The sequence below is a fragment of the Trachypithecus francoisi genome, unplaced genomic scaffold, assembly GCF_009764315.1.
Source record: "Trachypithecus francoisi isolate TF-2019V2 unplaced genomic scaffold, Tfra_2.0 Lachesis_group17, whole genome shotgun sequence".
Taxonomy (NCBI): domain Eukaryota; kingdom Metazoa; phylum Chordata; class Mammalia; order Primates; family Cercopithecidae; genus Trachypithecus; species Trachypithecus francoisi.
The window spans coordinates 46,905,501-47,049,679 of record NW_022681462.1 but is presented as its reverse complement, the minus strand read 5'-3'; the positions used below and the strand labels follow the sequence as shown (position 1 = coordinate 47,049,679).

At 41.7% G+C, this 144,179-nt stretch overlaps 1 long non-coding RNA gene across 1 annotated transcript; it reads left to right on the top strand.

Annotated features, from left to right (window-relative positions):
- The first annotated feature begins 25,609 nt into the window (after positions 1 to 25,609).
- On the top strand, positions 25,610 to 123,905 carry LOC117062255. Its single transcript, XR_004428277.1, has 3 exons — positions 25,610 to 25,702; positions 122,831 to 122,941; positions 123,779 to 123,905. It is a non-coding gene; the product is annotated as an uncharacterized LOC117062255 (long non-coding RNA).
- Positions 123,906 to 144,179: the final 20,274 nt, after the last annotated feature.

Here is a 144,179-nt window from a genome sequence, read left to right as displayed (position 1 = left end):
CAGGGAAGCGTCGTCTCGGCTCTACTTAGCCTCCCAGGCAGTCTGATGGCTCAAGCTGGAGACACGGAAAGCTCACTCACTTACATCATGGATGCGGGCTGTCCGCTGGGACCTTTGCTGGGGCTGCTTGCTCTGACCTGTGGCCTCTTCATGTGGCCTGAGGTTCTCATGATATGGGGGATCGTCCCAGGACAATTGATCGTCCAGAGACAGAGAGAGAGAGGGAGGGAGACAGAGCACGCACCAGGTTGAAACCCTACCACTTTCTGTGACCCAATCTCTAAACTTCTGTGGTGTCACTTCTGCACCTCTTCGTTCAGGCAGCCAAAGACGGCCACCCAGGACACGGGAATGGAAATTGACTCCATCTTGTGATAATGAGTGGCAATCCTCTGGGACATCATTGAGATCAGAAATAATACTGGGACCACTTTTGAAAAATGCGATTTGTTACAGCATGACTCACGTCTTCCAGCACCATGGTCGACTAGATCCCTGGAATGTCATTCCTTTGAGGAAAAAGATCTTGTCTGCCTTTTCTTTGATGCGCACAGTGCCTGGTGTGTAGTAGGTTCTACTATCTGTATTTGCGGAATGAATGAAGATAAGAAAACAACAAGCCAACAAAAAATAGGGAGATTTCAGCAGGCACTTAACCAAAGAAGAAAAAGAGATGAGAGACAAGCACATGAAAAGATTCGAAACATCATTAGTCATTGGGAAAACGCAATTTTATTTTAGCTTTTATTTTAGGTTTGGGGGTACATGTGAAGGTTTGCTACGTAGTTAAACATGTGCCATGGGGTTTTGTTGTACATACTATTTCATCACCCAGGTATTAAGCCCAGCACCCAGTAGTTATCTTTTGTGCTCCTCTCCCTTGTCCCACCCTCCCCCTCAAGTAGACCCTAGTATCTGTTGTTTCCTTACTTGTGCTCTTAAGTTCTTATAACTTAGCTCCCACTTATAAGTGAGAGCATGTGGTATTTGGTTTTCTGTTCCTGCATTAGTTTGCTAAGGATAATGACCTTCAGCTCCATCCATGTTCCTGCAAAAGACATGATCTCATTCTTTTTCAATGACTGGGTAGTATTCAACGGGGTATATGCACCACATTTTCTTTAATCTGTTATTGATGGGCATTTAGGTTGACTCCACGTTTTTGCTATTGTGAATAGTGCTGCAGTGAACATTTGCGTGCATATGTCTTTGTGGTGGAATGATTTATATTCCTCTGGGTGTGTCCTCAGTAATGGAACTGCTGGGTTTAATGGCAGTTCTGCTTTCAGCTCTTTGAGAAGTTAATGCCACCCCGTACCTATTAGAATGACTAAAGTTCAACAATGGTCACACCAAATGTTGCAAGGTTGGGGAGCAACTGGCATTCCCTCATTTGCTGGTGGGAATGTAGATAAATTAATTAAATACAGTAAAATGATAAAATAAAATGTATCCCTATTGCTATGTGAACCCTTTTTTTTTTTTTTGAGATGGAATCTCGCTCTGTCCCCCAGGCTGGAGTGCAGTGGCGCGATCTCGGCTCACTGCAGTCTCCACCTCCCGACTGGTAAAGCCACTTTGGAAAAGTTTGGTTGTTTCTTAAAATTTTAAACATACACTTGCATGATTCCACCTGAGGAATTTAACCAGAGACGAAAACATATCTCCATGACAAAACTTGTACATGAATGTTCATAGAAACGCTCCTCGTAATAGTCAGAATCAGGTAGCACCCCAGATGTCCATCAGCAGGTTCATGGCTAAATATTATGGTATATTCACACCATGGAATATTACCGAGCAATAAAAGAAATGGGCTCGGCTGGGCATGGTGGCTCACGCCTGTAATCCCAGCACTTTGGGAGGCCAAGGCAGGCGGATCACAAAGTCAGGAGATTGAGACCACCCTGGCTAACATGGTGAAACTCTGTCTCTACTAAAAATACAAAATATTAGCCAGGCATGGTGGCAGGTGCCTGTAGCTCCAGCTACTCGGGAGGCTGAGGCAGGAGAATGGTGTGAAGCCAGGAGGTGGAGACTGCAGTGAGCCGAGATCGCGCCACTGCACTCCAGTCTGGGGGACAGAGCGAGATTCCATCTCAAAAAAAAAAAAAAAGGGTTCACATAGCAATAGAGATACATTTTATTTTATTATTTTACTGTATTTAATTAATTTATCTATTTATTTATTTATTTTGAGATGGAGTCTTGCTCTGTTGCCCAGGCTGGAGTGTGCAATGGTGCCATCTCGGCTCACTGCAAGCTCCACCTCCTGGATTCACGCCATTCTCCTGCCTCAGCCTCCCGAGTACCTGGGGCTACAGGGACGCACCACCATGCCAGGCTAATTTTTGTATTTTTAGTAGAGACAGGGTTTCACCATGTTGGCCAGTCTGGCTTTGAACTCCTAACCTCAAGTGATCCGCCCACCTAGGGCTCCCAAAGTGCTGGGATTATAGGCATGAGCCACTGTGCCTGGCCAAGATACATTTTAAAATAATGATACCTAATGAAAGAAGCAAAGCAAAAAAGAGTACATACTATAGAATTCTAGTTATATAAAATTCAAGGAAATGCAAACAAATCTTCAGTGACAGAAAACAGGACAAGGAGAGGTGGGAGGGAGTGGGTAGGAAGGACCAGGAAAGTTTTTTGATTGTAGTTTTAGTTTCCTATTACTACAGTAACCCATCATTGCAAACTTAGTAGCTTAAAACAGCACACATTTACTCCCTACCATTCTGGAGTTCCAAAGTGAGTCTTAGGGAGCTAAACTCAAGGTGCCGGCAGAGTTGGTTCCTTTGGAGGATCCAGGGAGATCCTGTTCCTGCCTCTTTCAGCTTCTAGAGGCTCCTGTTGTCACATCGCCTTCTCCCTCGTCTGAGAACCCTGTAAGACCCCGATAATCCAGGATAACCTCCCCATCCCAAGGCCCTTAACTTCCTTGCATCTGCAAGTCCCTTCTACCGTCTAAGGGAACACATTCGGAGGTTCTGGGGATTAGGATGTGAACATCTTTGGGGACTGTTGTGTTAGCTTACCACGGGGGCAGTCTTTCCACAGGAGTATACATGTGACAAAACTTACACTCTTTATGTGCAGGGCGATTTATTTTCTACCAAATATAAATCATATATAAATATAATTACAAAAAAGAATTATATAATTAAATTATATAATACAAATATAATTACATCAAAATGAGGGAGAGAAAATAGATTTCCTTTTGTTCTTTTTTTTTTTTTTTTTTTTTTGAGGCAGAGTCTCCCGCTGTCGCCCGGGCTGGAGTGCAGTGGCCAGATCTCAGCTCACTGCAAGCTCCGCCTCCCGGGTTTACGCCATTCTCCTGCCTCAGCCTCCCGAGTAGCTGGGACTACAGGCGCCCGCCACCTCGCCCGGCTAGTTTTTGTATTTTTTAGTAGAGACGGGGTTTCACCATGTTAGCCAGGATGGTCTTGATCTCCTGACTTCGTGATCCGCCCGTCTCGGCCTCCCAAAGTGCTGGGATTATAGGCTTGAGCCACCGCGCCCGGCCCCTTTTGTTCTTTTTTGAGACGGAGTCTGGCTCTGTCACCCAGGCTGGAGTGCAGTGGTGCGATCTCAGCTCACTGCAACTTCTGCCTCCCAGATTCAAGTGATTCTCCTGTCTCAGCCTCCCGAGTAGCTGGGATTGCAGGCGCCTACCACCACACCCAGCTAATTTTTATATTTTCAGTAGAGTTGAGGTTTTACCATATTGATCAGGCTGGTCTCAAACTCCTGACCTCAGGTGATCCACCAGCCTCAGCATCCCAAAGTGCTGGGATTACAGGCGTAAGCCACTGTGCCCAGCCTGAGAAAAATGTATTTTCTAACTGCCTGTCTCTGAGCTCTGAAAAAATGCACTAAATATGATATCTGAATTACCTCTCTGAGTAATTACATGAATTTGGATTTAAATCATGTTGATTTAGTTGAATGTGTCCCTGTCATCAGTAACCCAGAGAAAGTCTTCATCCACCAGTCTGGTGGCTGGCCTCACTTTTGTTCCTGGAGTACACCATGAGATTTATGTGTGTGTATATATATACAATATATATATAAAATCACAGCTGGGTGTGGTGGCTCACACCTGTAATTACAGCACTTTGGGAGGCCGAGACGAGTGGATCACAAGGTCAGGAGATAGAAACCATCCTGGCTAACACAGTGAAACCCCATCTCTACTAAAAATACAAAAAATTAGCGGGGCATGGTGGCGAGTGCCTGCAGTCCCAGCTACTCCAGAGGCTGAGGCCGGAGAATGAGTGAACCCAGGAGGCGGAGCTTGCAGTGAGCCGAGATCACGCCACTGCACTCCAGCCTGGGCAACAGAGCAAGACTCTGTCTCACACACACACACACACAAAATCACAGCTGCTGGCTGCTGGATCTTCTGGCAGCTTTCATCATTCACTCATATCTACGTGTACTCTGTACATCAGAGATGAAAATAAAGTTTTTAGTTTTGTAGCTGCATTACTGCTTCTGCAATTTTTTATTTTATGGTGCTTTCACTTCACTCAGTTTCTAAGAGGAATGTAGCTTTTGCTCTTACAAAATTTAACTTTACAAACCCATTTGCTGAGTGGGATTTAAGGCATTTGTCCAGTGGTCTTGATGGATTTTCTGTGATACATGGTCCAACGCTTATTCAAAAAAATCTGATGTAAATGCATGCGTAAAACTCCACTTGGGGTTATGAAGGCAATTCAAATGTTTTGACAAAGTTTTCTTAGTCCTTGGGGTGATTTTAAAGTGGACTATTCATTCTGGCTGGTAGCTGCTCTCAGAGGCAGCTGGTTAGATGCAGTTGATGATGACCTTCTAACTCCCAGACCCACAGTACTACCGGGAGGGGGCGCCCTCATTGGGTTTCCGGGTCAGGCTAGAGGCATATGCTGAGCATGAGTGATGAAAGCGTGCAGCACCCATGCGCCTCCCTTCTCCTATGTGTGGGGCCTGTGTGAGCAGGAAGGGGCTGCTGGCCCTCAAGGAGGCGTCTTTTTGAAATACTCAGCATTCCTGTAGGACCATGCCCTGAAGCCTAGTCCTTAAGAGTTGGGGGGGGGGCGGGGAAGCCGGGTGCAGTGGCTCAAGCCTGTAATCCCAGCACTTTGGGAGGCCGAGACGGGCGGATCACGAAGTCAGGAAATCGAGACCATCCTGGCGAACACGGTGAAACCCCGTCTCTACTAAAAAAATACAAAAAAACAGCCGGGTGAGATGGCGGGCGCCTGTAGTCCCAGTTACTCGGGAGGCTGAGACAGGAGAATGGCGTAAACCCGGGAGGCGGAGCTTGTAGTGAGCTGAGATCCGGTCCCTGCACTCCAGCCTGGGCGACAAAGTGAGACTCCGTCTCAAGAAAAAAAAAAAAGAGTCGGGGGGAAAGGAGACTTGGAAAGCCAGCCCTCAGGACACCCATAGGTACACAGGCTCAAGCAGCCACAGGTAAAGAAAAACATCTCTAACCCTTTGTTTCTTTGCTCAGGTTAAACTTTGACCTAGACCCCCCATAATGGAGGCTTCTCACATCCTCCCTGGTTTCACATTTCGCACTGCTCCTGTGACATCCAGTGCTCACTATGTCCCTTCCCACCCCCACCAGCTCCTGTATGCTGCCCAGTGTCCTCAGAACTCGTCAACTTTCTGACCTGTTAGATTATACAAATTTACATTAATCCTAGGCCAAGAGAGGCTAGGACTGCTTGAGAAGTGATAGCCTTGGTGTCTGCGGGTAACTCCATCACCAAGAGGCCCTCGGGAAATGCCTCCATGTAAAGGAATGAAATTCCTTGCATGGTAGGAGAGATTGTCCATTGGGTTCGTCATGTCCTGGGTCTGTAGTTAAACGTCACTGGGGTGCCAAATGGGAGATCAGCCCCAAGGCAGCTTTGGCTGTTGTCTCCTGGGACATCAGTACAGGGCTCTGAGGGCTCTGAATTTTTTTTTTTTTTTTTTTTTTTTTACAGAGTCTTGCTCTGTCACTCAGGCTGGAGTGCACTGGCGAGATTTCAGCTCACTGCAACCTCCACTTCCCAGATTCAAGTGATTCTCCTGCCTCAGCCTCCCAAGAAGTTGGGATTACGGGTGCCTGCCATCACACCCGGCTAATTTTTTTTTTGTATTTTTAGTAGAGACAGGTTTTCATCATGTTGATCAGGCTGGTCTGGAACTCCTGACCTCAGGTGATCTATGCACTTCAGCCTTCCAAAGTGCTGGGATTACAGGCATGAGCCATCGTGCCTAGCCAGTTATTCTGAGTCTGCACTTTTTCACATACCCCACAAATGGGGTGCAGTGAACTCTGAACTGAGCTGTGTTACTTTCTCCAGCTCCAGCTCTATGCCCTTCAAATCCGATGGTGCACACATCTGAATGTTTTTACCTGGAGTTGCTTGTGATGATTATTTCTATCATTAATGATAACTACCCTCAAACATTTATAAATTAAGCTCATTAAGATATCGAATGGCCTTGCCCAAAGCTTCCTGGTAGCTTATGTTTTATGTAGAATTCAGCTTGTTGATGTAGGTATATGTTACAAACGCATACTCACCCTCTTCCCTTATCTGCATGTCTGTGACTGGCACTGTAATATTTTGTGAATCTTGCTTTTCTTCACGTTTCCCTCTCTCCTCCAGAAACTTCTCCTGGAAAGACCCTTTCTGAGCCCTCATCTCGTCTTTCTTGATGGGCCTGTTTCACATCCTCTTCCCAGCTGTTGTCATTTATTTTCCTCCTAGCATTTCATGCTCACGTTGCTCCTGTGACCTGGTGACTCCCTTTAACCCCAGGGTTAACAAAGAGCATCCTAAATTCATGGAATGTCTTTTATCTACAACTTGGGAAGCTGAACTGTCTTGAAGCATAACATCCTAACAGAATCTCAGGGTAGCATGAATGGCTGTGCTTCTTTATTTTTTCTTCTAAGGGGTTAAACATTTTCTAAGTCGGCTGTCATCAGCATGGGTGGATTTATGCTGTGACTATTTTCTAGGAAGATTAATGCCAGAGCCATTTATCTGTGACGATACCTCTGAAGAGAAACAAATGAAAAAGTGGAATTTCAGTCCAATCTAGTCTAATGAATTCAATCTGATGCAGAAATAACATGGGGAAGTGAGGAAATGAACACGCGCTGGGCAGACGCATCAATCATCTGAAATCGTGCCACTGAGCCAGACTATAACCATAGCAAGAACGAATCTAACTATAGTCTTATTAGGTAGAAGACTGGATTCTATTTATCTTTTTATGTACAGCCAACTCAAAAGCTTGCAAGACTCAGCGCCTTTTCTGTTCTCACTTGGGCTTTGGAAAACTGTTGCCATTATCAATTCAGTATACCCTTAAGGCAAATTTGTCCAACTCATGGCCCTGTGGCCCAGGATGGCTTTGAATGTGGCCCAACACAAATTCATAATTTTTCTGAAAGCATTACGAGAGTTTTTTGTGATGTTTTTTAGCTCATCAGCTATCATTAGTGTTAGTGTATTTTATGTGTGGCCCAAGTCAACTCTTCTTCCAATGTGGCCAAGGGAAGTCAAAAGATTGGATACCCCTGCTTTAAGGTAAGAATTTGGGTTTCCAATTGGTTCCATAATGGTTTCTGGAACATAGAAGATGCACAATGTATTAGCTCCATTCTTCCTTCCCCTGCTTTCTTGCCCTCTGGGACCAGGAATCCCAAGAGGTAGTGGCAGTCACACCTGGACCACAGCTCTGAAGAGATGGGTTCTCACCCCGGCTCTGGCTCTCACTGGAGGCATGATCTTATGCAAGGCTTCTTTCCCCCATTCTTTTGTGCATTTGGGATCTGCATAAGTCAGTGGTTCTCAAAGGGGGCAATTTTGTCCTTCTAGGGAAAATACCTGGAGACATTTTCAGTGTTCACAACTGTGCGCAGGGAGGGTGTCCTACTGACATTTAGTGGGTAGAGACCAGGGAAGTTGCCGAACAGCCTACAGGGCACAGGACAGCCCTACAACAGAGGGCTCTCCAGCCCCCAGTGTCAATAGTGCTGAGGAACCCTGGTGTAACAGTAAACGATCACCCCTGGAATCATTTACAGTCATGCACTGACTAATGACGTGGATACGTTCTCAGAAATGTGATTTCATCATTCTGTGGATGTCACAGAGTGAACTTACACAGTTCTAGATGGTACAGTCTACTATACACCTCGGCTGTACAGGCTGTACTCTGTCCTAGTGCTCCCAGGCTACGAATCTGTCCGGCATGTGACTGTACTGAGTACTACAGGCGATTATAATACAATGGTAAGAATTTGTGTATTTAAACCTATCTAAACCTAGAGAAGGTACAGTAAAAATATGGCATTATAATCTTATGTGACCATGGTCCTCTATGCAGCTCAGTTATGTGGCACATTACTGTAGTACAAAGGGAAGGTGTGGACTCCTATTATGTAGCAGGTGCTGTGCTAGATATTTAAATCCTACTTGATTTGATTTTCACAAAACTCTGCAAGTGTGGATATTAGTGTTCCCATTTTACAGATGAGGCACCCGAAGCTCAGAGAGACTAAGCAGTTGTCATAGCACTAGCACGAGTTGCCGTCGAACTTGGAGCTGTTTTCATTAATTTGATGATAAAGACTTTGAAGCACACATGTGTTTGGTGATGCTATAGAATCGTAGACCTCCAGAACTAGAAGGTATCTTGAAAGTAGTTGGTTAGTCAGATGTCCTTGTTTTACAGATGGAGAAACTGAGGCAAAGAGGTTTACTCCATCACAGAGCAAGAGCCAGAGTCTGGCCTGGAGCCCATGGCTGAGCTAGGAGAGGGCCCAGGCCTTCTGACCAGTGCTTTCTAGGGTGTGTCTGGCCTGCAAGAAGACATGGAGTGGGAACACTTGGTTCTCCTAGCAGGCCTGAATTGCCTCTTTATTGCCAGCCAGGCAAATTCCCACCGTAACAGGCCATGGCTGGGTTTCTGGAGGTGGTGGACAGGTTTTCCCTTCGGAGTCCTCTGAACAGGTAGTCTTAGCTTTGCAGGTGTTCTTGGACAAGGCTCACACATGCTACAGGAGAGTGCCTCTGCTGCTTCAGATGCTGTCTCTTAGGACACATCCTTGGTTCTTCCCTACCTCTATCCTTTCGCCTGCTTTCTCACTCCCCACCTTGCATCCCTCTCTATGCCTTCCAACTCCGACTTGCAAAATAGACCGAGGAGACAGGTTAGGAAGAACTTCTGGGAGCAACATAGAAAAAAGTACGTTTCTAGAATCTGGGTCACTATCGTAATCTGCTGCAGATAAAGAATAGTGAATGTGTGCTTGAAGAGATGGCACTTCTTCCCCTTAGGTCTGAAGGAACTCATTTGGAGGACAGGCATGCAGATGCCCTGAGATCTGGGTGCCACACGATGGACACACAGATGGAGATGTGGCTTCCTCACCCTGTGTTCCCACACCTCTCATATTTCAGACTCAGTGCTTTGCCCTTCATTCATTAACTTGCTTTTTTTTTTCTCTTCTATCTCCTTCCATTTGGGACGATCAAAATTTTATTTCTGGATGAGTTCCTTTTTGCCCTCTCTGAGAGTTAAATACCTTTTCTGACACTGAATTTGGAAACACAGACTTAGGGAAATTTTTCAGAAAGATTGCTTTAAGAGTAATTTATTTTTCCAATGGGCAATGCAGAAGTAGAATTTTATTTACTTGCCTTTGCTATTATTAGCCATTTATATCATATCATAATTTACGAATAAGCCATTAAGATGAGCATTGTAAATGAATGCTACCAATTGCATAAGAGAGAGAATTTATTCATTTTTGCTAGCTCGTATTGTTTTCTGTGTTTCTACCCTACAATTAGATGTACAATTGAAATACAATTCTGTTACATTAAAAAGAGTAATACTTGTTTATATGTTACTATGTGATAGGCATATAATTGAAGCTCAAAAATATTTGTTGAATTAAATTGAATGTAATAAGGAATATTTGAAAAATACAGAAAAATAAAATTATTAAAAATATGAAGTTTTCCATCCCTATTAAATAACCAATATAAACGTTTTGGTTATATCCTTTAACTCTTGTGCCTGTGTGTGTATCTCTATCCATATCTCTAACTCTGTAGCTCTATCTTCTCTACACACACACACACACACACACACACACACACTTACAAGATTAACAAATGTGGGATCATAGTTTATAAAATGTGTAGTTTTATAACATTTATAAATGTTGTAATATAATTTAGGAGTCCTACATGAGATAATGCATGGTTTATTTTGTATGATTCATGTTGCAACCTGAGAATCTCATCCTTAGCTCAAATGATGGGATTAGAAGTTAGACAAATCTGGATATAATATTGAATATGTTTTTGACTTCTTTGTATCTGTTTCTTTATTCCTATAAAAATGGGAATAATGATATTCACCACAGTGAAGATTAAATGAGATAATGCATGAAAAGCCTTTACCACAGTGTGTGGAACTTAGAAGTTTTTCCATATTATTAAAAGCTCACTGTTGCACTTCCACATATATATATCTTCATCCTCATCTATTTATGTTTTATAAGCATTGATTCCTGGAAGTAGAATTATTGAATCAAAGGAGATAATATTTTCCCCAGAGAACTCATTCCCAATGTTGTAAAAGTAACATTTATTGAATTCTGTCTATGGGACAGACACTGTTCTAAGTATTTTACGTGTTTTAACTCATTAAACCCAACGGTAACTCCGTGAAGTTAGCGATACCATTTTCCACATTTTGCTGATGAGGGAATTGATGTCCCTGGAGCCTGAGGATTTCCCCGAGGTCCCACCATTAGGAAGTGTGGAGTCCAGATCTAGGTCCAGCAGACTGACTCCAAGCCCCATGCTCTTACCCAGGGTACACCTCTAACTGAATTTCTGGTTGTTAAATCAATAGGAAGAGGGAGAAGAGGGAGCGTACTGGAAAAGTCCTAAATGCCAGGGAGGAGGGGGTGAGGTTGGCAGGATAGATGAGAAGCTGAGTTAAGTCCGAGGCCTTTAAAAAGATATTCAAAGAGATGGATTTTGGAATGGGGTGGGGTGAAGGTGAAATCTATGATTTTTGATAAGATCTCTTAATTTCCTCTTGCTCTTTTTTTTTTTTTTTGTGACGGAGTCTCGCTCTGTGGCCTGGGCTGGAGTGCAGTGGCACAATCTCGGCTCACTGCAAGCTCTGCCTCCCAGGTTCACACCATTCTCCTGCCTCAGCCTCCCGAATACCTGGGACTACAGGCGCCTGCCACCATGCCCAGCTAATGTTTTTGTATTTTTAGTAGAGACGGGGTTTCACCATGTTAGCCAGGATGGTCTCGATCTCCTGACCTTGTGATCCGCCCCCCTTGGTTTCCTAGAGTACTGGGATTACAGGCGTGAGCCACTGCATCCGGCCAATTTTCTTTTTTCTAAAGTTAAATAAAGAAGTTGGTTTATTTTATGAGTCATGTTGCATCCTGAGAGTCCCATCCTTAGCTCAAACCATGTGCTTTTCACTTCCCAATGATGAAGGCAATGAGAGAGCATTGAGTATTCTCCCCTTTTCCAGGACCTTGTATGTAAAAACTTGGTGTTCTGAAAAGGGTAATTTGCCATTGAGAAGGGGTCCACCGACTATTCTTTAATTCAGCTTTTAAGAAGAGAGTGTCATTTACATGAAAACGAAAGCATCCCTGCTGCAGATGGAAGCCTTCCATCTTACGTTTATGCTGATGGCTGTCCCCACCCTCCTCACCTAGTTATTTCACCCTCCGATAAACTATGCAGGCCTTTGGGATGGGCTGCAAGGCAGGGCCCGCACCTTTTTATTTATTGCCATGGCTGGTCGGTTGGGAGCAGAGTGGATGCTTCACATTAAGAGCACTTGGTTCTACAGCAGGGGTTCCCAGCCCCTGGGCCACAGACTGGTGGTCTGTGCCCTGTTAGGAACCAGGCCACACAGCAGTAGTTGAATGTCAGGTGAGCAAGGAAAGCTTCATCTGTATTTACAGTTGCTCCCATGGCTCCCATGAGTACCTGTGCTCTGCCTCCTGTCAGATCAGCGGTGGCATCAGATTCTCATAGGGGTGCGAACCCTATTGTGAACTGCACACAGGAGGGATCTAGGTTGCATGCTCCTTATGAGAATCTAATGCGTGCTGATCTGTCAGCGTCTCCCATCACCCCCACATAATATCATCAGTTGCAGGAAAACAAGCTCAGGGCTCCCACTGATTCTACATTATGGGGACTTGTATAATTATTTCGTTATATATCACAATGGAATAATAATAGACATGAAGTACACAATAAAAGTAATGCACTTGAATCATCCTGAAACCATTTCCCAGCCCTGGTCCATGGAAAAATTGTCTTCCACAGAGAACTCCTTCCACCTCCATGCCCCCATTTGACAGGTGAGAAAGCAACGTGCAGTGTGATTTCCTGAAGGTGAGTCTATTCCTGGCAGAGTTGGAATGGTGACTCAGGTGACCTTCACAAAAACCCCCTGGGTTTATCCCAGCTCCACACTTTTTTCCCTAAGTCCTTTGGGAAAAGGTACTTGGTCACCCTGTGCTTACATTTTCTTTCTGTAACAACTTGCATAACTGTGGTATTATGGGATTTTGTGGGAAGTTCTAGATTAGTGCCTGACACCTAGGGTGCACTCAGTGTTAATTAGGTTTATTATTACACCAGTGGTTTTCCGTTTTTTGATTTATTGATTTAATTATTTATTTTTCATTTTTTATTTATTTCCATTGTTGCCCCAACTGTGGAACCAACCTACTTATCAACATTATTTTTGGAACAAAGGCCCAATGGGTTACACAGAGTAAAGCTGGATGTGACCGAAATCTCTGTTGCCAGAGCCTCTTCCTCCTCCTCCTCCTCCTTCTCCTTTTCTTGCAGCTCTGATGAGGCCTGGCCATGTTGGAGACTGTGACTTGGGCCTGCTGGTTTGATTTTAAACTGCCGTTTGTGTGTAATGCTTACCTCTGGGACTTCATCTCTATTTAAGTCATCCCGTTTGTTAAAGATAGCATGGGGTGGAAAGGAACTGGCCCAAAGTTGTGTTTTGCAAATGTGGCTGCCCATTGGGATCTCCTGGGTGGTGTAGAATATGTCCAGGTCCCACCTCTGGAGGTTCTGATGTGACTGGTCTTAGGTGCACCCCGGGCACTTGGATTTTTGAAAGCTCCCAGGTGTTTGTAAAGCACAGCCAGTGTTCAGAGTTACTGGCTTTAATCAATAATTTTCTGCCTCAACTGTACATTGAGATTACTTGGGATCTTAAAAAATAAGTGCATAACTACCTGAATCCTGCCTTGGGAGATTCAGATTCAAAAGGCATAGAGTTGTTCAGGGGACCCAGGGCCTCCGTCCTCCCTTCCTCCCTTTGTTCATCTGTTCCTTCCTTCCTTTTGTTTTTTTCTTCCTTCCCTCCTTCCTTCCTTCCTTCCTTCCTTCCTTCCTTCCTTCCTCCCTCCCTTCCCTCCCTCCTTTCTTCCCTCCCGCCCTCCCTCCCTTCCTTCCCTCCCTCCCTCCTTTCTTCCCTCCCTCCTTTCTTCCTTCCTTTCTTCCTTCCTTCCTTCCTTCTTTCCTTCCTTCCTTCCTTCTGAAGTAAAGTAGAGGTTCCTCTTCAAAGACTTTCCTCCCCATCTAATTAGGAATAAATAGTAACTTCTCTTAGAAGCAAAATTTATTCAAAGACCTGTGCTAATATTATTAAATATCCACTAACCATAATAAATAAATCAATGTACTTTATGTCCTCGGCTCCCACAATTTAGGCTAAATATTTACCCTGACATGCTTCCACTAGTCCAAGCAAACATGAGGTCATAGCCTGTTCCTCTTCCTTATTTGAAGGTGTTTTTACCTTTCTCAGCATTCCACAAGTTACTTTCTCCTTCCTTTGTTTTCCTCTGCCTTTGCCTCTTTTAAAAAATTCTAAGTTGCTAGCCAATCGGGACAAATACAGAATGTGAGGTCCCGTTCCAGCCAGTGGAAACTGGATACAGCAGTAGGGCGGACGCATCAGGTTATAAATGACCCTGTCTCCTTTGTTCAGTGTACTCTCATGGCCAAACTGCTGACGCGTGTACCCTTTCTGCAGGAAGTAAAAATGGTCTTGCTGAGGAAATTAAACTTACGTTCAAGGGCTACTTCTTTATGGCACCAGGGAACAAGCATTTCTAACACTTCCCTCCCTCCCTCCCTCTCTCACTTCCTCCTTTTTTTCCCAGTTGATTATACTCTGGGGCATGCATTGGTGGGCTCATCAAAACACAGATGCTGGGACCCCCTGTCAAGAGTCCTTGATTCAGTGCTGAACCCAGGAGGTGGAGGTTGCAGTGAGTTGAGATCACACCACTGCACTCCAGCCTGGGGACAGAATGAGACTCCATCTCAAAAAAAAAAAAAAAAAAAATTAAAATTAAAAAAAGTCCTTGATCCAGGACTAGGCTTAAGAATTTTAATCTCTGCCAAGTTCCAGGTGAGGCTGCAGGTGCTGACTGGGGCCCCCACTTTGAGAACCCTGGGATGGAAGATAAATGTGATTTGTGAGGGAGTGAGGGGGTGCAGCATAACCTTCCTTAGGACTTGCTCCAGGTTTCAAGGGTGCCAAGGAGGGATGCCACCCTCCTGTCCTCCACCACATGCCTCCTTGGGTCACAGCACTCTTTAACCTGTGTGGCTTGGGACCAGGTGTCATTTCCAGTGATCTCACAAACTCTGATGGAAAACCTAGTACAGATCCCTCAGCCTGATTCTCCTCCAGGAAAATGTATTCTAGAGATCAATTTGAGTTTATCCTTGCCATAGAACTAGCTCCAGCCAAAAATGCTTTCCCAACAATGGCAGCGTTTCCAGGTGTCAGCAGGGATATGTTTGCCTAGGGAAGTTTAGAGAAAGGTCGGAGTGGTCAGTGGTCAGAAAAGTAAGCCCAGATACTACAGGCTCACATGGGCAGGCAGGCTACCCGAGCAGGACCCAGCAGCAGACGGAAAGGAGGAACCACAGGTGGACAGTGCGAGAGGTCTAGATGTTCAGAGCAGACACCCAACCCGCGCCAGGGAGGACTTGGGTTACTTCGGGATCCAGTCACACAGGAACGTGAGCAGCTTAGCTTGGGGATAAGACAGGGACAAAGGAGCAAGGACACGAGGCAGGGGCTCTGTTATTGAAAATCTGGCCCACAGAGGGTGGGAGCAGGATCAGCATCCACATCTCAGAGCCTGGGACGGGGTGGAGGGCACAGAGAAGTTCAGGGTTTGGCCGGGCATCCTCTAAGCACCTGCCAGTTATCGTGCACATTCATGAGTACCTTGCGTGCACTACGTGAGCACATGTGGTGTGTGCGTTCTGACAGCCTGCTGGCTGTGGTTCTGTGGAAACAGTCTGCCCTGCACTTCTGCAGTGAGCAGCTGTTGGCACACTCTGGCAGTCCGTCAATCCAGGCAGCCTGAGCAATGACACTGGTCCCTCCCATTCTTACCACCCCAGCTGCCAGCGCTGGCGAGATTTACGAGTGTCCAATGTTGGTACCATTTGCAGGTCCCACTGGCTTTTAAGAGGCCTTGTTAGTAACCGCCCCTCCCAAAGTGCCATTACAGATGGGCCCACTGGGCTAAGGTTGTCTTCAGAAGGGTCTTGTTATGATACCAGTTTCCCATGGTGTTTGCTCTGTGGCCGTGGGGAAGTCGGCACACATAGAAATTTCGCATCATGGAAAAGGAAATCGTTGAAATGGTTCTTGCAGGATGAGAGGATTTCTGCTGACAATGAACATGCGCTATATTAGCGCTGTTTGGTTCGTCAGTGTTTTGGCACCTTGAGCTTGCCATTTGGACCAGATTGCATTTGTCTGTGTTTCTAAATCAGTGGATCGCAGCAGGGGACAATTTTCTCTCAGGGCTATTTGGCAATGTCTGGAGACACTTTATTATTGTCATAACTTGGCAGCGGAAGGATACTACTGGCATCCAGTGGGTAGAGGCAAGGGATGCAGCTAAACATCTTGCCAGTGCTCAGGACAGCTCTTGTAGAGAAGAATTATCCAACCCAAATGTTAATAGAGGCTGAGAAACTCTGCTATAAACAGAGAGAATCTTACATATGTGAGGTTAGTAACAGAGAATCTGACATTTGATTTCTGATGGGTTCTCAGTGCAGAGTTGTGTTGTGTTTTTAAACTGTTATCTGGTTTGAGTCTATAATGCGGCTTACCAAGTACAACTGTGTCCTACTCAGTAAGCTGAAGGAGTTGGCAAACTATGGCTGGTGGGCCAAATCTGGCCTGCCACCTGCTTTTGTAAACAAAGTTTTCTTGGAACAGAAGCATACACGTTGTTCTATGTCTTACTGATGGCTGTTTTTATGCTGCAATCCCAGAGTTAAATAGTTGCAACAGAAACCATATGGCTAGCAAAGTCCAAAGTATTTACTATCTAAACCTTTTTAGAAAAAATGTGCCGACGACCCCTGGGTAAAGGGATACGTTAAATCGCTTTGTTTTGGTCAAAATACAGCCATGAAGGAATAATCTTTGATTATAGCTCTAAGCACAAGTCTGCAATCTTTTGTAAGATTATTTTTTATGTTCTTCAAAATCACTTTCTAGTCTCTCTGACCTTCTTTTGACTTATTTGGAAAAGAAGGCTTGGATGTTCTTTCTTCCTTAGGTTGGGGGATTAATGTAACCCAAGACATCTCTCTTACCAGCTTTCCCCAGCTCAGCACTGCACCCAGCCGAATGGGAAGGAACAGGCACAGGAGAGCATTAATCACTGGGATGAACTGGGGAACTGGCTTCTCGGAACTTGTTAGCTGAAAATTGCTGTATTCGTCAGTCCCAAAAGGTGGCTGTGCACATTAGAGTATGAGTTTCAGCCACACAGACCTCAGCTATGCCCGCTGGGCTTCCAGGCATCCTAGGGCCTGTAATTAATTGGGTGCTATGTAGGATGTGGATCTGTTTTGGGGTAAGCATCAATTTGGGAAACAGATGGGTCTATCTTTGTAGGGACAGCTGCAATTATACAATTTCATTGGGAGCAACATCTGGACCCAATTTTTAAAGGTCTTTTCAAGTTGACCCAATCTAAGGAGCTCATTCATTCACTCATGAATTAATTTTAAAAGTACTTAGTGCGGAGACAAAGTAAAAAGGAGCTCACAGGCCAGTGTGGGAGGAGACAGGTAATATTCGCAGAGTGGTCATTCAGTTGGTGACCACAGCGGGGCATGGTGGGCAAAGGAAAGAGGTGTTGAGGCACTGAAGGGGTCTGGGAGGATGGGGAAGGCTGTGCCAGATGCCAGGAAGGGCTGTAGAAGTCTGAAAGGAGACTTTAATGAGAAGGAGAGGAGTGCCCAGAAGCCTGTCTTCTTCTGCAGTCACCTACCCTATTGGATTTACACTGGTCCTTGGTCCAGCAGCCTCAGAAACTTGATCCCTTGACTCCCGGAGTTGACCAGTCCTAGGTGTGGCCTGAGCTCACGCTGACGAAGCTCACAGGAAACAGTTCTCCGAGGGCGCCATTCCTGCCCCTTCCACCACCTACCGCACCTACTGCCAATGAATTGCCTTCAATTAGATGCAACAGATAGTGGAGGGATTAACCCTTGAAGCTGTTATAATTTCTGTTGTACAATTTAGTTTACTCAAATGATGTCCAAAAAGGCAGCATACTGACAACAGGAGGGCAAGGGCAGGAAGAGGGCACAGACAGCCCCAGAGAAGAGGAAGGAGAGGAAAGGTGGCACTGCAGGGGAGATGGATCCAAAAGTGAAGTCCCAGAAGGAGGCTTTGTCTGCTCATGTGTTCGTTTTATGCTGGGTTCAAGAATGTGGAACAGCACCGTGGCCTTGCCACTGAACAAACAGTCCTCTCTCTGTGTAAATTTCAGAGGATTTTTCTTTATGAGGTTGAATAAATCAAAGGGAAAGAAAATAAAATCATGTTTGGAAATTGTAATAATAAAAAATTCAAGCCAAGTTAAAGGCCTGGAATATTGGACATGGATATTCAGCTGGGAACATCCCACATTTTCCCTTTCTTAAGAATAACAAATGAAAAATCTAAAAAGACAAGTAACAGCATATAAATAGAGTTTACTTTGATTCTTCCATCTACTGAACTTTTCTCTGAAGTTCACAGAGGACTGTAATTAACACAGAAGAAGGAAGTACCTTTAAGGAGCTTTTAAGAGATAAATCTTTGAAATTCTTAATGAAGAAAATCTAGAGTTCTGCTATTTCCAGTTAGCCTTGAAAAAAAAAAAAAAAGCCCACTTATTAGTGTAATAAATAGTTTGTAAAAGGCCAACCATTCCCAGGGCAAAAGCATTCAATCAAAGCAACAGTATTCAACCAGCAGCAAGCGGGAAATTCTATAGAAAAGGGGAAAAGTCAGATAACAATTCAGACACAGGAGTGCAGGAAAATTCCAAAGTGGGGATAAGCTTAGTGCCAACTCGTTCACTGCAAGTATAGAGAAAGTAACTCAGAGAGATGTCTGATAATTATGTTGAACAAAATTGTTGTTCATGGACAACTGGCCCAAAATTTTTGTTTATTTACTTTAATCATGAAATATTACATAATGAAATAAATGTAAAGTTCTACAATGTTCCATCAACTGCATTCAGATATTTACCAATGAGCTACTCACATTGTTTAAGACTGGACTATTTGTGAAATGAGTTAATGCATGATATAATTCATTTTAATTTTGTGTTTTTTTTTTTTTGTTTGTTTGTTTTGAGACACAGTCTCCTTCTGTGGCCCAGGCTGGAGTGCAGTGGCACCATCTCAGGTCACTGCAACCTCCGCCTCCTGGGTTCAAGCGATTCTCTTGCCTCAACCTCCCAAGTAGCTGGGATTACAGGCACCTACCACCATGCCCTGCTAATTTTTCTATTTTTTGTAGAGATAGGGTTTCACTATGTTGGCCAGGCTGGTCTGTAACTCCTGACCTCAGGTGATCCACCCGTCTCAGTCTCCCAAAGTGCTGAGATTACAGGTGTGAGCCACTGTGCCTGGCCTCATTTTGAATTAAAATGCTCTAAGATATCTCTTATCCATTAACATTAGAACAAAAGGCTTATAATTACCTCATTTCCAGAAACACTTAGATTATCTCATGAGCTCATTCCATCTTAATGTTAAGTAAGACTTTTCATTAATTAGTCAAACAACCGATTTATTCATGCATTAATCCAACCAGTATTTATTAAATGCCTCTGAGAGGCGCAACTCCCTGTCAGGCGCCTGGGTGCTGCAGGGCACAGGATGCGTGGGAGTGAGCCTGTGGTCAGGAACATCACTTTGAAATGTGGGGAGCATCTTACACTTTCAGGATCAACAAAGCTAAAATCATATGTCGAAAGGTTCCATTTTTAAGTCAGAGTGTTGTGTCCACAAGGAAGCTATGTCAGAGCTGCCTGGCACTCAAGCCAGTAAGCTGCGCTGGTACCTAGAGAATGGCAGACCCGCAGTGGGTTTATATTTATCCAGGGGGGAGAAAAAGAAAAGAACATTTGTTTAACAGTCAAATCTTGCTGAAGTTTGCCTTCCTGGTGATACTTCTGGTTATGTGCTTTCTTTTTTCTTTGAACAATGCAATGGAATCCGAGGGTTTTGATGTCCCTGTGGAAACTGACTTTGAAAGCCAGCCGACTCAGCCTCTTTCAAAGCAAGCATTCCACCTCCGTATCTCAGGTGAACAACCATACTCTTTACCTTATGAAACAGAATGTTTCTTCTCTTTTTCTGTTTATGTTTTAAAAAACAGTTCTAGGCCGGGCGCGGTGGCTCAAGCCTGTTATCCCAGCACTTTGGGAGGCCGAGGCAGGTGGATCACGAGGTCAGGAGATCGAGACCATCCTGGCTAACACGGTGAAACCCCGTCTCTACTAAAAATATAAAAAATTAGCTGGGCGTGGTGACAGGTGCCTGTAGTCCCAGCTACTCGGGAGGCTGAGGCAGGAGAATGGTGTGAACCTGGGAGGCAGAGCTTGCAGTGAGCCGAGATCACGCCACTGCACTCCAGCCTGGGAGACAGAGCCAGACTCCCTCTCAAAAAAAAAAAATAAAAGGACTTCCCTAGATTAAATACAAATGTCTGCAACTTGGACTGAGTAATACTGCCTAGGAATGAATATCTCAAATCAAATAACCCTGCCATGTGAAAACCTTTCAGATGTATTGTATGGGACATGTTTTATTCATTTTTTTTCCAGGCCAGCATCTTATACTTTGGAGACTCTTGCCCTCTCCTTGGTAACACCACTGTGTTTATGCTTTGGGGGCTCTCCCTCTCCCAGCCTCTGTAGGCACAGGGATGAGGCAGCAAATGAGACAATGTCGTCACCCTGGCCACATGACTGGTCTAATAAAGAGAACATAACTCATGGGAGCCTCTCAGTGTTACCATAAGTAGCTTTGCTGGAGCTATCTGGAAACATGTGTCCCATAGTGAGGGGGAGGGCTGTGAGCTTGGAGCTGTGGTGGTCTTGTTTTCTGCCACACAGAACATGTCTGCCTGAAATGGAAGCAGAGTGAAAGCAGAGTGGAAGGTGAAGAGGGAAGAAGAGAAAGGGAAGGAAGTAGAGAGGGAGGAAAGGTGAATTTGAGAGAGCACTTAAGGGCTTGGATCTTTCTATTTCATGTTAATCCAGAGTTTGTGGGTCCTTGAGCTGGTAGATTTTTCCTTCTCTCATGTTAGATTCAGGACACTTGAATCTAAGAGTTATGCCTAACACTCAACGACTGCATCTCCTATGCTCTGCTACACCTTCTCTTTCCTTCTTTCCTTCCTTCCTTCCTTGCTTCCTTCCTTCCCTCTTTCCTTCCTCCCTCCTTTCCTTCCCTCCCTTCTCTTCCTTCCTCCCTCCCTCCCTCCTTCCCTCCCTCCCTTCCTTCCTTCTTCCCTCCCTCCCTCCCTTCTCCTTCCTTCCCTCCCTCCTCCCTCCCTTCCTCCCTCCTTCCTTCCTTCCTTCCTTCCTTCCTCCCTTCCCTCCCTTCTCTCTCTCTCTTTGTCTTTCTCTCTTTCCCATCTCTCTCTCTTTCTTTTTCCCTCCCTCCGTCCCTCCTTCTTCCCTTCCCTTCCCTTCCCTTCCCTTCCCTTCTCTTCTCTTCTCTTCTCTTCTCTTCTCTTCTCTTCTCTTCTCTTCTCCTTTTCTTTTCTTTTCTTTTCTTTTCTTTTCTTTTCTTTTCTTTTCTTTCTTTTGAGGCAGGGTCTGGTTCTGTTGTCCAGACTGGAGTGCAATGGCACGATCTTGGCTCATTGCAACCTCTGCCTCCTGGGGTCAAGCCATCCTCCCACCTCAGCCTCCCAAGTAGCTGGGACCACAGGCACACACTACCACACCTGGCTAATTTTTGTATTTTTGTAGAGATGGGGTTTCACCATGTTGGCCAGGCTGCTGTCAAACTCATGAGCTCAAGTAATCCACCCACTTTAGTCTCCCAAAGTGCTAGGACTACAGGCTTGAGCTGCTGCACCCGACCTTCAACCTGTGCTCATAGAAGAGGATTCTGACCTTTTACTTTTCTGATAGTTTCCCCTTGGATAGAGCTAACTTGTTAAATTTCTTCTAAAAATGTGCCCAGCGGCCGGGCGCGGTGGCTCAAGCCTGTAATCCCAGCACTTTGGGAGGCCGAGAGGGGTGGATCGCGAGGTCAGGAGATCGAGACCAACCTAGCTAACACGGCGAAACCCCGTCTCTACTAAAAAATACAAAAAAAAAAAAAAAAAAACTAGCCGGGCGAGTTGGCGGGAGCCTGTAGTCTGAGGCAGGAGAATGGCGTAAACCCGGGAGGCGGAGCTTGCAGTGAGCTGAGATCCGGCCACTGCACTCCAGCCTGGGCGACAGAGCGAGACTCCGTCTCAAAAAAAAAATAAATAAATAAAAATAAAAATGTGCCCAGCATCAAGCATAGTAATCCAATCATGTTTCACCTCCTTTCTTGTTTCATGATTTTCCCACTTAGAGAGAAGTTGGAAGCAAAATAGCAGCTAAGCAGTTGTGCCTTCTTTTTTTTCTTAGCCCCCTTTGGTGGTCCTTTCTCCCATTGGTTTTCTTTGATCATATTTGATTGAGGGCTTTTGAAGGCCCATTGCCTTTTCAACAAGTTTCCATTATTTTGAGGTCCCAGTTTTCTTGAAACAATTCATTTCAGTGCTCTTCATTTGCATTTGTGGTTGGTCAAATATTCTATGTTCATTTTTTTAATACACGTCTCTTTTATTCCTAAGTGTTTCAGAGGTCTTCTTGATTCAATGACATTTTCTGCTTTGGGTATCTTCACTCCTAATTTCCTCATTGGGACAATATTTATTTGTAGAATCAGAGTTTTTGGGGTTTTCTTTAAGACCCCTTAATGACTCGAGATGTTTTCTCTCTTGGACTTTCTAGGCATGGGCTTGTACTTTAATGTGTTTCAGAGCGTCTTGAAACCTGCTATAGTAGTTAGGTTAGCTTGGGCCGTGCCCCAACCTAACATACAAGCCCCAGGTCATACAACGGTACACAGAAGAGTATGTTCTCCCTTCACTGTGGGTTTGGTCTGCTCCTCAAGGTCACGTCCGCCATACAGAGACTCAGGGACCCAGCTCCTTCCGTCTTTTTTGCTCTGGCCAGAGACACCACAGAGTAAGGCATGGCTTCTTCACCGCCTCCACCTGAAAATGACCCATGTCATTTCTGCCCACCCTTCCTTGGGCAGACCTAGTCACATGGCCTCCCAAGGGGGCTGCCAGTACTGTCTTCTGAGTCCCAGAATAATGGGAGAGCTGGTGGTGATGAGTACTCATCATGCCTACTCCGGCTCCTGTTTGACTACACCCAGAGTTCCCTCCTTTTACTATTATCCAACCTAAGATGACAGGCCCCTTTCTCTCTAAATGTTCATGTTGGCGCATTTGCTTAAACCTGGGTTCTCAGTAGCAAGACTTTTTGTTGCTTCCCAAACACTCCTGAGAGTAGACTCCTGGCATACCTTTCTGTTTAGTAAATTAGGGCCTCCAGAGATACGTGGTTTGTTGCACTGCTCCAGTACTGCCTCCCTTGTCCCTTTGCAGGATGTGTTATTTTTAGGGGACTCTGAGGCAGACTGCTCAACTCCTTCCAAAGGACTGTGGCCCTTACCTATCCCCAACCAGTAGCAGCGGCCCTGCCACCCAGGCAGACTGCCCAATGCTGCAGCTCACCTGCCTTACCTGTCGAGCTCCAACAGCCCAGGATTCCTGTCAATGTGCCCCAAATTCTTCTCTCGCCTTCACTGTGTACCATTTTCCTGGCCCATGAACAGACCTCACTGAACTGATCTGACTGTGAGTTTTACCTGCTTGCCTGTACCACTTCTGTCAATACTGGCTTTTGCATCGTTTTTCCTAGATGCCGACCCTTCTTGGGGCGCTGGCTGTGTTCTCAGTTCTCCTGCATCATGCAAGTCCCGAGTGTTCCTGAAGCAGGACTCTCAGAAGCATTATCCCTTGAGAAAAAGATAGCATCTCCTTGGGATAGACTGAACGCTGCCTTCTCTATACCTGATGTGTATAATGTCACCTGGAAGAACAAAGCCATCAGCCTGCATTTCAACTAGATACCGGGGATAGGATCGGGGGCACCTTGTCAAATAATTTAATTGGATTCTTACAAAAAAGAAATCAGAATTTCCCACGGAGTCTTTCTGTGGTTATGGACTGGCCGTTTAGAAGTTTCTGCTTGGCTACTCAAGTTCTTTTCTTATTTCTAGTACCCAGTGAGCAAATTTGAAAATATACCAAACACAAAAGAAAAGGAACCACTCCTGCTCTGCAAAATCCTGTGAAGTCTTGTGAAGTACTAACTGCACTGTGGGCAAGGTGGCCTCAAAGAGACAGGAGTGGTTAGGAAACTGTTCTCTCCTTAAGGGAACGAGAGAAATGGCTACTTGCCATTGGAAAGAGGGTGTGTGTGTGTGTGTGTGAGAGAGAGTACCTGTCTGTGTGTGTGCCTATGTGCTTGTATGTGTGCATGAGTGTGCGTGTGTGCATGTGTGTGCACATACGTGTGATGACATCAGTTACCCTCTGGACAGCTGGAAGAAAAAGGTAGCAAAGTCATGAGCTATAACTCATGTGCAGTTGGGGCCTCAGAGGGGACTGACTTGGCATGCCTGTGCCCACCCTGAAGGACTCCAGCTGTCAAGAGCCATCTTGCTCTATTTGCAGTTCAAGTGTACTGTGCCTGACAGAATAAATCAAACTTGGGGACACATACGCTGGATTTGAGAGTGCAGGGTTAAAGAAAGGAGGCCCTCTTGGAGAGCAATCAAGGCCCGAGAACAGGGTGAGAGCTGAGCGCATGCACCACATTCCCAATACCAGCTGTTGGAAGCCATGAGTCGCCAGGAGCCTTAGAACCATCTGACCTTCAGGATTGATCACTAACCTGCAGAAGGGAGGGTGATGTTGAATGTTTGAATTTTCCACCTTATTGAAATTAGACTTCTCTGCAACATTGCTGAACTAAGAATTTATTAATTCACATGAAACACCTCTCATGATGATGAACATAGGTGGTAGCCACTGCAGTTGAAGATTATCTGGGAGTTTACATATAAGAAGGATCCAAGCAAAAATTGTTCTAAAATATTTTTCAATGTGGTCATCCTTTTCCATAGCTCCTGCTTGTTGACTGTGTGGCCTACAGGCTGCCCGTGACCATCTGGGGGTCAGGGGGACCCCAGTCTAATCAACCCGGACAGGATGGCCTGGGTCAAACTGGCTCTGTCTGAGGCAACTGAAGACTGCTGGACTCGCACGTTACATGGAGCGAAGTCCAAGTGCACACGAGGGCATACAGGGTGCTATGGACTGAATGTTTGGGTCCCCCCAAAATTCATATGCTGAAACACTGCCCGCCAATGGGATGGTATTGGGAGGCGGGCCTTTAGAGCTGATTGGGGTGAGATGAGGTCATGAAGAAGACACCCCATGGTGGGATGAGTGTCCTTATAAAAAGAGAAGGGACCTGGAGCTCTGTCTCAGCCCTGTGAGGGCGCAGCTAGAAAGCGGCCACCCACAGCCCAGGAAATGAGCTCTCCCCAGGCGCAGAATCTGCTGGCACCTTAATTCTGGAAATTCACCTCTGGAACCGAAGAATACAGGTCTGTTGTTTACGCCTCTAGTCTGTGGTAATTTGTTATAGAGGCTGGAGCCTATTAAGACGTGGGAGGAGAGCCCTGAAGGAGTAGGACCTTAGGAAAGGGACGCGGTCAGCGTGGCTAGAGAGAGAGAGGCAGGAAGCAGGTGAGAGAGGCCAGGGAGGCTGGGGAAGGCTATGTGATTCTGCAAGACTGGCTCACCGGAAGAACTTCCACTTTAGCCCTAGAGAGAGATGAGCTCTGGGTGGTTTGAGCAGGGGAACATGAGTGACTGCATTTTTAGGAACTCATGGTTATTGCTTTCTTGAGGACAGCCTCCGGGGGAAGGTTGGGACAGGAAGAAGCAGGCGCAAGGCAGTTATGATAAACCAGGGCAAGGCCCTGAGGGAAAAGGCGGGGCTGGGGAGGTGGGGGGAAGGTGCTCCTTTGAGACAGAGCTGGGAGAATTTGCTGAGGATTGATGTGGAGAGGACCCCAGGCCCAAGGGTATTGCTGTCATCCACCAGGATGGAGAAGACGACAAGACACAGGTTTAAGTCCACATAGAACTGGAAGGAACGTTCCTTCCTTTTTTCCTTCTTCGTTTCCTCTCTCCTTCTCTCCTTCCCTCCCTCTTTCCTTTCCTTCTCTATTTCCTTCCCTCCCTTCCTTCCTATCTTTCTTTTTTCCAGGATGAGAAAAGTGCGTGCTTGTTTGTGTCCTGATGGGGTGATCCAGGAGAGGGGAAATCCCATGATGCCCGAGAGGAAGAGGAGAGAATTGCTGGAGGCCTGTCTTCGAGATGGCAGGAAGGGATGGGTTTAGTGCCCCTGAGGATTTGGCCTTGGTTGGTTCATGAACAGTTGGCACAAACAATTCCTCTGCAGTAACAGGAGGGATGGCCAGGTGTGGGTCTAGACATGGGGAGGCGGGTAGATGCAGTAACAGGAGGGAAGGCCAGGTGTGGGTCTAGACACGGGGAGGTGGGTAGATGCAGTAACAGGAGGGAAGGCCAGGTGTGGGTCTAGACACGGGGAGGTGCGTAGATGCAGTAACAGGAGGGAAGGCCAGGTGTGGGACTAGACACGGGGAGGTGCGTAGATGCAGTAACAGGAGGGAAGGCCAGGTGTGGGTCTAGACACGGGGAGGTGGGTAGATGTAGTAACAGGAGGGAAGGCCAGGTGTGGGACTAGACACAGGGAGGTGAGTAGATGCAGTAACAGGAGGGAAGGCCAGGTGTGGGTCTAGACATGGGGAGGTGGGTAGATACAGACATCCTTTGTTGATTGGTTTTCTCAGTGAGAAAGAAAGTTAGGTCATCAGATAAGAGTGAGGCTGGGAGAAGGGTTGACAGTTTGGGGAGAGGGGAGTAAGAGTGACGTAGTCCCCTATGACAGGGGGATACTAAAGTGACCAGGTGAACATAAGATTTCCAGGCAGCTCAGAGGGTCCTCCTGAGGTCAGTGGTCCTAAATCCAAGTGCGGCCAGTAGACCAGGTGGGAGTTTTTCTCCTGTATAATCAGGTGCAAGGGTGCAGTGAGGGGCTGGCAGAGTTGGGTTTAATTGGGTTTGGGGGGTTTTCCAGGCTAACATGACTGTGGGAGAATGGGCAAAAGTGCTGAATGCATATGGAGGGGAAGGATGAAAATGGTGGGCTCTGGAATCCAAGCTGATGTGGAGGGAATCGAGGATGAAGAGGAAGGGAGGGACCACTGCAAATCTACCATCAGGGAGGTATAAGTCCCAAGGGGATCAAATTATTGCTGGGGTGGAGGTGCATGGCCAGAAAATAAGAGGTGGGGTCAGGGAGTGGGATGCTTGACAGAGATTACAAAGGGTCACAGTTATGATCATGACACTGTTTACGATGTGATGAAAAGTGGCTCCTGGTATCCTGTGGGCAGCAGGAGCCTGGAGGAGACAAGGAAGCCACTGAAGGGCCAGATATTGGAGGTACCATCCATATGGATATGCACACCTATCAATTATAGCAGAAGCAACGCTGGGAGACAGACAGGGGCCAGGTGCTAAGATCTTCAGGGAATCAGGCTGGTGGCCTCAGAGGAGACCTCTAAGGGTTGGGGTTGGTGCCATAGCCTACAGCATGGGCCACACAGCTTTTTCTTTAGGAAGGGATTATGGGGGACATGAGGAGGGCAGGAGAAAAAGTATAAAGATTTTAAAATGATGGCAAGGAACAAACAGGGCTATCTCCTACTTCTAAGCCCAGGGATAGGAAGGGTGTGAGCAAAAGACACTGACCCCTCAGCAGGCAGAAGCGCAAGTGGCCTCTCAGGGCAGCACCAGATCCGTTCAGGCAAGGGACTGAAGGCATTGCTCACAGCACGTATTTGTGAGCTGCACAAAATGACAAATACATAGTTTATTAATATTTTCAACTGGATTTCTATGACATTGATTTTAAATAACATGTTTCCTAAGACATATGAACTTTTAAGACTCATTTATTTCTTACCTGCCCATCATTGTTCTTTCAGAATTCAGGCATTTCAACTCTGGAACTGTTATTATCTGGCAAACTGCAATGCATTATAATTGTTATGCTCTTATGCAGACCAGGCAGCTTTGCTCAAACAATAGCTGGATACTGACATTCCATGTTTCTATTTAGTTTCTGTTTCAGCAGTTGTAAAACACAGGCAGCACTGCTGCCCCCAGGTGGTGCGCAGGAAAACTGCATCTTCATCTTCTAAGAAATACCTACCTGAGCACCTTGTCCGTATAGGCTGTCTGGCCTCATCTTTTGAACTTGGTACAACTCAGTGGAATGACTGTAAAGGCTACTAAATGTAGTGTTTTACTGTAGCTGATACAAACAGGTAATTATTTATTAATTGACAACTCTAAGAAAATGAATACTCCTCTTCATACCCAGTGCTCCAATACGCAACCATTGATGTGGGTATGAAGATAAACATGCATACATTTCCAGTTCCTGTGGTGCTTGAAGTAGAGGTTGATTAATGTGAATATTTAAGAATTTTCCATCTTCAAAACTTAAAATGAGCATGCAAATAACCATTAAGCATGTGAAATTAAATAAAAACTGAAAAAAATTCAAACTTAAAGCTGTTGGAACTTTAAATTATCCTGAGTCTCGAGAGGAATGTGACTATGCAGCCTGCGTCAAACGTCCTGCAGCTGCAACTTCTGCCTTTCATTTCACCATACATAATTAAGACCAAATAGTGCCAGAGATAAGCCCCCCTCAGATCACTACCACTTCTCATAGAGTAATAATTTTTTTTGAGACAGAGTCTCGCTCTGTCACCAGGCTGGAGTGCAGTGGTGTGATCTCAGCTCACTGCAAGCTCTGCCTCCTGGGTTCAAGTGATTCTCCTTCCTCAGCCTCCTGAGTAGCTGGGACTATAGGTGCGTGCCATCATGCCCAGCTAATTTTTGTATTTTTAGTAGAGACGGGGTTTCACCATTTTGGCCAGGATGGTCTATTATACTCTTACTTTCCCTTCAGATCACTTCGTGATCTGCCTGTCTCGACCTCTCAAAGTGCTGGAATTACAGGCGTGAGTCACCATGCCTGGCCGAGTAATATATTTTTTTAAGAATGTAACAATCTGTAATCAATCAAATCGCTGCAGTGTATGGAAAAGGTTGCAATCCTGCTAAAATTTCCATATAAGTGAACCCTTAACCTCTCCACTTTGGAACGTTGACTCCATTGGTTCAGTTTTTCGGTGTGGCCATCCTTGAGCTTTGTACTCGAATAAAGTCTATACTTAATCATATTTTCCGAATCTCATTACTTAAGGTTGACAAGCATTATTAACCAATACAGCAGACCTGTGGTTTTCAAAGTGTGTCCCTTGACTGACAGCATCAGCATCACCTAGGAGCTTGTCATAAATGCAAATTTCCAAGCCCCATCCTGATCTATTGGATCAGCTACTCTAGGGAGGGGCCAGAAATCTAAGCATTAAGAGAGACAGTCTGCTGTTCCTGGAAGACTGAATCTGAATCCATATGTGGTCTCTCAAGAGCTATTTAACTCTTGGCATTATTGTAGCTCATCTCACTTGCCACCAACTTCACGCAAATGCTGTGAGCCTCACATAAGGTGATCTTTGTGAAGCCAGTTTGGAGACTGCACAGTAGCAATGAAACAAAAGGAATTATAATAACTGCTATCATTTTTGCACTGATTTTTTTTTTTTTTTTTTTTTTTTTTGAGAGGGAGTCTTGTTCTGTCACCCAGGCTGAAGTGCAGTAGTGCGATCTTGGCTCTCTGCAACCTCTGCCTCCTGGGTTCAAGTGATTCTCCTATCTCAGCCTCCTGAGTAGCTGGGATTACAGGCGTGCACCACCACTCCTGGCTAATTTTTGTATTTTTAGTAGAGATGAGGTTTTGCCATGTTAGCCAGGCTGGTCTCGAATTCCTGACCTCAGGTGATCCACCCACCTCGGCCTCCCAAAGTGCTGAGATTACAGGTGTGAGCCACCATGCTCGGTGGCACTGACTTTTTAATGGGTAATTTTGAAAACGTTTGCACCAATTCATTTGCTAAAACAGGGAGCCACCATCAGTAAAGGTTATCAGTTAGGGTCTCTTAAATTTTAATTCCTTGATTACTTGACCTCAGGTCTCTTTGGTCTATTATACTCTTACTTTCCCTTCAGGAAAAGAAAATCTGTTTGGAACTACAAATACACATGAACTTTTATTTCCTAGCAGTTGTTTAGCCCCAGCAGAAAAAAAAAAATTGGTACATACACAGTTTCCAGCAAGAAGTATTACTTTAATTCAATGCACCCGATTTGATCGTGTCTTTCCTACATGATGGGTGCCACAATAGGGTCTGGAGATAGAAAGCTGAATAAAATATGATAGCTTCCCTCAAAAAGTTTAACAACTGTTGGTGGTGGGGGGGCATAGGTATTTAAGTACAATGGTATCTTAGGTGGAAAGAAAGTTAGAAGAAAAACTTTAGACACATTAAATGTGAAAGAGTTTAGTTGAGTAAAGAATGATTTTCCAGTGGGACAGGCCCCTGAACCAGAATAGGTTCAGAGCGCCTCCAGGGCTGCCACATGGTGAGATAACAGTCATGCTTAGAAAAGAGAAGGTGAGGCACAGAAACAGCTGGATTGGTTACAGCTGGTGCTTGCATTATTTGAATATGGTTTGAACAGTTGGACATCTGTGCATGGCTGAGCCTCATCTGCTGAGAAGAGTCAGTGACAGTCTGTTTACAGATCCAGTTAGGGTACGGTTCACTGTGTATGGAGAACCTTTAGGCCAAGCTTAAAATATGTAAAGAGGCAGCTTTAGGCTGCGCTTAATTGGAAAAATGTTACCCTTTTATGGCACTTGTCTTTTTTGGTTTTGTTTTGTTTTGTTTTGTTTTTGAGATGGAGTCTGGCTCTGATACCCAGGCACCTGCTACCACGCCCGGCTAATTTTTGTATTTTTAGTAGAGTTGTGGTTTCACCATGTTGACCAGGCAGGTCTCGAACTCCTGACCTCAGTGATCTGCCCATCTTGGCCTCCCAAAATGCTGGGATAACAGGTGTGAGCCACCGCGTCCGGCCAGCACTTAATTAATTCTCTTAGTGTCTCACACTGCTCTTTCCTCTCTCCTGTGCTCTCAACTAGAGAGGATTCTGGAAGGATGGCAGGGGCAGCCTGGTAGGGTTTGAATTTCCAGGATCTGCCCATAAAAACAAACAAGGCACTTAGGATAGCAGAACCAAAGACACTCAGACAACATCTCTCAGAGAGCCAAGTGGGCAGTAAGGAACCCCACACGCCCCAAATACAAGCACGCAGGATGGGACCACCTGCAGCCCCAGGACCAATGTGGCATGAGCGCTTGTGTGGAGGAAGCAGAGGGGAAGGGAAGGGAAGGGAAGGAGGAGGTGGGGAAGGGAAGGGAGGGAAGCCAACTGCCCTGGGACATGGCTCCCCATCCTCCAGCTGCCACTGTCGGAAGTGGGTCGGGCCAAGCAGGCACTGTGGAGGCATCTGCAACATACCTGTTCGAGAGGCCCTGATGTAATCAGCCTGAAGGTGTGGGAGAAACCTGGCCTATACACTCTCCTGACCAAGGAATCCAACTCCCTTCTAAAACAGATCCACAGGGAGGCAAACGCTGGAAGGAGAATCCAATTACAGCCAGACAGGAACGATAAGAACAGAGAGGAGAAGGTCCAGATAAAAGCAGAAGATCACAGCTGATAATAATGTGTTGTGTATTTCAAAATTCTTAAAAGAATAGATTTTTAACGTCCTCATCACAACAAAATATGTTGATGAGGTGATAGGTATATTAATTGGCTTGATTGAATCTTTCTACAATGTAGACATTGTACCCCATCGCATGTGCAAAACATCGCATTGTACGCCATCAATACACACAATTATTGTCAATTTAAGACGAAAGGAGAGGAGGCAGATTGGAGAGAGAACAGGCCATTTTTAACCACTTTGCAAAAACAACAGACGATAGATAAGCTATGCTGACTCCCAGCTCCTGCCAACATGTTCAGGGAAACTCTTGTTACTAAAATACTTACAATCATAAAAATAAACAGAAAAGAGTCATGGAAAGTTATCATAAGAAAACAGACCATAGGCGTGAAAGAAGTCCCTTGAGATGATGAAAATGTAACAGAGGCCCACAAAACGGAGGGAAGCTAAGGTTGTGTGTTTTTTGTTTTTTCACCCAGGCTGGAGTGCAGTGGCGCTATCTCGGCTCACTGCAACCTCTGCCTCCTGGGTTCAAATGATACTCCTGCCTCCACTTCCTGAATAGCTGGGATTACAGGTGCCCGCCACCATGCCCAGATAATTTTTTGTATTTTTAGTAGAGATAGGGTTTCACCATGTTGACCAAGCTGGTCTGAAACTCCTGACCTTGTGATTCACCTGCCTCAGCCTCCCAAAGTGCTGGGATTACAGGCGTTAGCCACCGCGCCCAGCCTAAGGTTGTGGTTTGTTTTTGTTTTCGTTTTTTTTTTTTTTTGAGACGGAGTCTTGCTCTGTCGCCCCACAGTGACGCAATCTCGGCTCACTGCAAGCTCCGCCTCCCGGGTTTACGCCATTCTCCTGCCTCAGCCTCCCCAGTAGCTGGGACTACAGGCGCCCGCCACTACGCCCTGCTAGTTTTTTGTATTTTTAGTAGAGAGGGGGATTCACCGTGTTAGCCAGGATGGTCTCCGTCTCCTGACCTCGTGATCCGCCCGCCTCGGTCTCCCAAAGTGCTGGGATTACAGGTCTGAGCCACCGCACCCGGCCTAAGGTTGTGTTTTTTAAAAGAGAGTCCTGTCTTCTGGAGCTGCACACACCCGTGTTTAGAGATGAAAGTGTGTCCGGAGTTGGTTCCTGCCGGTGGGTTTGCGGTCTCGCTGACTTCAAGAATGAAGCTGCGGACCTTCGCGGTGAGTGTTATAGCTCTTAAAGATGGCACAGACCCAAAGAGTGAGTGGCAGTAAGGTTTATTGTGAAGAGCGAAAAGACAGCTTCCACAGCACGGAAGGGGACCCTAGCAGGTTGCGACTGCTAGCTGGGGTGGCCAGCTTTTTTTCCCCTATTGTCCCCTCCCATGTTCCATTTCTGTTCTATCAGAGTGCCCTTTTTCCAATCCTCCCCACGATTGGCTGCTTTTAGAATCCTGCTGATTGGTGCATTTTACAGAGCACTGATTGGTGTGTTTTACAGAGTGTTGATTGGTGCATTTTACAGAGTACTGATTGGTGTGTTTTACAGTGTTGATTGGTGCATTTTACAGAGCACTGATTGGTGCGTTTTAGAATACTCTTCAGTAAAGTTTCCAAAGCCCCCACTCGACCCAGGAAGTCCAGCTGGCCTCACCTCTCAAAAGCACTCATGTCTGGGAATTATTTCCAATCTGGGGAAGAAAACGTGGGTTGAGGTGTAAGAGAAAAAGATTGGTTCATTCACGGATGATGGGTGAAACCTGATGACGGGCGTGTAGTGTTTGCAGCATGATTGGCAAGGTTTTAGTCCATGACCTCCTCCTCTTCCTAGGGAGGCCCTCACTCAGTTTCCTTTGTGGGCACCTGTGAATGATGGGCTCTGTCTTCAGCCCTCTCTCCTCTCCTCTTTCTACAGAGGGAGGTTCTACATTTTCCACGTAGACATTTCTCCTGAGCCTCAGCGTGTCATGGACTCGAAAGGCCACAGGGGGCGTGTGTAGCTCAAGGTGGCAAGGGCTGAGCACACTGACTTCTCCTTAACCGGCTCCTTCTCCTCTCTCCATTTCCATGAAGCACCTCACCACGCACCTCTTACCCAAGCCAGAAACTTGAGCCTTATCCTGGATTTGGCCCTTTCTGAATCTACAAATCCGATTGTCCCTCCAGCCTGCCTGATGTGCCTCGTAGGTCCCATGTCTCTCTCTCACCTCCTTGCTACTTATCCTCTGGACATACAATGGGCATACACCAAGCATCTTACTTCACTCCACACCGTAGTTACAGTGACTTTCTCAGGTCAAAAGCTGGCCACTCTCGCACATATTCTGTGGTCGCTCAGCACCAGGAGCATATCAACCAGGCTCATCCCAGGACACACGGAATTGACTTTCCCAATCTCCTGCTCACCTGCTTGGCCTCATCTTTACTACTCCTGCCCTCCTCTTTACGCCTCAGCAGAATGGAAATCTGATTTGAAGATCGCGATTTCATTCCTGTGTTACTTTGTACATGCATTCCCCTTTCTGAAACAACTTCCCTGTTTGACAGCAAAAGCCAAGACTTTTTCTCTTTGTTTTCTCAGCATCGAGCAAAGTGTTTAATGCATATATGATACTTTGCTAACTATTTTGAAAAGATAAATAGGAACGCTTCAGAAAACATCATGTTTATTTAGACATATGTCTTTTGTTGCCTTGCCTCGCCAATCAGTTAGCAACTACAGATGGTTACAGTGGTTCAATGTAGGATTTTTTGACTTATGATGGTGCAAAAGCAATATGCATTTAGTAAAACAGTACTTCAAATTTTTAATTTCCATCTTTTCTGGGGCTAGTGACATGTAGAACAATACTCAGAATGCTGGGCAGGGCAGTGAGCCGGAGCTCCCAGTCAGCCATCTGATCATGAGGGCAAACGACTGATAATGTACAGGGTGCTATGATTCTAGATGATGTTACCCCACTGTAGGCTACTGTACTTGTTCTGAGCATGTTTAAGGTGGGCTAGGCTAAGCTGTGATGTTCTGTAGGTTAGGTGTGTTAAATGCATTTTTGACCTGGACAGTTTCAACTTAACCATGGGTTTATTGGGACGTAACCCCATTGTGTAAGGCGGGGTGCATCTGTAGTTTGAAAGTAACATTCTTCATCATGCACATAAAAACTCACTCCATTTCCAGTCCCTTTACTTCCTTAGATGACTGTGTCATTTGGAAATGAGGACAAAGTAGTAGTCACCTATGAGACACACTGTTGGAAGCTTTCTAATTTTCTTACTAGAGTATCTATCAGTTGAAAAACTGAAATAGTATAGGATTTTTTATGGGCAATGTGTGAGAAACTGCTATAATTGGCTCTAGATTTATATATAGCAAGTAAGACAATAAATATAGCAAACTGGATTGGTTTTTAAGGCAGCAACCATTGTGAAACAAAAAAATAAGATTGATATTTTTAATCTCAAAATGACTATGTTGTAAACTCTGTTTAGAGATTATCTATTATCAGACTGTAAAAACTCAATCAGAGGAATTTCTCTTAGATTTTCAAAGGTGATTGGGAGATGGACTCAGACGGCACCATGTGGCAAGAATTCATAAGATTACACACGCTTTTTGTAAATTGACCTTTAAATATTAGGTTTGACAGAGAGACAAGTGTATGGGCAGACTTGAATTCAGATAAAGAAAGAATGTGAAAGTATCAGTGTAAACTGTAAACTAAGTAATCAATACAGCGTAGGTTTTTTATTCTGCACATAAACATGGTGTACACGATTTCAAGCTAGGTTGAATTTATGAAAACTCCCAGACAGCATGAGAAGTAAGAAGGAAGCAAGACAGCAACACTGCCCCTTGCTGGCTGCCCTGTGGGTCATCTCTCGCTGACATCCAAGGTCAAAGCCCTCGGCCGAGGGGCACTGCTGGCAGCCTCTGGGCTGGCTGACAGAAAAATACACTACCACTTTTCATCTTGGTGAGTGGTAAACTGGCGACCTAGGGTCAGAACTGCAGCTAAAGAGATCTGCTGACAAAAAGGCAGAGTGGAAATTATCTAGATGAATCCAACCAGCTGTTAGAAAAACAGAGCAACCCTGCTCTGAAGGTGACAGCAGAGGCCAGGCAGGCGTCTGTCTTTTTCCTGGGACTGGGGCCAGCTTTAAATGCAGCCAAACCAATCCATTGTACCACGGTGAACCAGCCAGTCTATGGTGTCTCTGGTTATCTCTAGGATCATCTGGTACGTTGGGGAGATTGTGGCACCCCATAAAACCCAGGCAGCCTGCTCTCTTACACGGGTGCATAGAGGATGCTGCTGCTCAGAGGCTTTCGGGAGTGACCCTTCCAGAACCCTCTGAAGGTCTATACTCCAGGCACCCGAGATTCCCCACGAAGGGCTTTGTTTGCTCTGTTTCATGCTTGTAACATGCCAGAAGTGCAGGGCAGTTGACACCACCAGGAGCAGCCACTAAAGCAGCTACCAAGAGCCAGCATGCCCAGCATCCTTGCCTTCAGGAGAGGCAGCCCTGGGGCATATCCACACTGTCCAGGAGGCCCAGCGGGTTGGGGACCCAGCTGCCTACAGAGGAAACCACTCATTAGCATGCCTTATATCCTCTCCTCCCCTCCCCTCCCTTCTCCTCCCCTCCCCCTCCCCTCCTTCTCCTCTCCTCCCCTCCTCCCTTCTCCTCCCCTCCCCTCCCTTCTCCTCCCCTCCCCTCCCTTGTCCTCCCCTCCCCCCCCTCCCCTCCCTTCTCCTCCCCTCCCCTCCCTTCTCCTCCCCTCCCCTCCCTTCTCCTCCCCTCCCCTCCTCCCCTCCCCTCCCCTCCCCTCCCTTGTCCTCCCCTCCCCCCTCCCCTCCCTTCTCCTCTCCTTCCCTCCCCTCCCTCTCCTCCCCTCCCCCCTTCCCTCCCCTCTCCTCTCCTCCCCCCTTCCCTCCCCTCTCCTCCTCTTCTCTTCTCCTTGTTTAAAGACTTTCACTCATAAATCCACAAATCAGAAAAAATTCTTCGTTGGGCCATATGTCCATCTTTTTTCTTTAAAATACTGTATCTGCAATATTAAGCTTAATTACTCCTATCCGGGTTATACTTAAAGCTAAATTCTGGTAATCTTAGTGCCCAACGCCCCCCCCCCCCCACCCCAGGCAACTGCAGTTTTGCTAGAAGGTCTTTCGCTCAGCTCCTCTGAGGGCTCTGCCATCTGTCCTGCAGCTCCCACGTCCTGTGGTTCCCTGGATGGCACTGGCTTCCTCAGCCCCTGCGACGTTACCTTTTATGCTTGTGGATTCTAATGTCTACGGAGCAATCCTCACTTAGACTCAAGGAAGAAAACGGGGTGAAAACCCCAATCTCGCTGCAAGGCCCACAGCTCACAGGTGATGGCGGGGGCCGGAAGGAAGCCACCCTGAGTGGAGGATGCTGCCGTGAGCCTGCCCACCGCGTCCTGGTTTGCTCGCTAGACTTACATTTCCCTAATCCTGCCAGAAGTTCTCTCCAGGGAGGAGATGTTTTGGATATTCACCTCATTTTGACGGTGAGCGGCTTGAAGCAGTTTGGAAGTTGCTGTCAGTACCGAAGCTCTTCAGATCTTCACACTGATTTATGTAGAAAGAACTGCTAGGGAAATTCCTAATCTGTTTCTCATCTTTTTTTTTTTTTTTTTTTTTTTTTTTTTTTTTTTTTGAGACGGAGTCTCGCGCTGTCACCCAGGCTGGAGTGCTGTGGCCGGATCTCAGCTCACTGCAAGCTCCGCCTCCCGGGTTCACGCCATTCTCCTGCCTCAGCCTCCCGAGTAGCTGGGACTACAGGCGCCGCCACCTCGCCCGGCTAGTTTTTTGTATTTTTTAGTAGAGACGGGGTTTCACCGTGTTAGTCAGGATGGTCTCGATCTCCTGACCTCGTGATCCGCCCGTCTCGGCCTCCCAAAGTGCTAGGATTACAGGCTTGAGCCACCGCGCCCGGCCTGTTTCTCATCTTTATTGCAGCTTAAACTCAAATCCTTGAGCCTGTGAAACGTGTCCTTTTCCTCTGTAGACGCTTCATTTTCACAAGCCTGCATAAAAACTGCTCAGAAGCATTCCTTTCCGCCTGTCACCCTCCTTCACTTGTGGAGTTGCTTCATTCCTAGTAGGGTTTCTTCAGTTACCTTCTGCAGAACAGCACCGGGTCCAGTCCCTGGGGATCGGCAACATCTAAACCCACAGCCAGCACTGCAGTGGAGCCTTCTGTTCCTTCCCATCCCTGATGAGATGAGAAACTGGAGTAGCAGATTTGCTGGCAATCAATCGCAGGGTTGCTTTTTAGCCACCCCATCTATCAATCTGCCTTTTCCCTCAGCATGTGTGCAGTAATTTATCCAGCTCTCCTTCACTACAGTTTGGAGTGTGTGCGTGTGTGGGAGAGAGACAGAGAGGCAGAAAGATAGAGACAGAGAGAGCTACGAGAGACACTGAGATACAGAGACAGGTCAGAGACAGAGAGATAGAGAGACAGGGAGATACAGAGACATAGAGAGATACAGAGACAGAGATCAGAGAGACAGAGACAGAGATACAGAGACAGAAATCAGAGACAGAGACTGAGAGACAGAGAGATACACACCTCCCCACCTCCCCACACATACTTCTTTAGTTTCATTTGCATGCCATAAGTTTTATGCTTAGGGGAAATCTCATTTCTTCTGGATAACCCTGGGCTTTTCAAGTCTCTAGTCTAAATTGTGAGGATTCATTTATCTCTTTTTCCGTAACCTGAATTTTGACCTTCTTGTCCGTTTTCTCCTCCCAGTGCTTTCTTTTCCTCCTAACCTGGGAATGAAGTTTTAAAGCTGAGGGTCTAGGTGGACCTTAGGGAAGTTGGGCACGGCACCGCCTCCACCCCACGCGTGGCAGGGAGACCCCGCTCTCTCCGCGGGCCCTAGAGGTGCTGTGCTGCTCGTGGCGGGCAGGAGGAAGTGGGCTTCCCTGCTGTTGCCTGGGATGTGTCCCGAGGTGCCTCCCTTTGGACATCTGTGGGTGTTTTTGCTGATGCGTGTTTCTGAAGCTCAGGTCAAGGCAGTGCCTATCCGTGATTGAGCTTGGGAAGCACTCAGGGCATATCTGGCATTTTTCTGGCTCATAACCTCATAACCAAACAAATCACAGCTCCCCTCCACCAAAAAAAAAAGAAAAAAAGAAAAAAATGCTGTTACCTCGACTTATAAGTATGTAGTAAATGGACCAAAGTGGGGTCCGATATCTGCCTCTGTGAGTTCATTCAAGTGGGGAGAACCCTCCTAACCGCTCGTGGGGTTTGAACAGATGCCTGCGCCCAGCAGATTCTCCTACATGGAAAACGTTCAATTTCACTGGGATTCAGGCTGCTTCCGGCGCTAGTTTCCCAGCTGGGGGAAGTGAGCGGATGCTGCCATCTAGAGTCAGGATGAGGTAAAGCCACCAAACCCCTTGGGTTAGCGTTGAGTTTTCTGTTTCCTCTCGCTTTAGAATTCTCTTTCATTATTTGTTTTATACTCCTACATCGCATTGACAATACCTGGAGGAAAGAATTCCAGGGAATGATTCTGTCCTTAGCTGTCTGATGGGATGCTACTTATTCACATATCTGTAGACGCCCCGGGCATGTGTGCCTTGCACAGTGCCAAAAACCTCTGAATTCACGTAGACAATACATATTCTTGTCAAATAATCTGTGCCCTAAGGTCACTTATTAAATCAGTTATTTAAAGGAACGAGTTTATCCGTGAAACAAATTTTAAAAAGATAATAGCTGGATCATTGGTTGCTTGCATTTAAAATGCTTACGTATTTGACAAATTCCAAATTCCAAAGAGGTGGCGCCTGTTTACCTCTAGCAGTGTATAAGGGCACCTTTCCGTCCAGCACTGCAAACATTGTGTATGATCAAGCTGGTAAAACAATTTGTACTTGGATAGGAGAAAAGGATCTCTTCTAATAAATAGTTGGTGAATTTTAAAATGTGAGGTTGAAATTGGTAAGAACTTATTTAAAGTCACTTATTTATGTATTTATCTATTTGGGATTGTGTCCTATCATGTCATTTGCTTATTTTATTTCTATTAGGTTTTTGTTTTACTTTTTGCTATGGATCTTATAATTTTTTAATGTCATAAGGAAATCGGGTTTTCATTAGATTCCTTGTAAATACAGTTTCTCCAGTTTTCACTTGACTTTTACATTTGTTTATTTTTAGAAAATAATTTTGTCTTGAAGATATTTTGAAATTCTTTGGTTATGTCCACACATCTTCTCCCTTATGGCTTTTGGCCTTAGGAGTACTGTTGATCTAGATAAAGAGGTAAACAGAGTCCTGGCGCCTAGCTAGTGATAAATAATTTGCTGAATGATGAGTCCTTGCATGAAGCCTTTTTGTGATAGTGCTGATTTTGCATCCTTCACATGATCAGTGTGGATGCTTTCCCTGCCTGCATTGGAAGACCATTGGCCATGCCCATGGCAAGGAGTGGAGTGGAGGGAAGCCCTGGGAGCATCAGGCTCCGGCTCCATCTCTCTGCAATGCTCCTGGCAGGTCCTGCATGCCTCCTGTGACTGCTGTCCCTCCTTTCCTGGTGTCAAGACGGTGGCCTCAGGTATGCACTCCCATCAAACATGGCACAATCCACAGAGAAGAAAAGGCCATATATTTCTATCAGTACATTTCAAGAACTAGGAGGCCTCTCTAAAACAGCACCTCGCCTGTCATGACCCATAGTGCATCAGGTGCCTGTGCCATGGACACACAGCAGCTGCAGGAGGCCTTGAGGGGCTTAGGATGGAGCAAACCTAGGCTCTTCAAAGGCAGCGATGCCTTAGGCATTTAGAGCAGATCTGTTACCGAAGAGTCAGTCCTCAGGTTAGCTGTCAGACACCTTTTAAGTAAGAAGGGCCCACTGATGTGGAGGCACCAGGTCCAGATTGGCAGGAAAGGACCCTGGGCTTGCTCGACCCAGAGAGACAGGGGAACTGGGAGGGCGGCCTTAAGGAAGAGTGTGACCCAGAGACTGGGCTAGGGGGTGGAACCATGAAAGACAAGCGTCACTCCTGGTTCCTTCCACCTCTGTTCAACACCACTCTGCTTGCTGTGATTTCAACAACATTTCCTATACCTGAAAACATTTTGAGAGAAGACTTGTGAGAATCGTTTCACAAACTTAGAGGCAAGAAGAGTTCAGAAAAGTGGTCCCAACATAGAAAGAAAGTATGTAAAAGTCTATTGTTTTTCTGTATGCTGCAAAAATAATGTTGAATATGTAATGGAAAATATTTTGTTAACAACAAATATAAAAGAATAAGCCAACAGAAGCCATAAAATTCTAGATGAAAGAACTAGAATTTACCTGAGAGTCACGAAATATTTCAGTAAAAGGAAAGACAGTCAGTAATTCTGCAGAGAAAAGCAGAGTATTGCAAGTATGTCAATGCTTTTGACAATGATTTTATATTTATGTTACTTGGAATGAGAGGTTGATTGTGAGCAGGCATGTGCTTGGGGAAGGTAAGTTAGTAAGTGTGGAGTTAATGAGTGGAATGGGCATGGTGTAGATAGTGCGTGGGTTTACACGGGGTGTAGGTGGGTAGTGGGGTTGGAGTAGATAGTTGAGTGAGTCAGGGCTGAGGGTAGCGAGTTGTATGGGCTAGGGGTGGATACTGAGTAGGAGGTGGCAGCATGTGGCTTAAAATTGTTGTTTGAAAAATATTCTACTTCGTTCAGAAGACTGTTCTGAATCTAGTTGTGTTGTAGTATAGCAGTAGTAGAAATTTTGTTTAATTGCCTTAAATATATTTTATTTCTGTATGTATTTAGGATCTTACTCTGTGGCTTAAGCTCAGTGCAGTGGTGCCATCAAGGCTCACTGCAGACTCAAAATCCTGGGTTCAAGCAATTTTCCCACCTCAGCCTCCCGAGTAGCCAGGACTACAGCATCGTCACGCTCAGCTAATTTTGTATTTTTGTAGTGACAGGGTATTGTTGCTTGTAAATGTCACCAGGCTGGTTTGGAACTCCTGACCTCAAGCAATTCTCCTGCCTCGGCCTCCTGTAATAACTGCTTGGGTTTAGATAGTGTGTGTTGTTGGTTTTTCTAGGTGACATTTGAGAGTTTAATTATTTTGCCTCATTTTTCTTTGGCCATACAGATCTAGCCAAGCCTAGAATACTCGGTTTGGCCAAGGACAATTGGTCCCCTCCCTCCCTCCCTCCTTCCTTCCTTCTTTCCTTCCTTCCTCCCTCCCTCTTTCTCTTTCTCTCTCTCTCTCTCTCTTTCTTTCTTTCTTTCTCTCTCTCTCTCTTTCTTTCTTTCTCCTTCCTTCCTTCCTTCCTCTTTCTTTTTCTCTTTCTCTTTCTTTCTTTATTAGATTTTTAAAAAATGTATAGTTGACACATTATCATTGTACATGTTTATGGGGTACAGTGTGTTGTTTCAATGCACACATACATTGTATAATGATCAAATTGGAATAATTACCACATCCGTTACTTTAGACATTTATTATTTCTTTGTGGTGACAACATTCAGTATCTTCTAATTATCTTGAAATATACACTACATTATTTGCTGTGGTCACCCTACTGTGTAATAGAAACCGTTCCTCCTATGTAACTGTGACTTTGCCCGGTTGACCAACCTCTCCGGTTCCCTGCCTCCTCCCTGCTCTCCCCCTTGTCTGGTCACTATTTTACTCTATATCTCCACGAAATCAACTTTTTAAGATTCCAGATATGAGTGAGATCCTGCAGTGTTTGTCCTTCTGTGTCTGTCTTATTTCTCTTGACCAGAGTCCTCTGGGTTCACACACGGCCCCTCTTAGGGGTGAGCTTGCGGTGCTGTGGGTCAGCCGCGGGGGATCAACCGCCCGGCCCTGTGGCTCAGCCTCCGGGCGTTGTGATCCAGCTATTCTTGCGCTCCGCGGCCCCCTGCTGCCGAGCCAGGGTATGCGCAGCTAGTGAGGAAATCCTGTGCAGCCCGTGAACCTTCCTGTCATGTCTTGTTCCTTGGCCAAAAAATGAGACTTACGTTTTCATTGCTTCTGCTCACTTCAGAAGAATGGACAGAAAGCACTCACTACCCTTTAACCTAAATCAAAGATAAGCCAACATTTCTAACAAGAGCACGGATTCTTACTTTGGAGTCCACGGACTCTTAAAAGGTATGCAGGTGGTGGCTGGGCACAGTGGCTCACACCTGTAATCCCAGCACTTTTGGGAGTTCCAGGCGGGTGAATCACAAAGTCAGGAGATCGAGACCATTCTAGCCAAAAACCTGTCTCTACTAAAAATCCAAAAAAATTAACTGGGCCTGGTGGCACGCTCCTTGTAGTCCCAGCTACTCGAGAGGCTGAGGCAGGAGAATCTCTTGAACCCGGGAGGCAGAGGTTGCAGTGAGCCGAGATCGCGCCACTGCACTCCAGCCTAGGTGACAGAGTGAGACTTCGTCTCAATAAATAAATAAATAAATAAATGTGTGCAGGTGGGCCTCCTGGAGGTGACTAAGCCGTCGTGACAGTTAGTGTGAACGCGTATTTATCTAAGGTTACACCTTTGGCTTTCACCAGATTCTGTATAGGGTTCATATTCACAGAAGTTTAATATACATTACCCTGGAGCAGTGCTATTGAAACTTTTTGGACTGTGCATCCCTAATATATGTTTATTTATTTACTCATAACTTGTATATGAGTACTAAATGATGAGCTGAAGGTGAAATAAGGATGTTGAAAGACATGAAAGACATTGAAAGACATGTAATAAGGATGTTGAAAAGGATGCTGAAAGACATCCTTACTTCATGTCTTTCAATGTCTTTTAATGTCTTTCTAATGCTGATGGGTTTATAATAGCATTAACCGATATCGCAGGCAGAGGTTTGCCACCAATGGTGGAAATATGACCATATTCCTTCTTGACAGTTTCTGTTTAACTTCTTTTCTTCCCTGATAAATATTCTCATTGCTTCTATTTTGAAATGTGGTTGATGAAGAACTAGTATTAGAGGTAGTATTAGGACCCTTCTACTCCTAATACTAGTTATTTTTTTGAGGTTCACCTGGGCTGGCATTATCAGGACCATATTGAATCTATACTGAATACACAAGAATCTTTTTTAAGTCACTTTTCCATCTCTTGAAGTTATTTTGTTTAAAATGAATCAGCACAATCAGCAATCCAATCAACAATTGGCTCTGATACAAGCCCTTTCTCTGTTGTGGTTGAATAATATTTTAAAAATATTGTTTGAAAGTCTGATTTCTTTTTCGACCTCCCTATTAGTCTTGAATATTACTACCATTTACAAAACAGCTAGGTCTGTCTGGGACTCGTTGCTTCTAGGAAGGAATGTTTTGATATTATTGTGTGAATATATTCCAAAAAACCTGAGAATTAACTCAGTATTATGACTAATAATAAAGTTCACTAAGCTGGCTGAATACCAACATGTATGTACATGTACAGGTATATATGTATACAGTAACGTTCCTCTGTATTGGCAAAACCAGCTAGAGAATAGAGTTCACTCAACATGTATGTATTGAGTGTGGGTTTTCCTCTAGGTCCCTTTAGCCTTGGGAATATGGCTGTGAACAAAGCAGATAAACCCCTGTTTTCACTGGCATTTATATTCTAGAAAAGACCGACAGAGAATTAACAAATAAGTAAAATATGCCACGTGTGAGATGTGTTATGGCCCCTGGGAGATGGAGATGTGAGGAAGGAGGAAGATTGTGGGTGTGGGGCTGTGACTTTAAATAAGGGGTCATGGAAGGCTTCATAGAGAAGGTGTAAATTGGTAAAAACCTGGAGGTGGTGCAGGAGACAGCCATACAGGTTTCTGGGCAGACAGCATGCCAGGCAGAAGGAAAAGCAAGTGCAAAGGCCTTGAGATGGAAAACTTGCCATTCTGGAAGCAGCAGGTCAGTGGGGCTGGTCAGAGTGAGTACATGGGAGATGTGTTGTAGGAAATGGGTTAGAGAAATAGGTGGAAGCCAGGATACACAGGATTTCAGAGACTGTTGGTGAGAGACATGGAAGCTTCAAGGAAGAGTGGCATCATCTGGCATTTTTTTTTTTTTTTTCATGATCATAGCACACTGCAGCCTCTAACTCCTGGGCTCAAGCCATCCTCCTGAGCCTCCTGAGTAGGTGAGACTACAGTGTACCACCGATGCCCAGCTGATCTGGCTAAATTTTTAACAGGACATATCTGCCTGCAGAGCAGAGACTAGGCAAAAGGTGGGAAGAGCCGAAGTGACTTTGGAAGAGTTGGGATATTTTTTAATAATAAGATAATGTCATTCTTGGGCACCATGTCCCACAGAATCCTGAGGCTTATGGGCAGTCAGGGGAGCTAGCATATCCTCACCTCTGTGCCTCACTTGTCAAATCTTTGCTTGCTCCTGTGATCTCACAAAATCTGGCCTCCTCTGAGCCTTGTTAGTGCCCATTCCTCTGTTGTCTTTATGTCTTCTTCCCTAGGACTTGTCCTTAAAGCAACTTGCCTATGTATCTACCTCCAACTTGGAGATCCTTTTGCCCTGATGCTTGTGGAACCACATTCCATTTGAGAAGAGGGCTTTTCTTTGTATTTGCCTAACCATGAAGTCTATTTGGCTGTGTATGGACACAGCTGTCTTTCTCCTCAATGTGAGTTTAGGTTCAGAGGAGTAAGACCTCTCACCAGACCTTTCTGATGTCTGGTCAAAAACTGGGTTATGTAGTGGTGTACATAGTTAGAGATCAGAAGGTATCTTTGAATACAGGGTTTTATGCCCCTAAATTTCTTTACCCTAAAGTGAGGCAGGGCCCTTGTGAATGGATTAATGCCATTATTCCTGGAGTGGGTTCCTGATAAAGGGATGAGGTTTGGTCCTCTTCTTTCCCTCTCTCACCCTCACACCTCTGCCATGGGATGATGCAGCACTAAGGTTCTTGTCAGATGCCAGCACATGCTCTTGGACTTCCCAGACTCCAGAAACATGAGTTTCTGTTCATTCTAAATTACCCAGTCTGTAGTTTTATTCTATAGTAGTGTAAAACAAACTAGGACACTACTACATATAGAAATGCTTTTTATATCAGGACTGATGTCATTTGAATAAACACACAGGCTATACACTGCACAGCTAGTGGCCACCATTTATACAGGCTGGAATGCGGGTTGATATCCCTGGGATTAAACCCCAGGTGGCCTAGAAAATCTAAAAATTTGAAGCAAAATCTTCATAAATAATAGTTACCTTTACTCTCTATGGTGCATTGACATTATCCTATGTTATCCTGCCCCATCCTGTCCTATCTTAACTCTGTCAGTCCATTATACATTGCTATAAAGGAATATATGAGACTGGTTAATTTATAAAGAAAAGAGGTTTATTTGGTTTACAGTTCTGCAGACTGTACAAGAAGCATGGTGCCAGCATCTACTTGGCTTTTGGGGAGGCCTCAGGAAGCTTTTCTTCATGGCAGAAGGTTAAACAGGAACAGTCATGTCATATGGTGAGAGAGGAAGCAAGAGAAAGAGGAGGAGGTACCAGGCTCCTACAAAAACCAGCTCCCATGTGAACTAATAGAGTGAGAACTCACTCATTACCATGGGGAGGGCACCAAGCCATTCATGAGGAAGACATCCCCATGACACAAACACCTTCCACCAGGCTTCACTTCCAACATCAGGGATCAGATCACATTTCAACATGAGATTTGGAGGGGACAAATATCCAAACCACATCACTAATGTATGCCATCCTATCCCATCTTCTTCCATTTAAAAATGATGGTCAATCCGGGCGCAGTGGCTCACACCTGTAATCCCAGAACTTTGGGAGACTGAGACGGGCAGATCACTTGAGGTCAGGAGTTTGAGATCAGCCTGGTCAACATGGCGAAAACCCATCCTACTGAAAATACAAAAACTAGCCTGGTATGGGGGTGTGTGCCTGCAGTCCCAGCTACTCAGGAGGCTGAGGCACGAGAATTGCTTGAACCTGGGAGACGGAGGTTGTAGTGAGCTGAGATTGCACCACTGCACTCCAGCCTGGGTGACAGAGAGTGAGACTTTGTCTAAAAAAAAAAGAGGGAAAGAAAAAAATGATGGTCAAGACCCACTGCATGGGATCCAATCAGGGAAGCAGAGCCACCATGAGTATTATAGAATATGAGATTGCTTGTAGGGCTTGTTACTTTTACATGGTTGCACAATTCCTATTGTGGTGCCAGGGAAGCTTTGCTTAACTGGAGAAGTAGAGATCTGAAAGAGGACAGTGATTCGGAACTACACAGGGGAGAGTGGACAAGTCTGAGGAAAACTGTTGCCTCTGCAGCTATTGAGGTCCTGAAGTGGTTGTTGTGGGCCTGCAGAGCAGGCAGCTGGGAACACACACTGGACATAAGGTGGAGAAGGACAGAGACAGACTGGAACTCATGGAAATAAGCAAGAGGACACCCTGGAGCCTGGTCTGTCTCTCATGGAATCTAACTTTGAAGATGTGTTTGAACAGCAGAAAAAGCTGGTTCCTCATCTTGGAACTATATACATGTCCCGCCTGGGGGCACTGAAAGAGATGATCTGGCAGGTGCTGGGGGAGCTGCAGGCCAGGCTGCTACCCCATGCAATCCCACGCCAACAGGCTGAGCCAACACATCAGTGACAATGCGCACAATCCACTGCTGGGTTGGGGCCGTATGTTGAGCTTCTGAGAGTCATGGCAGTGGCTTCACGTCAATTTCCACATCCTGCCCAGATTTCTCCTACAGCCACCCCCAATCTGGTGCCATACATGGAAGGGAAATTTGAAAAAGAGGGTTCTAGTTTAGATAAGATTAAGCATAAAATCAGCCCCTCCATTGGGAGGCCGAGACGGGTGGATCACGAGGTCAGCAGATCGAGACCATCCTGGCTAACATGGTGAAACCCCGTCTCTACTAAAAAAATACAAAAAACTAGCCGGGCGAGATGGCGGGCGCCTGTAGTCCCAGCTACTTGGGAGGCTGAGGCAGGAGAATGGCGTGAACCCGGGAGGCGGAGCTTGCAGTGAGCTGAGATCCGGCCACTGCACTCCAGCCTGGGCGGCAGAGCGAGACTCCGCCTCAAAAAAAAAAAAAAATCAGCCCCTCCAATAATGGGGTGGTTTCAGTGACGTGCTAGAGTCAGCTTGAACCAGCTCCTGGGCGCCAGTTGTTAAATTTTCAGGAATTTTGCAAGCCGGTAGTTAAACACAACCATTATTAAGGTTCAGTCATCTGAACTTACAATTAAAATAAATTATGCTATAAACAAAGATAATACAATACTCCAAACTCACTAATATTTTCAGTTTTGTCTATTGTATTTTCATGATGGTCAGTAAAGCCTTGGCTCAGTTCTTCCAGGTTCCAGCTGCTACCCTTTCTGTTGGCTTACTGGGGTCTCACCCATACATTTGAAGTTTAGTAGTCGCCAGAGATTTGGAGGATAAGTACATGTAGATTCTGGGGTATGCTTTCTCCCAGGATTTTCCTTATACTTTTCTAGCTGTTCTGCCAGACTCTAACTCTGTCTTCTAGTACCTCTTGCCAGAACAGCTACAATTTTCTGACCCTCAAAGCTGTGCCCACGTATCGGGTGGTACCCATAGGCAAAAAGCCACAGATTCATACATGTTCCCTTCTAGGTTCCATCTTTCAAGGCTGGACATCCCTCCAGTTTCTGCTTGCATTAGCCTGGGCTTCAGGTGCCTTCCATAGCCATTTTGTTTGGTTTTAACTGTATTTTATTTCTGAAGGAGACTTAGTCTGATCAAGCTACTCTGCTATGACCAGAAGCTGGATTATTTCTAGTTATTCTGGGAATTCTAGTTATTTTTAAACTGAGATCAGGCATTATGCCTGAAAACACCTGGCCACTAGAATTGCTGAGAGGAAGTCTCCTATTAATTAACTGTTTTTAAATGGTAGGGCAGGTGTCTTTTTCTTCTGGTAGGCTTTTAGATTTTCCTCTCATCGCAAATGTTTTGCAGTTTCACCACTGTGTGTCCAAATAATGATTTAATTTTAATTTTATTTCTAAGAATTAATATATGGAATTGACTTAATTTTTCTAAATTAATTATGGACGTGCCGTTTTAAGAAATAACACGTAGACGTCCTACATACCCCTCACCCAGTTTCACCCCCATGGTAACATCTTGTATAACTATGGTATGATTTCACAACCAGGAGGCTGACATTGATAGGATCCATTGACCTTATTCAGATTTCACCAGTTTTACATGCACTCATTTATGTCTGTGTGTATTTTTTGTTCTATGCAATTTTGTCACCTGTAGATTCCTGTGATGCCACCACAGTCAGGATACAGAACAGTTTCATCCTAAGAATTTCTTTTGCTACCTTTTTATAGCACCACTTTCTAGTGACTGACTACCACTAATCGGTTGCCTTTTTTTTTTTACAATTTTAAAAATTGATGCATAATAGATGTACATAGTTTTGGGGGTACATGTGATAATTTAATGCTTTCATATAATTTGTAAAGATCAAATCAGTGCACTTGGGATATTCATTACCTTACACATTTGTCATTTCTTTATGCTAGAAACATTGAATTATTCTCTTCTAGTTACTTTGAAATGTACAATAGATTATTATAAACTATAGTCACCCCACTGATCTATAGAACACTGTGTGTGTTTTTTCTTTTCTATCTTTACACATTTATTTCAAAAACATTAAAGAACATTAAAAAGTTATGCACTATGTAGCCTTTGCAAAATATTTAACATAAAATATTTAAAAATAAAAATAAAAAATTTAAAATGTTTAAATAAGTCTTAGTGGTTGATCTGAAGCAGCCTGATTTGCCATGTCTGGGACTTGTCTTCAGATTTTGATTTAGTTTTCTGTGATCTAATATTAGAAAGATGGCTTTTAATAATCTTCCTTTGCATTTCTCTCCTCTCAGCATCTAAAAGAGACAATAAGCTTGAGCCCACTCAAACATTTTTTGTGTTTGAATTGATTTAAAAAATGTGAGCCTTTTTTAGTAGTGTTTTCTTCTGGAGGGAAGCATCCTTGGAGAAAAAAAGTATAAAACATTCAAATAATCTTCACTACTTCTTGTAGATACTACATATCATCTTCAATTACCATGCTGGGCTCTCAATGAACCTAGCAAATTTCTGATGGTATCAGAGGATTGGCTGTTGCTCACTCAAGCTGTTGATTCTTGATTTAAAAATTCCTCTGCTCATTGAGAATCTAAAGTGTATTCCTTTTTCAGTTTGGTTGTCTGAACTGGCAAACCTTCTATATATTTTATCATGATGCTGCTTTCGCTTTACTCATTGTTCTCTAAAGTAAGTAGCTATATCTGCAGAGTGGGGCTTTCACAACAGCTTCTGAGGTTGGGCCTCTGGCTTACTATAGACTTCCTCTTGCCTGATGTTTTCTCACCATTTTTTCATATACATGTTAGAGGGATGAAGCTGTCTCTGGGAGCAAGTGGCTAACCTGCTGGGATTGCTTGCCTTTGGCATCCTGTGAGGTCAACCATGAAGTCAGGACTTTCCAAGATTATAATGGAGCAATTGCTCATTTCCTCCATGTTCCCTCATCCTTTGTTACCAGGAAGCCCACAGACTGCCCAGGGAGCAGGCTCATGGCTGGAAGTGGCAGCTTAAGGTTGGTCAGACCACACCCTCACTATGATCTCCATAAATACTGCTTCTGGGATGTCTGTTACACAGATATTTGAGCCTCTCACTCTGCCCTCCATAAATCCTCCCTGCTCTTCCGTACATTCTTTTCTCTTTGTCTGTATATGACGCATTCTGGGTGAATCCCTTGGTACCTCTATTAGTCCATTTCACACTGCTGATAAAGACATAGCCAAGACTGGGTAATTTACAAAAGAAAGAGGTTTAATGGACTCACAGTTCCACATGGCTGGGGAGGCCTAGCAATCATGGCGGAAAGTGAAAGGCCTGTCTCGTATGACAGCAGACAAGATAAGAAAGCTTGTGTAGGGAAACTCTCCTTTTTAAAACCATCAGATCTTGTGAGACTTATTCACTATCACAAGAATAGCATGGGAAAGATCTGCTCCCATGATTCAATTGTCTCACACACATAGGGTCCCTCCCACAACACGTGGGAATTCTGAGAATTACGATTCAAGATGAGATTTGGGTGGGGACACAGCCAAACCATATCAGTGCCATATTCCAATTAAATAACTTTTCCCTACTGTGTCCAGTTTACAGTTTATCCCATTAACTGCGTTTACTTATTTCATTGATAATATTTTTAGCTTCCAAATTTATAATTGTTTTTTCACACTTATCTATCTTATGTTTTATGAATTTATTTTATACTTTCTTTTGTTAATGGAAGCTGTGCTTTTATCATCTTTGATATCATAATTATACTTATTGAACACAATGCTCAATCATTAATTTCCACTGGTGTGAACTCACAGCCCTATTTTTAAAATTTTATTGACTTTTTCTTAGAGAATAGCTCCTTTGAATTGGAGATTTTCTTGCTTTTGTTCAGTTCTATTATTTATTTGCTTTTCCCTGAGTCTCTTTTCTTATCTGGTAATTTTCTGGTTTTGCTGTTGCTCTCAGCCCCTCAAGCCTCCTGTCTTTAAGTAAAAATCATGATGGATTTCAAGGACTTCTGTTCCATTACGATATTGGGAATATTATTTAAAATAACTAGAGGTAGCTCGGTTTAGTTTCTCATCATCTCGAGTTCACATTTTTGCCAACCCCAGAGAGAAGGTGGCCCAGAAGTGGTCAGCTTAATTCTTAGTCACCATCCATGAGCTGGCTTCAAGATACCTTCTTGCTAAAGAACTTCTAGTGCTTGTTGCCCTGCAGTAGCCAGGTTACTATTCACCTATCTCTTGTGACCCTGAAGGCCAGGAGGCCTTCCTCTTATCACCTGGCAGTTGTCTTTTGATTTGGTTCACAGAACTGTTTTCTTGGTTTTCAGTCCAGCTATAGTCTTTGGGTTGACTCTTTCTGTATTTTACCATATTGCTGTGGGTTTGGCACAGAGAGTATGGCCTTAGCAAGGGTACCTAATCTCTCTAGATAATCTGAAAAATTGGGATGATAGTAATGTTCTTTACTTTGTAGGGTTGTGTTAAGAATCAAATCAGTTAGTGCATATAAAACGCTTAGCACATAGCTATTTTTACCATAATATAAATAATACCTAGCACAAAGTACATGCTTGATAAATATTTGTAGGGTAGAGTAGTTTAGTTTAATACAAACAAATGCATGAGGCGCTCCTGGTTACATCTGATAATGATTGTATTAGCCAAGGTAAGCTGGGTTATGCTGCAGCCACTAACAACTTCTGACTCTTAGTAGTTTACAACAATACAGGTCTGTTTCCCGCTCTCACTGCCTGTCCATCGTAGGAAATTTGGGCTTTGCTCTGCTCTGTTTTTATCCATATTCTGGGTCCCAGGTCATTGGAGGAGTTGCTTGCTTAGACACCATGGTAGTAGGAAAAGAGAATGGCCGTTAGCACTTCCTCCTCAAAGTGGCAAATGCTGATACTGCTCACATTCTTACCAAAACAAGTAATGTGACCATTTGTTCGATGGGGCCAGAGATGCAATTCTACCATGTGCCCACAAGGAGAGAACTGAATATTTGTAAACATCCTGATGATTTCTGCAATGATCACCATGAATAAACATTCACTGGATGCTTGCTTGAAGTAAGGTTTGTACTAGTTAGCCTGCAAGGAGGTAGAAGTAACTTTTAACAACAGGACTCTTTTGATAATAGCAGCTTTATCTTTACTCAAGAATAAAATTATTTTTAGTAGTTGGCGACAAGTATAAATTTCTGGCTATTACAAAAGAGACCTGATTGTGGTCTTGGCAAAAATATCATTCCAGTGCAATAATGCATTTGTTATAAAGTCTTGGAACTAAATGATCTGTTGAAATATTTATGGTTGAATTTGTTAACGCTTTGAAATAAAAACACATCTCATACAGTGACAGATACAAGGTATGGCCATAAACTAAAGAATCTTAAATAAAATAATGCCTCTTATGGTAAATGATTACATGCATTTAGTAATTGCTGTAAGCATACATACTCCAAATTTTCCCATGTACTACCTGCAAACCTTGCTACAAGATAAAATCATTACCAGCTCAGTAAAACAATGATTAATATTTTTTTGAAGTGGGTTTCTCATATCCTTGGCCTTTCTGCTATGTTGCTATAGCCTCACTTTGAGCTGAGAAAAGATAACTGTTGGTGTATTGGGCTAAATGCTTCTGTTTTAAAATCTAATTTTCCCTTCAAAGATACCTCCTAGACACATCATGTGCACGCTTTAAGGCTGCAGGTACCCATGAAGTTTCCTCATTTTTATAACTAAAGGTTTTTAAGTCTAGTAAATTACACTTCAAGAAATAAAATGAGAACTCAGTTAATAAGCTGACAGTCTGCCCATTGAAATTGCTGGAGGCTTTTTAGGTTCTAATGTACTAATTTCATTTCCTTACTTGTGTTTGCAATTTGGCTGGGCTTAGAAGCAGATTTGGTTTAAATTGAAGGTGAGAAAGGGAAGAGATGATGTTCTAACATAAAATAAGAGCATTTACTTGCCATTTCGCCCTTACAGATTTATTGTTTTGGATTTTTAATTTAACTTTTGGTCTTTGAATTCAAAGTAAATATCCTGGAGAATATGATTTAATAATAATATATGATCCACTGCCTTTAAGGGAGTTATTGGCAGTCAAGAGAGGAGGACACTGTGGGAATAAGACAAAAACCAGGCTTCTGGATGTATATATAGTGTGCGTATGTATGTATGCATATAACATGAATGTGTATGCATGCACTTATGTGTATAATTAAGTTTGCATGTATGCAATGGATGTGCAAGTATGCATGTAAGTTTGTATGTATGTAATGCATGTGTGTATGTATGAACATATGCATGTATGTAATATGTGTATGCAATGTAAATGTGTTCATGTATACAATGTAAGTGCATACATATAATGTATATATACATGTGATGTGTATATGTATGTATGCATATCGTTTTGTATGTATATATACACAGAAATCTATCATTGGATTCTATTGAAGCTCTGCTTCTGCAGGGTGTGACATTTTAGTTTTCAGTATCAGATGTCTCTAATTTAATTTTCATTTTAAGGTTGCTTTTGATGCTCTAATTCTTTTGTGTTTCTACATACATTTTATAAGCAATTTGTCAATTTCTATGTAATAGCTTGTTGGGATGGAGTGGAGTTGCACTACAGCTATAGGTTTAATGAAGCCATTCAACGAACCAAAAGTTGACTTTGTTGGAAAGTTTTTAACCATAAATTCAGTTTCTTTTTTTTTTTTTAATTATTATTATTTTTTGAGACAGAGTCTCCCACTGTCTCCCAGGATGCAGTGGCGCAATCTTGGCTCACTGCAAGCTCCACCACCTGGGTTCACGCCATTCTCCTGCCTCAGCCTCCTGAGTAGCTGGGACTACAGGGGCCCACCACCATGCCTGGCTAATATTTTGTATTTTTAGTTGAGACGGGGTTTCACCATGTTAGCTATGGTGGTCTCGATCTCCTGACTTCGTGATTCACCTGCCTCGGCTTCCCAAAGTGCTGGGATTACAGGTGTGAGCCACCACGCCAGCCAGTTTCTTTAAAAGATACAGAAGTATTCAAGTTATTTCTGAGCTAGATTTGATAGTTTTTATCTTTCAAGGAATTTGTCAAATTTATTGACACAGGATTTCATAATATTCTTTTTATTCTTTTTTAACAGCTTGAGATAGAATTCGTATACCATACAATTCAAGTAAAGCATACAGTTCAATGGTTTTTAGTATATTCACGGACACATACAACCATCACCTCAGTCAATTTTAGAACATTTTCATCACCTCAAAGGGAAATGACTTTTAGGTATCACCACCCTATACTCCCCATCTCAGCCCTGAGCAATACCAACTCCTTTTTGTCTCTGTAGATCTCCTTACTGGGGACTTCTACGTGAATGGAATCATATAGTATGTCATGTTTTACAACCAGCTTCTCTCACTTAGCATACCATTTTCAAGGTTCATCCATATTGTAGCCTATATCAGTAGTTACTTCTTTTTTTTGACCAAATCATATTTCATTGTATGGATATAGCACATTTTGTTTATCTGTTCGTCTGTTGATGGGCACAGCTTGTTTTCAGCTTTTGGCTGTTTCAGTAATATTGTTATAAACATTCATGTACAAACTTTTGTGTGGACATATGCTATCAATTCTTTCTTTGGATATATGACTGGGAGTGAAATTGCTGGGTTGTATGGTGACTTTTTACTTAATCTTTTGATAAACTACCAGATTGTTTTCCAAAGCAACTTTGCGATTTTACATTCTCACTAGCAGTGCTGAGGGCTCCAATTTTCCCATAATCTTACTAACATTTGTAATTATCTGACTTTTTTATTGTAGCCATCCTAGTGCTAGTGAAGTGATATCTTACTGTGGTTTTGACTTGCATTTCCGTGATGACTAATGATGTTGAACATCTTTTTATATGCTTGTTGGCTATTTGTGTATCTTCCTTGAAGAAATGTATATTCAGGTCCTTTGCCCATTTTAAATCTGTTTTTATTTTCTTTTTATTATAGATTTAAAAAAATGTTTATATAAGAGTATATCTTACATTATTTAATAATATTTTTATTGTTGAGTTGTTCTTTTGGATTCTATATATACTCCAGATACAATTCCCTGATCAGATATATGGTTTGCAAATATTTTCTCTCATTTTGTGAATTGTCTTTTTATTTTTTTTATGGTATCCTTTCAGGTAATAAGTTTCCCATTGATGAAATCCAACTTATCTATTTTATATTTTGTTGCCTGTGCTTGTAGCATCATGTCCAAAAAATTATTGCCAAATTCAGTGTCATGAAGATGTTCCCGTATTTTTTTAAAGAGTTTTATAGGTTTGGCTCTTACATTTAGGTCTTTGAGCCATTTTATGTTAAGTTTTGCATATTGTGTAAAGTAAATCTCCAAATTTATTCTGCAGGTGGCTATACAAATGACTCAGTGCATTTGTTGAAAAGACTATTTCTTCCCAATTGAATGGCCTTGGCAACCTCAAAAATCGGTTAACCATAGGTGTATGGGTTTATTCTAGACTCTCAATTCTTTTTTGTTTCTTTTTTTTTTTTTTTTGAGGCGGAGTCTCGCTCTGTCGCCCGGACTGGAGTGCAGTGGCCAGATCTCAGCTCACTGCAAGCTCCGCCTCCCGGGTTTACGCCATTCTCCTGCCTCAGCCTCCCGAGTAGCTGGGACTACAGGCGCCGGCCACCTCGCCCGGCTAGTTTTTGTATTTTTAGTAGAGACGGGGTTTCACTGTGTTAGCCAGGATGGTCTCGATCTCCTGACCTCGTGATCCGCCCGTCTCGGCCTCCCAAAGTGCTGGGATTACAGGCTTGAGCCACCATGCCCGGCCTAGACTCTCAATTCTATTTCACTGATCTACATGTCTATTATCATGCCAATACTACACAGTCTTGATTACTGTTGCTTTATTCTAAGTTTTGGAATTGGGAAGTATACATTGTTCTTTTTTGTTCTTCTTTTGCAAGAGTGTTTTTTTCATTCTGGGACTCATGAAATTCCACATGAATTTTAACACTGGCTTGTTAATTTCTATCAAGAAGCTCCCTAGGACTCTAATAGATATTGCCTTGAGTCTATAGATCAAATTGAGAAGTATTGCCACCTGTTAGTCTGTTTTTACATTACTATAAAGGAACACCTGAGACTAGGTAATTTATAAAGACAGAAGTTTTAATTTGCTCACGGTTCTGCAGGATGTACAAGCATGGCAGCATCTTGGCTTCTGGTGAGGACCTAAGGAAGCTTACCATAATGGTGAAAGGTGAAGCGGGGCCATGTAGGTCACATAGTGAAAGTGGGAACGAGAGAGAGACAGAAAAAGAGAGAGAGGTGAGGTACCACACTCTTTTAAACAACCAGTGCTCCCATGAACTCAGAGCAATAATTCCTCGTGATCACAAGGACAACACCAAACATTCATGAGGGATCCACTTCCGTGACCCAAGCATCTCCCACCAGGCCCCACCTCCAACACTGGAGATTACGTTTCAATATTACATTTGGAGGGGACAAACATCCAAAGTATATCATTCCACCCCTGCCCCTGCCAAATCTCATGTCCTTCTCACGTTGCAATATACAATCATCCCTTATCAATCATTCCCCAAAGTCTTAATTCATTTCAGTTTTAATTCAAAAGTCCCAATTCCCAAGTCTCATCTGGAGATGAGTTTTTTTCCCCGCTATGAGCCTATAAAACCAAAATAAGTTATTTTCTTCCAAGATACAATGTAGGTACCAGGATTGGGTAAAGATTCCTGTTCCAAAAGGGAAAAATTCACCTAAAGAAAGGGGCTACAAGTCCCATGCAAGTTTGAAACCCAGCAGGGCAGTCATCAAATCTTAAAGCTACAAAATAATCTCCTTTGACTTCACATCCCACATCCAGAGCACAGTAGTGTTACAAGTGGGCTCCTAAGGCCTTGGGCAGCCCTGTCCCTGAGGCTTTGCAGGGCTCAGCCCCTGTGGTTGCTCTCACAGGCTGGTGTTGAGTGCCTTAGCTTTTCCAGATGCAAGCTGTTGGTGGATCTACTATTCTGGAGTTTGGAAGACAGTGGCCCTCTTCTCACAGCTACATTAGGCGGTGCCCCAGTAGGGACTCTGTGTGAGGGCTCCAACCCCACATTTCCCCTCATCACTGCCTTACTAGAGGCTCTCTGTGGGGGTTTCACTTCTGGCTGGCTTTCGCCTGGGCACCCAAGATTTCTCATACATCCTCCAAAATCTAGGGGGAAGCTACCAAGCTTCCTTCATGCTTGTATTCTGTGGACTTGTAGGCTTAACACCATGTGGAAGCCACCAAGGCTTATGACTTGTGCCCTCCAGAGCAGAGGCCCAAACTGTACTTGAGGCCCTTTGAGCCTCAGCTGTAGTTGGAGCAGCTGGGATTCAGGGAACAGTGTCCTGAGACTGAGCAGGCCAACAGGGTCCCCAACCTGGCCCCTGAAACCATTCTTTCTGCCTAGGCCTCTGGGTCTGTGATTTAAGGTGCTGTCTCTAAGATCTTTGAAATGCTTCCACAGCCTTTCCCCATTGTTTTGGATATTAGCACTTAGTTCTCTTTTAGTCAAGCAAATCTCTTTAGCAAATGGTTGCTACACAGCCTGCTTACATTCCTCTTCTGAAAATGCTTTTTCTTTCTGTGCCACATGGCTAGGCTGAACTTTTATGCTCTGCTTCCAACTGTAAGTCATTTCTTTGCTTCTGTGTTTGATCATAGGTTGTTAGAAGCAGTCCAGCCAGATCTTGAATGCTCTGCTGTTTAGAAATTTCTTCCATTAAATACCCTAGGCCATCACTTTTAAGTTCAAACTTCCACAGATCTCTGGAACGTGGACGTAATGCAGCCAGGCTCTTTGCTAGGATGTAACAGGGGTGACCTTTACTCTAATTTCTAATAACTTCTGCATTTCCATCTGAGAATTCATCAGCATAACCTTCGCTGTTCATATCTCTGTCAGCATTTTGGTTACAACCATTTAACCAATCTCTAAGAAGTTCCAAATATTCCCTCATCTTCCCACCTTCTTCTGACTCCTCTAAACTCTTCCAACCTCTGCCTGTTACCCAGTTCCAAAGCTGCTTTCACATTTTCAGGTATCTTGAGAGCAATGCCCCACTCCTCCGTAGTAATTTTCTGTGTTAGTTCATTTTTTCATGACTGTCAAGGAATACCCGAGACTGGGTAATTTATAAAGAAAAGAGATTTAACTGGATCACAGTTGTGCATGCTATACAAGCATGGCACCAGCATCTGATTGGCTTCTGATGAGGGCCTTAGGAAGCTTACAATCATGGTAGGGCAGGTACATCACATGTTGAGAGTGGGAGCAAGGGAGAGAGAGGGGTGAGGCGTCACACATTTAATCCACCAGATCTTGCAAGAACTCAGAGCAAAAACTCATTATCACAAGGACAGCACCAAGCCATTCATGAGAGATCCACTCCATGACCCAAACACCTTCCACCGGGCTCCACCTCCAACACTGGAGATTACATTTCAGCATGAGATTTGGAGGGGACAAGCATCCAAACTGTATCACCATACTCATGCCAAATCTCCTGATTCATTGATGTGTGGTATTTCCCGTTTATTTTGATTTTCTGTAATTTTTTCAACAATGTTTTGTAGGTTTTTAGAGCATAACTTTGGATTTCTTGGCCACACTCACCAGAATTTAGTCTCTGCAGGTTGAGTTGGAGGATGTGAGAAATGGTGGCAGTCTGCCCATCCTGGGAAGACACCATAGCAGTTGTCTGGGAAATCAGGACTAAAGGGCCCTCTTCTTTGTCACACTCACGTGGAACGGAGCTCCTGTCAAGCTGTGCAGCAGGAGAAAGAGAGAGCAGTTAGTGGCTCAAGAGCTACAGACTTTCACTATTTTGCTTGAGTTTAGTAGATCTGAAGAAATTATTCTTGGATAATAATTCTTCTTTAGCTAAATTATTCCTTAGGACAATTTCCAAAGGTTTTAGATGCTTTTTAAAAAATAGTTTCTACTAGTTATGCTTTTATTACTGGGCATGAGATCATGGAGCTCTGCATGCTGCCAGCCTCCAAGTGGAACCTTCTTAATCATCACTTTTAAAAGCTCCAGAGGATGCACACATAAGAGCCTAAGACTCCCTGGGGATTGCAGGCCTGAGAATCTACCTGACACCAGTAATTCGGTCCTGAACAATTGTAAGGTTGGCATTACTACTCACCAAATGGGAAAGTCTGCAGCACAAGCTGGTTTGGGTGCCATATGAGGAGTTTGATTTTGGAAGTGCTAAATTCGAGATGCCTATGAGACATCCACATGAAATATAAGTGGAAAGATAGGTGTACAATCCTAAAACTTAGACACGAGGCCTTTGGGAGGGGTTTAAGTTTGGGAAAGAGCCATTTAGAAATAAGACTATTTAAAGTGACTCATAAAAATCATGTGCCCAGGTAAGATCTGACTTACTTCTGTTTTCCTGGTATAACTATTAATGGCACCCTCTTTCTCACTCATAAATGTCCTTATTTAGAGAACAACTTATATGGTTATCCTCTTCATGAAGTGAATAACATATTCAATCAAAGATGCCCATAATTATTTATGACATCACACATTTTGGTGAAATAATTCAATAATGTCTATTTTGTATAATGATATATTTAAATTTAAATTATTTTGAGAAAGTTTTTGAGAGAAAATTATAGATACATACCTCTTGCATATTCCTTGATGATAAAACAATGAAATTGAACTTTTGTAAAGTAGACTTTTTAATTGTTATATCACAAATCTGTAAAACATGAAATATTGTAACTAAATCCAAATAAGAACAGACAATAAATTCAGAAGTCTTGAAGAAAGTGGGCTTACTGGTGAAAAAATAATTTAACAGTCCTAAAGTTAATGCAGTTTGGTGAATGAGAATCTTTCAAGAGTCATGGTATATCAGCATTTGATGTTGATGCTTTAAAAATACTGAGTAGCATTTCACTCAAGTATTTCTCCCATGTGTGCTTCAGTTTTAGTGGCTTAAATAGTGTCTAGCACATTGTATTAGTTCATTCTCACACTGCTATGAATAATTACCTGAGACAAGGTCATTTATAAAGAAAGGAGGTTTAATTGACTCACAGTTCTGCAGGCTGTACAGGAGGCATGGCTGCGGAGGGCTCAGGAAACTTACAGTCATGGCAGAAAGCAAAGGGGAAGCAAGCACATCTTCACATGGCAGCAGGAGAGAGAGAGAAAAGGGAGAAGTGCTACACACTTTCAAACAATCAGATCTCATGAGAACTCCATCACTATCACAAGAAGCAAGGGAGAAGTCTGCCCCCATGATCCAATGACCTCCCATCAGTTTCCTCCCCCAACACTGGGGATTACAATTTGACATGAGATTTGGGTGGGGACACAGAGCCAAACCATATCACACATAGTCCATACTCAATGCATACATGTTGAATGAATGAAGAGATAATTTGATGTGATACGACACTGCATGAGCTGTAAAATATGGAATGTGTATGCTTTAATGAGATCAATTTTTCGAAAGACTACTGTATTAAAGAAATGATAAGTAAGGGTTAGTTAAGGTGAATAGATCTTCATAAACTCAAGTTTATGAAGTTTAGCCTCAATTGGGGCCCTAGAGTCATGACCAACTGGCACTAAGTTCCCTTTAGGGGAGTCCAGTTCAGGTCCATTGTATTATTGCTCGCTTCCAGTCATAGAGGATAGTCTTCAAACAGGATGCCTGGAATAAGGTAAGTAATCACGCTTGCAAAATGTATTAGAATGGGCAATTATTTTGATTGTACATGACTCTACTCAGATAAATCAAGCATTAGGAATTTTTTAAAAAGTCAGGGTAATGAGGAGTTTCATCTTACTACTCTTTCTAATTTTGCTTTCTGTTTGAAAATTTTTATAATAAAAAATTTAAATGTAGACTACCACCAATTTGAACCAGCTGAGTTTATTAAATTCCTTGCACCCATGCTAATAGTAAAATAGAAATTAATATAAAGTATGTTGTACAGTACAGGGTTGTATGCACATATGAGTGTTTCATAAAGTTTAGAAAATGGCATTGATATATCTAAATTAGTAATATTCTCCACTCATGGCATGGCTATTACTCAGGTTATCACTTGTTAATTTGAAGATATTTGGCTCAAGGGTCTCAAGGAATAAGCAGGTACTTTTAAGGAGGTGAGGTCTCAATTTTTGTTTATGACTATTTTCAACTACTGTGAGAGAAAGAAAAGAAAATATTACCACTCTATGTATGGAAGACTATTGTGTCCGTTATTGTTTCTAATATTACCACCAGTTTTTCAGAGTTCATTCACAAACATTTCATTTACAAAACAATTAATTGCTTTACATAAGATTATCTTATTTTAATTTGCATTATACAATGGCATACACTCAGAAACTAATTAAAATGGTTTCCTAGGACCTGCTTTTCATAAGGTCATATTGCAAGGAATGGCGAAGATCTAAACAAATGGGTTCATTAAAAAAACTCAAATATTGATGGCTTCACTTCTGTGGCCATGATGATACAAAAATTCCTCCATTGTTTATTGGCCTCTATCTCCCCCAAAAGTCAGTACAATATTGTACCACAGGGAGCAACAGGGTTATGTGGAGTTATCAGAGAGAAAGTGGAGGGAAATCGGAAGAAACTAAAGTGAGGAATAGTTACGTAAAATGAGATCCATTGTAATATACAGTCATCCCTCGGTATTCATGGGGGATTGGTTCCAGGACCTCCATCAAATACCAAAATTCAAAGATGCTCAAGTCCCTGGTATAAAATGGCACAGCATTTGAGCATCACCTATGCACACCCTCCCATACACTTTAAGCTGTCTCTAGATTACCTGTAATACTTAATGCAGTATAAATGCCGTGTCAATAATTCTTATACTGTATTTTTTATTTGTATCTTGTTTTACTGTTGTGTATTTATTGTGTTGTTTTTCTTCTGAACATTGCTGAATCCCACAATGCAGTCGGTGAGGACACGTATGGGAGAGCGTAGAACCTAAGAAGCAAACTATTTATGGATGAGCAGCAGTTGCTAACCGTTTTATGGTTTGAATTTAATGTAGCCCGGCATCCATCAGGAAAGTGTTCTGTGCTTGAATGGATTCCTTGCCGATCTCAGTCGTTCTGAAGCAGCAAGGGGAATACACATTTTTCTCAAACTGTCCCTTAGAAGCATCTATATCTAAGTAAGTGTACTGGACAGAAAGCTGAATTACGTATATCTTTTTTCAATTCGGAAGAAAAATTATAAATGGAATAAAATGGCTTTGTCCAGATTACATAATTATGTGTATATTAATAACTTTTTGGCACAAAGAAGAAAAAAGAAATCCTTTTAAATAATATATGATATATAAGAGGATTCAAATTTCATAAAACCCAAAAATGTAATGATGATTAACAGTGGCATGCCAAGGGTGGGACAGTAGGAATGCCCATCCTAGATTTAGTTAGTAATGGGGAGGGGTGGCGAGGGTGGGGTTTGGGACGTGGGTGTATATTGTCCATGGAGAATAATATTAATAAAAAAAAAATCTAACCTGAACCTGTCTGCTTCTGTTATTACTATGTTTTGCCTTTTGTTGGTTTAAGTTCTAGATCAGGGCTGCAAACTTTTTCTATAAATGGCCAGCTGGAAAAGATTGTAGGCTTTGCAAGCCCTACATCTCTATTGCTGCAACTCTCCCTTGTATCTGGAAAGCAGCCATTGACAATAAGCCAACGACGGGTGTGGCTTTATTGGCTTCTGCTTTCCCCATAAAAAGATCAGGTGTCCCGCCCAGAACTGTGTGCCTTCTGAGTGCCTGCTGTGGAGAGTGGCTTCCCTTCCATTGGCACTGGCCTTAGCCATGAGTCTTGTGAGATAGCAGGACCCACAATACATCCATGTGGGCGCTTTAGGAGTACCGTTGGGCTGCCTTTGACCTCACCCCTATGCAGTGAGATGAAGTACAGATGGGCCAGCTCCTTCTACATGCAGGCTGGGATGAAGAAGACACTGGGGAGAGGAGCAGAGCTGCCTCTCTTTTGCAGCCGACTGTGAAGCTTTATTGTATGACCCTGCAGGTTTGGGACTGCGTGCTTCCACAGTAAAACTTAGTGAAAGACGATGGATATATTTTCGTCTTAACCAATATCAGTCTTAGACTGTAGGAAGAGGGGAAGCCTGAAGGCAGTTTCAGAAACTGTTTTTTGCTCATGAGAAACATGATTTCACACTATTTCCAACTTTTAAATGAGCTACTAGGGAGCAGAATTTTAAATAAATGAAACTTCTGTGAGACATTCAGTTCTTCCTTCCACTTATTAATCCTCATCTACTGAAATAGCAAACCCAATAAAGATTTGAAATCATCCACTTATAACTTAGGTTAGACTAAAGCCTTACATGTCTTCTTCCAATAATCTCTATATAAATCTATTTGGTGCTGTGATAGAGACCATTTTGCACCTACTGAACAGACTCATGCAGACTTCTGAGCAGTATTTATTAAACTTAATTCTTTTTGTTGACTTCTGTAGGGGACACAGATGGTTGGAATTATTTTAATATTATAAGCCTTACACAAGTAGGCTATAGTTCCAATATATTTTATTAGGAGGGAGAATTTACCCAATAGTAATTATTGATAGAAAGATGCTTGGAAAATAATGTAATTTCAAGCCACTTGAAATCTAATTATATAGTTTCCATTTTGTTCCAATCAATGCAAGATAAAGACAGGGATTTTGTTTCCATTGTAAATGGCTCAGAGTAGATCATTGTCTTAGTCAGTTCGGAATGCTATAACAAAGTACCACAGACTGGGTGGCTTATAGACAACAGAAATTCATTTCTCACAGTTCTGGAGGCTGGAAGTCTGAGATCCGGGTGCCAGCATGGCCAGGTTCTGGTGAGGGCCCTCTCCAGGGTTGCAGACTGCCAATTCCTCATTGTACCCTCATGGTGGGAAGAAGTCAAGAGAGCTCTCTGAGGCCTGCCCTGTTTTTAAAACATTGTACTTATTTATTTAGAGACAATGTCTTGTTCTGACACCTAGGCTGGAGTGCAGTGGTGACATCATAGCGATCACTCAAGTGATCTCATGCCTCAGCCTCCCCGCCCCCAATGAGTAGGTGGGACTGCAGGTGTGCACCACCATGCCTGGCTAAGTTTTTATTTTTATTTTTTGTATAGAGGGGGTCTTACTTTGTTTTGCAGGCTGGTGTGAAACTCCTAGCCTAAAACAACCCTTGCACCTCAGCCTCCCAAAGTACTGGGATTATAGGCATGAGCCATTGTGCCTAGCCCAAGGTCCTGTGCTTTTCATAAGGCACTAATCCCATTCATGAGACTCCACTCTCATGACCTGATCACCTCTCAAAGCCCCCATCTCATAATACTATCACCTTGGGCATTAGAATCTCAACATATCAATTTTGAGGGTACACAAGAATTCAGTCCGTTGCCATTCTCAATAAATTGAATCCATCTAACAAATTATTGTTGAGCAGCGTGCTAGACATGATGAGCAGAACAGGCAAAAATTTTGCCATCATTGAACTCTGGAATAACACACACACACACACAGACACACATACACACACCAGAGAGAGACATGAATCAATCACACAAATACAACTAACACTGCAATTCTCTTTAAGGGTATGAGGAAGAAAAACATAATGTATGGAGAATGCATGTAGGGGAATTTGCCTAGCTTGAGGATCAAGGAAAGTTACCCTGAAGACTAGACATTTGATCTACTCTGGGAAGAGTAACAGTCACAAGGTAAAGAGATACAAAGAAGCATCCCAGGCAGAAGGGACGGTGTATACAGAGATCCGGTGGTAGAGAAAGCGTGCTGGATACTTAGGCCTGAGACAAGGCCAGTGTGTACCACCTGGTGATAAACATAGTGTAAGATAAGACTAGAAGAGGGGCCCAGACACCATAGGCCTTGTAGGCCAAATGAAGGAATTTTATGTTAATTAGAGTGAGTTAATATTCCCCATGAGGAAGAGAGGCTGGATGCAACCAAATTGTGTTTGGAAAACATCCCTCTGGTAAGAATGAAAGGTAACATAGACGACTCCATCTTGCTTCCAACCTCACTAGCAAACTGCTTTTACTCGTTCCTGAAAGTAGGCCAAGCTAACGGTGAGAGGCATTTAGTTTATAGTTTAACTATAAGGATGATTACAGTCCCTTCCCAGTACCACTCCTGAAAAGGTAAGGAGAGTGTGTACAAAAGGAACCATGTTTAAAGACTTAGAGAAGCACTGTGACCTGACCAAGTGCAAAGACATTTTGCAAACTCCTCAAACCTCTGCCAACACCCAGATGTCTGTGGTCACCTGTTGCCTCCTGACTTCAGTGCTCTCCTTATTCCACTTCCCCTAATATAAAAAGAAGCTTGAGATTCATGCCTTTTAAGATGGTTCTATAGGACATTAGTCCACCATCTTCTTGGTTTGCTAGCTTTCTGAAATAAAGTCACCTTGCCCCAATATCTGTCTCTTGACTTGTTGGCTATCAGGTGGTGAATGGCACAAGCTTTGGACTCAGCTACACTCTGGCTGCAGGAGGTGAACAAATGGGATGCAGAGCAAGAGTGGGTGTAGGTGTACCATGGAGTAAGTTGCTGCAAGTGTACAGTGAGAAGGTCATTGGGGTGATCCAAATGAAAGTCTACTGGGTCATAGGCTAGGGATGGTGGCTATGGAAAAGAGAGGAGACGTTAAGTTTGAGGTTAGCTTTTGAGACACACAAGAAGAGATGTGAAATAAAGAGTCGAATATAGAGATCTGGAGCTCAGAGAGGTCTGAACTGAGACACAAACAGGCAAGTCATTAATATCTTACACACATATTTCAGGTTACTTAGAGAGAGTACACAGTGAGAAGCAGAGAGAGTTTAGGCTTGAACCCTGAGGGAGGCTAACTTTTAATATATTTTGCAGGTTTTCAGCCATGATTTTTCTGAATATGTGTCATGCTCCTTTCTCTCTCTCCTGTCATTCTGTGACATCCATTATGCATATGTTGCTGTGCTTTACAGTGTCTCACACTTCTTTGGGCACTGGTTTTGGCAGGGTTCTTTTTGCCTGTTGCTTGTCCTGACCACACGCAGCTGGTGTACTCTATTAATTGCTGGCTGATTGCCCTGTTGTTTTTGGCAATGCCCTGAGGCATCAATTTTCCCACAGATCAAACCAATCATATTACACTTCTTTAAATGAATAATTTCTGTGATCAGTGTATGATATTTGTTCTGATACCAGGCGAGCTCCTCCTGGCTATCTCTTTTCTGGGTTCTCTTGGGCAAACTAGCTGATCTTCAGTTTCTTGTGTAATTTCAATTAATCTGATCTTTCAGTCAATCTATCTCCTCTTAGTTGGCTTTCATGATGACTTCCACTATTTTTGAGAGTGCCCTTAGGCTTGAACTTCTCTTTTGCAAATGGAATCAATTTATTTGGGAAGGGATTAGTAGCTACAGGTTTAAGGCCTATTTCTCTCCTTAGGCAAAACTTCTGAGCCAGGGATCTGTAGCTGAGGATGAGGACAACAGTGCAGTTCTTTCTGAGTGACATTTTCACTACAGGAGCTGAGTGCTTGGTGGAGGTAGCAGGCAGTAGATTCATGTCTTCTTGGCTTGCCTCTCCTGGCAAGGAACCAGTGCCTTATGAGCTAGCACAAAGGCAATCCAGGCCCTGGTATTCTCAAGGTAGAGCCTGTGTCTTATGGGTGAGGGCTGGGCAGAAGAAGGAGGGGAGTCTGTACCTTTTGGCCATACACACCTGGAACTTGGAGCCTCAGTAACAGTTAGCTGGAGGCAGAATGAGAAATGCTGACATCCTGCCCCTCCTGGGAAGAAAGCCCTCTTACTAGCTGCTGGGAGGAGAGGAGCTGTGTTTTCTTGGCTGCACCAGTCTGGAGTAGAATTTCTATCACACTGATTTGGGACAGGGGAAGAAGGGAGTGAGTTTCAATTTAAATACCACAGACTCACTATTCTTACCAAATTTTTAAAGATTTTCTTCAATTATTTCCTCATTTGCCGTATGCTCTTGGGACCATTTCCAGAGACTTTAAATGGTTGTTTTAAAAAAATGTTTACCATTTTTGCTGGTGGTGGGAGTTGGGGGGCTGGAGTCTCCATGGCTCCTCATAGTGTGATGCTAGAAGTTTCTCTCTGAAAACTAACTTTGAGCAGCAAGGATAGAAGAGGATCCCTGCTCTCCTTTAGCAAGCTGCTGAAGGAAAGAAGGATAGACCAGTGAGGCAGAGAAAAATGAGAAGCTGTGTCATCAAAGCCAGGAGACCATTTCTGGTAGGTCAAGCAAGACTGAAAATGTGTTTTGGGATGTACACAGGAAGTCAGAGGCATTGTTAGTTTTGGTGGAATGATGCTTCTGGAAGCCAGTTAGAAGGGCAGTGGCATGGGACCTAGGCAAAAAAGTGGATATAAAAACTATTGATAACTTCTGTATTTTTAAAACATAAAATATATAATTAGAAAATAATGTCTAATCACCTATGCACCTGCCACCTAGCTTTATCAATTCTTAATGTTTCATCATATTTGCTAAAAAATATACAGAGCGATTTGACTTTCCCTGTATATTCCTTCTCAATCCCACCTCCTACCTTCCAGAGATAACTATTATTGTTAGTTTGGTGTCTTTCACTTCTGTGTATTATATTTAATCCTAGCAATACATTTGTATGTTTGTATAAATAACATACTATTGCTTTGCAGGTCTGCAACCTGAATAGAAATGTTATTATATATCTTATTTCTTCCTGCAATTTGCTTTTTTAAGCTCAGTATTATATTTTAGAAATTTATTGACATATCCACTGGAGATACAGCTCAGGTTTAATTATAGTATAAATATGCCTTAATTTAGCAACTTCCATTGATGGATGTTTAAACTGTATCCAAGTTTTAAAAATTACAAACAGAGTTGCATTGAACATTCCTGTATGTGTCCCTTTGCATGCCTGAGTCCAGCTATTCCTGGGAATGAGAATGCTGTGACGGGAGGCCACACACCTGGGGTTTTCCCAGAGAGTGCTGGTGGCTCTCACAGTACCACCCACAGCATATGACTTTCTGTTACCTTCACATTCTCATCCTCTCCGCTTGGTGTTGTCAGACTTTCTAACTTGACCTTTCAGGGGGATGGGAAAAGGTATTTCACTGTGACTTTAATTTGTTTTTCCTTACTTTTTTTTTCTTTTGAGATGAGTTTTCACTCTGTGACCCAGGCTGGAGTGCAGTGGGGCAATCTCGGCTCACTGCAACCTCTGCCTCCCAGGCTCAAGCGATCTTTCTGCCTCAGCCTCCCGAATAGCTGGGACCACAGGTGTGTACCACCACAACCAGCTTTTTTTTTTTTTTTTTTTTTTTTGCATTTTTGGTAGAGACAGGGTTTTGCCATGTTGCCCAGACTGGTCTCAAATCCTGAGCTCAGGTGATCCACCTGCCTCAGCCTCCTAAAGTGCTAAGATTACAGGTGTGAGCCACCGCACCTGGCCTGTGGCTTTAATTTCTTTTCCCCATTACTCACGAAGTTGAGCATCTTTATGCTACTTTCTGGCAACTTGCTTTCCTCTCCTGAATTGCTTTATTATCTTTTTGCCTGTTCTTCTCTGGAGATTTTTGTTATTTTCCTTATTGACCTGTGGGAATTCTTTATGTATGCTGGACTCTAATCTTTTGTCAGGAATGTGCATTACAAGTATATTTTTCCAATCTGTGCCTTATTCCTCAGTTTGTTTTGTTGTCTTTCTTTGAATAGATGTGTTAAATTTTAATGTGTTCAGGCATATAAATGTCTGTTTTTATGGTTTGTTCTTATTGTTTTTGTTATTGAAATAGGCTATTTTGTTTTGGTTTTCTCTTTTTATATTTTATTTATCACTGATGTTAGAAGAGGGGGTGGATCAAAACATGAATTTATTACTCCATCTGGATATTCTAAATAACTCTTAAAGACATTTATGAAAGACAAAGGGAGATATGATACTGTGTAAGGTACAGTGAGGGTCACATTAGAGTGCCCTTAAAAAAAGTGTCAGGAACTTATAAAAAAACATTGGGAAGGATCCTATCAAAGTAGGAAATGGCTAATTCAGGCCAGCAGAAGGAATGCATCTACTTGGGATGAAGAGGTTGAATGTACAGAGATAAGATTAGATTACTATGCATAATCACACATAATCATTATAAAGTGTACTGGGATCCTGAAAAACTAGGAAGCCATGGAACGAATGGCCAGGGGAGTTCTGGCCCCAGGTAGGAGGAAGGGCAGCATTCCTACTATTAACAAAAGCGGGGAAACCGGGGTGTGTGAGATGCAGCTCAGTTAGGAAGGCAAGGCTGTCTCACCTGATAACTTCTTTTTCTCTGCAAATAGAAATAATTCATCAACTGCTGAGAAAGAGGCTGGGATGGAAGAAGATTGATGACTTTCATCTTTTGAAAAAAGCAGAGCAACTATGAAACACTGTGAAGTGTTGGGAGAATAAATTGAGTAGAGGAATCTAGTAGGTTTTCCCGTGTCATGAAAGGCCCACATGAAGTATTTAAAAATTCACAATAAAATCAGTTACCATTGTGGTGTGATCTTCAGCAGCAGTTGGTTCTCAGGGGCAAGCACAGAAGCAGAAAGTCACGAGGAATTAAGGCAACTGTGCCACTAGACAATGATTGTGGAATACAGGCTGGATAAAGTAGGTAAAGGAAGAAAATGATCATGGATAGAGGAGGGAAAGTGGAGAGGAGATAAAACTTCACTACTCAGGGAGGAGTTGCCAAGCAGGCTGGGAAGACAGCGATTGTAGGCGAGCAGTGTCTGAGTTAATGATTTTTGGAGTTGGCACCGTTACAAGAAATGACAAGGTCCAGAGTGCAGTTATGTGATGGACACCTGATAGCAATGGAGGAAAATGGGTTTTGAGATTAGCACTTTGTGAAAATCAAAATGTCAAATTCAACTATTGGCAGAGCTTGGGAGTAGGAAAAACTGCAAGCCAGGTGCCAGAGTGGTCAGTCAGTGGGGAGGGTGAACCAGAGTTCAGCAAGGAGGAGCAGCATGTGCAGTTTTAAAAGAGCAAAGTTTATTTTTATTTTTATGTATTCTTTTGATTGTTTTACAATTGAATGGAAGGGTGAGGGAAGTAAGAAGCATCTGAACTCTACTCTCTGACCCAGAGGTATCTGAGGTGGTAGGAATGCCTGATCTCTATGTGCAATAGGATACCTACAGGGAGGGTCACTGGCAAAGGCTTGGGAGTGCTGTTCTGTGGTCCTATGAAGCTGGGTCCCATAGGTCACAGCCGAAGGTTTGGGGAGGTAGGAGGGCTGAGGCAGGGCAAGGACGCATGCAACACTGAGGGCATGAGGGTGCACTCAGGGATTGCAGAGTGCGGCAGGAGTGGCAGCTCCACTTCATTCACTGGCTGAAGAAAACTGGTATAAATACATCAGTGGATTCAGACGGAGGAGAAGGGACACTGGGTCTCACCAACAGAGGACCCATCGCATGTGCTTGGGTGAGGGCAGCCTGGGAAGAGATGGATCCCATATCTTGCCTGGGCAGCTAACAGACCAACACTTTGCAATGGCTGACTTCTGAGTCCCTGTCTGACGAGGGACCAGAATTGAACAATTCCACACAGCTCCTGGGGCTAATGGTGGAGAGAAGGAGTTGCTTGGAGATGCAGCTCACTTAGGACTCATACGGAAGAGTGACAGGAGTGGATTTGGGGAGAAATTGGGCCTCCCTAAGGCAATAGCTGCCTGGTGATCATGTGGAACCATGACACCATCTTCTCAGACCACTGGAACAAATACATTATTATTTATGTATGATTAGCAATTCTATTGCTATTCAGATTTGAGTTGATTACCTTATCATTTGTTTAAATATCAGTAAACTATGTTTTTGTACAATTTTACATTTATAGGAAGTTGAGCAGAAAGTACAGAGATTTTCCATATACTCCCTCTCCAACCCTACAGTTTTCTCCATTACTAACATGTTGCATTGGTGTGGTACATTTTTTACAACTGATAAACCAACATTAAAGTATTATTGTTAATTAAAGTCCATAGTTTACATTAGGGTTCATTGTTTGTGGTACATATTTCTATAGGTTTTGGGAAATGTATAATGTCATGTATCCACCAATACAGTATGATACGGAATAGCTTCACTGTCCTAAAAATCCTCTGTGGTCCACCTGTTCATTCCATCCCACCTCTCACCCACTTTTCAACCCATGACAAGCACTAATCTTTCTGCTGTTCCTGTAGTTTCTCCTTTTTCAGAATCCCCTGCAACTGAAATCATAAGTATGTAGCCTTTTCATATTGTCTTCTTTCACTTCGCAAAATGTGTTTAAGGCTTCTCTATGTCTTTTTGTGGCTTATTAGCCCATTTCAAGTTTATTGCTGAATAATATGCCATTGTATGGATCTACCATACATTGTTTATCCATTCACGTATTAAAGGACATCTTGGTTTTTTTCAAGTGTTGGTAATGATGAATACAGCTACTCTAAACATACATATAAAGGTTTTGGTGTAGACGTAAGTTTTCATTTCATTTGGGAAAGTACTAAGGAGTGCCATTGCTGGATCATACAGTTAAGATTATGTTTAGTTTTGTAGAAACTGTCAAACTGTCTTCCAAGGAGTTGTACCATTTTGCATTCCTACCAGCAGGGAATTTCTGTTGCTCCATGTCTTTGGCAGCACTTGGTGTTGCCAGTGGTTTGAATTTTGGCCATTCTAAAAGGTGGGCAGTGGTATCTAATTATTGTTTTAATTTATAATTTCCTAAGATGCTGTTGAGCATCTTTTTGTATGCTGATTGTTAACTGTATATCTTCTTTCATCGCTTCAGATTTTTTTGTTCACGTGTTTAATTGGGTTGTTTTCTTGTTGTTGAATTTTAAGAGTTCTTTTTATATTTTGGATAACAGTCTTTTATCAGATACATGTTTTGCATGTATTTTATCCCAGACTGTGGGTTGTCTTTTCATTCTCTTAACAGTGTCTTCCACAGAGAAGTTTTAGTTATGTCCAATTTATCAATATTTTATTTCATGGATTGTACTTTTGATGTTGTATCTAAAAGTCATGCCACACACAATGTTACCTAAGTTATCTCCCAAATATAACCTTCTAGAGATTTTATAGTTTTGTATTTTACATTTAGGTATATGATTAATTTTGAGTGAATTTTTGTGAATAGTGTAAATCAGTGTCTAGATGTATTTATTTTTTGCATGAGGATGTACAGTTGTTCCAACACCATCTTCTGAAAAGACTATATTGTCTCCATTTTATTACCTTTGCTCCTTTGCCAAAGATCAGCTGGCTACATTTATGTGAGTCTGTTTATGTGCTCTCTATTCTGGTTTATTGATTAATTTGTCTATTCTTTTGTAATACCTCACTGTCTTGAAATAACATAATGCCAGTCCTCTGACTGGCACTTCTTTTCTCAATATTGTTTTGGCTATTCTGGGACTTTTCCCTCTCCATGTAAACTTTGGGATCAGTTTGTTCATATCCACAAGTAACTTGTTGGGATTTTGACTGGGTTTGTATTGAATCTATATATTAAATTGGCAAGAACTAATATCTTGATGATATTGAGTCTTCCTATCCATGGACATGTAATATTTCTCAATTTTTTAGAACTGATTTTTTTCATCAGAGTTTTGTAGTTTTCCTTATATAGATCTTTGTTTTAAAATGTAGGTTTTTTTTTTTTTTTTTTTTTTTTAAATATGACCCAATAATTCTATTTCTGGGCATATGTCCACGGGAGGTAAAACTAGTATGTCAAAGACACATCTTCACTTCCTTGTTTATTGAAGCATTATTCACAGTAGACAAGATATGGAATCAAATGAAGTGTCCATTGATGGATGAATGGATAAAGAAAATGTGACACACACCACACACACACAAACACACACAATGGAATACTATTCACCCTTAAAAGATAAGGAAATTCTATTATTTGTGACAACATGGATGAAACTAGGGGACGTCATGCTGAGTGAAATAAGCCAGGGGCATAAGGAGAAATACTGCATGATCTCCCTTTTGTGTCGAATCTAAAATAGTTGAGAAGTAGAAGCAGGCAGTAGAATGGTGGTCACCAGAGCCTGATGGTAGGGGTGAGGTGAATAAACATGGAGAGGTTGGCCAAAGAGTACACAGTTTCAGTTAAATATGATAAACAAGTTTTGGTGATCTATTTACAGCATGATGACTATAGTTAACAATAGTGTATTAAATATTTGAATATTGCTAAGACGGTGGTTCTTAAATGTTCAATGCTCTCACCACAAGAAAGATAAGTATGTGAGGTGATGGCTATGTTAATTCGCTTGATTTAGTCATTTCCCAGTGTGTGTGTGTATGTGTGTGTAACATTGTACACTGAAAATATGCAGTATATAAATTTTATCAATTACATTTTAATAAAGCTGAGGGAAAATAAATAGAAATGGAGGTTTTACTATTATTCGCATAGGGTGAGAATAGCACATGAGGAGATGACTGCCATTGAAAAGATAGTTTGTCATTCATCATTCCCAAGAGGAGAAAGCACACCACATCATGAAGGCACCACACAGGGAAGTGCTAAGGTTGGTCAGGAAGCAGAAAGAGGAAGGAAAATATAACAAGAGGCTTTATTGTGGTTTCTGTGGGAAAATGGCTAAGGCAGGCTACGCAGGTTTAGGATTGGCTCATTTGAATAATCCAGCAGGCTGTCAGGTGTAGGGTACCCAGACCTGGGATAATTAGGGCATGGAAATAATCGCCCTGAGCGTGAGAGTTCCATAGAGAAAACTGGGGGTCGGGGGCAGGGGATATGGACTTTGGATTGCTTAGTTTGCATATGAAATGCATGCTTTTGGGCGAGTTGTTTACTATCTCTAGAAATTAGCTAACAGCTAACACTGAGAGGGGCAGATCTTCCCTGGTCAGGGAGGCGTTAGATAACAGAGCATCCAAAATACAGAAAATAATACTATATAATTAATAGAATCTTGTGCATACTTTGTTAAATTTTTATCTAAGTATTCCAATTTTTGGTATTAACGTAAATGGTGTGATCTTAAGTTTCAAATTCCAGTTGTTCATTTTGGGTATATAGCAAAGCAATTGACTTTTGTATATTAACCTTGTATCCTGCTATTAGGTCCCGTAGATTTTCGGTGATTCTTGGAAATCTTTTACATAGGCAATCATGCCACCTGTGGATGAAGTTTTACTTCTTCCCACTCAATCTGTATACCTTTTTTTGGGTTTTCTTATTTATTGCATTAGCTTGGATTTCCAGTACAATGTTGAACAGTTGTAGTGAAAGAGGACATTTTTGCCGTGTTCTTGATCATAGTGGGAAAGCATCTAGTTTCTCATCATTAAAATGTTAGCTGTAGGTTTTCTGTAGATGTTCTTTACCAAATTGGAGAGTTTTCTCCTATTCCTAGTTTGCCGAGAATTTTTAATCATGAATAAATGGGTGTTACATTTTGGCAAATGCTTTTCATGCCTCTGTGATACGATCATATGATTTTTCTTGTCTAGCCTGTTGACATGGTGAATTAAATTAATCGATTTTTAAATGTTTAACCATCCTTACTTACCTGGAATAACTCTCACTTTCTGTGGTGTATACTCCTTTTTACACATTATTTTATTCAATGTGCTAATATTTTGTTGAGGATTTAGTGTATATATTCATGAGAAATATTGGTCTCTTGTTTTCCTTTCTTACAATGTCTTTGTTTTGGTAATAGGGTAATGCCAGCCTCATAGAATGAATTGGAAAGTGGTCCCTCTGTTTCTACTTTCCGAAAAGATGGTAGAGAATTGGTTTAATTTCTTCCTTAAATGTTTGGTAGAATTTACCAGTGAACACATCTAGGCCTGATGCTTTCTATTTTGGAAAGCTACTAATTATTGCTTCAATTTTTAAAATAGATATATTTTAAAATGCTAAATTAAAATGTTAGCTGTAGGTTCTCTGTAGATGTTCTTTATCAGACTAGAGCGTTTCCTCCTATTCCTAGTTTGCTGAGAATTTTTCATCATAATGAATGGATGTTAAATTTTGTCAAATGCTTTTTATGCATCTATTGATATGATCATATGATTTTTCTTGTCTAGCCTGTTGATATGGTGGATTACATTAATCGAGTTTTAAATGTTTAACCGTCTTTGCTTACCTGGAATAAATCTCACTTTTAAAATAGGTATATTTAAAACATTGAACCTGTTTAAGCTATCAATTTTTCCTATGTGAGTTAGGTAGCTTGTATCTTTTAAGAAATAGGTCCATTTCATGTAAGTGATAAAATCTGTGGGTAAAGAGTTGTTAGTAATAGCTTTTATTATCCTTTTAATGTCTGTGAGATCAGTAGTGATGGCCTCTTCATTTTTAATATTAATGACTTACGTCTTCTACTTTCTTGGTTACCCTGTTAGAAGTCTACCAATGTTATTGGTCTTTTCAAAGAACCAGCTTTTGTTTTTATTTATTTTCTCTGTTGTTTTTCTGTTTTTAATTATATTTGATTTTTATTATTTCTTTTTTCCCCACTTACTTTGCATTTACTTTTTAAAAAATTTTATGGTTTCCTAAGGTGAAAGCTTAGATTACTAATTTTAGGGTTTTCTTCTTTTTAAATACGTGCATTCAATGTTATAAATTTCCCTTTGAGCACTGCTTTTACTACATTCCACACGTTTTGATAGGTTGTATTTTTAGTTTCATTTGTTCAAAATGTTTTTAAGTTCCTGTTGAGACTTCTCTGACCATGTGTTATTTAGAAGTATGTTGTTTAATCTCCAAACATTTTGGGCTTTTCTAGTTATCTTTCTGTTATTAACTCTAGTACAGCTTCATTGTAGTCTGAAAACATACTTTGCCTGATGCCTATTCTTTTAACTTTGTAAGTTGTGTTTTATGGCCCAGAATGTAGTCTGTCTCAGTAAATGTCCCACGTGAGCTTGAGAAGAATGTATATTCTGCTCTTGTTGCATGGTGTATTCAATAAATGTCAGTTAGAGCAAATTGATTGATGGTGTTGTTCAATTCAACTCTCCCCTCAATGATTTTCTGCCTGCAGGATGGGTCAATTACTGATAGAGAAGTAGTGAATCTCCAACTTATGGTAGTAAATTTGCCTATTTCTCCTCACAGTTTGATCAGTTTTTGCCTCATGTATTTTGATGCTCTGCTGTTAGGCACACACATTAAGGACTGCTATCTCATGGTGGAGAGCCAGGCCCTTTATCATAACATAATACACCTTTTTTTTTTTTTGCTCTGTCTGAAATTGAGTCATCTACTCCCCTTTCTTTTGATTAGTATTATGGCATGTTTGTCTTCATCTCTTTACTTTTATTCTATCTGTCTTTATATTTAAGTGGGCTTCTTATAGACAACATATATTTAGATATTGTGGGGAAAGGTTATCCACTCTTATAGTCTCCATCTTTTGATTGGTGTATGTAGAACATTCACCTCTAAGATGAATATTGATATTGTTGGATTAATATCTACTACTTTTATAACGTCTTTGTTTCTTTTCTTTCTTTCTTTCTTTCTTTCTTTCTCTTTCATCTTGCAAACATTTTCTGCTTTCTTTGATTTTAAATGATCATTTTATATAATTCTGTTTTCTGTCCTCTCATATCAATTATAATTCTTTCAAAAATATTTGGTGGTTTCCCTAGAGTGTAAATAAATTTCAGCCAGGCGCGGTGGCTCATGCCTGTAATTCCAGCACATTGGGAGGCTAAGGTGGGTGGATCACGAGGTCAAGAGATCGAGACCTTCCTGGCCAGTATGGTGAAACCCTGTCTTTACTAAAAATACAAAAATTAGCTGAGCATGGTGGCATGTGCCTGTAGTCCCAGCTACTTGAGAGGCTGAGGCAGTAGAATCGCTTGAACCCGGGAGGCAGAGGTTGCAGTGAACCGAGATCATGCCACTGCACTCCAGCCTAGTGACAGAGCGAGACTCCGTCTCAAAAAAAAAAAATAATAATAATAAATAAATTCCATGAAATAACGACAGCATTATAAGTTTTAGGAAATGAGTGCTTTGTAAAATATAAATTTAATTTACTAATATTGGGATTTAAAGACATTTAATAAGGAATATATACAAAATGATATTTCAGTAGATCAGTCAGTGGAAAAGTAGAGAACAAAACACTGTTTGCCCAAATTTTCTTCTTTAAACAATTTGTGTAAATTTAGGGGTTATAAGAGAAAATTTGTTAAATGTATATAATGTGTAGTGATCAAATCAGAGTATTCAGGGTTTTTCATCACCTGAGTACAATATACTTTTTAAAGTATAGTTATCCTACTCTGCTGTTCAAACTTGGAATTGAGTGTTTTTAAATTGTTGATTAAAATTATTCATGGCTTTGCATCTATCTTGAGATTTATTCTATATATCTTCAAAGTAAGAGCAGTATCACATTTTGTTGCTTCCATTTCTATGCTATTATAATTGTTTTTTCCGTATTAGTGCAAAACTTTTTATAAACACAATTTGAATGGAGGTATAGCATCCATTTAAGATGCCAACATTTATTCACCGATTTCCCTATGACCTAACAATTATTTCTAATATTCCACCATTATAGTAAACACTGTGATAAGCCCCAATATGGGAATCTTTCCCCATGTTTAGGATTATGTATCTAGAATATTTCCTGAATAGAAGTTACGTGGCTTCAGTGTACAAACAGTTTTAAGGGTCCTAAGATATACTGCCAAACTGTCATCCTGAAAAGGTACACCAATTTACAGTTCTGCTAGCAAGATGTGAGCCTGCTGATTTCATTTGACTCCTTATCACTGAGTTATATAAACAACATTTACTAATTTCATGAGCAGTTTTCTGTATTTTCTGATTTCAAGTTTTCACATTTCATAGCATCCTATTTGTTTCCAACTGTAAAGGAGTATGAACTTGCTAATCACACTAGGGAGAAGGGATATGTTATATTCTACCTTCGTTTAGTAATTATTAAAATAAAAATTTCAAACACACCTTGTGTTCCTTTCCCTGTGATGTATATACTTATTTGTGTACACATTTTCAAATAGAAATCATTAGCTGATTATCTCAAGAATAAACTAACAATCAGGCACCATTAGTATTCATACTGGAAGCAACCAACATCTTCATTGTGAATGTCCAAAATTGCCTAGCCTGCAGAGAAGAGATGAAGCAGAGACAATTGCTATAGAAACTAAGAGCACAATGCCTTTCAGATTGCAGGAAGAGCATGCATTTCTGCTTCCTGCACACCTGTTTTCATTTGTGCTTTCAAATAGAAAGTTTACGGTGTGTCCCAGCAACAGCTTGAACTATATGTGAAAGACAATCATCGCGTTAGCCATTGGCTTCATTATAAGAAGTGTAGTTGAGAAATATCATTTTACAATCTGCAATAAGAAGGAATAAAGAGTGACTTTTCTCTTTTATGTGTGTTGGAGCACCTCCCCTGCACCTGCATTGGCACTGACATCTACACAAGCACATATTGAATATATAATTTGGGAAAGCAGGCTCTAGTAAGAAGCATCATATGCTAATGATTTACCTAAAATCTCTTTTTTGTTGTTGTTGTTAATTCTGTCCTTTAATCCCGATCACAACTCTCTGGGGAAAGGAGGAGCCTTGCAGGAGACAGGTTTGAGCTCAGGACAGTCTCCTGGTATGAGATTATTGATTTGCTTTCTAGGAAACTGATTTGCTTTCTAGGAAACTGATTTGCTTTCTAGGAAACCGATTTGCGTTCTAGGCTCACCAGAGCGAGTATTAAAGGACCAGCGAGTAGGCAGGGCTAGGAGCAAAACTGCAAGTTTATTTTTTGGTCAGCTAGCTTTGTGGGGGAGGGGTGAGGTCCATCGGTCTCTGGCAGGGGAGGCCGGGGGAGTCACCCAGTGGAGCTCTCGGGTGGAGTTCCTGCAGTCCCGACAGGAGTGGGGGCTGAGGAAGTGCCCGCAGTGTGCCCGCCGGGAGCGGCTTTTATGTCCTGGGCCTGGGAGTGGGAGGGCAGTGGGTGGGACATAGGCGGGTCAGGGGCCGGGCGGTAGGCGTGGCTAGGCAGGTTCCGGTTTTTCTCCATCGGAGGTCGGGTTGCGCCTGCGCAGTCGACCCGTGTCTTTCCCGGGTGCAGGAAAGTTGATGGTGAAGAACCCGGAACTGTGCCATCTTGCCTCCGTTCGTCCAAACAGTCCAAACTTTTATTGATAATAGTGATAAGGGGCGCCGTGGTCTGTCTGGCTACTTCCTGCTGTTAAGGTTAAGGTTAAGGTTGGGGTCTATGGTTGGTATTTGGACGTACGGATGAAGAAGCATCTGGTTGAAGGTGACGCGCGTGATCTCTTGAACTTTGGCTTGGAGAAATTTGATTAAAACAGGAGCGAGGCATAAGACAAAACAGAGGATTAGTATGGGAATTAGGAATGGGAGCATCTGCTGTATTATGGGCAGCAGCCATATCGGTGGTCTGGGGGTGAAGGGGGTATTGTAGGTTTTTAATTCTGCTTTAATCCTGTATAGGGTTTGAATGTTAGTGTCTACTAGGCCTGACTCGTTTATGTAATAGCAGCATTCTTCTCCTAAGAAGAGACATGTTCCTCCTTTTTCGGCAGTAAGTAAATCTAATACTCGCCTATTTTGTGCTGCTACTTGGGCCACTGAGGTAATTTGATGCTGTAGAGAGGCCAGGCTTTCAGCTGAAGCCTCTATGGCCTCTCGAATTTGAGCTGTTAGAGATCGGGTAGACTGTACCAAGTAGGCAAGTGCCCCAGTTCCAAGCCCTGACGCCACTAGGGAGGAGGCCAGGGAGACTCTGATGACTAGGGGAAGGAAGACAGCCCGTTTTTGGAGGTCATTAGGAGGAGGGTTAAATTGTATGACAAGTTCAGCTATTTCTGCTTTACTATATAAGGTTAAACTAGGTACTAGGGGCACTGGGACACAGAGGGATTGACCAATGGATGTGTGATTAAGGACCTTGAAGAGGACTTTGTTGCACCAGAAATAACCTCCGATGGGAGCCGTCTGGGTCTTAGCGGGTGGCTGGGTATAATTACACCAGGAGGTGTTTGGAGTAGAGTAGCAGAAAGGAAGGATTGGACTTTCTGGGTTTTGGTATAGTGGGACTTGGAGTAAGAACGGTTTTGGGGAGGCGCTTGTAGAGTTAGTTGTAGCCTTGAAAGCAGTAGGTAAAGGGACTGCCACTAAGGGGGCTCTTTCAAGGGCCGCACAGAGAAAACCGTGGGAGAGATTTGTTATGTTGGCTGCCTGTGTTAGGTTTAACCCTTGATGGACTAGTTTTAACCATGAGAAGGGGTCTTTATTGGAGGAGTGTAATCGATCTTGTAAGGCCTGTACTTGTGATTGTATGGCTAAGGTTAAATTCTGTAGGACTTGTATGTTTTGAGGAAGGGATCTTTGCTGGACAAGTGTTCTTTTTATCAGGAGAGTAGCCATGGGAAATGAACTAAGAATTGTGTAGCCTGTGTAGAGTCCACCTTTGACTCCGTCTGCCCATCGGGGGTCCCATGGGTCTTTGATATTTAATTTGTATTGAAGGGGGGCTCGTTGATTGGCAACGGTGAAGAGAGCAGTGGGTTTCTCCTGTCTCAAGGTTGCATAATGGATCTTACAATAAATATAAGGGCATCCTAGGTTATTTTGTTTTCAGTAAGTCTTACAATTGTAATGTGTCTGATCGTGCGGGAAGCAGAGAGCCTTAGCTCCGGCCGCACTGCAACACGATAGGGTGAAATTTATAGTAAGATGGGGTTGGCAGCCTGAAGGGGGGCAGTCAGCGGTGCCTTGTAGCTGTGAGTGCTGTTTATTTTTGCGTGACCAGGTCTCAACTATAGAGAATCTCCATATGAAAGTTGGGTTAGTAATAGAGATTGAAATGCAAGAAAAAGATAGTAATATAAGTATGAAATAGGACTTCATCTTCAGTGTAATCACCGAGTACACCTTGCCACTGAAGATGTTGTTCTATAAAGGTAAGCGGGAAAACCACTGTGAAGGGCTATTATCTGGAGGCAAGTAGGGATCTGGGGTAATATATTGGAATTCTGTTATGTTTATATAGAGTATGGCAAGAAATTGGGATAAGCGTAAGAGGTCAGGGAACATGTGGTGGTTGGGAGAGTTTGGTGAATTTGAGACGGGTAGGGGTAAGTCTAGTAGATGTCCACTGATTGTCTTCTGTGGGGGCCTTTTTAAATTGTGATATATGGACCCAGTGCGTGTGTTCTAGAAGTTTGGCTGCTGTGTATGTGGATAGGAGGACAGTATAGGGGCCTTTCCACCTAGGCTGAAGATCTTTGGCTTGGATATCTTTTAAGTATACTTGGTCTCCTGGGCTGAGAGAGAGATGTGGGCTATAGGTGTCTGTTGGAGGGGGGTGTGCTAGTTCTGCATGTTGTCTCAGGAGTTGTCTCAAGAGGGTGAGGTATGGAAGATAAGTTGCCAGCGGGGAAGAAAGGGTGGGTAACTGCTGGAGGGTGAGGGGCCGGCTGTAAACTAATTCAAACGGACTGAGGCCTGTTGGACTCCGTGGGGCTGCTCACAGCCGGGTTAGGGCTAAAGGAAGGAGAGTTACCCACGATTGTCAAGTCTCGAGGGAGAGTTTTGTGAGCTATTGTTTGATGAGTCCGTTAGCCTTTTCTACCTTAACAGAAGACTAAGGTCTATAAGGGATGTGGAGTTTCCAGGTGATGTGTAGGAGGGCTGCCACCTGTTGGACTACCTTGGAGATGAATGCTGGACCGTTGTCGGACTGAAGGGTGACCGGGAGGCCAAACCTAGGGATAATATGTTCAGTGAGTATTGAAGCAACAATGTTAGCGGTTTCTCCTGTGGTAGGATAGGCCTCTATCCACCCTGAAAAGGTGTCCACAAGGGTTAAGGGGTATTTGAATTTTTTATGTTTTGGCATATGTGTGAAATCAGTTTGCCAGTCTTCGCCTGGCTGGTGTCCTCTGAGTTGGTGGCTGGGATGGGGATTACGCAATGCGCCTTGAGGATTTGTCTTTAGGCAGATAGAGCACTGCTGGTTGATTATAAGTAAGTGTTTTTGTAGTGTTGGACAGTGGAGGAGGGGATTTAGAAAATTGTATAAGGCCTTGGGTCCTATGTGTAAAGAATTATGTATGTGTGTTAGAATGGTATGGAGTTGTGTTTCAGGAATGACTAATTTATTATCAATATATATCCAGTCATCTGTAGTTAGTTTGGCTGTTGGATTCTATAATAGTTTGGCCTTTTCCTCTTGGGTGTAAATAGGGGTATATTGAGGAGAGAGAAAAACAAATAGAGGGAAGTATGGCGGTGGAGAATCCGGCAGCCGATTTGGCAGTGATGTCGGCAAAACTATTGCCAGCTGTTACCGGGTTAGATGGAGTTTGGTGGCCTTTACAATGTATAATGGCTACCTTGGAAGATGCCGACAGTGCATCCAGTAGTTTGAGTATTTGGTTTTTGTTGATAATAGGGGTACCGCAGGTGGTTAAAAACCCTCTCTCTTTCCAGATGACTGGCTTTAAACCTTGTAGATGTGTCGGAGAGAGAGAGAATTGGGGACGGTTTGGGAAACGAGTGGGGTCTTTGAGCTTGACAAGAACTGGTGGGTGGTGGGCCGCTATGACCGGGATGGAAGTGTCCCACACTTGAGGGTGTACAAAAATTGGGAAGATGGGAGGTGGAGGTGGCATAGGAGGAACGTGTGCGCATGCACAAAGCATGAACAACAGGTCGTGAGGGGATTGAAGGGGAGTAGATGAGTTGGAGGGAATGGATATGGAGGCCTTTAAGGTGCTCAAGATGTCTCGGCCTAATAAGGGGGTAGGGCATGAGGGTATAATGAGGAACGAGTGCACAAAGTAGTTGTTGGCCAGGCAGCAATTAAGGAGAGGAGTTTTTCATGGAGTGGACGGCCTTCCGTTTACTCCTACTACGGAGATATTGGATGGAAGGCTAGGTCCAGAGAAGGATGGCAAAACAGAATAGGTAGCCCCACTGTCGATCAAAAAATTAATTGTCTTACCCGCTACCAGGAGAGTTACCCGTGGCTCGGCGAGGGTGATGGGGGTCCCCGAGTCTCGGCACCTTCAGTTATCGTCGTCCAGATGTAGGAGCTGGAAGGAGCTCCCAGGATTCTGGGAAAGGGGGTCACGTTGAGACGTGGCACCTGTTCTCAGGGTGGGGCAGACTGCCAGTGTCCTTCCTGTTGGCAAGCAGGGCAGGGGGTTGCTGGTGGACGAGGGTTAGGACATTCGCTGGCCCAGTGTCCTGACGACTTGCACTTATAGCAAGGCTGCGTTGGGGCTCGGGGGCCTTGTGGACACCTATTGGCATAGTGTCCTGCCTTGCCGCATTTATAGCAGGCTCCTTTTGTAGCCTTGGAGTCTGCGGGGTGTGTGCTCTCTGGTTTGGGGTTATGACTGGGCTGTAAAGCCGCCGCTAGGAGCTGTACCTTCTGTTTGAGGTGAGCCTGTCGCTGTGCCTCAGCTGTTTCCTCTCTGGAGTTATAGACCTTAAAGGCTAGTTTAACTAGGTCTTGTATTGGTGTCTCGGGACCATTTTCCACCTTTTGGAGTTTTTTGCGAATATCAGGAGCTGATTGGGAAATGAACTGAGATGCCAAAATGGTGGCCCCTGTGGGGCAGGCTGAATCTAGCCGGCTATATTGGGTTAGAGTCTCAGTTAGCCTATTTAGGAATGCGGCTGGATTTTCTTCTGGATTTTGAGAAATTTCTTTTAATTTGTTAAAATTTACGGCTTTGTTTGAAGCCATTTGCATACCAGCCAACAGGCACTGGACCATGATGTCTCTCCTAAGGCACCCAGGCAGGCCTACTTGGTAGTCCCAGTCTGGGTCTCCCGAGGGGACTGCTTGCTCCCCTAGTGGAATGGTGGCGTCAGTTAAATGTTGTTGGTTGGCGTGCTGCCTGGCGGCCGCTAGGATGCGCTCTTGCTCCTCAGGGTTTAGGGTAGAGGTTAGGATAACCTGGAGGTCATGCCAAGTTAAGTCATAGGCCTGACAAAGGTATCTAAATTCCTCCCCTAAACGCTTCTCAATTTTGGAAAGGTCAGCCAGTGAAAAAGGGACATGTACTCTGACTACCCCCTCCGCCCCAGCTACCTCTCGCAAAGGCGTTAACACTGTAGGAGGGTGTGGGGCAGGAGTCGGGGTATCAGCAGGGCACTTAGAGTGGGCGTGGGCAGAGATAGGGGACCCAAGGCAGCCAGTTGGGGGCCCCGAAGGAGGCACGGGACCGAATGGATTACTAGTAGATAAGGAGGAGGAAGGAGGAGTCTGGACGGGAGGAGGAGGAGTCTGGGCAGGAAGGGAGGGGGTGGAGAGAGCGGGGAGAGAAGGAGGAGTATAGGGTAGGTCGGGATGAGAGTGTAAGGCCCAAAAGCCTTGTATGTAATTAATTTCAGACCACTTGCCTAGCCGCTGGCAGAAATTGCTGAGGTTGATCAAAACATTGCGGTCTAGGGTGCCCTCTGGTGGCCACTGAGACTGATTGTCTAGTTTGTACTGGGGCCACGCCACAGTGGAGAGGAAAATTAACCGCTTTCTTTTGAGGTCTTGTTCGAGTTGTAAGGTTTTTAGATTGGCTAGGAGGCACCCTAAGGGGGTGCTCTTTGGAAATTTGGACTGGGGGTTTCCCATGTGTTTCCTGTTTACTTACACAATGGACACAATGGAAATGGAAGTGGATCTCTGCCTGGCTTCAAAGCGTCCTTTGAAACCAGCAGAGACAGACTGGAGGCTCTTGGAGCCAAGGTGGAGATTACCTTCAGGCGGACGTCTCCGTCCTGAACAGGTCTCCCGAGCCACTTGGTGGCTCAAAAGTGGGCCTCGGACCTGCGCAGGATTTTTGGCCGAGGGAGGTAAAGAGGAGACAAGGGCACTTACCCCAGAGAGGCTGTGAGAGTGAGGGAAGCGGGTCTCAGGTCCTGGTCCCTCTGCGGCTTGGAAGCAGGAGGAGGTTCCTCAATCCTTAGAGGCCCGAGGAGGGGTCTCCTCCCGGGTTTCGGCACCAACTGATTTGCTTTCTAGGAAACTGATTTGCTTTCTAGGCTCACCAGGGCGAGTATTAAAGGACCAGCGAGTAGGCAGGGCTAGGAGCAAAACTGCAAGTTTATTTTTTGGTCAGCCAGCTTTGTGGGGGAGGGGTGAGGTCCATCGGTCTCTGGCAGGGGAGGCCGGGGGAGTCACCCGGTGGAGCTCTTGGGTGGAGTTCCTGCAGTCCCGACAGGAGTGGGGGCTGAGGAAGTGTGCGCAGCGCGCCTGCCGGGAGCGGCTTTTATGTCCTGGGCCTGGGAGTGGGAGGGCAGTGGGTGGGACATAGGCGGGTCGGGGGCTGGGCGGTAGGCGTGGCTAGGCAGGTTCCGGTTTTTCTCCGTCGGAGGTCGGGTTGTGCCCGCATAGTCAACCCCTGTCTTTCCCGGGTGCGGGAAAGTTGATGGTGAAAAACCGGGAACTGCGCCATCTTGCCTCCGTTCGTCCAAACAATTATGAGTTTAACTCTTAAAATCCAGAGCTCTTGTTCTTCTGATGCCAGAATGTCTGCCCCTCATCTCTCAAATAAGATCCACAGACAGAATTCTACTTTTCATTTTCTTTTCCTGATAGCTGGAGGTGCTGATGTGACTTGGAAGGGTCATGCTAAATTTCATGGGCTTTATGGCTTCCATCCAAGTGATCCCTTTAGCTCACCTAAAGGGAAAGTCCAAGTGGGTGGAGGGATGATGTGGGCACAGGGCTTTTCATTTCTTGGGAACCCCCTACATTTGACTGATAAGGCTGATGTGGTTTGGCAATTCACCTTTGTGAGAGTAACATTAGTCATCATCAACTGGAAAGTCCTTCCTCATCTCCACTGCCAAGGTTCCACGCTGATTTCCTTTAACTCTGCTCCTGGCTGTGTAGCATCTATAAGCATGGCCAGTCATTCACCTTGCCCTGACACAATGTAGCTATTGGGCACAGATGGAGGGCAGGACAGTTGGAGACGGCTTCTACTGCAAAGGAAGTGGTATCTTGGGCACCTACATCATGTCATATGACAGATGGATGTGGCTTCTTTGGGAAAGAAAACAACAGGAGTTTGTATTAGAAGAATTCAAGACTGTATCAAAATAGATGCTGGTCCTGGCTCTATACTAAGTTGCTTTTTGTTCTGAAACACTCGAAGTTTTCTCAAGGTCTTGTTCTTTTTGCCTGCACAATAGAGATAAGATCTTTTATACACTGCAACGTTTGGCTGCATCAAATTCGATAATCAAGAAAATACTTTGTAAAATTAAAGCTATCTGCAAGCTGGGTGTGTGGATATCTGTTTTCTTAAAATGTACATTTATCTTTCTTCTGCCCTATGATTCCTCATCTCTGCCTGCCACCCTCTGCCCCCACCATGTGCATAATGGAATTCTGTCAGAATTGTTAGACTAAGGTGATTTCCATCCAGAGAGCAGCTCAAAGTCAGCTCCCTATGGTAAACACTGCGGGTATGAAATGCTGTCAGTCCTATGCAGTGAATGTCTGATTCATGACAGCTCATACTTCTTAGCTGCCTCCATCTCTGACTTTCTGGCTAAGAATTACCTCTCCACTGGCCAGAGCCTATATGAAGGAAATTGCTCTTGTGTAGTTGTTCAGAATTGGGTAGCAGAAAAGAAAATATCACTACTCTGCTAGGTAAGCTGTAAAATGGGATTTAGCCTTTCAACCTCTTGTAAAATTAGAAGACCAATAAAACAGAGAGCACAGAATGCATTTCACAGAAGTAAAAGATAATGGAACATATGGTAAATTGAACAAATAGTGGATGGCAACAGTGTGATAGCTGAAGAGGAAATTGCAAGAACATAGGCATTTCAGCATTCTCGTAATTCAAGACCTTGCCTGTGTATGGGAAACTTAATTTCATTAGGTCTACGTGGTTCAAAGACATGTTTTCAAGATAAATTTTATGATGAGCAAGGGAAGAGCAACCCTTGAAAGGACACAAGGTAATTGATTCAGGCTATCCACTCAACAGTGCTTGAACTTGGTTTTTTAAAAATGTTTTATTTTGAATTAATTTTAGTCTTTCAGAAAAGTCTAAATAATATTGAATGTTTACAGATACTCCTCACTCAGCTTCTTCTAATGTCAACATTTTAAATAAGTATAGCACAATAATTAAAACAGGAAATTAACGTTAGTACAATATTGTTAACAAAGTAAAGACCTTATTGTAATTTCATCATTTTTTTTCACTAACGTTCCAGCATCTGAACCAGAACCTCACATTGAATTTGGTTTTTATTTCTCCTTATTCTCCTGAAATCTGTAAATCCTCAATCTTTCCTGTCTTTCATGATCTTGACATTTTTAAAGAATTTTAGTTAGTTATTTCGCTGAATATCCCTGCATTTGGATTTGTCTGATGTTTTCTCCAGATTGGCCTGAGGCTATTCACTTTTGCTGAGAATACCAAAGAAGAAAATTGCGTTCTCAGCGCATCATATCACAGGTTCCAGAGATCCATGTGTCTAATGACTGGTTGTGTTGACCTTTATCACTTGGTGAAGGTGATTTCTGCCGGGACTTCTTCATTGTAAGACTTCTGTCATTCCCTTTGCAGTTAGTAAATATCCTGAGATATTTACTATTTGCTGTTTCTTCTGAAACTTTGCCCATTAATTTTAACATTCACCAGCAGATCTTTCCTACAATAACAATTACTGTAGTGTTTGCCTAATGCTGATTTTCGATTCCCCTCTTTCCTTCTATATTAATTCACTAAAATTCTACCAAAAGGAAGAGGTCTCTCTTCTCCTCCATTTATTTATTTATTACATCAGGTTTTAAAATGTATATCAGTAGGGATTCATGGATATTTATGTTATGTTATGTGCTATAATCTAATTCTATCACAATCTATTTTGTTCCTCAAATTATTCCAGCTTTTGCATTAGGATCTTCTTCAGACAGGCTCTTGTGGTCTATATATAAAATGTATAGGATATCCTATGTAATATATAGGATGTCATATATGTGTGTATATTGTATATATTATATATATTTAATTTTCTTACTTTCTGGAACCACAAGATGCTTCAGGTTCACCTTGTATGTATTTTCCCTGCTATAGATCTGGAACCAACCACTACTCAAAGACTCTGGTTCCTTTTATTGGTGAAGGGCGTTTAAAAATAAGATCTGAGCACTGAGAGTGTTTATCACTGCTGGAAGTCATTGCTTGCAGCCCTGTCAGCAGACAGAGTTGGAGCAATAAGAGCATACAAACACTTACATTTGCACATATCTGTACTTCTGTATCTCTCTCTCTATATATATATCTATCATCTATCTATCTATCCATGTATCTATTATATCTATCTATCTATCTAATCTATCTATCTATCTATCTATCTATCATTTTTATCTATTATATCTATCTTCTATCTATTGTATCTATCTATCTATCATATCTATTCTATCTATCTGTCTATCTATCTATCTATCTATCTATCTATCTCTGTGTATGTGAAAACCACGCGTTTATAGGTTTATACTGAAAGTTAAAGTTCCAGTCCAACACCGAGGGCTCCATTTAGCTTTCTCCATTTCCTTTTTGGCAACTTTCCCTCTAACAGTGAGCAACCTAGTTCTCCTTATTTACAAAATGTTCCTTGTTTTCCCAATTTTAGCATATCCATGAATTATTTTAGGAATGTCTAACTCACATTCCTGTGAGAAACATGTTTGCGGATTAGCTTACAATTTTAATATGTGGTTCTTTTGGTTTTTATCCCCACACTATGTAGACTGTTTTAAGCTGTCACTTAGGCAAGTTCTTCCCTTTTGTGTTGCCTTCAGCATGGTTATGGTGTTCATTGTAAATATAATTTTTTTGTTTTTTTGGTTTTTGAGATGGAGTCTCGCTCTGTCACCAGGCTGGAGTGCAGTGGCGCAATCTCGGTTAACTGCAACCTCCACCTCCTGGGTTCAAGCAATTCTTCTGCCTAAGTCTCCTGAATAGCTGGGACTACAGAGGCATACCGCCACACCTGGCTAATTTTTGTATTTTTAGTAGAGATGGAGTTTCACCATATTGGGGAAGCTGGTCTCGAACTCCTGACCTCATGATCTGCCCACCTTGGCTTCCAAAAGTGCTACGATTGCAGGCATGGTAATATAGTTTTTAAGAGAAAACAGGTACTCAGGTTCACAGCCAAGGTGAGCAAACTCATGACTGGTTCTGTCTGACTGGCTTTTGCTTACAAAGCAGATCTGCCACCTCTGCCTTTCCATGCACAGTCAAGCTCTGTTCTCTAGCTTGAATTTTTTATTATAAGAACTGCCTCCAGTGTTTTCCTTGTTTGAAGAAGTAGGCATACCTTGGTTCATAGACTTCTCCAGGATTAGGTCCCATGCTTCTAGAGGAGAACACTGGAATCCCAGTTGGAGTTGGCTTTGGCCTGTGCAGGCATGAGGGGGCCTTCCTGTGGATGAGCTGGGGCAGGCTGTGCCACATGCCAGGCAAGGGGACAGCATGGAGGAGTCCTTTTGGGTTGCTGGAGACCAAAAAGAGAAGGGACCCTGTTGATGTGTTTAATTAGTGCCAAGTGGGTATCCTGTGACTCCTCTTACCTGCGTGTAGATCAGATCTGCAGGAGCATCTCTTCAGATGCGTGCTCTGGGCAGAATTCTTCTGTCTTCAGCCCCTTCTTGCCTCTTGCCCCCAGTTGGCCTACCACAGCTGAGCTCTTGAAACTGACCCATTTTTCCTGTGCAGCTGATGTTTATGGTTTCTTTGAATAAACATAGAAACTTATCCTCTCAGTCTTAAAACTTGAGAAAGTTACATTTGTCTTATCTGAGTTCCTTTCTCAGGAAAAGAACTATCAGGCCACCCAGATTGTATAAAGGAGTTGAAACTTACCAGATCCCTGTGTTTGGACAATGAGAAGCCAGCCCCTCACCCATTATGGCTGCCTAAGTGATCACCTGCTGCCTGTTGTTTTCCAACACGTGGTTACATTTCTTCCCTGCTATATAAACTCCTAATTTTAGTTGGTCAGGGAGGTGAATTTGAGACTGAGCTCCCATCTGCTGGGCTGCAGCACCCAATTGACGCCTTCTTCCCTGACAATACTCATCTCGGTGATTGGCTTTCTGTGCAGCAAGCAGCAGGACCTAGACCGAACCCCTGGTGTTTTGGTAACATTCTGAGGAGGCATGGGCCTAAGTGTGCCTCCTGTCAGCCTCAAACAGGCAGGGAGGAGAGCAGGAAGGTGTCAAGGCAGTAGCACTGCCAGCCTTGCTGCCATGTGAGCTCAGCCCCTCTTCTATTTGGGCCACTCTGAGTTCTCACAGGACAGGATTTTGGAGTAGATCCAGTTTGGAAGCCTCTCGCCCCTCTTCTAGCCTTTTCCCAATGGTGTGTCTGTATTATTCTGCTAGAGCTGCCATAACCAAGTCCAAGTACAGTTGTCCCTCAGTATCCTGGAGGATTAACTCCAAGATCCCCCCAGCAAATATCAGATCTGCGGAGGGCTTAGGTCCCTGATAAAAAAAATAGTGTAGTATTTGCATATAACCTGCACATACCATTTTTTATACTGTAAGTCATCTCTAGATTACTTAAAATAGTTAATACAGTGTAATCTAAACGTTACATAATGATTTTTATACTATTCTTTAGGGAATAGTGACAAGAAAAAGTCTGTACATATTCAGTGCATCTACAAGTATCCATTGTTTTTCCAACTATTTTTTGACCTGTGGTTGGTTGAATCGACAGATGCAGAATCCACACACTTGGATGGCCTGCAAGATTGCAGTGCCCTCCACCCCTGGGGTTAAGGGTGGTGGTAGAAAGTGAGAGGCAGGATAGGCACAGAGATAAGGATGGAAGGAGAGGTGAGTCTTTTCTGGGTAACAACTTTCAATTTTCACTCTGTAGCTTACTTGAAAACTCTCAGGGGTCATTCTACCTCTGGCAAATGTATAAATTCACAGACTCTCAAGGTGCTCATTACTGTAAAACCTTCTAAATCACAACTTTGAAGCTAAAGGGCATATGGAATTTTCCAGAGTGAAGCTCTGTTGGAGCAGAGCATGTTCCAAAACATCTCTAGGAATGCTTTAAAGGGAGAAAAAAGACAAATGTTCTTTTTTAGTCCTGACGAGCCATCTGGGGTCTGAAGTGATTTACATCTGACTTTTTTCCAAGTTTGTAAATTATTGCACTGGCTTGACAGTCTCTTGTTCTTATCACCCCTGGATTCCCTTAACATAGGCTGACTGACGTGCTGAAAGGAAACTGCTCCTTCTTCATGCTGTTTCTGCTGATGGATTTAGGTAGCTCACAAGCGAATTCTTTAATGGAGCAGTTCAGGCAGCCTATCTCATGTGTTGTTATAATACAGCCCACATCTCAGCACGGGAAGCAGCAGAGTGGGGATTCAAATGCACAGCTGGGAAGCCCAGGTTCCTTCTCTTTCAGTTGGGGAATATTAATGAGATGGGTTTTTAGGGAACAGGTGAAGTCTGCTCCCATGTAAGCTGATTTATAATCACTATTTCTTATTTATTGGTTATAAATACTGGATTAGGTACCTGTATGATTAAGAGAAAGAACCATATTTCTTACTGGTTTTTGATCTGGCACATTTAAAAATTGATGAAAGGGTCAAAATTAAAAAACAAAGGAAGCTTCTGAGTTATCAATAGATGAATTATCAAAATGAAAGCTGAGACATCCTAAGATCCTGGAAAGTGCACAAAGGTTTGAGCTTAGCTTGTGACCTGGAAGGCTGAGGACCCTGGAGCTGGCACAGTGCTGTGACCCTCTGCCATCCCCTCCCATAAAGGTGGTGGCTGCAATGTCTGCCTCACAGGGAGGTTGTAAAATAGCATCAGTTTAGTTTAAAGTATTTTGAAGACTATGCAACCCTTGTAATTGGTGCTTAGTGGCATGCTTTGCACATGAGAACCCCTTCACTGCACCTCCTCATCCAAGCCCTCCCAGTCCTGCAGTGCAGCTCCATGGCCTCAACTGACCCTTGGGCAGACAGGGCTCCACATGTGCTGGAAAAGGATGGGGCAAACCATGGCTAGGGGAGGCTGCCATGGAGTTGCAGATGATCAAGAAGGGACAGTTGATAGACTGGCAGTGAAGAAAACCTTGACATTTTATAAGTAGAAGCTAAGTTAATTAAAAATCCAAGCACAGAAAACTCGGGTCACTTAATGTATGGGAACAAACACTTCTGTATTTCTTAATTACTCTGGGAGTATCCATGTGAGCATGTATAGTGCAGTGGTGCGAGATCGGAAAGCTTCATTGTGATGATGTGCAGGCATTAAGAGATGGTTACATTAGGCTTAATACTATTTTTTAAGAGGGCAGTGAAAAGTGCTATTGTTATATCTGTCAATACTGGCAAAATATTTAAGTGTAGATGTTTAAACTCATTCTGTCCTGAGTTGAATTCATTTTCTCCTTCCCTACATCTACCAGATCTTGTTTCGTGCCGGGTGAACCTGCTTCTGGGCTTCCACACTAGTAACAATAGTTGCTTGCAAAACCATCCCAAAACTTAGTGGCTTAAAATGAACAGCTCATATTAAGCTCATGATTTGGGCAGGACTGGAGACTTTGACCTGTGCTCAGCTAGGCAGTTCTTCTGGTCTCACCTGGGCTAAATCCTATGTCTGTGGTCAGCCTCCAGGCTTTCCTGCAGGGGCTTCAGCTGGAATCACACACCCCTCCAAGAGACTAACCTGGACCTTCTCACATGGCAATAGGCAGGGCTCCAAGAAAATGAGGGAATGTGTCAAAGGCCTTCCAAAGCCTGGGCTCAGAACCAGCCGCTTCTGCCACATTCTGTCAGCCACAGTAAGTTATGAGGCCCACCCTGATGCAAGGGGAGCTCCTCTTGTTTGGGGAGCTGCAACGTCATATTGAAAAGGACTTATAGGTGGGAAGCCATGTGGACGCAGGCCACTTTCTAACCTACCACAGCTCTGTGCTTGGCTCTGTCAGGGGAACCGTCTAACTCTGTGGTAATTTTTGGTAGGCTTTTTTCCATCTCCTTTTAGACTGGAAGTTGCTAAAGACAAGGGCATTTTCTTTATTTCCCGTATCCTCAGAAAACATGCCAATGGAGTGAAGATTCCGCAAAGAAATAAAATAAAAGGGTGAGCTTTAAGACATTAGTATGTTAAATAATGGATTGCTGGAGTGCGGGTATGCAGGAAGCTCCACTGACGGGGGGAGCCTGACCTAGTCACAGAGCGTGGGGAGCGGTGAGACAGAGAGCTGCGAATGGGGAAAGCACTCAGGTAAGGAGAATGGGGTGACTCAGTTATAAAGGCAACACTGAAACTGGCCTACTTTCCCCGTAGAACTGATGGTTATGGTATTTTTAAATAAACATAGAAATTGACCGTCCCAGTCTTAAAGCTTGAAACTTACATTTGTCATATCCAAGTTCCTTTCTTAGGAAACCAACCATCAGGTCTCACAGATTGTATCAAGGAGTTGAAACTCACCGGACCACAGCAACTGGACAATGACATGCCAGACCCTTCACCTATCATGATGAAAGGTAGAGGCTTTGTTCTTGTCACTGGAGAGATTTAGGTTCAACTCAGAGACATACATCCGGTTTCTGTGGCTTCTCTTCCGACAGACTACCTGCTTTCTGTAGGCAAACTCCTCTTCCTTACTCCTCCCTAATTTCTGTTTTCCTGCACATAGTTACATTCCTTCCCTGCTGTATAAACCCCCAATTTTAGTTGGTTAGGTAGATGGATTTGAGATTTCTTTCCTATTCCCTGACATCACCCAAATGAAGCACTTCTTCCCTGGCAATACTTATTGTCTCAGTGACTGATTTTTCTATGTGGCAAGCAATGGGAGTTAGACTGGACCTCTGGCATTTCAGTAACAACAATACTTAGGGGACTGAGGCTGAACTAAGTGCAGGGAATTAGGAGGAGACTATATTGATAAGGTTGGTTAGGACCAAATGGTGGAGAGGTCAGAAGTTGTAACAGAATTGGACTTTGTAGTCAAACAAAAGATGTATTTGGTTTCATACAAGCCTATATGTGAAGGACCCTTTATTATTATAGGTGTGTTCATATACTTGTGTTAATTAAAACAATTTGAGGCTCATATCTCTCTCTCTCTACCTCTTTCTATTATCTATCTATCTATCTATCTATCACCTACCTACCTACCTATGTATCTATGGTAGTGGTTAAGTCTGTAAATTTAAAAAGTTATGAAGTTTGGGATCAGTTTGTCAGAATTTAAATGCTATTCTTCAACTCTTGCCGTCTGTGTGACCTTTGGCCAGTCACTTCATCTCTCAAGTCCTTGTTCTTTAATCTGTAAAGTGGAGTGTCGATGACAATACCTGGCTCATGGGTTACTGTGAGATGGAATGCCCGATGTACCATGCGGCAAGGTGGCTGGCCCTGGGAAGCATAAATATGTATTGGTGTCTTCATCATCAGTAATGATATTAATGCTGCATGGAGAGGCTGCTACCTGCCCTGTGTCCAAGCCCAAACAGCTGGCATTTCTGAGAAGAAGAGGAGCACATAGAAGTGGTGCTTTGGGAAGGTTGATCCCATAGATCCCATTGAAGACATGAACCTTGCCTTCAGAGCCTCAAAAGCTGGTTGTGGATATAAGTCATTCACACAGGAAAACACAGCAACACAAGATGGTAAGTAAGTTCCAGGTGAATGACACGGAGAGGGAAGCCCCTAAAAAGATTGAGAGTGATGAGATAAAGAATATGGGTGAGAGAGGAGTCATGGAAGAAGTGAGTTCCGGGATTGGTTTGATTATGGCCTTGACTGTGGCTTTAGGCAAACAGAATATTATTTGTTTGCATTTAAGATGAATTTCTAGGGGAAGCCCATGCAAAATAGAGTATAAATATCATATAATGCTGCCTTTTCCTATGTAATATAATACTACGCTTTTTGGAAAAAAATATGATTTGTTTTTATATCTAATTCCTCTAACTAGGCCAGGGATGGCCAGCCCTCTTGAAGACATTAAAAGTCAGTAAAACCTAGTTAAAAGGTGTGCATCACACTGATTCTTGAAGGTAAGATTTGAGTGAACTGACTGAATGTCCGGAGCCATGAGGCCCGGAATTAGCCGACTTCTGTTGCTTGATCTCCGCAAAGCGGAGACAAGATGGCACATTTCCAGGTTCTTCATTACAAACCTTTCCTGCGCGCGCGCTAACCTTTCCCGCGTGCGCGCTAGCTTTTCCCACGCAAGCCTTTCCCGCGCCAGCGCAAACTTTTTCCCGCCCAGGAAGATATGCAGCCTATGGCGCAGGCGCGATCCCGCGCCCGGGAAAATTACAAACCCACAGCGCATGCGCAATTGTAATTTGAGTAAACCCAGCCTCCTGTCACCGCCCTGGCCCAACCTCTTCCTCTGCCAGCCTATATAAGGTGTTGCAGTGCCACCATTAAACGTGACTTGATCAGGCTATTTGTCTTGTCTCCATTTCTCGTGTTTTCTTGTCTCCTCCATTCCCACTCCCCCTTCCAGGGTCTGTTCGACTGTCCTGCAGGTCGGGACAACTGAACTGACTGAATAGCAGTCACTGGATTCAGGTGTTGGGGTGGAGAGAAGGTGAGGGTGTATTTTATTTCTTGCACCTAAGAAGATGTGGTCAAACATCTCCAGAAAGGTATGTGTGGGTTTTCATGAAAAAAATGTGGTATTTAGTAGAATACTATAGTTACAATATTATTTTCTTGGTGAAAGAATAAAAACAATACAAGTAAAAAGTATGTAAATATGTCCCAGAAGAATAGAGTGGAGCTGTGGATGCCCGGTGGATCTTGACCACATATTTCATTGGCCTTCACTCGTAGGAACTTCTTTACACTGCCCAAGGTGCTCTATGAAGCTATTTGTTCATCAGTTATTACACAACTATGAGTTGCCCCTGTGTGTGAATATATACATACCTGTTACCCAACCAGAATTTTGCTGGAGTGCATTTCAGATCTTCACTTCAGCCTCTCCTACTCCTGAAGGGAAATATGTCTTTTCTGCTCAATTATAATTTTAATCCAAATTTTTTCTCCCCTTCCTCCTCTTTTTCTGTCTTCCCCCCTTCTTTACATTTCTCCCCTTCTTCCTCCTTCCTCATCTTCCTTTTCTTTGTCTTGGGTTCTCATGTGGAATCATAACATCTCACTCAGATGAGTTACTTCTTGTATCAGGGACTGTGTCCTCATTCCAAAGGACTCTCCTACCCATCATCACGTGTCTCCCTTCTCTCTTGCAGTCTGTTCTTTAGCATGTCAATCTCACTACGTGTTATGGGTTGAGTTGTGTCCCTCCAATATTCATATGTTGAAGTCCTAATCCCTTATATGTCAAGATGGAAATTTATTTGGAAATAGAGTCATTGCAAATGTAATCAGTTAAGATAAAGACAAACTGGATAGGGTGGGCCCTAATCCAATATCACCAGCGTTCTTATAGAAACAGGAAGTTTGAACACAGGCACACACACAGGGAGGAAGGCAGAGATAGAAGTGATGCATCTACAAGCTCAGAAATGCCAAAGATTGCCAGCAAACCACCAAGAGCCAGTAAAGAGATAATGGAGCAGTGTCTTCCTCACAGCCCTCAGAAGGAACCAAACCAGCTGACACCTTGATCTGAGACATCTTGCCTTCAGAACTAAGCTAATAAATCCAGTTTTTGGTACTTCGTTATGGAAGCCCTAGCAAACTAGTACACATTTTTATGTGTTTTTAACGTAGGTACACATTTAATCCACTTTATTATTTCAGAAGTGACTTGAGATGTTGGTACCGAAGAGATAGTAAATCTTAAAAAGAATAACATTGGATTTATAGAATGCAGTTGAAGGAAGACAAGGCAAGAATTCTGACAATAAATTCATCTTTCCTCTCAGCATTTATTATGAATCAAATTAATTTGGAAGTAGGAAAAGGTGTGTTGATGTTTAAACCTGTGAAAAGGCTCATACCTTCAAAGAGTTATCGGCCAAAGTTCTGAGCTTAAGGTTAAACTGGGAGCTCCATGAGGGCAGTGACTCCGTTTTGTTTAATATAGTATTCCCAATACATAGTGCAATATCTGGCACATAGTAGGTACATAATACATTTTTATTGATTGACTGCTTGTCTAGGGAAATAAAATTAGTCATGTGGCAAAACAGAAATCATGTGGGCAAAACAGAAGGCAGATGCCATTGCTCAAGTGAGAAAAACACTAAACTGACTTTGTTAGGTCTGAAGAGATGTATTATCAGTTTCTATCTGTCCAATTGGGGGATCATTTACTAAACATTCCTCAGATGTGTATCTCAATGTAGACTCTACAGAGAGTACAAATAAATAATGTTTCATACTCTTTGGCTTCAACGGGTTTATGATCCAGTTGAGGAAGTTAGACATTGAGTGGAGATGAGCAGGAATAATACAATAAAATGCTCAGACCTATCCCAGTGATGATAATGCTGTGGGAGGTCCCAGGAAGAGGCATGGGTGTGGCCATAGAGATTCACAGAGAATGCAGAATAAAGTCTCTCTGAGGCAGTGTCTTTCACCTGTGCATCCTCAGAGTACCAGAAAGCTTGGTCTGCAAAAAGAGTTTGTTGAATAAACAAATGGGAAAAATGTGAGGCTGGCCTAGAGAGTTAGGTTTAGGGTGGGGGTGGAGAAGTATTCCATGTGGTCAGGATTGGTTTCATGGGCATGTCGCCCCTAGAGTTACATGGGGTCCCATGCTCAGAAGGGCCTGAGACTTGACTGATGTGCTGCTGCTATATGTTGAAATTCTTAATGACTTTTGGACAAGGGGACTCACATCCTTGTTTTGCACTGGGCCCTACCAATTATGTAGCTGCACCTGCATGTGCTTCAATAGCACTAGAATGTTTGCTTCATGGATGCAATTTGCTACAGTGGCACAATGTTTTTCATAAATATAATTTTGAATTCTGCCTGGAAAGGACTTAAGCCAACCTGGTCATTGACAGTTCTTAAGCCCTTCATTCTGGACTGTATAGTAGTCATGAAGAAGTTTGGGGTGGGTAATGAGAGTTAGTGTCTCCCTTAAATCTTCATACTCACTTTACTACCAAGCGTCAACAAGAGCAAGCCTCAGAAAAAATCAGCCTCACGTACCTGCATTAACTGAACAACCATTCTTTAACAAGCAGGCACAAGACCATTGACATAGCTTGTCTTATAGGCTCAATGAAGCCTGTGGGTTCTGTCTTTGGAGCTCAGGCCACCACTTGCCAGAAGGATTTGTCCACAACACTAGGTTAGCACAACAACATTACAGAGCAGGATTCTCCAGCCTTATAGCTGGCATCAGGCAACTGATGGCTGAACCAAGGGTTCCTTAGGGATAAAGGGGATGTTATCCTAAGGGTAGCTGATACAGGTCTCTCTGGATATACTCCATGGATGCAAAGACAGGCAGCACCTAGTTTATTTCAGCCAATCCACATATCTTGAGTACATTTATCTTTCCCAATGTTCCATCATGCTATGACAGGTCACTATCCTCTCCAGTGAAAACCTCTCCCTGATACTCAGTAGGATCATTAGAAAAGATTCAAGTGGGCCGGGTGCGGTGGCTCATAACTGTAATCACAGCACTTTGGGAGGCCGAGGCGGGCGGATCATGAGATCAGGAGTTTGAGACCAGCTTGGCCAACATGGTGAAACCCTGTCTCTACTTAAAAAAAAAAAAAATTAGCCGGGCCTGGTAGCGTGTGCCTGTAGTCCCAGCTACTCAGGAGGCTGAGGCAGGAGAATAGCTTGAACCCAGGAGGCGAAGGTTGCAGTGAGCCAAGATCACGCCACTGCACTCCAGCCTGGGCGACAAAGCAAGACTCTGTCTCAAAAAAAAAAAAAAAAAAAAAAAAAAAAAAGATGCAAGTGTCGGCTGTGATGTGAATAACAGGAGTTATTGTAGAATCCACTGTGCTACCAATCAGGAAACCAGTGGGTTGCCCTGGACCTGCACATTTTTATCTTCAGCACCTAGTTAGCTTGAGTGAACACACCTAAGATTATACTAACTGTTCTGAAGTAGTTAAAAGTAAATGGCAAACACTGTGACAAATGCTTTAGGTAGGTCACGTCAGTTAGAGTCCCTGTCACTTCCTAATGTCTTGTACCCATGGATTCTGCCACATGTGCCCCTGTTTGTCTCCTGCAGTTTTTTGAATCTATGAAGTATGAAGGTTGAGGATATGGGTGTTGGAAGCCAGGTGATGGAATTTACAGTTGAGTCCACAAGACATTGGTAAGCCATAATAAAAATGGGACGTAGGGGAGCACATGAAAGTTCATTAAATGGACACTCTTGAGACAGGTTTTGGGTCCCAATTCTACTATTCCCTGGAGGTGTGGATTCGGCTGCTACTTCATCTCTGGGGCTTGGCGGCCTCCTCTGTAAAAAGCATAAACTGGATGAGATGCTCTTTTTTTTTTTTTTTTTTTTTTTTTGAGACGGAGTCTTGCTCTGCCGCCCAGGCTGGAGTGCAGTGGCCGGCTCTCAGCTCACTGCAAGCTCCACCTCCCGGGTTCACGCCATTCTCCTGTCTCAGCCTCCCGAGTAGCTGGGACTACAGGCGCCCGCCTCGTCGCCTGGCTAGTTTTTTGTATTTTTTAGTAGAGACGGGGTTTCACCGTATTAGCCAGGATGGTCTCGATCTCCTGACCTCGTGATCCGCCCGTCTCGGCCTCCCAAAGTGCTGGGATTACAGGCTTGAGCCACCGCGCCCGGCCGAGATGCTCTTTAAAGATTCTTGTAATTCTCAATTGCATAATTTTACATTCTACCTGGTGGTGGTCATAGGCAGGATGGAGTATTCGTAGAGGGAATATAAGTAGAAATTCAAGTAGGGAGAGAATAAGTACATTTTAAAATTTGCAGACATGTCTGTAAACATTCAATACACAGTATGGAATGACTTAAATTTATTGGTTTATTAAATCCTGCCTACACCTTTATGCTATAGGCACTGTGGGATGAACTTGCTGTGTGGTGAAATTTTTCCTATTTATGCACAGATGTATTCATTGTACTCTGGTTAGGGTAGGATTAAAGGTAAAATTAATTCTACTGCCATCTTTCTAGTAATGATTTCATAATTTCTATGCAGAGCACTAGGTGGCAATGTTGCATCTTTTTAAAACCAGTTTTCCTTTTAGAGGAGATAAATGATGGGTGAGATACTACTTAAAAATAATTATTACATTTTAAATTGTAGCTCATTTTGGAATCATATTTCCTAGGATTTGTTCATTGTTGCAAATGTGATAGGAAACCTTAATCCCTAAGTTCAGAGGAATTGGATTATTGTTGTTGTTGTTCGAGGTAAATATCCCAATATCGACTTAAAATAAAATCTCTCCTATGGTAATAAGGGAATTTGAATTTCTCCTTTAAAGGGAATTTAGACTCTACCCTGAAAATATTTAGAGAATGGACAGATTTTTTTTTATCTTCCACAGAAAGAGAGTGCAGAAGCCAGCATTAATCTTTTTAAGGTGTATCTGTTTTTGGAGAAAAAAAAGAAAAGAAAAGCCTATTCTAAAAAGCAAAGGTCATTTTGGGTCATTATAATCATATACTTTTGGGGGAATAAAGAAGTTAATCTTGCAGAAAGATGACTATTTGCAAAAAGGCAAATTGCCCAAGGCATGGTTTTCTCAAGTGAAGGTGAACTCTTGAAGAAAGGGAAGTAAGTACGCAAGACCAAGGGTTTAGAGAGAGTGTGTTTTCTCCTGGATGACAGTGAAAGTATAGATTCATCTCTTTCACAGCTACTGGCTCTAGAAACTATCAATTTAGAGGAAAGGTTGTTTGTATGTTCCATTATCCGAGATTGGTTTTCTCCAAATACTGTTATATTGACAATGGGCAAATGGCGGCAGGAGGAAGAATGAATAATATGGTGCTAGTCTTACTCACTCTGCCTGTCATTAACGTCACAAATCCTCACTTACTGATAAACACGCACTAAGCCAGTGTCTCAGAGAGCCTTGGAAGGTGGTTTAATATCACAGCTGGGCCGGGAACTCTGGAGCTGAACTATTTGGCTTATGTTATCTCCACAGCTAGGGAGTCAATGTTTCAGGGTCTTGACTTTCTCATCTGTAAAATGGGCAATTTGAAAATTGTGCCTTCTGTCTCTTAGAATTGTGAAGACTCAATACTTGAGAGCCTTAAAAAGAAAAAGAACAGAACAAACAAACAGACAAACAAAAACAAGCACAGTGCTTGAAACATAGTAGCTTTTCTCATAGTCTTTCTTTTGTACTGTAGGTTGAGCAAAACAACCCTACCATCATCCGACCTGAATTATTGGCCAAACTAAGATTGATAACTACTTATTTTAATTTCATGTACGTATATATCTTCCTCTACTTATAGCCATTTTCATAGCACGTTCATAAGTTGTTTCACATTCAAAATAAATTACTGTCCTTTCAAAACACCCATGGACTGCTCCCCCACAAATAAAAAGCAAAAACAAACAAATAAAAACCCTCATCTATGAAACAATGGCCTCCACAAGTGACTTAATCAGCAGTTCTAAAAATGCCCTAACTTAAAGGTTTAGAAATTGAGAGAAATACATATGGATATGAAAGTTTGGTTTTGATTTGATTTCCCAAACTTATTTAATTTTTAGACTTTAAAAATTTTGCATAAATAATTTTCATTTACTTTGTCTAATTCAAAAGGCAATAATAGAAGTGCTGCTAGAATGCACTATGATAAACTTTATTCTATAAGTTGCTGAAATAATGAAACTTTATTGCCATATATACTAGAATACATGTTACATAACATATATCATGTTACATATGTTATACATATATTATAGTATATATAGTCCACTAATTGATGGTTCTTTGAACTAGTATCTGTGGAAGAGATGAATCTGTACTCTTTACTGCTAAACAGGAGAAGACATCCACTCTCTCTAAATCATTGGTCTTATCCCTTCTCTTCCTTTCAACTATTCACCTTCACTTGAGAAAACAATGCCCTAGGTAATTTTCCTTGTATGCAAAAATGTCTCTCAGATAGAATAACGTCTTTCTTCTCCCCAAAGTATATGATTTGAAATAATGAAACCCTGAGTTGAGAAGGTACTTTCTTGTGAGTGTGACAAGAAGCAGCACAATCTTCCCAAGCAGGTGAATGGGAAGATGAGATCCCTTGTTATGGAAGGATCTCTGGGGACAGTGTCACCAACGTGAATGATGACAATGATGGTGAAAACTGAAAGCCAACTGCTCTCCTAGAAGTCCTTCCAAGTAAAGGCCTTGTTGACCACCCAGCGTGTGCTAGCCATGGGATCCCACCAGTCTTCCTGGGTCAGAGCAGTGGTTCTCAGCTTTGCCCCCTGCCCCACTCAGGGAACATCTGACAACATCCGGAAACATTTTTTGATTGTCACAACTGGGAGAAGGGCTACCACTGACATCTAGTGGAGAGAGTCCAGGGGTGCCACTAAACATCCTACAACACAGGAAAGTCCCTACCACAAATAACTGTTTAGTCCAAATTGTCAACAGGGATGTGATTGAGAAAACCTGGCTTAGAAAGAGCTTCCTTGTTAGGGGATCCAGAGCCCTCTTGTATAGGTTAAAATTGTAAGGTGATAATGGGATGTCTGGGCTGCGGGTTAGCCCTGAGAATGCCCTGCAATGAAAAGATACAGAGTTTTACCCTTCTTTTTTTTTTTTCTTTTTTTTTTATCATTATGTCCAGAGTAAAGAAAGCTGTGTGTAGGCTATTTTAGAGGACTTCAATCATCTTTCTAAGAAAACTACACAAACTAAACATTGCATACTACTAATATTACCTAATTACTTGAACATAATATGAGTTGTCATTCTGGATGAGCCTGTTAGAAATAATCAGTGTTTTGTTGGCATGTAAAACAAGACGGAAGTGAATCTGAGGATCAATATTCAATTGAGGCTATGCTACATAGCAGATACTAGGGATATGCTAGTGGGCAAAAAGTTGCACTCTTCATGGAGCCAACAGACCTAGGGCAAAGACAGCTGCAAATCAAATGATAACCTAAATCAATGTAAAATTAGTTTGGGAGAAATAGGTTGGGGGAGATAATTGTATTGTTCTTATTATATAAGTGATATCAATGTCCCTCCCCAAACAGGGTGTGTTCAGATGAACACGAGGCCTTCTTTGTAATATCCTGGAGTACAAGGTGGGCTGCTTCACCATGTTGATGTGTGGAATCAGGGTGAGAATTCTAAAGGAGGGTGCTGAAGGTACATACAGCAAGGTCTCAGTTGAGGCAAGTGGTTCAAAACCAAAAATCCATGTGTCGAGATAACAGGCATAAGCTAAGATGGACACTAAGGTTCTGAGAAGTTCAGTGATGGAGAAACACACAAAAGGGAAGGAAGGAGAGCCTGGAAGGATCCGCAGACCATGGCTGGCTCACTGCCTGTGACTCTTCCTTTGGACAAAGTAGAGCAGGCACCCTTCCCCGAGAAAGCCTTTCCCTTAAGAAGGGTCGGGGGAAGAATCTCCTAGGGTTTGATGATCAAGTGCTCTTAGTGAAGTCCTGGAAATTTTTCCTGTGGCGTATGAATCTCTCAAACCACTGTTCCAGTTTGCACCTTCTGCAATGTGCCAGTGCTGGGCCTGGCCTTGCTATCATCAGGATCCCAGTACTTTTTAAAAAAGATTCTCTAATTTCTTGCTAGGTTGCTGGAGTGCATGGTGGAATATGGGGTCTTAGAAGGTTAGCTGAAGTGGGTAGTTGAAAAAAACAAGTTGCATGTCCATGGAAGGGAGAGTGGAATAGAGGCCAGAGGGCTGATGACCTCTGTCACCTCAGAGTTGTTGTTGAAAGTTTATGCCAGAAGACATGGAATTACACACTGCTTTAAGTCAGCCTCTCCCTCATTGCAATATTTACGGCCTTCTTTTTCTACACCTGTCTGCCTCTTTGCTAATCCAGGCCCTAGACTGTTTTTTGTTTTTGTTTTAATGAGGGGTACTTTTTGTTCTTGCCTATCACGAAGGGGCTATCCTCATGAACAGGGGCACCGTGTTGCACACTTACAGGAGACAGCATGCCCAACACAGTGTGTGTGAATGATGCCCCTGGGCTTGCTCAATGGACAACCTTTGCAGGAAGCTTATGCGTGTGTTGCTGGATGATCCACAGGGGAAGTGCAGGCAGCTGTTGTTAGCAAGCCTTCCTCCTGCAGGGATGAGAAGAATGCCTGAGTCTGCCTTTGATTGATGAGCTTCCCCAAATAGGGGGCGGTCAGCATGCCTCAGCTTGATTTCCTTTTCCTCCCTGGAACTGGAGGTCATGTCATCTCTTGGCGCTGGTTCCTTCCCCTCTCCCTCCTTCCCCCAGGATCTGTCTGCTTGTTTCAGCCCCTAACATCTGCCCACATTGTTCCCACAACCTTCTCTCTCATCACCTACCCTATACAGCCCTCCTCTTGTTTTCCTGGGAGAGGGAAGCTCTTGCCTCTTTCTCCACTCTGTTTACATTATTTTTTATGGCTCACAGTATCTCCTCATTTTTTTTTAAAAATCATTTTTTATCATTTGGATCATCCCACCCTTTACCCTATGATCAAGATCCATATTTGGAAGTTTAAAATCAGGATATTAACTGTTTCTTATCCTTTGCCTTCCTGCTATAATGCAATGCCCCTGACTCATGAAGCAAGTAGAAACTATTGGAAAGAAAGAAATATACAGAAATGAATGTACCAAGAATTGACCTTTTTGAATTCATGGGTAAATGACCTGGTCCCCCTACTCTTAATGTGAGTTCCAGGATGTGGGAGCCATGTGTCTTGTTCTATATTTACAGAGCTTCTGGCATAGTGTCTGACACAAAGCAGACACTGAACAAATATTTGTGGGCTAAATAAATGAACCTTATCATTTCTGTGGACATTGTTTTATATCAGTTTAGGGTTGTTTTCAGTTGCACATAAACGAATCATTGTTACAGATGCTTAGCCAAATGGGGAGCTATTTTTTCCCTTATACATCTAGAGCCTGGAACCCCAGGATGGAGTAGCTATAGGCAATTGCCACCAAGGAAACAGTTTTTTGTTTTGCTTTGTTTTGTCTTTTTGAGACGGAGTTAGCCACTAGGCCTGGCTAATTCTTTTGTATTTTTTTGTACTTTTTGTATTTTTAGTAGAGATAGAGTTTCACCGTGTTAGCCAAGATGGTCTTGATCTCCTGACCTGGTGATCCGCCCACCTCGGTCTTCCAAAGTGCTGGGATTACAGGTGTGAGCCACCGTGTCCAGCCCAGAAACAGTTTTATTTTTCTGCTCTGTTCTTTGCATAAGGCTTTTTGAACTTTGAGTTCAAAAAGCTCAAAAAGCCTTATGCAAAGGTGGCTTTATGCAAAATCCTTATCCAAAGGTGGTACCACCTCCAAGCACACAGAGAATCTTTATGATGAACCAGAAGATTTTGTATATTTTCATTGGGAAAATTGTCCCTTTCCCAGAAGCTTCACTGACATCTCATTAAGCAAGCTGTATTGCCCCTCGCAGCAAGAGACCTGGAAGTTACATTTATTTTCATGTAAGCATATCATCACCTGGATTGTCTTGGTGTCTACTACTGTTGTAAGAGTTTTAGTAGTGATCATGTTGTGTTTACATTTTGTATTTTATATTTTTGATTAGTATAAAAATGTGTTATTAACCAACAAAATAAATTTATAAACATGATTCCTAGCACTACATTTTTGAGAAACTTTTTGTATAAGACCTAAAGTTCCTTAAAGGAGGAGACCTAGAAATATTTTTGACAATGTCTTTTTAAAAAACCAAAACCTTGTAATCATGCTCATGAGCATAAATCCAAACTGATTGCATCTGATCAGTAATTTAAAATTTAGATTAAGCAAGAGTGGGAATAAAAGGAAACATTCAGTTAGTATACTCCTATTCATCTGCACTAAAGGCATATTTTTTTTCATATATTCAAAACATGGATTTATTCATCGGTTAGCTCTGAACAATCGCTGCGCACCTCCTAGGTTAGGAGTAGGGTTACAGGTGCTTTGCGGGCTCACGAATGCATCTGCTGAACAACACGTATGAAATGCCAGCACCTGCTGGAGCTAGGACGCCCCATACAGTCGACAGGATGGAGCCCTCACAGAGGTTGCATTCTAGTGGCAGAAGGCAACCATATAAACAAATATACAAACCAAAAAATAACACCATTTATGCAGAATGCAGTGCTTGAAGAAAATAAAATAAGGCAATAGAGTAGAAGGTAATGGGTAGAACAGGGAGCCCCTTCAGACTGGAGGTCGGGGAAGCCTCCCTGAGACCCAGTAAAGAGGAAGGAGCCATCCATGGCAGAGTGGGGACAAGGGCTCCAGGCAGAGGGCACAGACAGTCCAAAGCCCTGAAGCAGGAATAACTTAGGGTTCTTGACCAAGGGAAATGGCTGATGTGGCTGAGTGTGGCGGTGGGGGAGACAGTAGGACCAGAGCACATAGGCCCCCAGGACACCTGAAGGAGGTAAGAGTTTATCCTAAGTGAAATTAGAGGCCACTGGAGCATTGTGCCTGATTTATGATTGAAAGCCTCTCTCTGATTAGCTGTAGAGGTCAGGGCTGGGAACAGGGAGATGGGCTGGCAGGCATTGCTGTGGAGTAGGAGCTAGGGGTCGGTGGCTTGGATTAAGGTGATCGCTGTGGAGTTTTGACGAGAGATATGGTTTAGGATCTACCTAGGAGGTGGAGCTGATAAAATTCGCTGTGACCTGCTGTGGGGTGGAGCGGGGAAGAGAATCAAGGATCACTCCTAGGTTGCAGCTTAGGCTGCAATAATAAAATCCCACCGGCTGCGAGGCATAAACAATGGAAACTCTTTCTCACAGTTCTGGAGGCTGAAAGTCTGACATTAAGGAGTCAGCAGGTTTAGTGGTTCCTGTGGCCTCTCTCGGCTTGCCAATGGCCACCACTTTCTTGCTGTGTCATCATGTGGTCTTTCATCTGTCAGTGCATCCCTGTTGTCTCTCTGTGTGCCCACATTTCCTCTTCTTATAAGGACATCAGTCAGATTAGATTAGGGCCTGCTCTAACTGCCTCATGTTTAACTAAATCACCTTTCAAAAATCCTATTTCCAAATACAGTCCCACTCTGAGGTGCTAGGAGTGAGGGCTTCAGTATAAGAATTTTGAGGGGACACAATTTGGCCTGCAATAGTCCTCAAGGCGCAGATGCACAGATTAAGCCCAGCAAAGGAGCTGAATAGGAGAACACAGAGAATTGCTGGAAAAGTCAGAAATGCCATGAAGATGAAGACTGCATTAAAAACCAGAGCTGGGAGTCTAAGATACTTCTGTTGGTTCGAATAGTACTCCCAGGGTTCACAATGCCAGGAAGGAAATTAAAAGGAAGGTGAGAGTGGAAGTGAGGGTGAGGAGGGAGGGGGAAAGGGAGGGGAAGAGAAACCTTTTGAAATGACCCTGATTATTACGCTGAGTGAGAAACACTATCATGTGCAATTATATTTACTCAGGTTGATTCTGAACTTTTGCTTTAAAATAAAACGAATTTCATGATTGTAGGTGAACTTTGATACTGATAAGATTGGTGATTTCTTTGGGGAGTGAGATAGACAGAAGTAATTCATGTTGTGAGACTGTGGGGGTAGTTGGTAAAAAAGAGTAACGCAGCTCCAGGTTACATTTGGCAGCTGCCTCCTTAGTGCTGTGAAATCATGGCAATGCAGGGAAAGACTTTCTCACAATGAAAACACTTGTTTTTTCCTAATTATACAAATAATATGTGGTTATTCATATATCACTTGTGCACTATAAAATATTCAGTGTTGAAAATGTATTTGAAAGTAAGTGAAATCATCTGATATTCCACCCCTAAGATAACTGTCATTAGCAATTATGAGTTATTATTTCTCCATGCTTTGCTTTATGCATATACATGCACATCTATAATTCACACCGTGCAAGCAATTTTATTTTGAGTGGTATAAATGTGTGAATGTGAGTGTGCATGTACACATGTGTGCATGCGTGTGCATGTTTGTGCACTATGCCAGACTGTGTGCATGCGTGTGTGTGTGTGCATGCATCCCTTCCCTCTCCTCCACCATTCCCTGGGAACCCATGTTAGCTGTCTCGTTTGCATCCTTCTCTCTTTTCTCCAAGGACTTATGTCTATTTACCAATACACACTGATATGTGCATTCAAGTGCAGGTGCCATTTTAAAATTAACATCTGTTTTTGCAAAAATGTGATCTCGAATGTATCTGTATATGCAAACACATATTTTCCTCATCTTACTTTCTTATTCCCCTCTATTCTTATGAGCGTTCTGCCTCGTGAGTGCTAATAGTGCATCTGCTCTATTCATGGAACTCAATTTCTATGTCTATTGAGGTGCTGCCGTATTTCATGAACATCCCTTCTGTTCTCATGGCATCCTTTTATCAGCCTGGCCTCAGCTCTCCTGGCTTCTCTTTCTTCCCACCTCTTTGTGCGGGAGCTAATGGGGCGCTTGTTGATGGACAGATGATGTGATTAGATGCTCCATTAGCATACACCTCAATAAACTTTTCTCAGAGCACGCTGCTTCTCTGCATGTTCATTTCTTGTAAATGTCAGTGAGTTAGAGGGTATTGATAAACATCACTACTATTAGTTATTCAGCTATCTGGATCACAGTTTGAATTGCTCCTGACCTTGGTTTGGAAATCCACAAAGCGCTTCTCTGACCTTTTTGTCTTTGTTGCAGCTTTCATAAAGGTAGAGGCTTTGTTCTTTTCTCCTCACTGGAGAGATTTAGGTTTGTCTCAGAGGCGTATATATATCCAGTCTCTGTGGCTTCTCTTCCTACAGAGTCCACCCAGGCAACTTCCCCACCACCTGCTGGCCTCTTTCACACCATTTTACTAGCCTTGATGCAGAGGATGTACATTACTTACCTGAACCTGCCTGATAAGCAAAGTTATTTCTATTGAAGTTATATTCCAATCCTTAAGTGAAACTTTATTCTATTTGAGTATGCTTGGGTGGCAGGAAGGAAAATTGGCCTATTTTCCTGATTAGTGTACTTTTCCACTGTAGAAACTGTTCTTAGCCTAGATCTTGACCCCACGGAAGCAAAATGATTGATCTCTGGTTTTAATGTTATGAAACTTGGGCAAACCAGATATTATTGGTTCTACATTCCTAATAACACACACTAAATGAGTTAGTGAGTTGCAACTGTGAATATCAATCAAATGAGATTTAATGGAAATATATCTTGCTATTATTCAAGTTTAATGCAAACTTGCTAAGATTTTATTTAAAATATTTCATGAAAAGTGAAATAATAATGAAACTGTACAAAGGAAGAAGTTACGGATTGATCAAGAAGTAGATTAACTTGTGATGAGCCTCTGATAGTGGTTCTTTCTCTGGCTGTCATCCGGCAGGAACTGACTTATGCCTGTTTCTGTATTCTGCAGAGGCCAATTCTCTGTAAAGATCAGTTTGGTTATAGACTTTGTCTTACCCAGTTCTGACCCTGCACCCTAGGCTGGAACGAGGCAGTCTGGAGTAGCTAGTGCACCAAGTTCCTATCTTCTTGTGCAGGGACTATAAGCCACAGGCCAAAGAGGCAGGTGTGGGATTGGAAAGGAGCCTGTGGTGGCTGCCTATGTCCAGCTACATGTGCAGAGTGGTGAGCAGGTCTGTGTGCTGCTTCTGCTGGGAGGACTCTGTCACCAGAATTTGAGCTGTCCAGGGGACTGGCACATAGATGGATGGTCCCCATGTGATATGGTTAGGCTTTGTGTCCCCACCCAAGTCACATCTGGAATTGTAATCCTCAGGTGTTGAGGGAGAGACCTGGTGAGAAGTGAGTGGATTATGGGAGTGGTTTCCCCCATGCTGTTCTTGTGATAGTGAGTGAATTCTCAAGAGATCTGATGGTTTTATAAATGATAAACAGTAGTTTTTTCTGCACTCTCACATGCTCTCTCTTACCTGCCACCACGTAAGATGTGCCTGCTTCCCATTCTGCCATGACTGTAAGTTTCCTGAGGCCTCCCTCCCCAGCCATGCAGAACTGTGAGTCAATGAAACCCCTTTCCTTTATAAATTACCCAGTCTCGGGTAGTATATTTGTAGCAATATGAGACTGGACTAATACATCATTCTTGTCACTATATCCAGGAATGTGCAGGGAAAAAAATCTTTTTTTGCTCAAAAGTGAGGCTTCTGCTGCTAGAACATTTCCACAATCACAAAACTTCAGCAGCTAAATATTGGCCTGCTGTGTGTGACTGTGTGTGTGTTCACGTGTGCAAATGGTTCTGACTTTCTTTTAGCGATTTAAAAGCAAGATAAATCCCTGCTGACAGAACTTGGTTTTCCTGCTGTGTCGGTGCCTGGGATATTTAATTGAATCTAACAAATGTTTCACTTTGTGGAAGAGACAGATGAGTTTTCTTTTGGGAATGGCTAATACTAGGGGGTTCAGGATTGAGAGACAGTCTGTGAGAGTAAAATGATCTCCACGCTGGGAACTGTGGGACTCTCACCCTAACTCTCTTCTTATCTCTCCCGGTACGACTAAGTAGGTCATTTAAACCCTCTGAAATTTTCTACGTCAAAATTTTATTGCTGGTGAAAGGACTAAATTGACCAGCTTACAGAAAAAGCTCCTTTCAGATCAAAAACTGTCTTTCAAAGATAAAGTGATAAAAGAGTCATTACCTTCATCATCAGACACATATATACAAAATGCATTAACTATGAAAGCATTTGAAAAATCTTGCCATAAGCAAACGAATACCATAACTCCCAGCATTTAATTTATAACTAGGATATAAATCAGATGCTCTAAAAATTCCCTTTAGTAATTATTGCATTATACAAATCATCGTCCTGATCATTCATTGATTCATAACGTATTTTGGGTTCACACTCTGTGGGAGGCAGCTTCAAGGTGCTAGAGACAAAAAGGGAATGAGGCACACAGTCCTCACCCTCAAAGAACTCATGGGAGGTAGGTCTTAGAGAAAGGACGAGAAATAAAAGGCAAAGAAATGAATTACCTTATACTATAATGAGGGCTACAGCATGCCATATCCCCTAAATTAAAACTTGCTACATAGAAAATGCCAACTTCATTGCATATTTCTATTCACATCATAAAAATATAGGATGAAAGTGATTGTAAAATGTTAATACAGACATACCACACTGATATTGCAGGCTTGGCTCCAGGGCACTGCAATAAGTGAATACTGCAATAGAGTGAGTCACAAATTTTTTGGTTTCCCACTGCATATAAAAGTTATGTTTAACAGACTATACTATACTGTAGTCTAGTAAGTATGCAATAGCAATATGTGTAAAACAATGTACACAATCTAATTAAAAAGACTTTATTTCTAAAAGTCCTAATGATTATCTTTTTGCTGTTGGAGAGTCTTGTCTCCAAGTGGATAGCTGTTGACTGATCAGGGTGTTGGTTGCTGAAGGTTGGGGTGGCTGTGACAACTTCTAAAAATAAGACAATAATGAAGTTTGCCACATTGATTGACTCTTCCTTTCACAAGAGATTTTTCTGTAGCATGTGATACTGCTTTATAGCATTCTTTCCACAGTAGAATTTATTGAAAATTAGAGTCAGTCCTCTCAAACCCTGCTACTGCTTTATCAACTAAGTTTATGTAATATTCTAAATCCTTTGTTGTCATTCAAACAATGTTCACAGCATCTTTACTAGGAGTAGATTTCATCAAGAAATCACTTTATTTGCTCATCCACAAGAAGTAACTCCTCATCTGTTCAAGTTTGATCATGAGACTGCAGCAATTCAGTCCCATCTTCGGGCTCTACTTCTAATTCTACTCCTCTTGCTTATTTGCACCATATCTGCAGTGGTTTCCTCCAGTGAAGTTTTAAACCCCGTAAAGTCCTCCATGAAGTTTGCAATCAGCTTCTTCCAAACTCCTGTTAATCTTGATATTTTGATCTCCTCCCATGAATCAGGAATGTTCTTAACAAGATCTAGAATGGAGAATCCTTTCCATAAGGTTTTCAATTTACATTGCCCACTTCCTCAGAGGAATCACAATCTATGGCAGCTGTAACCTGACACTTATTCCTGAAATAAGAAGACTTAAAAGTCAAAATTCTTGATCCGTGGGCTGCAGAATGGATGTTGTGTTAGCAGGCATGAAAACAACATTACTTTCCTGTATACATTTATTAGAGCTCTTGGATGACCAGGTACATTGTCAATGAGCAGTAATATGTTCAAAGAATCTTTCATCTAGCAATGGGTCTCAACAGTGGGCTTAAAATATTCAGTAAATCATGTCACACACAGATGTGTTGTTATCCAGGCTTGTGGTTCCATTTGTATAGCATAGGCAGAGTATATTTAGCATAATTCTAAAGGGCCTTAGGAATGGCAAATGATCATTGCCTTCAATTTAAAGTCACCAGCAGCACTAGCTCCTAACAAGAGAGCCAGAATGTCCTTTGAAGCTTTGAAGCCAGACATTGACTTCTCCTCTCCATCTATGAAAGTCCTACATGGTATCTTCTTCCAAGAGAAGGCTATTTTGTGTACATTGAAAATCTGTTGTTGAGTGTAGCCTTCTTCTTCAATGATCTTTGCTGGATTTTCTGGATAACTTACTGCAGCTTCTACATCAGCACTCTCTGCTTCCCCTTGCACTTTTATGTTATGGAGATGGCTTCTTTCCTTAAACCTTGTAAGCCAACCTTTGCTATCTTTCAACTTATCTTCTGTGGCTTCCTCACCTTTGCCAGGCTTCATAGAATTGAAGAGAGTGAGGGCCTTGCATGGGATAGGCTTTGGCTTAAGGGAATGTCATAGATGGTTTGATCTTCTATCTGGCTCACTAGAACTTTTCCCCCATCAGCAATGAGGCTGTTTTGATTTCTTACATTCGTGTGTTCACTGAAGTAGCACTTTTAATTTTCTTCAATAACTTTTTCTTTGCATTCACAACTTGGCTGTTTGGCACAGAAGCCTTGCTTTTGGCCTATCTGGACATTCAGCATGTCTTCCTTACTAAGCTTAATTGTTTCTAGCTTTTTAATTTAAAGTGAGAGACGTGCGATTTTTCCTTCCTGAACACTTAGATGCCATTGTAGGGTTATTAATTGATCTAGTTTCAATATTGTGTGCTTCAGGGAATAGAGAAGTTCACGTTGAGAGAGAGGTGGGGGAACAGCAAGTTGGTGGAGAAATCAGAACACACACATTTATCAATTAAGTTTGTCATCTTATATGGCTGTGGCTCATGGTGCCGACCAAACGGTTACAATAGTCACATTAAAGATTACTGATTACAGATCACCACAACAGATAGAATAAAAATAAAACTTGAAATATTGCAAGAATTACCAAATGTGACACAGAGCCACAAAGTGAACACATGGTGTAGGGAAAATGGTTCCTGTAGACTTGCTTGATGAAGGATTGCCACAAACTTTCAATTTGGAAAGAATGCAGTGTCTGCAAAGCACAATAAAGCCAAGTGCAATAAAACAATGTATGCTGGTACGTACTTCTAACTCACTGATACTTCAGAAGCTAAAGCCAATCACAATAAACAGGAAAATGTGTGTGTGAGTATCATATATTAATAGATGCGGTCGGGGGAAATGGTGCAGCAAACTATAGTTAAAGGAATGTTTTCTCTAGAACAAGGTAGCTATGAATTTAGATTCTGACCCCTTCTAAATCTGTGATCTTAGTTCAGTCACTTAGCTTTAAGTTTTTATTCCCTCATTTGTAAAAACAAAGGCTAACAGTGCCTTTCTCACACAGTTACTATGACAATGAAGTAGAATAATGTGGAAGTATCTAATTTTCTGAAACCTTCCCATAGAGTTGTTATTGTTTCAGCTTTTGTTGGTCATGGTTTCCTCTAAGAATCAGGAAACTCTTTATTTTACCAAAAACTTCCATCACACAAGTGACACAGGCCTCCCTTCGTCTCTGGTACCATTGAGGCACTTTGACATCCGGAATTCAATTTGCCTTGTTAAGAAGTTCTCTTTCACACAACAGTGGGATTCATGTAGTCAGGATGTCTCCAGGGGCTCTCAAGTCAACATGTGGCTGTCTCTACTGTCACTTGGTTCCACTTCACTTGCTCTCAACCTCCCAGGGGTCATTTTCACTGTTTCTCTCTGTCTCTGTCACAAGTTGCATCCCTGGTGCCCCCACTCAGCCTAATGCCGTTGGTCTCTTTTCAGTTGGCCAGCAGCAAACAAGTGAGGGCCTAATGCATGCCAGATGCCAGTCACACAGCGACTTTGTAGGTGTTGTTGCCTGTGACATGGAACTTGCCAATCTAGATACTCTATTCTCTCTACTGCCTGGATAATCTCTGCTATTACCTTGCCTTTGCTTATGGGGATATAGAATCTACTCCTCAGATGTCTACCCTCACAGAGGGGCTTTGTTTTACAGTTGCTTGACCCAAGGGATTTATGTTTCTTTTAATTTATACGTCATTTTGCTTCTCAGTGCTATATTTGCCACAAAGTTGCTGGTCCAGTCTGGGTCCCTAAAATCCACACCACAGTTTAGTTTTTGACATACCTATTGCTGCACTTCAGCTTTCTATCTAAGGACCTAAATGGTGCTATTGAACACTTTTGAACTCTTTCCCCAGGAGGCTCCTTGACCCCATACGAGTAGATGGGAACAGACAGCCATCTGAGCACAAAGGGTTGCTTAATTCCACACACAGATATGTCTGTATTCCAGGATCAACGAAGTTCAGACATGCAGAGATGTTTCAAGATTTAAAACAAAATGGAATATTCGTTTTAAAGTAGCTCTTGACTTCTAGTCAAATTGGTGGATTGAATGTAACAAATTACCTTCTTATATTGCAATCACCTTCTTATATTCTGAATGAAATATGTAAAATGCTTTCAAAGGTGCAAGCATCTAGATGGAAGCAGAGGATAAATTGAGCTGGCCCCAGGGCAATGGCCGGCTTTTGACATTGTATGGGATTGGGAAGCAAGTTTGTAGGAGTCATGCAGAGCAAGGAGTAGAAACTGAGCTCCTACATGAACCCAGAAGCTGGGAAATTGCTGCTTGTTCTTGACAAGAGACTACACTATCTGTCCTTCAACCTCAGTCGTAGCAAAGAGCATACTGACCACTCCTATTCAGAGCTGTAACCAGAGTCATCTATGACCTCAGACCTGTGAAACATCAGGTTGCTGGACTTGGCTTTACATTCCCCCAGAGACTGAGTGGCAGGGTCCACAGTAGGGTTTGAGCAAAGGCAATCAATAGACCAGTATCCAGAGAGGTCTCGATGACCCAGAGAAAGAAACTCAAGGAGAACCTATGATGGGAAACAAGGTCATAGAGAAGGATGACACAATAGTTGAGATAGTTCCAAGAAAATCAGCCTACATTCCCCTCCCCACTGATGAATGCATAACTAAGAAGCAAGAGCTAAGAGAAGAAATGAATCCTACTAAGTATGTTTAAAAGCAGCCCAAAAAGATAAAAGAGGAAATAGTGAACATGATGAAAGAACATGAGCTTATACAATGGAACAAGCTAATGTAAAAAATAGCCTAAAATATAGTAATTTGAAATTTTTGGGGGGATTGATTAAATAGAAAAGGCAAAACTGAAAGGAGAATCAGTGAAATGGAAGATAGATTGAGTAAACCTTTCAGGAATCAGCACTAAGACATAATGAGATGAAATATAGAAAAGAAAAAATATATAAAGAATAGAAAATGAGACGGTCTAATTACCTTTAGCTGGAGTTCCAGAAGTTTATGGAGGGAATACTGGAGTTAATGTTTAAAACTATAATACTGACAATTTTCCAGAAATGAAGAAACTCTCAAATTGAAATGGTTGAATAATATAAATAGGTTCCATAAATGTGTGGAGAAATGTTGTCATGAAACTGTAAAACCTCAAAAGAAAATCCTGAAACACAACAGAGAAAATTCAGAGTACTGATAAAGAACAAATAATCTGATAGGCTTCCATGGTAAATAAAAGAAGAAATAAGACAATGGAATCAAGTTTTAAAACTCCAAGGATATATTTTCATTTAAAATTTTTGCTGATAAATGAATATTTAAGAATGTGGACAAAATGAAAACATTTGCAGTGTACAAATACTTGTTATTATTTAAATGAGAGGTATAGTGGCTCATGCCTGTAATCCCAGAGCTTTGGAAGGCTGAGGTGGGAGGACTGCTTAAGGCCATGTATTCGAGACCAGCCTGGCAACATAGCGCGATTCTGTCTTTTCCATTAAAAAAAAAAAAAAAAATAGCCGGGTATGGTGACATGTGCCTGTAGTCCCAGCTACTCAGGAGGCTGTGGTGACAGGATCCCTTGGACCCAGGAGTTCAAGGCTGCAGTGAGCGATGATTGCCGTACTGCACTCCGGCCTGGGTGACAGAGTGAGACCCTGTCCCTACAAATTAGTAAGTAAATATACAAAAATAAAGATTATTACAGCAAGATAGATGAAATATACAAAATAATATACTTAAGCAATAAATGTGAATCCATAAAGAAGGAGTGGGGTGCCAGAAGTAATTGTGAGCATAGAAACACTGTAGAACATGGTGGTATATTTAAATGCATGTCCACTTATAAAATAAGATTATAGTAATAAGGTCAAAAGTGAAAAATATTTTGTTTGTATATGAGTTTATAGGCTGTACAGAAATAAATAATATTAATCATGTGAATTGAGGTTTGAGAGTGTAGAAAGTTTGGAGGGAAGTTATTACTAATTTTTTTGAATTGTCTAAGAAGAGAATAGAGATGTTGATTAATGTTATACTCGTTTGTACAATAACAATGTAAGTATGTACGTAAAAAAACCTTAAGGGTAAATACACAAATAATAAAAATATAGTAGATAATTTATAAACAAATAGTGGAAAAGACAGAAAATATATGGAGTTTAATCAACCTAGTGGAAGCTAGCAAAAAATAAAATAGAAGTGGATAGAATATATATAAAAAACAGAACAAGGTGTCAGAAATAAGTTCAAGTGTATTAAAAATCATAAAATATATGAAAGGTTAAAACAAAGTAAATGACAGATATACTCAGATTTTATCTAGTCTGTATTTTCAAGAAACAAATGTAAAACATAAGGATGCAAAAATGTTGAAAGACAAAGGACTAAAACATATACGCCAGGTAAATATGAAAATAAAGTGATAAAGATTAATAACCAAAAATAATATTAGATTAAAATGGAAAAAGAAAAAAGAATATATTTAAAAACAAATTTTAAAAATCCCAAGAAGTTATATCAGTAATAATCCTATGCATAATAAATTCAATTTCCAAACTTTTGAACCAAGTACTGAAAGAATAACAGATGAAATTGACAAAGCCACAATAACAGTAGGAAGTTTAACATATTTCCTTCAGAAAACGATGACTCAAACATCTAAAAAAAAAAAAAATAGACATTTAGAAAAACACAGTTGAAAATTTTGATCTGATAGTTTTATATAGAATTTTGCATCTGACAAAGAATACACTTTTTTTCAAGTGTATATAAAACTTAAAAAAGTACCATATATTCATTAAAATGTTTCAACAAATCCGGAAGAATTGATATCATATATGCATACTCTGACCACAGTGCAATAAAATTAGAAAATAATTAGAAATACATAAAAAACTCTCAAATATTTGTAAAAACACTTAGAAAAATTACATTTCAAACAATGCATAAGTTATAAGAGAGGTGATGAAGAAAATTAAGAAACAGATTATATTAAAAAGTTTGTACTACAGTTAAACCAGTTATCAGAATGAAATTTATAGCTTTCAGTAAATTTATTAGAAAATAAAACATTTTGAATATCAGCTAGCTAAGCAGCCAGTTCAAGAAGTGAGAAAAAGATCAACACAGCTGTCACAATTCTTTTTCAATTCTGAAAGAATTCAGACATTATCTCTTTAAACATTGCCTCTGTCCCATTCTTTCCTCTTTTTGGCGTGCAGATTAAAAGTATGCTAGACTTTCTTGTTCTATTTTCTGTGCCTTTTTTTCTGCATTTCTTTCTCATATTTTTGTCTCTGTGTACTGTATTTTCAATAGTTTCTCTGACCTACTTTCCAACTCATTAATGCTTTCATTAGCTATGTCTAATCTGCTGGCAAACCATACTTTGTGAACTTTTAAAAAATTCTAATATTTTAATCATAGATGTTCTGGTTTTGTTTTGTTTTGTTTTCAGATTACTTATATCATTTTTTTTTAGAGTTTCCTGCTCCCTGCTGATAATTTCAAGTGTTAATTTTGTTTTTTTCTAAAGTGGTAATTATAGTTACATTCTTAATCATATGTAATAACTTCAGTATCAGGTCTTTGTAGGTTTGTTTCTCTTGTCTGTTCTCTCTTCATTTCAGTGTCTTTTGTGTGTGTGTGTGTGTGTACTAGGTTATCTTTGACTGTGTGCTTGTCACTGTATTTTAAACTTTTTTTGTAGGAATTATGTGAGGTCTAAGATGATGGTATATTCTTCCAAAGAGGATTCACATTTCTCTCTACCAGGCATTTAGTGACACTACCAGTTTGTGGATGATTTTAATGCCAGATTAAAGTTTGTTTGTGGATGATTTTAATGTAAGATTGAAGTTTGGTGTTATCTGGATCATGCAGATGATAAGAGCTCTGATTTCAATAACTTCCTGGTTTGTTTTCATATTTTGAGAGTTAGTTTTGGTAGTCCCCAGTTAATATGTGACTGAATGTTCATTGGAATCTCCACTTTGGGCAGGTCTGGAATTTGACCTGTATTCTCTTGCCCCGTGAGATGGCCAGTACTACAGCTCGAACTGACAGCTTTTTGGTGGCGGTAGTTGGGACAAGGCATTCCTAGCAAATAATCTTAGAGAGCTGTGTTTACCTTTGTAGATTCTTACATTTTCCTAGAGATCTATAGCAGTGAGTTTCAGGAAACCCTATTTTCTTCTTAATCTATATTCCTAATTCTGCAGTTGTTTTATGTTTTGGATATTCATGTTGCTAATTCCCCTACTCCTTTGTTTTCTCTCTAGGTAGCAAGTGCCTATTTGACATCCCTTGGATGGTTTGTTGATATCTCAGACCTAACCTGATCAAAAGAAGACCTTTTATTCACACACACACTAACACACACACACACACTCTCTCTCCTCTCTCTCTCTTCCTCTCTCTCTCTCTCTCTCTCATATGCCCACACACTGACAACCCTCTGGTATTTTCATTTCCTTACCCTGGTGCATCATTTAACAGCAGAATCAAAAACCTAGGACTCAGGCTGGGCGTGATGGCTCATGCCTATAATCTCAGCACTTTGGGAGGCCGAGGCAGGTGGATCACTTGAGGTCAGAAGTTTGAGACCAACCTGGCCAAGATGGTGAAACCATCTCTACTAAAAATACAATAATTAGCTGGGTGTGGTGGCATGTGCTTGCAGTCATAACTACTCAGGAGGCTAAGGTGGGAGGATCACTTGAACCCGAGAGGTGGAGGTTGCAGTGAGCTGAGATCGTGCCAGTGCACTCCACCCTTCTTGCTATCTGCTCCCAATTCACTTTATTGGCAAGTTCTCTCAACATAACCTCAGAATCCACTCATTTTCCTCTAGTCTCCAAATCCACTATCACCACTCTAGTTCTGGACTGCCATCACCCCTTCCTACATGAATCCAGGCACCAAGTAAATTAGATTAAAGCTTCGCTTCTCTTGCTGAACACATCACTTCCATCTTTAAACCCCAGATAGAATGATCTTCAGAAATGTAAATTGTATCCTGTCCTGTCCTTCCCTGTATAAATGGCATTCTTCGTTGTTGTTGTTGACATGGAGTCTCGCTCTGTCACCCAGGCTATAGTGCAGTGACACCATCTCAGCTCACTGCAACCCCTGCCTCCCGGGTCCAAGTGATTCTCCTGTCTCACTCAGCCTCTCCGAGTAGCTGGGACTACAGGCGCATGCCACCATGCCTGGATAATTTTTTTTTTTTTTTTTTTTGTATTTTTGGTAGAGACAGGGTTTCATTATGTTGGCCAGGCTGGTCTCGAACTCTTGACCTTGTGATCCGCCTGCCTCGGCCTCCCAAAGTGCTGGGATTACAGGTGTGAGCCACTGTGTCTGGCCTTAAATGGCATTCTTTCAGTTTAGATTAAGGCCCACTGACAACAAAAATCTATGGGTCAGATGTCCATCTGCCCTCTCTCCTCCTCTTGTGACCATGCTCCATGCCCTTGTGTTTATTTCTGTTTGCCCGACAGGTGGAGTTTATACTGTACTGGCGACCTCTTATTCTGCTAAGGAACATGCTTCCCTAGGTCTTTGCTGTTTTGCTTCTTCTGGCCGTTCAACTCTCAGCTTGTGTGGTGTCTTCTGTGAGGGCTCCCCTGACCATCTAATATAAATCACCAACCCTGCTCTTGTGCCACTGTTCTGTCCACCAAGTCATGTGTCACTAATTCCTATCTGAAATGGTTCTGCTTCTTTATTTTCTTGTTTATGGCCTGTCATTTATATTGGAATGTGGCTCCTAGAATACTATATGACACAGAAAAATGTTCAATAGGTATTTTTTAAAATGTGGTTGTTGAAATAGGGGCCTTTCCTATGTATTCACTGAGTTGCTTTATTTTCAGAAACACGGGTTGCATATGAATATATGAAATCTGTTTCTACTTTAGAAAAAAAAGGGCAGAGGTATGGGTTATGGTCTGTGCTTAAGAAGACATCCAGGGGGAGCTTCCTTCCCTCTGCTGGAAGGGGCATGTTAATACCAATTGCAGATCTTTCCCCAAACCTACTCATGTGAAATATGAGCGTAGGCGGGTCCCATCTGTCACTGTCCTGGCACCTAGGACCCACCCAGCATGGGTCCTCTTTCCATCACTCTGTCTTTCTCCTCTCGCCTTCCCTACCCCCACCTCTGTTTGTCTTGCCTGTTTTCTGGTTGACTGTTTACTATTCCTTTTAATCCATGACTCTTAGTAGTTGTATTCTTTTTTTTTTTTTTTTTTGAGACGGAGTCTCGCACCATCACCCAGGCTGGAATGCAGTGGCACAATCTTGGCTCACTGCAATGTCCGCCTCCCAGGTGAAAGCGATTCTCCTGCCTCAGCCTCCTGAGTAGCTGGGATTACAGGCACCCACCACCACGGCTGGCTATTTTTTTGTATTTTTAGTAGAGGTGGGATTTCACTGTGTTAGCCAGCACGGTCTCAATCCCCTGACCTCGTGATCTGCCCACTCAGCGTCCCAAAGTGCTGGGATTATAGGCGTGAGCCACGGCGCCTGGCCCAGTAGTCGTATTCTTTTAAGAAATACTGTCTCGAATTTGTAAGAGTTTGATTCTTTCAAATAGTTGCGTGTTTAATTTGGTTCTTAAAATTACTATGGACTTAAGGATAAGAGTTTGAGACAAACATTAAATGCTTAAAAGATGTTTAATACATGAAGGAATACATAAATGAAGAAAGGAAAATATTTAGGTGTGTAGATTTTAGATCTTCAATTGGTAGTTGGTTAATATTTCTGTCATAATTATCTTTAAGAGTTTCATGTTTATTTTATATTAGGTTCATTTTTTTCCTACTCTCACCAGAAAAACCAAACCAAATAAAACAAAAAGGAAATGAATTCCTGGTGTTTGGGCTTGAATAAAGAAACTCTTAATTCTACTATTATAGAGGGTTTCATAGCAAATACAGGGAGAGGAGAGAGACAGGGGAGCTGGGACGCCAATCTGGCTCCTCTCAGGCCAAACTTCTAATTATCCCTGGATCATCTAACTCACATTTTGAGGAAAAGACAGATTGTATTGCAAGTGAACATTAAAGAAATAAAAGAGTGTGGCATTTCTGAAGCTGTAGTGGCGGATGCAAGGTGAGCTGTGGCCCCAGGTTGCATGTTATTGTTGCTTTCTCTTTATGTATTCTGTCTAGCAGGTTAATCTTTCAGCTTTATTCATGCCGCTGTTCACAGGGAATTGATATGCTCTACCACTCTCTAATTCAGATCATGAGCTAATGTTTTGCCTCCACTCCCTGTGTGCATTGTTGCTTATATGTTCATTCACTGTGCACCTTTACAGTATTTCTAATTTCTTGAGGGTTCATTCTACCAATTCTGAGGAATATATCTTTACTGTGTGCGTAAAGAATTTAGAGCTACAGTAAAAATGAAATACAAGCAGTCCCTGACTTACACACCGATGGGGACATTCCAAATATGGTTTATATTAATACATTTCTTGTTTAAAAATCAGAATGTATTTTGCCATAGCCACAATATGATAATAAGTTTCTAGGTTCCCAATCTAACCCAAAAAAGCTAATTAAATTGTTAAGCTTTTGGAACTAGAGTAAGGACTCATTAAACCACAGACTAGGATGGACTATAGAATTGGGAATACTCACGAGTCTAATTGCCCTTTTCAACCCTCTTTTGAAGTCCTAAGGGTACCAGAAATTTATCTCTGCTGATACATTCTCTTCTTATTTGGTTTCAGGTGGAATTCATGGTGGATTCTTTTGATGGGGATTTTCCTGCTTTGAAAGGAAATTATAGGACGTTTTCAATGTGGAACAGGGCTGAGGCTCTGACTGCTGCCCTAAGAAAAGTAAGTAGCTGTTTAGATCCATATGATAATTTCTGCTTAGGAGAGTGACCAAGTGGGAGAGAGCTGTTCTGAGAATCACAACACAAGAAACACCAAAGGAACTGGAAAGCAGTGAAGTGGTTTAAACTGTGAAGTAGGAGGAATGTAAAGTACTGAATGGACTTCTGGAAGGAATGATTCATGTATGTACAAGGTGGTAAAAATTGCCAATATAAACGCTGCAGTAATGTTCACAGAATAAGGTCTTTAACCCAGAGCCTACTAGTCCCTTGTCTATTCAGTAGAACATCTGAGCCACATTACCATTTCTATTTTAGAATGCACAACTGGTAGAGTCATTAAATCTTATTAAATCAGTCTAAAACTATTGGGAGTTGTAATTGTCAGTTTTTATGCACTGTGTAAAGTCTTATCAAACTATTGGCTTCCATAATTGTATTTGAGGCACTTCCTCCCAGAGCCCACACAAATAATTCCCAATACCAAGGTGCTTGGAGATTCCACTTCTTTTATGTTTGGTCTTATAGGACTAAACATATGGTTGATTTGACCCTCCAGCAAAGTAATGAAATGAATTAATTTCTGGGATGATTAGCTACATTTTATAGTGACTATATTGGCTTAGTAATGAAGAAAAACCATATGTACATGTGCTTCTGTGTGGATACAGATTAAGAAAATGAGAGAAGGCAAAGGCTTTGTTATGATACCAGAATGTTGAATTTATATTATCTTCATTCTACTCCAAACAAGAGGCTGTTGTTTGAATAACTCTGTTAATCAGCTCAGGTAATAGTGTTGTGACTACTTATCTTACATCTCATTCTTCCGAAACAGAAGTGAACGACAACACAGTACAGTGTTATAATTACCCATAAGAGCCCAGGAATCTGATCAAAATGAAAATAAATGGAACAAATACCGACGTAATTTGCTGTTTTGGGCTGACATTTGGGGAAGGCTGTAAGGTAAATTTTCTCTCAACTTTTTAAGGATTTTTATAAAAATGTTATTGTTACAGGCCTTCCATACTTCTGATATGTTGAAAATTTCATTATTTATTGCCATGTTTTACCTTTTTTTTAAATCTCAGAAATAAAGGGCAGTTAAAATTTAGTAGTCCTAAGCTCTTGAAATAAAATGGTGTCTCTCCACCATGCCACATGTTTACCTATGTAATAAACCTGCACATCCTGCACATGTACCCTGCAGTTTAAAAGTTGAAGAAAAAAATTGCCACGGCACTTTTTTTTTTTTTTTTTTGCAACATGTTAAATGTTTGATGCATTTTTGAGTTAAAACCATTAAATTGTAGTCTGAGTCAGAATCTCAGAGGTTTATGTACTTTTTGAGGGGAAGATAGAATCATGTGTTTTTACCACTCACTGTACTCCCCTCTACCCTCTAGAGGTAACCACCAATTTTATGACAACTTTTTCTTACTTTTATTTATATGTGTACCAGCAATATATAACTCTAAACAAAATAGTTTGCCTGTTTTAGAATTTTATATAGTGGGTTCATCTAGAATGTATTATTATTATTTTTATTTTGTTTGTTTTTTTGAGACAGAGTTTCGCTCTGTCGCCCAGGCTGGAGTGCAGTGGTACAATCTGGGTCCCTGCCAGCTCCGCCTCCCCAGTTCATGCCATTCTCCTGCCTTAGCCTCCCGAGTAGCTGTGACTACAGGTGCCCGCCACCATGCCCAGCTAATTTTTTGTGTTTTTAGTAGAGATGGGGTTTCACTGTGTTAGCCAGGATGGTCTTGATCTCTTGATCTCCTGATCTGCCCGCCTCGGCCTCCCAAAGTGCTGGGATTATAGGCGTGAGCCACTGTGCCTGGCCAGAATGTATTATTTTTATTTTGTTCTTTTAATCAATGTTTTATTTTCAGTTTTTCATATGTATTGCATGTAGGTTTGCTAAATTTTATTACTATAAGTGTTTCATTGTATGTTTCATTGTATCACTGCAACTTATTGATTCTTTTGAAGCTGAACATTGGTGTAGTTTTTGGTAATTGTGAACTCTACTGTTGTGAATATTCTTATCCATATCTCCAGGAGCACATGTGCAAAAATTTCTTTAGGGTATATATGTAGAAGTAAAATTGATGAGTCATAACCCGTGTGTATCTAAAACCTTGACAGATAATGCCATTTTCCCCCTCATGTGGTTTGGCTTTGTGACTTCACTCAAATCTCATCTTGAGTTGTAATACCTCAGTGTTGAGGGAGGAACTTGGGTTGAGGTAATTGGATCATGAGGGCCATTTCCGCCATGCTATTTTTGTGATAGTGAGTGAGTTTTCATGAGACCTGATGGTTTTAGTAGTTCCTAGAGACTTGTTGAATGGTTTTGACCAAAACCATTGATAGTGATGTAGACAGTGAAGTCCAGGCTGAGGTGGTCTGAGATGGAGATGAGGAGCTTATTGGGAACTGGAGTCAAGATCACTCTTGCTATGCTTCAGCAAAGAAACTGGTGTCATTTTGCCCCTGCCCTAGAGATCTGTGGAACTTTGAACTTGAGAGAGATGATCTGAAATGGGAACTTACGTTTAAAAGGGAAGTGGAGCATAAATGTTTGGAAAATTTGCAGCTTGATGATGTGATAAAAAGAAAAACCCATTTTCAGGGGAGAAGTCCAAGCCAGCTGCAGAAATCTGCATGAGTAATGAGGAGCCAAAGACAATGGGGAAAATGTCTCCAGGACATGTTAGAGGTCTTGGCAGCAATCCCTCTCATCATAGGCCTGGAGACCTAGGAGGGAAAAATAGTTTTGTCGGTCAGGCCCAGGGCCACCCTGCTCTGTGCAGCCTCTGGACTTGGTGCCCTGTGTCCCAGCTGCTCCAGCTTCAGCTGTGGCTAAAAGGGGATAAGGTACATCTTGGGCCATTGCTTCAGAGGGTGCAAGCCCCAAACCTTGGTGGCTTACATGTGGCATTAGGCCTGGAGGTGCTCAGAAGTCAAGAATTGAGTTTTGGGAATCTCCGCCTAGATTTCAGAGGATGTATGGAAATGTCTGGATGTCCAGGCATAAGTCTGGTGCAAGGGCAGAACCCTCATGGAGGACCTCTGCTAGGACAGTGCAAAAGGGAAATGTGGAGTTGGAGCCCCCACACAGAGTCCCCACTTGGGTACTGCCTAGTGGAGTTGTGAGGATAGGGCCACCAACCTCTAGACCCCAGGATGGTATATCCGCCAACAACTTGCACTGTGTGCCTGGAAAAGTTGCTGACACTCAATGGCAGTCGTGAAGGCAGCTAGTGTGGAGGGTTGTACAATACAAAGTCACAGAGGTATAGCTGCCCAAGGCCATGGGAGCCTCTCCTTTGCATCAGCATGCCTTGAATGTGAGACATGGAGTCAAAGGATATCATTTCGGAGCTTTAAGATTTGACTGCCTGCTGGATTTTGGACTTGTGTGGGGCCTGTAGCCCCTTTGTTTTGGCAAATTTCTCCCATTTAGAATGGGAGCATTTATCCAATGCCTGTACTCCCATTGTATCTTGGAAGTAACTAAGTTGATTTTGATTTTACAGGCTCCTAGGTGGAAGTGACTTGCCTGGTCTCAGATGAGACATTGGACTTGAACTTTTGAGTTAATGCTAAAATGAGTTAAGACTTTGGGGCACTTGTTGGGAAGGCATGATTTGTTTTGAAATGTGGAAGAGACATGAGATTTGGAAGGGGCCATGGGCAGAATGATATGGTTAGGTTTTGTGTCCCCAACTAAATCTCATATTGAATTATAATCCCCTAGTGTTAAGGGAGGAACCTGGTGGGAAGTGATGAGATCATGGGGCCAGTTTCCCTGATGATGTTCTTATGATACTGAGTTCTCACAAGATCTAATGGTGTTACAAGTGTTTGGCAAGTTCCTTCTTTGCACACTCTCTCATCTGCTGCTTTGTAAGATGTGCCTACTTCCTCTTTCATGGGGATTGTAAGATTCCTGAGGCCTCCCCAGCCATGCAGAACTGTAAGTCAATTAAACCTCTTCCCTTTATAAATTATCCAGTCTTGGGTAGTGTCTTTATAGCAATGTGAAAACGGACTAACACACCCTTTGAGGTTTAAACCTTTGATGATTAATTTGTTTTGGATGTTGCTGGATAAATAGTTCATACTTTGATATTTTTACATGGATGTTTGTCAGTTGACATTTTTGTTTAACTTCCTCTATTTATCTGACTTGGTATGAAAGTTTTGCTAGCATCATGGAGTGAATTGGATAACTTTTATCGCTTTTATCTTTTATTGAATGATTTGTATAAGATAGAGAATGTATGTGCTACAGCATTTGGTAGAATCACTCGTAAAACTACCTGGTCATTTTGCAGTAAAGGCAGATGGGGAGATTTTGATGCCCACATACATTTCATTATTTGTTATTTTTTTTGGAAATGTTTCCATTGCATTGTGCCAGGGTTTTTGTTTTTTGCTTGAAACTTTAAGAAACAGATTTATTGAGATATAATTCGTGTAGTATAAAACTCACCCTTTTAAGTTTGAAGTGTACAACTCGTTGTTTTTAACTATATTCAGAATTGTGCATCCACCACCTCATCTAACTTTAGAATACTTCCATTTCCCCTAACAGAAAACCTAATACCTATTAGTAGTCACTCCCCATTCTTCCAACATCTCAGTCGTGAGGAACCACCAATGTGCTTTCTATTTCTATATATTTGCCTATTCTGGGTATTTTTTATAAATGTAATCATAAAATGTGTGGTCTTTTGTGACTGCCTTCTTCACTTAGCACATTGTTTCCAAGTTTCATCTATATTGTAACATGTATCAGTACTTCATTCCTTTTATTCTTGGATATCCAACATTGGCTATTATAAATAATTCTGCTATGAATATTCATGTACAAGATTTTCATGCACACATGTTTTAATTTCTCTTGAACATATACCTAGGAGTGGAATTTCTGGGTAATATGGTAAATCTGTTTAACATTTGAGGAATGGCCAGCCTGTTTATAAAATGGCTGCACCATTTTACCTTTCCACCAGCAATGTATAAGGGTTTCAATTTCTCCACATCCTTGCTAGCACTTATTATTATCCATTATTATTATTATTGTTGTTGTTGTCATTCTATTTGATGTAAAGTGATATTTCACTGTGGTCTTGATTTACATTAGTTAATAGCTGGTGATTTTGACATCTTTTCATGTGCTTAATGGCCATTTGTATATTTTCCTTGGAGAAATGTCTACCCAAATCCTTTGCTCATATTTAAATTGTTTATTTGTATTTTTATTGTTGAGTTATAGGAGTTATACTTTGGAAGTCTTAACAGATGATAAGTTATAGTTTGAAATTTTTTTTTTTTGTCATTCTGTGTGTTGCCTTTCCTCCCTCCCTCCCTCCCTCAATTCCTCCCCCCTTCTTTCTTTCTTTCTTTCTTCTTTCTTTCTTTCTTTCTTTCTTTCTTTCTTTCTTTCTTTCTTTCTTTCTTTCTTTCTCTTTCTTCTCTCTTTCTCACTTTCTTTTGTTGTTGTTGTTGAGACGGAGTCTCACTCTGTTGCCCACACTGGAGTGCAGTGGCATGATCTCAGCTCACTGCAACCTCCACCTCCTCAATTGAAGCAATTCACCTGCCTCAACCTCTCAAGTAGCTGGGATTACAGGTGAGTGCCACCTCACTTGGCTATTTTTTGTGTTTTTAATAGAGGTGGGGTTTCACCATGCTGGTCAGGCTGGTCTTGAACTCCTGACCTCAGGTGATGTGCCCACCTCAGCATCCCAAACTGCTGGGATTACAGGTATGAGCCACTGTGCCTAGCCGCCTTTTCACTTTCTTGATGGTATCTTTTGAAGCAAAAGTATTTTCAGCTTTAATGATGTACAATATCTATTTTTTCTTTTCTCCCTTGAACTTCTGGTATTAAATTTAAGAAATCATTGCCTAAATCAGGGTCATAAAGATTGACTCTTACGATTAGTTCTACAAGTGTTATAATTTTCACTCATAAATTTAGGTCCGTGGCGTATTTTGAGTTACTTTTTCATATGGTGTGAAGTAGGAGTCTAAATGTATTCTTTTGGCATGTAGATACCCACTTGTCCCACCACCATTTGTTGAAGACCATTTCTCCCTTGGATTTTTGTGTCAACCTTGTCCAAAATCCATTGACCACAAATGTAAAGGTTTATTTCTGAATTTTCCCACTCTATTCCATTGATCTTTTTGTGTTTATCCTTATGCCAGTGCCCCACTGTCTTGATTACTGTAGCTTTGTAGTAAGGTTTGAAGTTGGCAAGTTTGAGTCCAAATTTGTTCTTCATTTTCAAGATTGTTTGGCTATACTCAGTGGATCTTTATGATTCCAAGACTTTTGAGATAGGGTCTCACTCTATCATCTAGGCTGGAGTATAGTGGTACGATCATGGCTCACTGCAACCTTCAACTCCTGAGCTCAATTGATCCTTCTACCATAGCCTCTCTAGTAGCTGGGACTACAGGCGTGCATCACCATGACTGGCTAATTTTTTGTATTTTTTTTTTTTTTTTCTGTAGAGATGGGGGTTTTGGTATGTTGCTTGGGTTGGTCTTGAACTCCTGAGCTCAAGTGATATGCCCTCCTCGGTCTCCCAAAGTGTTGAGATTATAGGCATGAGATACCACGCCTAGACCCCAAGCTTTTTTGTGGGAGAAGGAAATGTACTGTTAGAATGTCAGCAAACATTTATACCACCTTAATATATAGTAACCCTTCATGTAGCACTGGGAACTGATAGTTCAAGCAAACCTGGTCCCAGCCTGGCCCTGGACAGCTGGGTCCAAATCTAGCTCTGGATATTCATGGGTAGTGTAATTTTAACCTCTCCAAATGCCTGTTTCTGTATCTGTGAAGTGAAAGTAAAATAAATCCTACTCACAGTTATGTCAGCTACCTATCATGGCAATAATGCTGGATAATAAATAACCACAAAACTTCACCAACGAACAATAAGTGCTTATTGCTCACATGCCTGTGGTCATCTGGAAGCAAACCAATGACTCTGTTGATATCAGCTGGGATATCTCTCAGGTCCGAGTATGGGTCAGGGTGTCCTGGTGATTTGGCTCTGCTCCATGTGCTCTTTTTAAAAAAAAAGAAAAAGGAAAAAAAAATATATTTTTTTGAGATGGGGTCCTGCTATGCTGCCCAGGCTGGAGTGCAATGGTTATTCACAGGTGTGATCATAGCACATTATAGCCTTGAACTCATAGGTTCAAGTGCCTCAGCCTCCAAAATAGCTGAGATTATAGGTGAACATCACTTTGCTGACTTCCATGTACTTTTTGTACTCCATAGTCTTATGGCAATGGCACAATTGCAAGAATGAGAAGCCCAGTCATACACGTGTGTTTCATGTGTTATGACTTCTAACATCCCATTGACTCAAGGAACCTGGGCGAAGAAGGGTCCCTGAAGAACCTATCCAAGTTACTCCATAAAAATAAAGTCATCTGCCATACCCATATGGCACTCCTGCTATGTTACAACTATCCGAGTCCATTGGGGTCATTTCTGTCCCTCTTCTCATGCTCTTCAAACTTAAAGAAGTAAGGGACAGCACAATGAGTGTAGGAGGAGAAATGGAAGAGGAGTGGGAGAGAATAGTGATAAAGGTCTCCTGCCCCATTGCAGGCTTCCCCACCTGAGCCTGAACTGAGCTAGAACAAGGGATAAACTTTGAAGTCGATGCAAGATAAAAGTTTAACATTGAATTAATTTGGAGTTTTTAATACCTAAAAATGAGACTAATTGTAATAACTGGGAATGACCACAGTAATTGTGAGATCTACTCAAGGCTATCTCCAAGGCTAGAGGTGGGAGATTTGCCATAGAACAGAGGGAAGATAGAGCTGGCCAAAAAGCAAACTGACTTTCTACTTGCCCCCCTACAAAATTCAACTCATTCAATAAATCTGTTACAGTGACAGATAAAAGTATTCAGAAACAGTATCTGGGTAAGCAGAATTCACTGTTCATGTAATAATAACCAATATTTATATTTTTAATACAAATCGCTTTCACATGTATTACCTTTGCTTTCAAAAAGTTTCCACCTGACAAAGCATAGAATTTCCTATTTCTCCTCTATGGACATTGCTCTCTCAACCGTTTTCATATCCATAATGTTATATTCATACCTACAAAACCTGTGTACACAAGTTTTATGGTTCATCCTAAAATTGAAAAGAGTATGAATGCTCTTCAGAGTATATGCTACTAAACCATTGTTTTCCTAGAAAATTCAGTGACTATAATAAACATGGGGTTAGAGCTTATGTCTGACCCAAATAAGATAAGGTTTTTGGTTTGTAGTCATTCTCTTGGTGGATATTCCCATGAAAAAATGTTTAATGTTTGTCCCTAGGGAGCCACACACATGTATCTCCCATTGGGGAACCAATATAATTTGGTAGTCAGGATTGTATTATCATAACTGTGACACCATGTAGCTCCTCAAAACAAAAACCTGGAAGTCTTTTACTATTAATTTCATTTTTTTATTATAAAATATTTAACTGAATATCTGTATGTAGCATATATATAAGGTTTAAAAACTGAGACTAAATACTCATATACGTGCTCACCTCCCAGGGTAATTAACAGAATACTATGCCTTGCAAACCTTCCTCAGTCACCACACCCTCTCTTCTCAGCAATGGCCACCACTATTGTGAATGCTATGCTTATCACATCTTTAATTTTTCTTAGAGTTTTACCTCAGATGTATGTGTCGATAAGCAATATAACATCACATGTATCTCAACTCTATGTAGGTGATGCAATCCTGTGTGTTTATTTTTCGCATCTTGCATTTTTCATTCAACTTTGTTTTTTGCTTTGTTTTTGAAAATTAGTATTTAATCTATGGGTTGCAAGTATAATTTTCTTACATGCACAGACTGCATAGAGGTAATATCAGTGTGTTTAGAGTATCCATCACCCAAATAACATACATTGTATCCATTAAGTAATTTATCATCATCCACCCCAATAAGGTTTGGATCTGAGTCCCTGCCCAAATCACATGCCAAATTGTAATCCGTAATGTTGGAAATGGGGCCTGGTGGGAGGTGACTGGGTCATGAGGACGGTTTCTCATGGTTTAGCACCATCCTCCTTGGTGTTGTCATGGCAGTTGTGAGCGAGTGAGTTATCATGAGATCTGGTTGTTTAAAAGTGTATAGCATCTCGCTCTTTCCTCTCTTCCTCCTGCTCTGGCCGTGTAGGACATGCCTGCTTGCCCTTTGCCTTCCACTATGCTTGACAGTGTTCTGAGGCTTCCCCAGAAGCTGCTATGCGTCCTCCACAGCCTGTAGAACCATGAGCTAATTAAACTTCTTTTCTTTAAAAATTACTCAGTCTCAGGTACTTCTTTATAGCAGTGTGAGAATAGAGTAGAACAGAAAATTGGTACCAGGAGTAGGATATTACTATAAAGATACCTGAATATCTGGAAGTGACTTTAGGATTCAGGAACAGGCAGAGGTTGGCAGAGTGTGGAGTTCTCAGAGGAAGACTGAAAGATAAGAAAAAAGTTGGAACTTCCTAGACACTTGCTAAATTGTTGTGACTAAAATGCTGATGGTGATATGAACAGTGAAGTCCAGGCTGGGGAGGTCTCTGATGGAAATGATAAACTTATTTGGGAACTGGAGAAAAGGTCACTTTTGCTATGCTTTAGCAAAGAGCCTGGTTGGATTGTGCCCTTGCCCTAGGGATCTGTGGAACTTTGAACTTGAGAGGGATGATTTAGGGTATCTGGTGGAAGAAATTCCTAAGCAGCAAAGCAGTCAAGATGTGGACTGGCTGCTTCTAATAGCCTATGCTCATATATGTGAGCAAAGATGATCTGAAATGGCAACTTACATTTGAAAGAGAAGCAGGGCATACAAGTTTGAAATATTTCCAGCCTAGCCATATGGTAGAAAGAAAAGCCCATTTTCGAGGGAGGAATTCAAGCAGGCTACAGAAATTTGCATAACTAAAAGAAAGGAAAATGCTGATAGTCAAGACAAGAGGGAGGCCTTGAAGGCATTTCAGAAACCTCCATGGAGGCCCCTTCCATCAAAGACCCAGAGGCATAAGAGGAAAGAATGCTTTTGTGGGCTAGGACCAGGGCCCGGCTAGTCTTTGAAATCTCAGGACAGTGCTCTCCACATCCCAGCTACTCCTGGCTAAAAGGGGTCAGTTCAGGCCTCTTGCTTAACAGGGTGCAAGGCATAAGCCTTGGCAGATTTCATGTGGTGTTAAGCTTGTAGGTGCATAGAGGGCAAGAGTTGAGGCTTGAGAGCCTCCACTTAGATTTCAGATGATGTATGGAAAAGCCTGGATGTCCAGGCACAAGCCTGCTGCAGGTACAGAACCCCCAAGTAAAACCTATCTTAGGGCAGTGCAGTGGGTAAATGTGGGGTTGGATTCCCCCACACACAGTCTCTACTGGGGAACTGCCTACTGGAGCTGTGAGAAGAGGCCTACTGTCCTCCAGACTCCAGAATGGTAGATCCACTGACAGCTTCCACCATGCACCTAGAAGTTATGCCTGGAAAGGCACTCAATGCCAGCCCTTCAGAGCAGCTGCAGGGACTGAACCTTACAGAGTCACAGGGGCAGGCTGCCCAAGGCCTTGGGAGTCCACTCCTTGCATCAGTATTCCCTGGATGTGAGACATGGAGTCAAAGGAGATTATTTTGAGCTTTAACATTTAATGACTACTCTGCTGGGTTTCAAACTAGCATGGGGCCTGTAGAACCTTTGATTTGACTGATTTATCCCTTTTGGAATGAAAATATTTACCCTATGCTTGTATTGCCATTGATTTTACAGGCTCATAGGTGGAAGAGAGCCTTGCCTCAGATGAAACTTTGGACTTTGGACTTTTGAGTTAATGCTGGAATGAGTTAAGACTTTAAGGGACTGTTGGAAAGGCATGATTGTACTTTGCAATATGAGAAGGACATGAGATTTGAGAAGGGCCAGTGGTGGAATGATATAGTTGGGATCTGTTTTCCCCCCAAATCTCACATCTAATTGTAATCCTCAGTATTGGAGGTGAGGCCTGGTGGGATGTGATTGAATAATGAGGGTGGTTTCTCATGGTTTAACACCATCCTCCTTGGGGTTGTCATGGCAAGAGTGAGTGAATAAGTTATCATGAGATCTGATTGTTGAAAAGTGTATAGCACCCTCCTGCTTTCCTCCTGCTCTGGCCATGTAAGAAATGCCTGATTCCCCTTTGCCTTCCACCATGATTGAAAGTTTCCTGAGGCTGCCCCAGAAGCTGCTATGCTTTCTGTACAGCCTACAGAACCATGAGTCAATTAAACTTTTCTTCATAAGTTATCCCGTATCAGGTATTTTTTTTTATAGCAGTGTGAGAACAGACTAATACAATCCCCTTCCTACTTCCTCACCCTTCTGAGTGTTTATATTTTAAGTTAGTCTATAATGTGTATGGGTGTAATTGATTTTTTCTCTCTCCTGTCCTGTATTTCACTGTGCCACCATTTTATCCTTCTGTCCCGGGATATTTGGATTATTTGCGGTTTTTGCTAGTAAAAATAATTTTGTTATGAACATTCCTGTGTGTGAAACATATGGTACCTGTGCAAGGTTTCCTCAAAATACATGGCTACAAGGAGAACGGCTGCATAATGTAATGCTATACTTTTGTCATTTACATAGGATGAGAGTTCCATTGATTAGCATCCTTTCCAATCTTAGTAGAAGTAAAATTATGTATCATTTGGTTTCAATTTCTATTTCCTGGCTATTAACAAGGTTAATAATCTTTTCATGTGTTTTTCAGTCAGTAATGGATCTTCTGTGAAGTGCCTGTTGATGTATTGTTTTTCCATTTTTTTTCTTGAGACTTCCTTTCCTTTTGATTTTTAAGAAGTTCTTTATAAATACTGGATACTAATCCTTCTCTGGTTATGTATGTCAGAAAGATCTTATCTTTTCAGATGCTTTATCGTGTTCTTTCAATAACAGAAGTTTTAAATTTTGAGGTGGGCAGGATTATCAATCTCTTTGAGTTTTGTTCAGTGAATTCTCACATAATTATATAAGTATTATGCTATGTCCTCATCTAAAAGTTTAACATTTTTGCTTTATACATTCAATCCTTGATCCACATGGAACTATTCTAACTGATGTTTGTAATTGCTGTGAGATTTGTACCAAATTTCATTCTTTCTACACACATTCCCAGTACCAAACTCTACTGAAGAATACTTTCCTTTATCAAAGATCCACAATTCCCTCTGCTATTTATCAAGTTTCTAGACAGGGGTGAATTTATTTCTGATATGTATTATGTGCCACTGATCTATTTTTCTATTCAAAGCTGATACCACAACATTTAAATTATTCCTTTAATAAGTCTTGATATTTGACAAGTTATCTCACCTTGTCCTCCCTCAGCAATCTCTTTTCTTTCATATTGTAAATTCAATTTATATCGAGTTCAAAAATAAGCAAAGCCAAATTATACCAGTAGACATCGGGATAGTGATTAGCTTTTTTAAAAATTTATTTTAATTTTAAGTTCTGAGATACATGTGCAGGACGTGCAGGTTTGTTACCTAGGTAAATGTGTGCCATGGTGGTTTGCTGCACCTATCAACCCATCACCTAGGTATTAAGACTCACATGCATTAGCCTTTTATCCTGATGCTCTCCCTTCCCCTGATCCCCCAACAGGTCCCAGTGTGTGTTGTTCCCCTCCCTGTGTCCATGTGTTCTCATTGTTCACTTCCCACTTATGAGTCAGAATATGCAGTTATTTGTGTTAGTTTGCTAAGGATGATGAATTCAAGCTTCATCCACATCCCTGCAAATGACATGATCTTCTTCCTTTCCATGGCTGTATAGTATTCTATGGTGTATATGTACCACATTTTCTTTATCCAATCTATCATTAATGGGCATTTGGGTTGATTTCATGTCTTTGCTATTGTGACTAGTACTGCAATAAACATACACATACATGTATCTTTGTAATTGAATGATTTATATTCCTTTGGGTACATACCCAGTAATGGGATTGGTGGGTTAAATGGTATTTCTGTTTCTAGATCCTTGAGGAATCACCACACTGTCTTCCACAATGGTTAAACTAATTTACATTCCCACTAACAGTGTAAAAGCATTCCTATTTCTCCACAGCCTTGCCAGCATCTGCTGTTTCTTGACTTTTTAATAATCGCCATTCTGTCTGGCATAAGATGACATCTCATTGTGGTTTTGATTTGTGTTTCTCCAATGATCAGTGATGTAGAGATTTTTTTTCATATGTTTGCTGGCTGCATAAATGTCTTCTTTTGAGAAGTGTCTGTTCATGTCCTTTGCCCACTTTTTGACTTTGTTTTTTCTTGTAAATTTGTTTAATTTCCTTGTAGATTCTGGATATTAGACATTTGTCAGATGAGTAGATTGCAAAAATTTTCTCCTCTTCTCTAGGTTGCCTGTTAGCTCTGATGATAGTTTCTTTTCCTGTGCAGAAGCTCTTTAGTTTAATTAGATACCACTTGTCAATTTTTGTTTTTGTTACAATTGCTTTTGGCAATTTCATTATAAAGTCTTTGCCCATGCCTATGTTCTGAATGGCATTTCCTAGATTTTTTTCTAGGATTTTTGTGGTTGTGGCTTTTACATTGAAGTCTTTAATCCACCTTGAGTTAATGTTTGTATAAGGTGTAAGGAAAGGGTCAAGTTTTAGTTTTCTGCATATGGCTAGTCAGTTTTCCCAGCACCACTTATTAAATAGGGAATCCTTTCCCCATTGCTTGTTTTTGTCAGGCTTGTCAGAAATCAGATGCTTGTAGATGTGTGGTCTTATTTCTGAGGCCTCTGTTCTGTTCCATTGGTCTATGTGTCTGTTTTGGTACAAATAACATGCTGCTTTGGTTACTGTAGACTTGTAGTATAGTTTGAAGTCAGGTAGCATGATGCCTCCAGCTTTGTTCTTTTTGTTTAGGATTGTCTTGGTTATATGGGCTCTTTCTTGGTTCCATGTGAATTTTAAAGTAGTTTTTTTCTAATTCTGTGAAGAATGTCAGTGATAGTTTAATGGGAATAGCATTAAATCTATAAATTACTTTGAGCAGTATGGCCATTTTCTTGATACTGATTCTTCCTGTCCATGAGCATGGATTTGTTTGTGTCCTCTCTTATTTCCTTGAGCAGTGGTTTGTAGTTTTCCTTGAAGAAGTCCTTCACATCCCTTGTTAGCAGCTTTCCTAGGTATTTTATTCTCTTTGTAGCAATTGCAAATGGGAGTTCATTCATGATTTTACTCTCTGCTTGTCTATTGTTGGTGTATAGGAATGCTTGTGAATTTTGCACATTGATTTTGTATCCTGAGATTTTTCTGAATTTGCTTATCAGCTTCAAGGAAAAAAACCACCAAAACAATTAAGAAACTCACTTAAACTCAAGATTAAGAAACGCACTTAAAAATTAACATGCCAAGTCCTATGAAAAACTTTGTGTTTTATATTTTGACATTGGCATACCTGCCAACATTATTCTATGCTCTTTTCTTGCTAAATTACATAATTGTTTTTAGACTTTAAAACTACCAATCAGTGACTTAAAAACCATCTTAAGGCCGGGCATGGTGGCTGATACCTGTAATCCCAGCACTTTGGGAGGCTTAGATGGGTGAATCACGAGGTCAGGAGTTCGACACTAGCCTGACCAACATGGTGAAACCTCATCTCTACTAAAAAGACAAAAATTGGCCAGGCATGGTGTTGCACGCCTGTAATCCCAGCTACTCAGGAAGCTGAGGCAGGGGAATCATTTGAACCCGGGAGGCAGAGGTTGCAGTGAGCCGAGATCGCACCACTGCACTCCAGCCTGGGTGACAGAGCGAGACTCTGTCTCAAAAAATAAAAAACCAACAAACAAAAAACATCTTAACAAGTGACCAGAGTTAACATCAAGATACTACATCATATCAACATCATAATTCCCTGATATGATATACCCCCTCTGATATTTCAGTTTCCAGAATTGGCCCATTCCAAATCATTTGCCACCTGCAGCCAGAATAAGCTTTTGAAAATGCAAATGTGACCATGTCCTTTATTTAAAACTTAAAAACAATGGTTTTCTGTGACCCTTACAAATCAGTCCAAAATGTCAGTATGTCCCTCCGGGTCCTCCATGATTTGAACTTTGCTTATTTCTCTGGTCTTCCATCTCCTTAACCTTCTTTGCCAGTTTGCTTGGTCCATACTTAGAGATCCTCACTTGTGCCATGCCCTCCCAGCTCACCTTAGAGCTGTGTCATACCTTGGGTCCCAAAGTTCCCCTCTAGAGTAGTTACAAAACTATTGCTCTTTCTTTATATCATCTCCCATCTTTCCTCCTTTCTCTTCTCTGCTCCCTGACATTGATACACCTCTTGCACTACAATGGAATGACTCAACCTTAACTACCATAATGAATTTTAAGGATCTCTATTAGTTTGGAAGCTGTGATGGCAACCAACAAAATATTGGTAAAAAATAGCGGCAACAATAAAGATTTATTTTTTCTACAAAATAAGCATTTGGTATTGGTGGATCCAGAGTTAATTCTATGGCTCAACGAAGTCAGGGTAAGCTTCTTTCTTTCATTGTTTACCTCATGGTCACAAGATGGCCATAGCAGCTGCAAGCAACACAGAGAGGAAAAACGTCTCCTCTTCCTTATTATTCTCTTTTTATCAGGCAGGAAAACATGTCTCAGAAATCATCTGGGAGACTCACTCATGTGCCATTGGCCAGAGCTGTCCCAATAATTTGGATCTGGCATATCTGGCAGCTGTAAGCATAGGCTTCCTCTGCTTGCAAGGAGGAGAGGTGAAGGGGATCATGGTAGGAAAGTGTCTGACAGAGGATTTCTCTGTTTACACTGAAGATTTCTTCTGTGTGAACTTGTGAAGGAAAAGTATTCTGAAAATAAGGGGTTAATATCCAAAATCTATGTGATAGTATCTTGAGCTGTGCTGCCCAATATGGCTGCCATTAGCCATCTATGACTTTTAAAAATTAAAATTAGATTAATTAAAATAAGATTAAATAAAAAATTCAGTGTCTTTTTTGTGAGTCATATTTCAAGTGTTTAACTGCCACTTGTGCCTACCATACTGAATAGCACATACAAAAAAATTCATCCTTGCAGAAAGTTTTGTTAAATAACTGGTTTGAAGCTTACTTAGACAAGCTTTTGAGGGCTGATCCAGACCAAGCCTGTGAGAGGGTCCTGTACATTGATAGTTCTTAACAAACATTTAGAAAGTTGAAAGAAGTTAGAAAAATTGCGCAAAGTAGATTTATTGCATCTAGGTTTACCACTTTTTGCTCTACTTGGTTATAGGTAATTTTATTCTAATAAATTTCCTTTTAAAAGTAACTATAAAATCAATCATATGACACATTTTTTCTACTTTGTAATTAGTAGACACTTTTTTTGAAAAGGCCACACTCTCGAAAAGTTGAAGTACAAAATTAAATTGTCAAAAAAATAGTTATGACTTACATCGCAAGCAGAATTATTGTAAATATATATTAGGATAGTTAATTATTCAGACCATTGAATGAGTTCAATTAACATGAGCAAATTCAATCCATTAATTATATTTCTAATGGTTATCCCTGTTAAAGTATGAAAAATAAAAGAAAGTAAAATTCATTTGTAGTGTAACAGTAACTCAACAGTTCACACAAGGACTTTAGGCTCCAGCAAAACTAACATATGTGTAGTGTCCTGAAGGCATCATATTATATCACCCTTTCAATCCTATATCAAAGCATATTTAATTTGCATACTTTGTGTTTTTATTATTTACTTGAATATTTTACTTTAAAAAATATTTTGTTTTTAATCATGATAGATTCACAGGAAGTTTCAAAAATAGTATAGAAATGTCCTATGTACCCTTTACTCAGGTTGTCCCAATGGTTTCATCTTATGCAATACTATTAAATATGTGATGGCATAGTACTCAAACCAGGAAATTGACATTGACAAAAGGTGTGGGTTTAGTTCATTTATGCAATGCTATCAAATTCTGATAGTACAGTACCAAATCCAGGAAATTGACATTGGTGCAATATGTGTGTTTGGTTCGGTATCATTTTATTACACATAGAAGATTCGTGTAATTACTACAATCAAGTTACAAAACTGTCCTATCATCGCAAGACTCCACTGTTACTCATTTATAGCCCCAATCACTCCCTATGTCTCCACACCCTTCCCCTAACCCCATTATTCCTAACTCTGCTAATCTATGTTCCAGCTCTACAATTTTATCATCTTGAGAATGTAATGGAAGTGGAATCAGAATATACTATCTTTGATATTGACTTTCTTTTACTCAACATATTGTCCCTGAGATCCACTGATACTGTTGCAAGTCTCAATAGTTTGTTTCTTCTTATTGCTGAAGGGTATGGTATGAATGTAACACAGTTTGTTTAACCATTCATTGATTTATAGGATATTTTTATAGTTTTTAATTTCTGACTATCACAAATAAAGCTGCTATACAATTTTTTGTGGGGACGTAAGTTTTCATTTCTCTGGGATAAATGCCAAGGCGTGTGACTGCTGGGTTGTAAGGTAAGTGTATGTTTAGTTTTTTGAGAAGCTTTCAAATTGTCAGTGTCACTGTACCATTTTGCATTCCCAACAGCAAAATCTGAAAGATTCCATTTCTCCACATCCTTACCAGCATTTGACATTTTCATTATTTTTATTTTAGCACTTCTAATAGGTGCATAGGATATCTCATTATGGTCTTTGCTGTGGTTTGAATGTGTCCCTCCAAAACTCATGTTGAAATTTTAAACCCATTGTGGTAGTCTTAAGAGATGGGGCCTTTTAGAGGGAAGAATAAGTAATAAGTCATGGATTACTGATAGATTAGTGTTTTGTTACTTGTTAGTAATCTATTACTTATAAGATATTTTATTACTTATAGTAATCTATATTTATTACTTATAGTGTTTTGTTATTTATAGTAATATTAGTAATAGATCGCTAATCTATCTATTACAGATAGATTAGTGTTTTTTATTAGTGCTTTATAAAAGGACTGGAGAATACTAACTAGTCCCTTTTGCCCTCTCACCTCCTGCCATGTGAGGATGCAGCATTCATGGCATCATCTGAAAGCACAGAACTGCCCTCACCAGACACCAGACCTGCTGGTATCTCGATCTTGGACTCTTCAGTCTCCAAAATTGCAGGAAATAAATTTCTATTATTTACAAATTACCCAGTTGGTGGTTTTTAAAATATCAGCACAAATGGTCCAAGACAGTCTTCATTTGCATTTTCCTAGTGGCCAGATATTGAACACATTTCTATGTGCTTGGTGAAATGTCTCTTTAGATCTTTTGTACATTCTAATTTATGTTGAATTTCTAGACTTATTTACATATATATATATAAGCCCTTTGTCAGATATGGGGCTTGCAGATATTTCTTCTTGTATTTTAATTTTCTTAACAAAGTTTCTTACAGAGCTAAAATTTAATTTTGATGAAAATTAATTCACAACTTTTAAAAATAATTTGTGCTTTTTGTCCTAGGTTTAAAAATTCTTTAGCAAGCCTTAGGTCCTGAAGATTTCTCCTGTGTTATCATATAGAAGTTTTATCATTTAATGTTTTGCATTTAAATCAATGATCCATTTTGAGTTAATTTTTGCAAAAGGTATAAGATTTATGCTGAGGTTCATTTTTGTGCCTGTGAATATACAGGTTCTTTGGCATAATTGTTGAAATGACTATTCTTCCTCTGATGAGTTGTGTTTGCACAGTTGTCAGAAAATCAGATCGGTTGGCATTCTTATATCGGGTTGTTTCTGAATTCTTTATTATGTACCATTAATCTATGTGTCTGTTCCCTGTGCCAATATCACACGATCTTGATTACTACATCTTGTAGTAGTCTTGAAGCTGAGAAAAATAATTTCTCCCACTTTCTTCTTTATTTTTTTCAAAATTGATTCAGTTATTGATCTAGCTTCTAGTTTCTTTGCCCTGCTGTATAAATTTTACAACAATTTTATCTATGTCTACTGAAAGTCTTGCTGAGCTTCTGATAGGAATTGCATTACACATGTATATAAATTTAGGGAGAGTTGACATCTTTACTGTATTGAATTTCCAGTTCACAAATATGACATGTCTTTTGATTTATTTAGATCTTCTTTGATTTATTCCATTAGTAATTTTTAGTTTTCACCCTGCAAGTTCTGTATATTTGGTTAGACATGCACCTAAGTATTTTGGGGGCAGTAATAAATGGTATTATATTTTAAATTTGTTTCCCCATGTTATTGCTAATATATATAAGTACAATTGAGTTTTATACGTTGATCTCTTCCCTGAGATCTTGCTTCACTCACTTATTCTAAAGTTTTTGTAGATTTCTTGGGTTTCTCTGTATAGACCATTATGTCGTCTGCAAATTGGGGCCGTTTTACTTCCTCTTCTTTTTGTCTGCATGCCTTTTATTTTGTTTTCTTGCTTTATTTTTAGTACTATAGTGGATGGGAGTGGTGAGAGTGGACATCCTTGCTTTGTCTCTTTTTCATGTCAGAATAATGCCGAATTCTCAGAATAAGCTAGAAAATGTTTCTTTCTCTTTTGTTTTCTGGAAGATACTGTGTAGAATTAGTGTTAATTCTTAAATATTTGGTAGAATTCTCGCATGAAGCCATCTGGGTCTGGAATTTTTTTGGGGGGGATTATTAAGTTATAAATCCATTTTCTTAATCATTATAAGGTTATTCAAACTATTTTATGTTGAGAAAGTTGTGATACTTTGTGCTTCTCAAAGAATTGACCTGCGGCTTCTAAGACATATCATTTATGTTTGTAGAGTTGTTCCTAGTACTCATATATTATCCTTTTCTTATCTGCAGTAACAGTATTCCCGTTTCATTTCTGCTATTGGTAATGTGTGTCTTCTTTCTTTTTTTCTTTTTTCAAAAACATCTTGCTAGATGTTTGTCAATTTTAAAGATTCTTTCAAAGGATCAAGTTTCTGTTTAATTGATTTTCTTTCTTTTTTATGTTCTAAATAACATTGATTTGTTCTCTTGTCTTAAGTTTTCCTTTCTTCTGCTTGCTTTGGGTTTATTTTGCTTGTCATTTTCTAGGTTCTAAAGATGGAAACTTAAGACTACAGATGTGTGATTTTTCCTCTTTTCTAATATGTGCTACTAGTGCTATAGATTTTCCTCTTGAAACTGCCCTAGACAGCAACTTTTGGTGTAGTTTAGTTTCATTTTCACTTATTTCAGTGTATCTCTTGAGACTTTCTGTTTGACTCTTGGGTTGTTCAGAAGAATTTTCAGGTGTTTGGAGATTTTACTATTATCTTTATGTTATTGATTTCTAACTTTATATCACTGTGGTCAAAGATCACAACCTATATGATTTCAATTCTTTTAAGTTTGTTGAAGATTATTTTTTGGCCCAGGATATGTTGTATCTTGATATATGTTTCATTTCATTGGCACTTGAAAAGAATGCATATTCTGGTGTTGGATGGTATGTTCTATAAATGTCAATTAGATCCTGTCGATAATTTTGCTGAGCTCTTCCACTGATTTTCTGTCCAGTTGTTTTATCAATTATTGAGAGAGAGGTATTGAGGTCTCTGCTATTGTGGTTTTTACATTCTCCTTTTAGTTACTTCAATTTTTGCTTTACATGGGTGCATACAGATTTAGATTTGCTATACCTTCTTGGTGAATTGCTATTTTTTTTAAATCATGGAATGCTTCTTTTTGTTCCTGGTAATTTTTGTTTGTTTGTTTTTGGCTTGAATGCTGTCTTTATCTGACAACAATGTAGCTATTCATAGTTTCTTTTGATTAAAGTTTGCATGGTCATTTGAAGTGAGTTTCTTATAGACAGAATATAATGGAGTTGTATTTTTTGTTTGTTTGTTTGTTTTGCTCTTAACTATTTTCCCAATCTGTGTTTTCTAATTGGTGTATTTGTATCATTTGCATTTAATGTAAGGCATTTACAGACATGTAAGGGCTTAAGTCTGATGAGTGTTTTTGTTGTTTTGTGCTTGTTCATTTCTTATTTCTCTGTTTTCTTTTTTCTTCATTTCTGTGAACTTAGAATTCTCTTTTGCATTATCTGTACATTTTTTAGAAGGACTACTTATCACAAACTACTGGTGTCAGCATTTT